This window comes from Hyperolius riggenbachi, chromosome 6 (assembly GCF_040937935.1).
Source record: "Hyperolius riggenbachi isolate aHypRig1 chromosome 6, aHypRig1.pri, whole genome shotgun sequence".
Lineage (NCBI taxonomy): Eukaryota > Metazoa > Chordata > Amphibia > Anura > Hyperoliidae > Hyperolius > Hyperolius riggenbachi.
The window spans coordinates 228,812,146-228,934,041 of NC_090651.1; the positions used below are offsets into that span (position 1 = coordinate 228,812,146).

Consider the following 121,896-nt stretch of genomic DNA (forward strand, 5'->3'; position numbering starts at 1 on the left):
TTACTTTGAGCTAAGGCCAGTCTCTTCAGGTACAGAAACTCAGAGAGTCACTTTGATTAAAACATTATTATCTGGTGATTCGCAGTCCTGGGCCTATAGTCTCCCACAGGGTCATGAGGCTTTGATCTCAGTTGAGGAATTTTTTAAAGCTATGGCTATTATATATGACGATCCCGATTTAGCTATAACATCAGAGAGGAGATTAAAAACCCTCAGGCAGGGGCACAATCCAGCCGAAACTTACGCTGCTGGGTTTAGGAGGTGGGCAGTGTCAGCCAGGTGGGGTCAGTACGCCTTACTAGATTGCTTTTTATCGGGGTTATCTGATGCAGTAGCAGATTTGATGTTGGGTCACCCTGAACCCAAATCTTTAGATGAGGCCATATAATTGGCCATCAAGATTGATCGTCGAGTTCGCTACCAGAAGCAGGCCCGGGGTAAGATGCCAGGGAGATTTGCTTCTGGTACCTTTGCGCCTCCTGTCTCCTCCTCTCCTCCTCGGGATGAGCCAATGCAGATTGGACAGTCCAAGCTCACCGAGGTTGAGAAAAATCGGAGACGTAATGAAAAACTCTGTCTTTTTTGTGCCGAGAAAGGGCATATAGTATCCAACTGTCCCAAGAAAGCGGAAAACTTGATTGCCTAGGAGTAGCTAGAGGTACTACCCTAGGCGATCCAGTCGTACCGCTAAACAATAAACGCTTGCTTCTGCCGTGTTCTATCACCTGGGAGGGACAGACTCATTCCACCCAGGCCTTCATAGACTCGGGTTCCGCTGTTAATGTTATGGCTTATGATTTTGCTCTTAAATTCGGTTTTCCGCTTATTTCTGTGGGACAGCAGGTACAGCTCACCGCAATGGACGATTCCCCATTGCAGGAGAAACAGTCCCTTACCCAGACTCCGGTAGTGTTATGTCAACTGGGAGTCTTGCATAAGGAACAGATACAATTTCTGGTACTCAAAATGTCCACCTCCACTGTTATTCTGGGTATGCCGCGGCTTAAAAAACACTTCCCCCAGATCGACTGGAGTTCCAGGCAGTTAGTATGTTGGTCCTCCCACTGTCGTCATCATTGTTTGGAGAAAGTTACCATAGGCGCTACCGAGATCCAAGTGGAGGGGTCATCAAAGCAGTCCTCTGACCCCCGTGAGATAGAAAGCTGGAAAGATTGGGCCTCTATATTGAACCCATTCCAGCAAGAGGTTCCTGAGGGGAAACCAGATGGGGTTCTATTTGTGCCACTACAGTTTAGATTTAAAATTCTCCATATGTTTCATACTATAAAAATGCCGGTCACCCTGGTGTGGCCCGCACTCTGGAGTTACTGGACAGATGTGTATGGTGGCCCTCTATGGTGTCTGATTGTAAAGACTTTGTCGGTAGTTGCTCTGTGTGTGCTAGGAGTAAGTCGTCCAGACGGGCTCCTGTGGGTACACTACAGTCACTTCCAGTGCCAGAGCAACCATGGACCCACTTGTCCATGGACTTTGTGGGTGAATTGCCTAGGTCTGATGGGAAACCAGTCATATGGGTGGTTGTCGATAGGTTCAGCAAGATGACCCATTTCATTCCCTTGGACGGACTCCCTACTGCACAAGAACTGGCGGAGCTCTTCATCCACCACATTTTTAGATTACATGGGATTCCAGAGAATGTGGTGTCAGATAGGGGAGTCCAGTTCGTTTCCAGATTTTGGAAGGCCTTTTGTCATCATTTGGGTATGAATCTATCATTTTCCTCCAGCTTCCACCCACAGACAAACGGGCAGACCGAAAGGGTTAATCAGGCTCTAGAGCAATTTCTTAGGTGTTACGTGGCAGAGGCTCAGATGGATTGGGTCAAATTTCTGCCCTTCGCAGAATTTGTCCACAATAATTTGAAATGCGCTTCTTTGGGATTCTCCCCTTTTCAGGTTGTAACAGGAAGATCGCCAAAGTTCTCACCTCTGCCTGTGATCTCATCTCCCTTCCCGGCTTTGGAGGAGTGGCAGGGAACACTAAGGCTCAACACACACCATACAATCTTTGTTGTACAGATTTACCAAATCTATGTATTATAAGGGCCAACAGATTGAAAATACCTTGGATGATTGATTGGATAAGCTCTTATACTACATGAAAGTGGTAAGATTGAACAACCTATGGTGTGTGTTGAGCCTAAGAGAGATCTGGGAAATGGTCAAGAATAATCTAAAAAAGGCTTTCGCTACCCAGAAAAGACAGGCAGATAGGAGACGTTCTGTAGAGTGGAACTTTGCACCGGGTGATAAGGTGTGGGTGTCTACCCGACACTTGGCCTTAAAGCAACCTTCTGTTAAATTGGGTTCTAAATTTATAGGGCCATACTCTGTATCCAAGAAAGTCAATAACGTGACCTATGTGGTTGCACTTCCGTCCAGCATAAGAGGTGTCAAAACTTTCCATGTGTCCCTTTTGAAACCTGCCGTGCATGTGGATTCCTCGCCCCCCTCCCTGTGGTGATTGATGGGGAACCGGAATACGAGATAGAGCGGATTTTGGATTCTCGGGTGGTGCGTAACTCCATACAGTACCTGGTTCATTGGAGGGGTATGGGCCAGAGGAGAGATCGTGGGTACCAATTTCTCGTATGCATGCAGAAGAACTCAGGGAGGACTTTCATAGATTACATCCTGACAGACCAGGTGGTTCGTGTCCGGAGTCCACGCCTAGAGGGGAGGGTACTGTAACATCCCCTATGATGGCGGCTGCAGGTACGCAGGATACCTCTGCAGCCACCTTTGTTCTTGGTACTGAGGCCTCATCCATTCCGCTGGCGTCTAGCACGCCAAGGACGGGACTGTCAGTTGCTCATAGGGTCGCTGTCTCACGCAGGCGCACGCGGAGACAGGACCTTTATGCTGGAAGAAGGTGCGTCAGCTGACCTGCCGGTCGGCTGACGTCAGGAGAGACTCACGGCGCCCGGATTGGCTGATTGGCAGGGGCGTGGCTGTGGGCTCTCCTCGCTGCTTCATAAGCGTTCTCCGCTCACTTGCAAACTGTCTGCTGTTGCGAATACGTCTGTGTTAGCGCTCAGACCTTAGACTAGTTCCGGTGTGTTTTGATCTGGGAGGAAACCAGGGATTTCACACAAGACTAGGATCATTGCCTTATTGTATTATTGATATTCTGTGTACGACTCTGGCTTATCTCTGACTCTGATTCTGCTCTACGTTTCTGTACTTCTGCCCATCTGATCTAAGTTGCCGAACCTCTGCCTGAATCATTACTATTCTCTTGCCTTCTGATTTTGTACTGTACCTGCCCGTCTGTTGCTGAACCTTGCCTGTCTGACCCTTCTACTCTCCAGTAAACCTTGTCACTGGAGAGGTGCTCTGATAGTACCCACCAGCCCCTCTGGTGAGGTCTAGCTAAACTATCTAGTTACTATTGTTAGTAGTACCCACCAGCTCCTCTGGTGGGGTCTAGCTAACTATTTAGTTATTGTTGCTGATAGCGATCACCAGCCCCTCTGGTGTGGGCTCCTAGCTACCCAGCTTCTATCTTGAATAGTACCCTCCAGCTTCTCTGGTGGGGCCTAGCACAGATTGGTTGCAGATAGTACCCACCAGCTCCACTGGTGAGGTTTAGTCAAACTATCTGCCATTTCCTCTGGTAGTTCTCTCCAGCCCCTCTGGTGAGATCTACCCTCTACTGTTGCACCAAACACTATTGTCACTACATCCCTGCTTTCTATACTTGCATTAATGGTGATACTGCAGATCACTACATAATCAGGTATAGAGTCTGCATTATTGGTGATTCTGCAGATCACACAATAATCAGACGTCTGTGTTGCTACACCAATACGTTATACAATCGTTACAGTCGCGCATCTAACTCAAGATGCACCTGACAAACACTCACTCATACCTCCCAACTTTTTGAGATGATAAAGAGGGACACTTAAGCCACACCCATGCCACACCCATAGCCACGCCCCAAACACACACCCTAGTCACGCATTCCAAACAGATTTCATAAGAAAAATATTTTCTTTTATAATTCAAACCACAATGATCCTTTCTATCCTGGTTCATTTTACTTCATGTTTACATTCTAAAATAAGAAGTATATCAATTGGAAGAAGGATGGGAATAAAGTTTCGAGCCAATGAAACATTTTTTTCTGTAGAAACTAGAAAACTACATAGAATTACACTACAGCAGTCCTGAAAGAGGGAGAAATAAGGAGGAAAGAGGGACAGACTGAGGGACAGGGGCAGGGCCCCCAGAGAGGGACATTTGGGAGCTAAGTAACAAATAAAATCTGCAATACAATCACACAGGAAAAAAAGCATGTGTGCAAAGAACCAATGACCAGGAAACAATCTGCAACAAGAGAAAGTGCCCAGAAACAGAAGCAGCAATTTGTGAACACTGGGGAGATTCCCATTACTGCTTGAGATACAGAAGAGAGTGTTGTCCTTCTGGGGCCACCTACAGAGCAGCAGCCCTGACTCACCCCACTACAAAGCCATGCTGCTCAATGAAGACCAAGAAAAGCCGTGTGCACTGAAAGTCGTGGTCAGCTCTATACTCCCTCCAACCCCCGGCCCACAGGTCATAACAAAAGTCCAGATAAAACACACCACAGCTAAGAGTAAAGAAGACTATGTGGAAAAATGGAGGAGTGAAATAAAACAGTCACAAAAGCTAGCCATATACCAGTCTCTACAAAGAGAATATAAAATGGCCCCATACCTGGAAAAGCTGCAAAACTTTCAAGAGAGGAAAATCCAGAGTGTCTACAGATTGAGTGCTCACAACCTCGAAATAGAGTCTGGGAGACACAGACAGACGTACAAACCCAGGGAGGAGAGACTATGCCAACACTGTGAGCAGAAGACCCTTGAGGATGAAAGCCACTTCCTATTGCACTGCTCCAAATATACTGCAACCAGGGACACTTACTTTAAGAAATTGTTGGAACTATTCCCAAACTTTCTCACACTAGAAGATGAGAGAAAAACATATATCCCACTGGGAGAAGAGGAATCCACAGTGACAATCGCTGCACACTATGTCACAGCATGCCACAGACTGAGAGGAGCATAACGGAACTGTAAACCTAAAAAAATGTCCACAGACTGCTTACCCACTGTACCCCTGCCCCACCCCCTTCCATGTCCCCTATTCCCCCTTGCTTTGGCAATACCTGTAATGAATCTTGGTCATGTCAATAAAGCTATCTTTGATTTGATTTGAACACTCACTAGAGACATGACAGGCTGCCCACGGAAGGGGATCAAAGTGTGAAAAACAAGCTCCAGGGAGATCAGAGACTCAGTGAGGCAGTGATAGAGATAAGGCAGATAAAGAACAACACTGGAAATGCATGAGACCAGAGAGAGCTGTGGCGTCACAAACAAGTAGAAGCTCACCAGCTCTGCTATGCTCTCTCTGATCTGCTCTCCCGGGAAACTGCAGCACTTCATGTTTGCCACTCTCTCCAGCACAAGCACACCTCCTTCTCCACTGGTTAGTATTAAGGAGGAGGAGCTATAGACGGATCCCCTGTAGTGCTTTACAACCAATTAAAGCATGAAATGTCATGCACAGGCGCAGTAGTTTATTCACCGAGCTGTGGGATTTTTCTTTTACCAGCACTGAACTTAATTATGTGCATTACAGACAGATTAAACTGCCCGACTTTTTCACAGGCAGCCTGTAAATATACTGGCAACACTCAGGAAGGTGACAAGCAGGCTGCACAGTGTTGGTGTCTGTATGGAGAAGGGGAGACAGTCGGGCAGGGAGGAGGGAAGCGGGATTTGACAGCCAGAAGGTCGGGAGGCGGGGCCAGGGGGCGTAAACCGAGATAGTCCCTCCCAAATCGGGACTGTTGTGAACTATGCTCACTGTATAGGGCTAATAAGCCACTCAAAGGCACAATTGTGCTCATTGCAGTTGAACAGGTGCATTAACCACCTCAGTGGTAATGACGAGCCCAGCTCGTCCATTACCGCCGCGGTGGATTGCTCAGCCCCTGGAGGGTTTTTCTGCACCAAAGTGCTAGCTACACTAAAAAATAACACTTAAAAAAAAAAAAGCCACCCACGGCCAAATGGCCACAATAATTGTAACGGAATAATAATAATGGAAGAAAACTAATACAATTCATATTAATACAACTTATTGTTGGGGAACCTTATCCTTCTCTTTCTGGGAGAAACATCAGTTCATTCCCCTTTCCAATGCGTAAATTTGTAAGCATACAATCGCACATGGAAAATTAGACGCAAGTAACGCATTTGTAGTTCACTACACAATACACATGTTAACTACGCATAGTGGGCGTAAGCTACGCGTAATGGTACTTCGCTACGCGTAAATTCGTAAGCATAGTTTTTAAACTTTACCTACAAACTACGATGCGTAGATGCGAACTACGATGCGTAAATTTGCACTGGCATAGTTTCTGCTCATCCCTGGTTCTAACATAGATTATAAAATGTTTTTTCTATGATAAAATTGACAAGAAGCATTCCCTGAATGATGAGATAGATATGTGAAATTGAACTTTAACAGGCAGGATCAGTACTCACCTATCTACCACCCACACACACATGTTCCAACCATTATCAACAGTGACACAACGTTGTTAAAGACAGATAGGGGTCACCTGGGTGTTTATTTCAGTCACTACTTTGTAGTTGATGCTGACAGCTGTGTGCGCCTTTGTATTTTCTGAGGCTGGTAATTCAGAAGGCAGCCTGTCTCCCCTTGATCTGCTAGACTCTACCAGCAGATAAGGCTTACGCTGGCATGGTAAACATCACAATGGAACATCTGCCAAGTTCCTGTGTTTTACCCTTTGTCGTCTGTCACATCATGTCGTGAGTAATTACACGTATAGTTTGGATAAACATGTTGGCTGTTTTGTCGACACTTTAAAGAGGTTAGCTCATGTAGATGCAGTAATGAGGGAGAAAGACCAGAGATAAACCATGAAACAGAACAGATTTGGGGCTAGACTATTTTTAGGTATAATTAAGGCTGGGAACGCAAGCAGAGAAGGCATTCTCTGTGCATTTTATGTAAGAGGAAAGTAAACTTGAGAAACCAGGGGCAACGTGAGACTGACTGTTGCTAAAGATTCTAGACATTCTCCTTTCAAAGAATCTTTAAAGTACTAGTTCAGTATCTTAAATGTACAGGATCTTCTCAAAAAATTAGCATATTGTGATAAAGTTCATTATTTTCTGTAATGTACTGATAAACATTAGACTTTCATATATTTTAGATTCATTACACTACAACTGAAGTAGTTCAAGCCTTTTATTGTTTTAATATTGATGATTTTGGCATACAGCTCATGGAAACTCAAAATTCCTATCTCAAAAAATTAGCATATTTCATCCGACCAATAAAAGAAAGTGTTTTTAAAAAAAAAAAGTCAACCTTCAAATAATTATGTTCAGTTATACACTCAATACTTGGTCGGGAATCCTTTTGCAGAAATGACTGCTTCAGTGCAGCGTGGCATGGAGGCAATCAGCCTGTGGCACTGCTCAGGTGTTATAGAGGCCCAGGATGCTTCGATAGCGGCCTTAAGCTCATCCAGAGTGTTGGGTCTTGCATCTCTCAACTTTCTCTTTACAATACCCTACAGATTCTCTATGGGGTTCAGGTCAGGAGAGTTGGCAGGCCAATTGAGCAAAGTAATACCATGGTTAGTAAACCATTTACCAGTGGTTTTGGCACTGTGAGCAGGTGCCAGATCGTGCTGAAAAATGAAATCTTCATCTCCATGAAGCTTTTCAGCAGATGGAAGCATAAAGTTCTCCAAAATCTCCTGATAGCTAGCTGCATTGATCCTGCCCTTGATAAAACACAGTGGACCAACACCAGCAGCTGACATGGCACCCCAGACCATCACTGACTGTGGGTACTTGACACTGGACTTCAGGCATTTTGGCATTTCCCTCTCCCCAGTCTTCCTCCAGACTCTGACACCTTGATTTCCGAATGACATGCAAAAGTTGCTTTCATCCGAAAAAGTACTTTGGACCACTGAGCAACAGTCCAGTGCTGCTTCTCTGTAGCCCAGGTCAGGCGCCTCTGCGACTGTTTCTGGTTCAAAAGTGGGTTCATGCTTCCATCTGCTGAAAAGCTTTATGGAGATAAATATTTCATTTTTCAGCACAACCTGGCACTTGCTCACAGTGCCAAAACCACTGGTAAATGGTTTACTGACCATGGTATTACTGTGCTCAATTGGCCTGCCAACTCTCCTGACCTGAACCCCACAGAGAATCTTTGGTATAGTGTGAAGAGAAAGTTGAGAGACATAAGACTCAACACTCTGGATGAGCTTAAGGCCGCTATCGAAGCATCCTGGGCCTCTATAACACCTGAGCAGTGCCATAGGCTGATTGCCTCCATGCCACGCCGCACTGAAGCAGTCATTTCTGCAAAAGGATTCCCGACCAAGTATTGAGTGCATAACTGAACATAATTATTTGAAGGTTGACTTTTTTTGTTTTAAAAACACTTTCTTTTATTGGTCGGATGAAATATGCTAATTTTTTGAGATAGGAATTTTGAGTTTTCATGAGCTGTATGCCAAAATCATCAATATTAAAACAATAAAAGGCTTGAACTACTTCAGTTGTAGTGTAATGAATCTAAAATATGTGAAAGTCTAATTTTTATCAGTACATTACAGAAAATAATGAACTTTATCACAATATGCTAATTTTTTGAGAAGATCCTGTATATAATAGTATATTTGCACTAATAAGCATTGCACAAAATTTTGTGCATTGCAGTTACGTATTTATATATTAGTATATTTTAAATATGGGAAATATATTTAACCACCTTACGACTGTCTAACGCCAACTGGCAGTCGCAAGGTGGCAGCCCCAAGACCGCCTAAAGCCGTTTGGCAACAAGTCCTGGAGCTTAGATGCTTTCCTTGCGTTGAAAGACATCCATGGCTACAATTACTAGGTTATGCCTAATGATGTTGATCCAGGGATTTTATCTGATTGCCATCTGGAGTCAGGAAGGAATTTTTCCCTTTTGGGGCTAATTGGACCATGCCTTGTGGGGGTTTTTTCGCCTTCCTCTGGATCAACAGGGGTATGTGGGGGACGGGCTGGAGTTGTACTTTGTACTGGTTGAACTCGATGGACGTATGTCTTTTTTCAACCAAAATAACTATGTAACTATGTAGTTTAGCAGGATTGTTCCCTGCCGCATCACAGAGTGGAGCGCGGCTGGCAGACTGTTTTTAACTGAAAGGGGAGTAAAAACCCAATTGTTTACGTTCCTACAGCGCTGCGATCTCCTGCAGTGCTGTACAGGGGCACTCGGCTGTCGCTCAGAGCAGCTCGGGAATAAAGCCCTCTCATAGGCCTATGAGAGGCGTGGAAGAGGACGAATCGTCGTCCAGGGCTAGTTAAGGATGGGGAAGGAGGAAGGGAGAGGGAGGGGGGAGTGAGGGAAAAGCCTGTCTTTTTTTTTTAATGCAAAAAAAAAACAACTAAAGATCGTAGCAGTGACCTCCTACAAAGTGCCCTATTAAGGACAATAAAAGGAGGAAAAATTCATTTGTGTGGTAAGTGTTATGGCTGTGTAGCAAGCTGACAAAACTGCACAGCCTTGTTTTGTGAAAAATGCGGTTCTGGAGGTGTGTTTAGCTTCTAAGGGTACAATGGTTAATTTGCATATATTCAGCAGTGTTGCTCTGGGAGACATCTCAAGCTCACTCCAACCTGAATTATCGCAAATTCTTTCTGTTTTAGGAAAGCAAACTTTTGTTTTTGTTTCACTAAGGGGGTGTAAGCCTGTGGTCCTGAAGTGGTTCAAGTACCTGCAGCCTGGCTCCTACAGTTTCTCTCTCTCATTGCAATGACACTCAGGGCCGGGCCGAGGCATAGGCTGGAGAGGCTCCAGCCTCAGGGCGCAGTGTAGGTGGGGGCGCACAATTCATTCAGCTGTCATTCCTAATTGTGTATGAAGCAAAAAGAAATAAGAAAAGAGGATACCTAGCAGTGACTGCAAGCCAGATAACTAGATATTAAGGTGTTGGGGAGGTTGTGGGCCCTGTGGCCCTCTTAGTCTAATAGCAATCAGTGTGTGACAGCTGGGGTGGGAGATATGGAGGGGCGCACTTTGGTGTCTCAGCCTTGGGTGCTGGAGGACCTTGTTCCGGCTCTGATGACACTGCAACTTTATTGGACAGAAAGCTGTCAATACAGGCTCCTCCCTCTATCCCATCAACACTCACATGAAGTAGTCTAAACCTGTGAGCACAGATCACCTGACCCTGCCTACCTTCTCTTTGGGGCCAGGTTTGAAGCTACAGTATAATAATAAGAATCTGATGAGCTTCAGTTCTGGTTATTAAAGAGACTCTGTAACACAATTTTCAAACTTATTTCTTCTATCCTATAAATTCTTATACCTGTTCTAATGTGGTCTGTCTTACTGCAGCCGTTCCTAGTTGCACAGTGGCTGTATTATCTCTGTTATATAATCCAATGTGATAGGATAGAAGTTATGCACACCCTCTTCATGCCCCCTGCAGGCTCTGTATGAGTCACAGACTGAGCTTCTCTGAGCCTGTCACATGCTGGTTAGCAGCCATGTTTTTTGTTTGTAAACACTGCCTACAACCAGGGCCGGATTTGTACTTTCCAGTGCCCTAGGCCTGCTGTCATCTACCGCCCCCCCCCCACCACCCCCACCACCACTACCAAAAAACATTCTGACCAACACTGACTATCGATCATTGGTTTGAATGGGCTCATTTCAGTTGTGCTGCTCTGCCTCCCATTCAGCCAAGAATCAGAGGATGCTCTGTCTGCTCAATAATTCCTGCAATTTGTGCTCCTGCCCGAATGTGCACAGCAGCCAATAGTTTTCTGGGCATGCATACTTGAGAAATGACGCTGATATATGTATTCGTCAAGAATGCATAACACTATACTGGCGTTGGTTGCTGTGCACATCTGGGCAGGAGCAGAAAACTTGCGCAAGTCGCAAGTGGCCAGAGCATGCGCTGCTTCTTTGTCCTCTGTGCGACTGGCTGCAGTCATAGCCACATACAGGTGACAGGGAGCGCGAGTGGCCAGAGCTTGCACTGCTTCTTTGTCCTCTGTGAGACTGGCTGCAGTCAGAGCCACAAACAGGTGACAGGGAGCGTGAGTGGCCAGAGCATGCGCTGCTTCTTTGTCCTCTGTGCGACTGGCTGCAGTCATAGCCACAAACAGGTGACAGGGAGCGTGAGTGGCCAGACCATGCGCTGCTTCTTTGTCCTCTGTGAGACTGGCTGCAGTCAGAGCCACAAACAGGTGACAGGGAGCGTGAGTGGCCAGAGCATGCGCTGCTTCTTTGTCCTCTGTGAGACTGGCTGCAGTCATAGCCACAAACAGGTGACAGGGAGCGCGAGTGGCCAGAGCATGCGCTGCTTCTTTGTCCTCTGTGCGACTGGCTGCAGTCATAGCCACAAACAGGTGACAGGGAGCGTGAGTGGCCAGAGCATGCGCTGCTTCTTTGTCCTCTGTGAGACTGGCTGCAGTCAGAGCCACAAACAGGTGACAGGGAGCGTGAGTGGCCAGAGCATGCACTGCTTCTTTGTCCTCTGTGAGACTGGCTGCAGTCAGAGCCACAGACAGGTGACAGGGAGCGTGAGTGGCCAGAGCATGCGCTGCTTCTTTGTCCTCTGTGCGACTGGCTGCAGTCCGAGCCACAGACAGGTGACAGGGAGCGTGAGTGGCCAGAGCATGCACTGCTTCTTTGTCCTCTGTGAGACTGGCTGCAGTCAGAGCCACAAACAGGTGACAGGGAGCGTGAGTGGCCAGAGCATGCGCTGCTTCTTTGTCCTCTGTGCGACTGGCTGCAGTCATAGCCACAAACAGGTGACAGGACAGCTCAATGGAGAGAAACAGAGAACAGGTAAGTAGCAAACATCCTGTCAATACCCACTTTGGATGTTTGGTTGTAATTAGAGCGGACCTGAACTCAGAACTTCTTCTCTGCTTCAAAAGATACACAATAACATAATAACCTTTAAAAAACATTTCTTTGTTACAGCTGATACAAATCCTGCAATAAATCGGCAGTGTCTACTTCCTGCTTTCATGGAAGCAGACATATTGTTAACATCATGTGCTTTCAAATTAGCTTAGATGTTGTGGCAGTCAGGGGACACAGGAGAGATCAAATTACAACGTCAGATTAGACACAGATGAGGGGGAATTACACAGGCTCTCTAAAAAAATACAAGGTAGATTTTTCTATGTTTTCCTTTTGTCCTGTGCAAGAGTTCAGCTCCACTTTAAAGCATCTGAATGATATTTATTTATATTTGAAAAATCTATGTATCTCTTTTGAATGTTGAAAGTACATAGGGTGGTTTGCTCTAACATATTGACAGTATACAGGAACAAAGTCTTAAGAAGGCTTATTCACAGAAAGATTACTTTTTTTTCTTTTAAGCCAATAAATGGTATCGTCCTCATTCAAAACTCTCTGCTTTCGCTGTGGCTAAAATGGTACAATGCTTTACTGCTACAGGAAAGGAGAAGGATGCCAAACTATACAGACTAGCATAGAGGTAGTAACAGCTCAGGTGACAGTGACAGTTTAGCAGTGAAAGTAAAGCAAACAGCATTTTTATTCCTCTCATAGATGGTAGGAACAGAAAATGATTCAGGAAAGAGTTAACTGAGACCACTGCTGGCTAGGAAGAAAAAAACCCCTAAAGCCATAAATTTAAGTAGACTAGAGATAAGAAAGTGTAATTTACAGCTGCTGGGGTCAGTGTCACAACTCTAAAGGAGAAAGTGAAGAAATTAGCAGGGTTCACTGATGTCTTTGAATGCCTGCATTAAAACTCAGCGGAACTTAGTTCTATCTGCTTTGTAATGTAAATCCCTGGTATTTCTCACATCAACTTGTATGATCATGATAAGAGGAATTGATCATCAGATGAGGTGACAGCAGATGTTGATTGAGAGAGAGACTTGCTGGAATTGGGGAACTCTGGAATTCAGCTATTAGTGCAGAGCAGGGCGCTGGCTGGCTGCGCTGCGGGACCAGAAGAGGTGATTAATTTTGACATATGACCTCTTCTCTCTCCAAGTCATGCCGCCCTTCTTATCTTATCTGATTTTATTGCCCTAGGCCGTGGCCTTTGTGGCCTTTCCAGAAATCCGGCCCTGCCTACAACTGGCAATTACAAGCCAGGATTTCAGCAGGGAGTGGCAGAAACAGCAAAGAGGGGTCCAGGAGAACATAATGAATAGAATGGTATGCTTTTTATTGTAAGAATTTTAGAGTACAGATTCTCTTTAAGTTAATTTCTGAGCAGAAAAAGAGCTGTGGAATGAGAGCTGGGAACGCCCTCTCTGCTGCCAGCTTCATGCTTTTTAGAGGGATCTTCGGGCCACTAGAGCAGTGTTTCTCAACATTTTATTGGTATGAACCCATTTTAAAGCCCTGTACTCACCAAGTACCCCCTGGCATAGTAAACATTAACATAAGTACCCTTTGACAAATATCTATTTAATTGTAATACATGATACTTGGTTCTAAACTATTTCCAAGCATTTACTATTGCTTTTAATTAGCTAAAACACTAATTTGGTGTTGGTTAAATAAGATTTATCATTTTCGAAAACTCTAAATTTGTTATTCTTGGTTAAGAATATCAATATAATATAATAACATTTCTATAGCGCTTTTCTCCCATAGGATTCAAAGCGCTTAGGCTCTCTCAGATTCAGTAATTGGTAGTAGGATGAAGTATTCACACAACAAAAGTTATATTTCTGCAAATGCCAAATTGAATAGGTGGGTTTTCAGTCTGGATTTAAACACGTAAGGAGTTCCAAAACGTAGGGGCAGCATGACAGAAGGCTCTGGGACCAAAAGTTTCCAAGTGGACTCTGGGTATGCCTAGATTATTAGAACCTGTGGATATGAGAATGCGGGGATTGCTACGCAGCTGAATTTCTTTCATGTATCTAGGGCCCAGATTATTCAGTGATTTAAATGTCAGTAGGCCGATCTTGAATAGGACCCTCCATTCTATAGGTAGCCAGTGAAGGGAGTGCAGGACTGGCGTTATGTGGCAGTGATGGGCTTGGTTGGTTAGCAGTCTTCTGTATCAGCTGTAGGCGGTACAAGTCCTTTTTTGGAAGGCCAGTGTAGAGAGCATTGCAGTAGTCCAGTCGGGAGGTAATGAAGGCATGAACTAAGGTTGGTGCTTGATTTTTGTGATGTTCTTAAGGTGAAAATAGGATGATTTCACCACAGCAGAGATGTGAGTTCTAAAGTTTAAATCCCCATCAATTTTAACTCCCAGGCTACGCACATGATCAGAGCTGTGTAGATCCGTGCCTCCTATTCCCAGTGGTAAAGACTGCAAGTTAAGTTGTTTTTTTTTTGTCATGAGCTGCCCTCCGATCAGAAGGACTTCAGTTTTGTCTGCATTTAGTTTCAGCCAGTTGTCACTCATCCATTGCTGTAGTTCACATAAGCAGGCGTTTATAGTTAGAGTTGGGTCTGTCACACCAGGCTTGAAGAAAATATATAGTTGGGTGTCGTCCGCATAGCAGTGGTATGTCAGGCTATGTTTTTGGATTAGTTTTCCAAACGGTAACATGTACATCGTGAAAAGCAGGGGAGAAAGGATTGAGCCCTGGGGCACCCCATACTTAAGTGGTACAGAGGTGGACAGGAAGTGCCCCATGGACACTTTTTGGGTTCTGCCACTCAAGAAGGATTGGAACCACTGAAGAACTATGCCATCAATGCCGCAGTAGTCCTGTAGCCTGTCAAGATGTCATGGTCAACTGTATCAAAGGCTGCAGAGAGGTCTAGCAGTATGAGGATGGAGCACTCTCCTCTGTCTCTTGCCATGAGCAGGTGGTTGCATATTTGGATGAGGGCAGTTTCAGTGCTGTGATGTTTCCTGAAGCCAGACTGGAATGGGTTATAACTGTTGTTTTGTAGGATTTTGGCTTCTAGCTGGAGGTATACAGCTTTTTCAATTAGCTTACCCAGAAAGGGAAGGTTAGAGACAGGTCTGTAGCTGGTCACTGCATCTGGGTCCAGGGAGGGTTTTTTGAGGAGAGGCCTGATGATTGCTTCCTTCAGTAAAGCAGGAAATATCCCTGATTGTAAGGAACAGTTCACAATTTTGAGGAATACCGGTACAAACAGGTCGGGGCAGTTCAACATGAACTGTGTTGGGCAAGGATCCAGGTCACAGGTAGTTTGGTGGAGGTGAAGGAAGATGCTTGATCAAGTCCGAGTACCCCCTGGAACCATCAGAAGTACCCCACGGGGTACGCATACTACACATTGAGAACCTAGGCACTAGAGAACTTGCAATTTAAAGAGGAACGCAAGTGAAAATAATGTAATGAAAAAACACTTGAGAACTTACAATTTAAAGAGGAACGCCAGTAAAAATAATGTAATGAAAAAGCACCCTGGTGCTGACATCACACTATGGGAGGGGTTTCACCACAATATCAGCCATACTGAGCCCACCGATGATCTTTCTGAGAAAAGGTGAAGATTTCACGGATTCCCCCACGCTCTCTGAAAAAGCAGCGTGATGGCCGCGATACCAGTGGAGTTGTCCACCGGGGGTTTTCCTTCTGGCACCTTATCCAGTCTCCTGTTTACATTGGTCCGGCTAAGTATATGGCTATCTTATCTCTATGGGGTCACCTCATATCACGTCTGCTCTCACTCATTTATTACTGGTCACTGCATTTTGAGTATTTAAATTGAATGTTGCACACATATATATATATATATATATATATATATATATATATATATATATATATATATATATATATATATATATATATATATATATATATCGTGTAAGGGATTAGTAGGTAGCGGGGTGCTGAGCTCCCTGGGATGAGCTTGAAACACAGGCACAGCAGGCTCCAATGGTGTTCAACAGCAAACGTGGTGTTTATTTACAGCTTTATACACTATATACAGGCAAGTAGTAAAAATTGTCAAAACAAAACAAAACAGTAAATGAAATCCTGCCACTCAGGCTGCTAGTCTAAACACAGGTAACTTCCCTGTCTAAGCCACTGTGAAGAGCCTAACACTCCCCACAGTATTATAACTTTCAGTCCAAACAAAGTAGCTTTCCAGATTACCTTGCCTTCAGCAAGCTCTCCTGACCTATCTAGGTCTTTCCCAGGCAGAGAGCAACTTCAAACTGACAGCCTGCAGCCTATCAAGGTTTTTTTTTTTTTTTCTGCAGGAGATCCAGCCCTGCTCAAAAGCTGGCCTGGATCAAGGGAACAGGGATGCAAATGACCTGAACCTGGGTGAGACATAAATCCCGTCCTGGACTTTTCCACCCAAATCCTCCCGATATCTGTCACATACCTCCCCCCCTTGTTTCAACCCTGGGGTTGGAACACAAGTGGCCCAGAAAGAGTGAACACAGGAAAGTGCATCTACATTGGACATTTTTGACCCTGGTCGATGTTTTACTGTAAAACAGTAATCTTGAAGTGTAAGAAACCAACGATTCACTCTTCTATTGGTTTCTTTCTTTTGAGCCATCCACTTGAGAGGCGCATGATCCGTAATTAAATCAAATTGTCGACCCAGTAAATAATATCGGAGGGAATCCAGAGCCCATTTAATTGCCAAACACTCTTTCTCAACCACTGCATAGTTCCTTTCATGGTCATTAAGTTTCCTGCTTAAATACAACACCGGGTGCTCCTCTCCATCCTGAACCTGAGACAGTACAGCTCCTAATCCTACTTCGGACGCATCAGTCTGTACTACAAAAGGTTTCGCGAAATCTGGAGAATAGAGTACCGGCTGTGAACATAGTGCTTTTTTTAGAGTCACAAAAGACTGCTCCGCCTCTGGTGACCATTTCACCATCACCGAATTTTTCCCTTTTGTGAGCTCTGTCAATGCATTGGCTAATGTGGCAAAATGAGGTATGAATCGTCGGTAATAGCCAGTAATACCCAGGAATGCACGGACTTGTTTCTTATTAATAGGGCGGGGCCAGTCCTGAATAGCTTCTGTCTTATTTACCTGCGGTTTTATAACCCCCCTTCCAATCGTGTACCCCAAATACTTGGCTTCTTCTAATCCGATGGCACACTTTTTGGGGTTGGCCGTAAATCCTGCTTCCTGCAGAGAATTTAATACGGCCTGTACTTTTGGCAAATGTGATGCCCAGTCAGGACTGTGGATGATGACATCATCCAAATAGGCTGCTGCATATTTCTGGTGAGGTCTCAGAATTTTATCCATTGCTCTCTGGAAAGTGGCAGGCGCGTTTTGTAACCCAAAAGGCATCATCTTATAATGAAATAATCCATACGGGGTCACAAAGGCAGTCTTTTCCCTTGCAGAGTTGGTTAACGGTATCTGCCAGTAACCTTTTGTAAGGTCAAGAGTGGTCATATAACGGGCTGTACCCAAACGATCTATAAGCTCGTCAATTCTCGGCATGGGGTAGTTATCAAACTTAGTGACAGTATTAAGTTTTCTGAAATCATTACAGAATCTCAAACTTCCATCTGGTTTTGGAACAAGGACGATGGGGCTAGACCAATCACTATTAGACTCTTCAATGACTCCTAATTCTAACATTTTTTTAACCTCTTCCTTGATAGCCTCTCTCCTGGCTTCAGGGATTCTATAGGGTTTTAACTTCACCCTTTCTCCTGGCTCTGTAATAATCTCATGTTGGGTAATGGTGGTCTGTCCTGGTAACTCTGAAAACATTCCTTTATTTTTTAACAGCAGCTCACGAACTTCTTGTTTCTGGACACTAGACAAAGTTTCTGCTATTCTCACTTCTGGTATTATGGGGTCAATCACCGGAGCACACGGGACAGTTTCTGCTGACAGGGCCTCTCTATCCTTCCAGGGTTTTAGCATTAGATTCACATGGTAAATTTGTTCCACCTTCCGTCTTCCAGGCTGACTAATTTTTTAATTTACCTCCCCAATCTTCTCCAAGACCTCATAAGGACCATGCCATTTAGCCAGAAATTTGCTCTCAACCGTAGGGACCAGGACCAAGACCCTTTCACCAGGAGAAAACGTCCTGATTCGGGCCCCACGGTTGTAAATTCTCTGCTGTGAAATTTGCGCATGCGCCAAATGCTCCTTCACCATAGGCATCACCAGGGCTATTCTATCCTGCATTTGTGCCACATGCTCGATAACACTTCTATGTGGGGTTTTCTCACTCTCCCAAGTTTCTTTTGCGATATCCAGCAGTCCTCTGGGCTGTCTCCCATAAAGCAATTCAAAGGGAGAGAATCCAGTGGAAGACTGGGGAACTTCTCTAATCGCAAACATTAGATAAGGAATCAGGAAGTCCCAGTTTTTCCCATCCTTATCCACAACCTTTTTCAACATTTGTTTCAAAGTCTTGTTAAATCGTTCCACCAACCCATCTGTCTGTGGGTGGTAGACCGATGTTCGCAAATGTGAAATCTTTAGTAGCTTACACAACTCTTTTGTAACCCGTGACATGAAGGGAGTTCCTTGGTCTGTCAGGATTTCCTTGGGAATCCCCACTCTACTAAACACCTGGAACAATTCTTTTGCTATTGTTTTTGCAGAGGTATTACGCAAAGGGATCGCTTCTGGATATCTGGTTGCGTAGTCCATAATAACCAAGATATGTTGATGGCCTCGGGCAGATTTTAGGATAGGCCCCACCAGATCCATAGCGATCCTTTCAAATGGCACCTCTATGATGGGCAATGGCACTAATGGACTGCGGAAATGTGGCAAGGGAGCAGACAACTGACAAACAGGACAGGATGTACAGTAATTTTCAACCTCTTTTGCAACACCAGGCCAGTAAAACCTCTGCACTATTCTCTCCAGGGTTTTCTCTGCCCCTAAATGACCACCCAACAAGTGCCCATGTGCTAGCTCCAGTACTGTCCTGCGGTAAGGTTTAGGTACTACCAATTGTTCAATGGTCTCACCCGCCTTTTGTACTACTCTGTACAATAAATCGCCATTCATTACAAAATAGGGAAAAGACAACCTATCCCCTGGGTTCACAGGCTCCCCATTTTTCATTACCACCTGCTCACGGGCTTTAAAAAGAGTAATATCTTTCAACTGTTCAGTACAAAAATTTTCACAGTGTACATTTAAATCTGAAAATTCCACAGGAGCCTCGATTTCAGAGGCACTTTCATCATTTCTGGGGGATGCAGATGTCTCCCCAGACATCTCCAACTCTCCTGCCAACACAGTGAGTGGGAACTCAGGAGTGTCCGAGGTGTCTAATGGTGCACCACCATCCCCAGCATTAGGAGTTAACAGTCCAGAATGACACAAAAGTTCCCAAAACTGTGGAAAATCTCTTCCCACAATTGCATCATACATCAAATGGGGTACCACCCCTACGACATGCGAGATCATGCCTAGCACAGTTCCAAACTCCATGGTTGCTGTGGGATACTCCTGAGTATCTCCATGAATGCAAATTACTGCAACCTTCTCAGACCGGAAGTTCATAGGGGCCACCACATTTTTATTAACCAGGGTGACCAGACTCCCTGAGTCCAGCAATACAGTACTCATTTTTCCATTCATCATCATCGTACAGATATGTCTCTCGTTTCCTGGTAATGCAGTACATGCCAGGGTGGCAAACAAAGATTGGCAATTTTCCTTAAAAGAAAAGTCACACTGCATGGGTTCACTCAATACTGGACAGTTTGCAGCAATATGTCCTACCTCATGACAGCGATAGCAAACAATCTTCCTCACCCTTTCAGAGGCATTAACCTTTTCAGGTCTCAAACGCCAGTCCGCACTTAAAGGCAGAGCACCACTAGGTTCCCCTTTTTCACCCCCACTTCGTATAACAGTTTTAGGGTGAACTAACCTGGGGCCTGTGAGAGGAGTAACCAAACTCTCAGCTGCATAGTACCTTTCAACCAGGTCAACAAGTTGATCTGCAGAGCTAATGTCTCCATGACTCACCCACTTCTGAAGAGCAACCGGGAGAGATCTCAGATAGCGATCCATTACGACCCGCTCCACAATCTGGGGCCCAGCCAGGGATTCCGGCTGTAACCATTTCCTCACCAGATGGATTAGATCATACATCTGCGATCTGGGTGGTTTCCCAATCTGATAGCTCCAGCCGCTGACGCGTTGTGCACGCACCGCCAACGTAACACCCAACCGTGCCAAGATTTCTTTTTTCAATTTGTCGTAATCTTTGGCCACTTCCGGCTCCAGATCAAAGTAAGCCTTTTGGGATTCTCCTATTAACAGTGGGGCTACCAGTCCTGCCCACTTGTCCTTGGGCCAGCCTTCCCTTTCAGCAGTCCGTTCAAAGGTTGTCAGGTAGGCCTCTGCATCATCCTCAGTGGACATCTTATGCAACAAGTGGCTCACCTGGATGGACGGTGTAACAGCAACACCTGCAGCGGTGCTCTGGGAACTTTGTATCAATCGCTGCTGCGACTCCATTTGTTTCTGCAGTTGCAACATCATCTCCATGTGCTGTGCATTTGCCTTTTGTAGTTCAGCATTTGTCTGCTGTTGTGCTGCATTGGCCAAAACCAACTGCTTCAACATCTCCTCCATGCTTAGCAGGCTTCCCCAGCAGACTTCCAGCAGTGTCCTTGCATAGAACTGCCCGCATCCTCCACCACGTGTAAGGGATTAGTAGGTAGCGGGGTGCTGAGCTCCCTGGGATGAGCTTGAAACACAGGCACAGCAGGCTCCAATGGTGTTCAACAGCAAACGTGGTGTTTATTTACAGCTTTATACACTATATACAGGCAAGTAGTAAAAATTGTCAAAACAAAACAAAACAGTAAATGAAATCCTGCCACTCAGGCTGCTAGTCTAAACACAGGTAACTTCCCTGTCTAAGCCACTGTGAAGAGCCTAACACTCCCCACAGTATTATAACTTTCAGTCCAAACAAAGTAGCTTTCCAGATTACCTTGCCTTCAGCAAGCTCTCCTGACCTATCTAGGTCTTTCCCAGGCAGAGAGCAACTTCAAACTGACAGCCTGCAGCCTATCAAGGTTTTTTTTTTTTTTTTTTTTTTCTGCAGGAGATCCAGCCCTGCTCAAAAGCTGGCCTGGATCAAGGGAACAGGGATGCAAATGACCTGAACCTGGGTGAGACATAAATCCCGTCCTGGACTTTTCCACCCAAATCCTCCCGATATCTGTCACAATATATATATATATATATATATATATATATATATATATATATATATATATATATATATATATATATACTATTTTTGATATTTTTTTTAGTATAAAGTTGTCTGCACATATATGCACTTTCCTTAGCTATATACAGAACCCGGGTTCTTAGCACAGGATAGCTCAGACATTGAGCATCCTGATGGCTAGCATTATACTTTATGTCTACAATATATTTGAAATATAAGACACTGATTGGATATGAACAGATATGCTATATTGATTTGGTGCTTACAGTTTTAATTGATTTTATATCTAGTATAGTGGTGTATAATGATGAATAAACTATTGCACTTATTGCAGATATCCTTGGTGTAGTGCTGTTTGTTTAAGGGCTGTATCCTTTTTACTTTCTAATGTCTATATATTGACAGCCTGGGCACACACTTGTGAGGCATGTGTGCGGATATTACTGTTTTTTGTAGCAATCAGTTTGCCAGTGCTAATATTAAATGGGGTGCAAAAATTAAAAACAAGTTGTCTGGCATGTTCATGTCATAGAATAGTACAGGTGGAGTAAAGATTTCTAAATGGTTAAATATGTTCCATCAACCCAGTTAGGACCAGCGCATGTAACTCTGTGGCCAGTTGTACCTTGCCATCATTACCTTTCAGGATTGCAGGACTTAACAATTTTAAAGCAAACCTGAACTTGAATAAACATAAGTGATAATTAATTTTATGAGTAGTAGCCATGGTAAATATAATTTCCTGGTGTCTCATATTCTTGATTTCAATTTCAAGTTTCAATTTTAAGTCTGAAGTGTAAACAGCAGCCATGTCTGCATGGCATAAAATCTGGTACATTCAGCTACCACACAGAAAAAAAAATAACCACCACTGTAATATAAAAACTTCCTGTTGGTCCTTCAAACACCAAAGCTTATGTAACTCCTAGCCATATCATGGATGAGGAGGAAGGGCTTGTTGACAGTAAGGGCTTTTTCATTTTTTTAAGCGCCAATGATTTTTAAAAGCGATTGTGCAATTATTCCCTATGAGAGTGTTCACATATGAGCATTTCGATTCCGATCCGCTCACCAAAACGCTGCCTGTACCATTTTCGGGGCGATTTGCCTCAATGGAAGGTATAGGGAACTCGCAAAGCGCTTGAAAAAGCGCTTTGTATAGCAATTTCTATAGCGCTTTTAAGAATAAATACATTGTATTTATTCTTTTCCGGGTCAAATAGTTCTGCAAAATCACTCTGCAAAATCAAATCACTCTGCAAAAGCACTTAGAAAAGTGCTGTACAAAAAAAGCCTAAGCGCTGGGAAGCTCTAAAAAAAAAAATAAGCGCACAAAATCGCAAAACGCTGGTGTCAGTGATTGCGATTTATGATGTGAACAAGGACGAAGGACGTGCTTTACCAAGACTTTTTTCACTAATCAGACCCCTCCCTCTAAACGTGCCAGGTCTATGTCATATATCAAGTCACTTTGCTCTCACATGAATACAGGTTCACTTTCAGTATCTGCAAACTAATAATTACAAGAAATTATAATTATCATTTTCTTTTCTGATTTAACTCCAGCCAATTAACATTCCGCATGTTAACGGCATGTAAACTACAAATCCATTATCTTGCTCATTTTATCAGAAGCTGTTAGCTTAAATTGGGGTTAATTTCACCAAAATCCACGTTCGTACAAGATTAAAGCTTCTGTGATAAAGGTCAAGTGGCTCATTTGCATAGAACGCTGTCTTTCTGCCGTGCACTTACTCCATATCTATTGCTTTATCTGGTTAGGATGTGATCAGCAGCCTGGCGTTTCCTGCACAGCAAATCTTTCAGCGCAAATTAGTTTTGATGAGCTGCTCCTACTTTGTTTCTGGGTCAGACACCGTAATTGTGACTCTGTTATTTTCAAATTCACAATTAGCCATTTGCCAGGGATATGTTCAAAGCTATTAAGATGAGGTGCTAAGGATCGCACAGAATACAATGGTACCCCATTAGAGGCTGGGCTGTGTTTGTGTTTTGTTAATTGCAAATGCATTTTATTCATATACAGAATCAGAAAATAAAACAAACCCAGAGGAGATTGTGAATCTGTCAGGCTGAGTATTCATGGACTGTGCTTTAAGGCTTAAGGTGGCCATACATGTCGATTCCACCATGGATATCCAGCAGATTCGATTACTGTGATTGAGCCTGCTAGAAATTTAAGTCTCAAACGATGCCCTATCAATTCATTTTTGGCTGAAATTGATCAAATTGGTCAATTGCACCAGATGTAAGATATTGCTTGATCTCTGGCAGGTTGGTAGTGCGGTAGTAACAGTGCTCCATTTGGGGATGATCAGCGCAGAGTGTTGGCAGCAGAACTAACTCTCACCTGTCCATCGGCATGCCTTCTTCGGTGTCCATGCCGCAGTGCTCATTCTTGTCTTCTCTCCTGGGGTGCCTGTGTCCCGTGACAGACAATAGAGGACAAGGCCCAGCAGTGCACACACACATGCCAAAGGTGCCCCTAGGAGAGAAGAGACAGGGAGGAATGCTGCCGAATGGAGAGATGACACAGGGGGTGGCACACCAGTGGACAAGTGGGAATTATCTCTGCTGACAACACCTAGTGCGAAAATGTTACGTGAACATTTTATGTGAAAACGCTAACCAAAATCATAGGCAATTTTGCTAATTTGCAATAACATAATGCAATTTTGCATTGCAAGCTTGGAATATTGGGTTAAAAGTTCGATTTCACAAGATTAAATTTGATCCACAACTGTTTGACCTCAACGTGTTGCTGACTACCTCTGCCTGCTGCCTGCTTATGAATATCGCCTTCTACTTGCTGTCTTGTTGGGCTCTCCTCATGGGGCATCAATGTTCCCTCAACCACTAGTTGGGCTATCCTAAGTGTGACCTAGTGGGCACTAGCCCCTAAAGTTCTTCTGGTATAGACCTGTGGTAATTTAAAGGGCAACTGTAGTGAGAGGGATATGAAGGCTGCTATATTTCTTTCCTGTTTAACAAGATCTCTGGCAGCCCTGCTGATCAATTTGGCTACAGTAGTGTCTGAAAAACACCAGAAACAAGCATGCAGCTAATCTGCTCTGATCTGACAATAATGTCAAAACACCTGATCTGTATATTTTTGTTTGGGGTCTATGGCTAAATGTATTGGAGGCAGAGGATCAGCAGGGCTTCCAGGCAACTAACATTTCTTAAAATGAAATTAACATGGCAGCTACCCTTTCGCTTCAGGTGTCCTTTAAAGACTCTATGCCTGGGCAACACTCTATCCTACTAGTGGATCCTCAACCCAGAACATAGATGTTCTCCACATATGCTAATATTTGTTGTATACAAGGCAACCCGGGTTTGTGGGTACCCACCCTCTTTGCACTTCTACACTCTATCAGGGTCCTGTTGTCCAGTGTTTTTTTTTTTCCCTGGAAGGATTTTTTGGAACACCCAGTTGTTTTCAGCATCTGTAAAACTTCTTTTCATTTGAACATATGTTAAGTGCAGTTACCCTCGAATTAAGCATTTTTCATATGCATAGTCGTTATATGCATCAGAACAGGATCATCCGCCAGGCAACTTAAAGGATACCCTAAGTGACATGATGAGATAGACATGTGTATGTACAGTGCCTAGCATACAGATAACTATGTTGTCTTCCTTTTTTTTCTTTCTCTGTCTGAAAGAGTAAAATATCAGGTATGTAAGTGGCTGACTCAGTCCTGACTCAGACAGGAAGTGACTACAGTGTGACCCTCACTGATAAGAAATTCTAACTATAAAACACTTTCCTAGCAGGAAATAGCTTCTGAGAGCAAGAAAGAGATAAAAAGGGGAATTTCTTATCAGTGAGGGTCACACTGTAGTCACTTTTTGTCTGAGTCAGGAGTGAGTCAGCCACTTACATACCTGATATTTAACTATTTCAGGCAGAGAAAGAAAAAAAGGAACACAGCATAGTTATTTGTGTGCTAGGCACTGTACATACACATTCTATCTCATCATGTCACATGTCACTTCGGGTATCCTTTAAGCAGGTGCTTGGGGCCTAGTGGGTGTCAAGGGACCCACCTTCCACCTTCTTCGACCTCTCTTCACTTCAGCTTACCAAAATCAAAGACAAGGGGCGCCCAAAATCTACTACCTTGCCTAATTCATCTCTGATATGCATAGTTTGTGTTTCCAACAAGTGCACATTAAATGCATGTTGTTTATATGACATAGCAAACTCATATTATTAATACCACACAACAACATTTCTTTTTTGAGGAAAATGATTGCCAAACAAAACAAAAAAATGCTTATTTTCAGAAATGCTCAAAAATGTTCATCTTTTCAGCTTGTGTTATCCTTATAAATGTCTTCTCTAACATATACATTCTGTGTAAAGTCATCCTTCTCACAAATTGACACTAACAAAGATGAAGCTGGGACGTATAGCTGAGGCTGTGAAACATGGAGCTCTGCTGCTCACAATCATAGATCTTGTCAAGGAGAATATGTGTATTGTAGCAATGCATGAGTGTCATCATATTCGCACCATCTCCTGCAGGCCTTTATAAAAGATGACACAATAAAGGGAAAAGCAACATTTGTTATTTCAAAACGATACACATTCAGAGTAAATCAGCTCCTTTCCAAAGGCTATTGCAGCTCTGCACAGAGTGTTAGTGCCACTTCTGGCCATGTATTATTCAACAGCTATTGCAAAATATATTTTGAATATTGTTTGCACTGTTAAATACAATATATCACTAAGGATTCATAACACAGTACAGCTGGAGAGCGAGCATTACCCAAAGATTGCTTGTGTGTATATAGATCATTTTGTTCAGGCATCTAATATAACAAAGTTTATTTTTATTTATCTATGCTATTATATTTTGTATTACATAGTACTTTTTCTCTTTGAAAGAGGTGGATTGCTGAAGGACCTATTTTTATGCTAAAACGGCGAGAGTGTGTTTGTATGAACATCAAGCTTACGGCAGACTCAACTGTATGAGAAACTTGCTGACTGCTGAACTTCTGATGAGAGTCACATGGTCATTTAAACAGCCACTTGAATCATTAAAGAGGAGAGGGGATTCGAATTTCAGAAAAAAAAACACTGACCTTTTGATAGTTATAGAAAATTACATTTTTGGAGGTTTACTCATCAATGAATATGTGAATACTGGCTACTAATATTACAACTTGAAAAAAATCCAAAACATGTATTAAGCCAATTCTCTGAGTCTTGATCAAAGGCCATGCTTTGTTTTTGTGATGGAAATGACAGGTATACTTTAAAGCCCAACTTTAAAGCCCAACTTTGGCACAGCATTAAAGAGGGGAAAAGGCTAACGCTACATTTATTTTGAGTTTGGGCAGCACCCTCATACTTCCCGACTTTTGGAGCCAGAAAGAGATGCTAAAACACATCCCTGCCACACCACCAGCCACACCCAAGGAGTAGGCCTGGTCATAAAATACTGTGGGCAAGGTTAATTATGCTACCAGCGGTGTGCCCACGTCTCCTTGAGTAAATAAAGCCTTCAATACCCCAAAAAATGAGACATAAGAACATAGATATCTTACACTTCTTAGATTTTATTACAGCACAAATGTCCCCATGTCCTGGAACATGATGCTCCTGCACCATGGATGCACCAGGTTCAGAATAATATTTTTCCTTGTTTTTTTGTCCTCTAAACCTTGGGGCATCCTATGGTGTTAAAAATATAATTGGCAGCATATCTTTCAGCAAACATATTCAGGTAAAGTGTCGGCTCCAATCAACATAGCTAGGCAGTGATTTCCCGAAAAAGGAAAAAATGTTCAGGTATAATTGCACATCAGTAATCAGGGGTTCCGCTAAAGATAAGGCACTGTACCCCCTTAAATCCCCAAACATAATGCCCTCTGTTCTGCAGACCAGCATCATAGCAGTCTCTTTGCTGTGCTCCTTACAGTTTTCTCTGGTGTTCTAGCAGTACTGCTTCCACTGGTACAGTATTCCCTGGTAGTAACCTTCTTTTGATAGTGCTCCATAGTGGTCTAGTGGCCATGGCCACTAGTTACACACCTGCCTACTAGTGGCAAGAGTTTGCTGTGCAGTTGTTTACTCATTCTGCACACAAATTTTGGTGTAATTTTACATCTTTCACAGTAAGGAATGTTCTTTAAAGGTTTTTGTTGTTTTTTCCCCCTAGATTAGATCTTTTTACTTCCAACCTCAGGGGGTGTCCTCTGGTTTTTGTTTGGGAATCCTATGGGGTTACTTCAAGAAGTGTCACTGTATTGAGCATTGAAAATACATACTGTATATATGTTGTGTGATGCTTGAAGTAAAGTGATTTAGTTTCTTACATGAACATCCACCCACCTCATATGAACTGATTAAGATACTTGGGATAACAGCCAAACATCTTATACAATGCATAGAAGATTTACCTAAATTCAACACATTTCCGTTACATTATAATGTATGTCCTCTTATTTCTGCTCTAGTGATAACTCTGCTATCTCCCTTTCTTCTGTATAGTTATAAGACAAAGGGGAAAAACAGACTAAAGTATTGGAAAAATTACTTGCTAATGTGACCTTTGATGGAAATCTTTGAATTAATCATAAATTTTAAATGTACATAATTATATGAAAAGAAGGCCAGAAAAGTTTCTAAATTCCCAGTTCAAACATACCGGATTGGGTTTTAAAGAATTTGAAAGCCAATAAAAGCCTTTTTAAAATGTGAATAACAACACAAATTGCATCTCGGTAGTGTGATAAGACCATAACATTGTGTGATTAGCATGGAATTAACCTCCCCGGCGTTCTATTGAGATCGCCAGGGAGGCTGCGGGAGGTTTTTTTTTCAATTAAAAAAAAACTATTTCATGCAGCCAACTGAAAGTTGGCTGCATGAAAGCCCACTAGAGGGCGCTCCGGAGGCGTTCTTCCGATCGCCTCCGGCGCCCAGAACAAACAAGGAAGGCCGCAATGAGCAGCCTTCCTTGTTTGGCTTTCCTCGTCGCCATGGCGACGAGCGGAGTGACGTCATGGACGTCAGCCGACGTCCTGACGTCAGCCGCCTCCGATCCAGCCCTTAGCGCTGGCCGGAACTGATTGGTCCGGCTGCGCAGGGCTCGGGCGGCTGGGGGGACCCTCTTTCGCCGCTGCTCGCTGCGGATCGCCGCAGAGCGGCGGCGATCAGGCAGCACACGCGGCTGGCAAAGTGCCGGCTGCGTGTGCTGCTTTTTATTTGAAGCAAATCGGCCCAGCAGGGCCTGAGCGGCAGCCTCCGGCGGTGATGGACGAGCTGAGCTCGTCCATACCGCTCAGGAGGTTAAACATATCCATATTGTCAGGGATGTTGGAAAACAATTGTAACACTAGGGCCCATATGCAATTCACTTTTTCACCTAGGAGATAATTTTTCATCTTCATTTTAAAATACCTTTCCAGCACTTTTCAACTAAAAAATTAACAAAAATTCGGTGAAAAAGTACAATCAAAATTATTTTGAGTATTTTCTTGCTTGCTAGTGGCTTAAAAGGCATTTTATTGGCAAGTCTAAAAATATCACCTAGGTGAAAACTCAGGAGAAAAAGTTAATTGCATATGGCCCCAGAAGTGCAAAGAAAGGAAAAAACTGTTGCTATTAATAAAAACTCTATTGGTAATTGGCTCAGGAAAGTGAGGCATGTGTAAAACTTAGGAACTAGATTAGGACTGGCAGGGACAGCAGTCATGGCGGGGCGCTCGTTTTTTCTTGGCACCCTTTTTGCATAGATGTATAGAAGTATTTAGAGAGATTTTAGAATGGTGCTGTAAGGGTGCACATACACTGCTCGATTTTGCAGGCCGATCGACTTTCCAATTAGTGATTATCGTAATCAGCTAATCACGATTACGCACATTTTCGCATACATTTTTGCAATGTCCCCTATAAGTAATTACGATTTGTACATTTAATTGATTTTGCATAGTCATTTGTAATTTCATGTAAAAATTAGCTCAATTTTCGCGTAATTTCGTGCCAACTTTGGCAGTGAATAGCAAAGCCTCCATACATGCTATTGTCACCAAAATTGCTACATATGTTAAAGAGAATAGTGGGTACAAGTAAAAAAATTATTTTCCAAAAAGACCTTGTAGTTTTTGAGAACATCGATTTTAAAAATGCAAAGAAAAATGTTTTTAAACTCTGAAAAAGGACAATTTAAAAAACATTTTTCTTTGCATTTTTAAAATCTATTTTCTCAAAAACTACAAGGTCTTTAAAAAAAAATAAAAAAATCTTATTTTGACTTGTACCCACTATTCTTCTTAACCTCTTGAGGACCATGGGCTTTACCCCCCTAAAGACCAGGCTATTTTTGTCAAAAAAGGCCACTGCAGCTTTAAGGCCAAGCTGCAGGACCGCACAACACAGCACACCAGCGATTCCTCCCACCAACAGAGCTCTCTGTTGGTGGGGTCTGACCCCCCCCCCCCCCAGTGCTTGTTTGTTTTGTATAAATATTGTTTTTTTTTTATAAATCTTCCTATTTTTTTTTCTCTCCCTCCCACCCCACAGCCAGCCAATAACGGCTTCTGCCTATGAGAGCCGATCGCTCTCTAGTGTCCCATGGGGACAGCCGTGTCACATGGCTGTCCCCAGTACAGTACTGCTGCATATTGCAGCGCTGTACAATGTAATTGGACGACGATTCCGCCATCTAATAGTCTCCCGAGTGGCAACCGAGCTCTGCTCCGCCCACTAACAGGAGATGCCCGCGCAGCGTGTGCGCGATCTCCTGCACTGCGAGCCCCAAGGACTTTACGCCAATTGGCGTTAGCTGGTCCTGGGGCTGCCGCCGCGGCCACGCCCATTGGCGTGATGTGGTCGGTAAGCAGTTAACATATGTAGCAATTTTGGTAGCAATAGCATGTATTGGGCTATGCTATTAACCACTAAAGTCTGCACAAAAGTATGCAAAATTTCACGAAAACTACACAAAATTATGTAATATTGTCTATTATGTACGAAATTAATTATGATTTTCCTAGAAATTTTGCAATACGATGCATAATTGCGAATTTCGATGTGAAATTTCAGCCCACCACTACTTCCGATCTGATAATTTTATCAAATCAGAGGAGTATTGGTTCCACGACATGGCTGCCCAATCAAATTTTCAATTGTTTTCCAACCAAAATTGGTCCAAAGGATCGATCGGCAATGCTGGGAAATCTCATTACAAGAGCTTGATAAGGTGCTATGGGAATCGATGTGCAGTATCTAGGCAGGCAAATAAGGTTCCTAACTGGGTTGCTATTCGATCCGCCACCAATTCTACCATTAGATATTACAATAGACTAATGTATTTTGCATTAGTAATGTTGTTTAAAGAGAAACTCTGACCAAGAATTGAACTTTATCCCAATTTTTCCTTTTCACAAACAAACCATCAGGGGGCGCTATATGGCTGATATTGTGGTGAAACCCCTCCCACAAAGTAATTCTGAGTACGTACTCTTGGCAGTTTCCTGTCTGTGAACCCTGTTGCATTGTGGGAAATAGCTGTTTACAGCTGTTTCCAACTGCCGAAACAGCAAGCAGCAGCTACATAACTTGCCAGCATTAAAAATATGTACCATGTGATAAATGTCAGAATATAAATCAGGGATTTAAAATATTTTACAATGGGCAAACACTGACTAAATCATTTATACATAAATATTGTAAAAATGAAGCACTTTTTTATTACATTATTTTCACTGGAGTTCCTCTTTAAGTATTTAGGGATCAACTCAGTAAGCCCACATACTATGAACTATTTACCAAGGGCTACTTGAATTGAGAGAGATGTGAAACGTTCAGTGCATGACTTACTTTTTATAAATGCTAGCAACCTGTATGCTGCTGTGTTGATCTTGTATTCAGTGGTGTAGCTACAAACCTCTGGGCCCCGATGTAGAATCTGGATGTGGGCCCCCCCGGCAAAAACCGCCCCCCTCCCCTAACACCCGACGCACACACATATTTGAATCCCTATAGCTGTGCATGGCATGGCTATATCAATTCAGCTTTGCAGCAGCATGGGTGCCACAATTTGCAGACATATGCAGCACCCAGAGTAAATAGGGCAATTAGTAGCAAGATGCCTTTAATTAGATAGATTACTATCAGTATAGGCATAGAATAAATATGCATACACACATTCAATTTTGATTGGTCAATCACTGACTAATTTTACCACTGCATGTAGTATGAGGGCCAAGAGACTTTGAATACTGTGGAGAGAGCTGGGCTCTCATAATACCTAGAAGTAGTAAAATTGGCTATTCAAAATTGTATGTGTGTACCAGGCTTTACAGCTAATACGGTACATACAATACAGCTGGTTTACAATCAGTACAGGCACAGAGCAACACCTTATACTGTACATACTGAAGGTAACAGATCAGCACACACTGCAGCTTGTTTTCAATCAGTACAGGCACAGAGCAACACCTTATACTGTACATACAGGAGGTAACAGATCAGTACACGCTGCAGCTAGTTTACTGTCAGTACAGGCACAGAGCAACACCTTATACTGTACATACAGGAGGTAACAGATCAGCAAACACTGCAGCTAGTTTACTATCAGTACAGGCACAGAGTAACAGCTTATACTGTACATGCTGGAGGCAGCAGAGATCACCACACGCTGCAGTTAGTTTACCATCAGTACAGGCACAGAGTAACAGCTTATACTGTACATACTGGAGGTAGAAGAGATCAGTACACACTGCAGCTAGTTTACTATCAGTACAGGCACAGAGTGACAGCTTATACTGTACATGCTGGAGGCAGCAGAGATCAGCACATTGCAGCTAGTTTACTATCAGTACAGGCACAGAGTAACAACTTATACTGTACATACTGGAGGTAGAAGAGATCAGTACACACTGCAGCTAGTTTACTATCAGTACAGGCACAGAGTAACAGCTTATACTGTACACGTTGGAGGTAGCAGAGATCAGCACACACTGCTGCTAGTTTACTAGCAGTACAGGAACAGAACAACAGCTTAAACTGTACACGCTGGGGGTAGTAGAGATCAGCACACACTTCCGCTAGTTTACTATCAGTACAGGAACAGAATAACAGCTTATACGGTACACATTGAAAGTAGCAGAGGTCAGCCCGAACCTAGTGCTGGGAATACACGGCTCGATTCTGAGCTGATAAGATGGCTCGATAGATAATTTCAAACACGTCTGATCGTTTTGCCGCTCGATTCTGCATTGGGGACAATGGAAAAAGATAAGAAAAACAAGCGGAAAAAAAGAGAATCGCCCACAGATTTGAGTGGCAAAAACAATTGGGCGCAGAATCGAGACACAGAATCAACCCGTGTATTCCCAGCATAAAGCCCGGCTCACACTTACGTTTAAAAACGTTGCTGTCAACACGCACATATATATATATACACACTGCTGCTGACTGACACACATGCATACACCTTAGCACTGGGTCACAAAGCTGACTGGTAATACCAATTTGTATTATACAAACATGCCTAATTAAACTTCACACTTAAATAGGATAATAATACAAGTGCTTAACCACTCCAGAATACTAAAAACACTGCAATAAAATGCTACATTATAAAGCATAAATTCCCTGGACAGATTATAGGACCAACACAACAAACATACCCAGGCAATCATACATTCACAAGTGCCAGGCTAACTGATCAACTGTTGGAGGGCTCCATGACGTTCACTACAGAAGTATTCAATACAGGAGTCCAACCAAAGGCAAATAAAAGACAGATCTGCACAGTTCATAGGAGAGACACAGGCAATTAGGGGTTAATCTCACCACTCCAGCGGCAGCCCAGGATCAAAGCATTCTAGATAACAATCTCCACTCCGCTATTCATGTTACAGCTTCAGTGTGTTCTTTCATCCACACTGCTAGTAGTCAAACATCGCGCGGGCACATCACGTGGTGGGAAGTCAGCCCCACGCAGAGATACACTATCCTCCTCCTGCAAGCATGCACGGATCGATCTTCTATCCACTTAGCTGTCTGTTTACAGAGACCTGCAGCTTTCATCCTCCAAGTGCCTAACCCGGCTGTCCATAGCCACTCAGGATGTAGAAATGATGCAGGGCGGCCGCTATCTCGTACACAACGGCCACTGCCAGCGCCAGGCATATATATCCGGGCAGGGGTGAGCCTGGGGTGCCTTGCACCTGGGTGCAAGATTTTCTCTGGCGCCTATAGGAGTGGTTAAATTAACCGCACCCAAGTACATAACCACACCCATGTCCTGCCTAATCACACCCACACCTTCCACCTCTTTACGCATGCATGTGATACCCCATTCCTACCCCTCTTCCATTGGCTTGCTCCTGGCTGGCTTTGGCTGCCTGCGAGTCTGCTAGTCTCTAGAGTTGAGCTGAAATTTTCGTAATTTCGCATTACTAAAATTACGCATGCGAAATTTGCGATTACGATGCGAAATTACAGTAGCGTAATTGCCATTAAAATCGTAATTGAAAATACCGTAAGCGTAATTTTCAACGCGTAATTTCGCGTTTCGTTCATGCCGTAATTTCGCATTAAACGCTACCGTAATTTCGCGTTAAACCGTAACGCTCCGTATAATATAAAAAAGCCGCCAACTTTAAGGGTTAATAGCAAAGCCCCCTTAATTGCTAAGAGCCTCAAATTTGGAGAATATATTAAGGAGATCAGGAGGAATAAGAGGAAAATTTTTTTTTTCAAAAAGACCTTATAGTTTTTGAGAAAATCGATGTTAAAGTTTCAAAGGAAAAATATATACATTTAAAAACCCGCCGACTTTAACGGTTAATAGCAAAGCCTGCTTAAAATTTAGGAACACCAAATTCCCAGGGTATATTAAAGGGATCAGTGGGAATAAGAGGAAAACATTTTTTTTCAAAAAGACCTTATAGTTTTTGAGAAAATCGATTTTTAAGTTTCAAGGGCAAAAATGTCTTTTAAATGCGGAAAATGTCAGGTTTTTTCGCACAGGTAACAATAGTGTATTATTTTCATAGATTCCCCCAAGTGGGAAGAGTTTTACTTACTTCGTTCTGAGTGTGGGAAATATAAAAAAAAACGACGTGGGGTCCCCCCTCCCAGACCTCTTTAACCCCTTGTCCCCCATGCAGACTGGGATAGCCAGAATGTGGAGCACCGGCCGCGTGGGGCTCCGCACCCTGACTATACCAGCCCGCATGGTCCATGGATTGGGGGGTCTCGGAAGGGGAGGGGCAGCCAAGCTTTCCCCTCCCCCTCCGAACCCTTGTCCAATACAAGGACAAGGGGCTCTTCTCCACCTCCGATGGGCGGTGGAGGCCGCGATTTCCTGGGGGGGTTCATGGTGGAATCTGGGAGTCCCCTTTAAAAAGGGGTCCCCCAGATGCCCCCCCCCCCAGGAGAAATGAGTATAGAGGTACTTGTACCCCTTACCCATTTCCTTTAAGAGTTAAAAGTAAATAAACACACAAACACTTAGAAAAAGTATTTTAATTGAACAGTAAATGCACATAATAAGAGACAGCTTTTCCCCAGTAAATGCACATAATGAGAGACAGCTTTTCATCAGTAAATGCACATAATGAGAGACAGCTTTTCCCCAGTAAATGCACATAAAAAGAGACCGCGGATTGGCTTAGTGACTGGGGCGGCGCCGTGGAGCGCTCTGGGTATATATAGGACTTGCCTGTCAGTTGCAAGTTGTCTGCTGTTGCGAATGCTTACATGTGAGCGCTCAGACCCCAGTCAGATCTTACAGTGTGTTAGAACCAGCCGAAGCTGGGAATTCACACTTAGTCAGATTCCGTTGATAGCCTCAAAAGTATTATTGTATTGTGTATGTATTAGACTAGTTCCCAGGTGTTGAGACCAAGGACCTCACACCTAAGACTAGGAGATTGCTACATTGCTACTGTTTATCTGTTAGACTAGTTCCCAGGTGTTGAGACCAAGGACCTCACACCTAAGACTAGGATTGAGATATATACTGTTACCTGTTATGATCTCTGGCTTTCCTGACCACTCTCCTGCTTACTGAGTCGGTACCTTTGCCTATCTGATAACCTGTTGCCAACCTTGCCTGTACCCGGATACCGAATCAGTCTTCCGTCTCTGTACTTTATCTGTCCGTGTGTTGCCGACCTGGCTTTTCTGACCTTTCTGGCTGTCACTCATTCCTTGGGTGATCAGCCTTACTGTACTATCCGTGACACTTGCTCTCCAGGTGTTCATTAGCTGCAAGAGTAACCTGTTCCTTAGAAAGACCATCTTGCAGTTCAGTCAGTGGTCTCTCTCTACCTCTCAGGGGTCCACTGGCTGCAGTACAGTCTGATTCCCATTCCATCAGGGAATCCTTGGCTGCAGCACAGTCTGATTTCCTGCCCCTCAGGGAATCCTTGGCTGCAGCCCGATCACATCTCTCACTTCACCAGTTACCACTCTTGCAGCCCAATCAGTGGTCCCTGCCCCTCAGGTGTCCACTGGCTGCAGTACCATCTGATTCCCTGCTCATCAGGGAATCCTCGGCTGCAGTTCTATTATACCTCTCTTTCATTCAGTTCTCTCTCCTGCAGCCCAGCCAGTGGTCCCTGCTCCTCAGGTGTCCACTGTCTGCAGTACTATCCAAGGTTCCCTGCTCCTTAGGGAATTCTCGGCTGCAGTACAGTCTGTATCTCCTCCACATAAGGAGATCATCTTCAGCACAGTCAGTGGCAACCTGCCCCACGGGGGTCCACTGGCTGTAGTGCAGTCTGATTCCCTGCTCTTCAGGGAATCCTTGGCTGCGGTAGTGTCTGTATCTCCCACTCCTCGGGAGATAACCTCTCTGATTACTGTTGCACCAAATACTTTATCACATTGGGTGTCCTGTGTCTAGCTATACTAGTATTATTGGTGATTCTGCAGATCGCCATATAATCAGGTATAGCATCTGTATTATTGGTGATACTGCAGATCACCAATAATCAGAAAAAACTCTGTGTTGCTGACACCAATCGTTACATTTTCACCAGTAAATGCACATAATAAGGGACAGCTTTTCACCAGTAAATGCACATAATAAGCCCTTTAGGCAGTGAGTGACAGGGAGCCCCTTTAGGCAGTGAGTGATAGGGACCCCCTTTAGGCATTGAGTGACAGGGACCCCCTTTAGGCAGTGAGTGACAGGGACCCCCTTTAGGCAGTGAGTGACAGGGAGCCCCTTTAGCTAGTGAGTGACAGGGAGCCCCTTTAGGCAGTGAGTGACAGGGAGCCCCTTTAGCTAGTGAGTGACAGGGAGCCCCTTTAGCTAGTGAGTGACAGGGAGCCCCTTTAGGCAGTGAGTGACAGGGAGCCCCTTTAGCTAGTGAGTGACAGGCAGCCCCTTTAGGCAGTGAGTGACAGAGAGCCCCTTTAGGCAGTGAGTGACAGGGATCCCCTTTAGGCAGTGAGTGACAGGGAGCCCCGTTTAGCCAGTGAGTGACAGGGAGCCCCTTTAGCTAGTGAGTGACAGGGAGCCCCTTTAGGCAGTGAGTGACAGGGAGCCCCTTTAGGCAGTGAGTGACAGGGAGCCCCTTTAGCTAGTGAGTGACAGGGAGCCCCTTTAGGCAGTGAGTGACAGAGAGCCCCTTTAGGCAGTGAGTGACAGGGATCCCCTTTAGCTAGTGAGTGACAGGGAGCCCCTTTAGGCAGTGAGTGACAGGGACCCTCTTTAGGCAGTGAGTGACAGGGAGCCCCTTTAGGCAGTGAGTGACAGGGAGCCCCTTTAGGCAGTGAGTGACAGTGATCCCCTTTATCTAGTGAGTGACAGGGAGCCCCTTTAGCTAGTGAGTGACAGGGAACCCCTTTAGCTAGTGAGTGACAAAGAGTGCCTTTAGCTAGTGAGTGACAGGGACCCCCTTTAGCTAGTGAGTGACAGGGAGCCCCTTTAGGCAGTGAGTGACAGGGAGCCCCTTTAGCTAGTGAGTGACAGGGAGTCCCTTTAGCTAGTGAGTGACAGGGAGCCCCTTTAGGCAGTGAGTGACAGGGAGCCCCGTTTAGCCAGTGAGTGACAGGGAGCCCCTTTAGCTAGTGAGTGACAGGGAGCCCCTTTAGGCAGTGAGTGACAGGGATCCCCTTTAGGCAGTGAGTGACAGGGAGCCCCTTTAGCTAGTGAGTGACAGGGAGTCCCTTTAGCTAGTGAGTGACAGGGAGCCCCTTTAGGCAGTGAGTGACAGGGAGCCCCGTTTAGCCAGTGAGTGACAGGGAGCCCCTTTAGCTAGTGAGTGACAGGGAGCCCCTTTAGCTAGTGAGTGAATGGGAGCCCCTTTAGGCAGTGACAGACAGGGAGCCCCTTTAGGCAGTGAGTGACAGGGAGCCCCTTTAGCTAGTGAGTGACAGGGACCCCCCCAGCCGCCACCGCTTCCCCCTTACCTTGCAGCGTGTCAGACCTCGATCAGCGGGCGACCTGACCAGTAAGAGTGCGCGCCAGATGCACCCGCTCTATTGGCGGAAGTGATGTCACTTCCGCATATCAGTGCGGGCGCTGGGTCCTAGTGCCCACACTATTGGTTGCTGCGGCGCCGCCTGATCGAGGTCTGACAGCTAGAGGGAGGGAGAGAGCGGCGGCCGGGCGGCGCCTGTCAGAGACGCACCCGCCCAGGCGCGGCCCTTTTTCCGGGGCCCGGGTCCTCCAACACACAGCCCCCGGGCCCCTCCCCTGCCTCTTCATGAGGCGGGCCTGGTCGCCACGGCGACCCCTGCGACCGCGGGCCCTACGCCAGTGCTTGTATTTGATAAGGTTTTTTAACCCATATGGAATTCACTTCTTTTTTTTTTCTTAGATTTCTTCTAGATGATATTTTCACACCTTGTCATAAAATGCCTTTTAAACCATCAGCAAGCAAGAATGTTCTCAAAATAATTTCAATAGTACTTTTTCAATTGTAAAATACTTAATTCATGTTAGAGAGAATGTTAAAATGATCTCCTAGGAGATAAAGCAGGAGAAAATGAATTGCATACGTGCCTTTTAGTCTTTAGTCCAGCATATGTGCCGAGTTTTTAATGCAGATTGAGTGATCTGTCTGCACCCTGACACAACTGGGTGTACAGCATATTTGTTACAGGTGTGTAATGTTACTTTCACTTAACCGGTTCAGCGCCGCGGTCCGAAAATCTCATGCATCCGAGCAACGTTCACCTCCCATTCATTCGCCTATAACTTTATTGCTACTTATCACAATGAATTGATCTATAGCTCGTTTTTTCCGCCACCAATTAGGCTTTCTGTGGGTGATACATTTTGCTAAGAGCCACTTTACTGTAAATGCATTTTAACAGGAAGAATAAGAAAAAAACGGAAGAAATTCATTATTTCTCAGTTTTTGGCCATTATAGTTTGAAATTAATATACGCTACTGTAATTAAAACGCATGTATTTTATTTGCCCATCTGTCCCGCTTATTATACCATTTAAACGATGTCCCTATCACAATTTATGGTGCCGATATTTCATTTAGAAATAAAGGTGCATTTTTTCAATTTGCGTCCATCACTATTTATAAGCTTATAATTTTAAATAATATAATAACATATTCTCTTGACATGCATATTTAAAAAGTTCAGACCCTTGGGTAACTATTTATGTTTTTTTTTTTTTTTTTTTAATTGTTGTTTTTTTTTTTTTTAAATAAAAAAAAGTGTATGTGGGTAATTTTTGGTGTGGGAGGGAAACTGCTAATTTTAAATGTAAAATAATGTTTTTTTTTTATCAAAAATGTATGTGGGTGCAGTTTACTATTTGGCCACAAGATGGCCACAGTGAAAAAATTCCTAGATGCGAACCAGCTCGCATCTAGGAACTAAAATGCTGAGAAGTTGTTTCCTGGGGGCAGAAATACCGCGCTCTCTGGAGAGAAAGCGTCGGTATTTCTGCGGGGAAGTTAGATCGGTGAATGGGAATTATATTCCCATTCACTGATCGGGGGGCTAGCGGCGGGCAGCGGGAGCGCGCGCGGGGGCGCGCCCGATCGCGCGCACGAGCCGGCGGCAGCACCAGTGCCTATCTGGACGAGGAAGCTCGTCCAGATAGGCCGAACTGGTTAAAGGGACACTTAAGCCAAAAAAAAAATAAGTTTTACTCACCTGGGGCTTCTACTAGCCCCCTGCAGCAGTCCTGTGCCCTCACAGCCACTCACTGCTCCTCGGGTCCCCCGCTGCCAGCTAGTTTCATTTTTGCCGACAGGCCCGAAAGAACTGGCCACGGGTAGCTTCCTCCACATTCCCGACTGCAATTAGCGCTTTTGCAGACCGCAACGCATACAAAAATATGCGTTGCCGCATAGCTATGCGTTGGTAACGCGGCAACGCGTATTTTTATATGTGTTGCGGCCGGCTATAGCACTAATTGCAGTCTGGAATGCGGAGAAAACTACGCGTGAGCTACTCTATGTAGTCATTATCAGCTCTATGTAGTCATTAAGTAAACCAGGTGTCTTATATATTTTTATATACCTCATGAGCCTTGCAACATCCATTGCAGTTAAAGTATCTGGATGGCACTTATACAGTATTTGCAAAAAAAAAAAAAATGTCTCTGTACCTCCTTCTGATTGTATGCTTTAACAATGTTAGTCAACAGGAATGCTTACAAACTGAAAGCTTACTGTTTTTCTGTTAAATTACCAAAAAAACGAAAACTTGCATTTTACAGACAGGAAGTATAATAATCCTGATTCAAAACTTCCTGTCTGTAAAATACAAGTTCTAGTCTCCAGCAATGCTTAGCTACTAAGATAAGGAATTACAAACAGAGTTTTTTTCCCCTCCCCTTGCTTATAGAGTCCTGAGACACAGGCTGGTGGATGGAATTATTTCACTGTGATCTGTCAACAAAGGAGCAGCTTGCTAGCAAATATGGATCAAAGCATGCCAGCAAACCAGCCAAGTAATTCTGTAGGTAACTGTTCTTCAAAAATAGCACCATCATTTGGTGTTTGCTCTGCTCAAAGACCTCTGGAAAAAACGCAATCCACTTGCTCTGCTCAAAAGCCTCTGAGTTCTGTTTTTAGGTTCACATTTGGTTCCTTTATTGCTGGACTAGTTGGCCTTCATTTTATCATCTGAGTTATACAAAAAAATATCTAAAGTTCACCATACAAACATCGATTATGATCAACCAAATGCGACCCACCAGCCGGCCATCGTGCCTGCTTTGTGCCCCTCACCCCCAAAAAAAAAAAATGTCAAGCTGCAGCCTCCACTGCTTTTATTACAGATTTCCTTTAATGCAACATGTCTTAGAATATTCAAAAGTTTTTTTTTATAGTTATAATTTCACGGGATCTGCTTTTTTATCAATTAGAATAAATCAATGTAGATTTTTTTATTGCAGAAGAACAGTGAAATGTTAAACACTGATCTCATTTTATGACGACTGTCACCAAAGACACAATCCATCATCGCTAAATTCCCGTCATAAAATGCCAATGACATCCCTTGAAAAAGACGACAATTGCTTTTTACCTCAATTTAAAAATAGTTTCTTAGCTAGCTGGTAATGCGATGTATGTAAAAAAGCAATTTAGAAGAGCTTAACCTGTGATTTCGCTTGGCAGCTGTTATTCTTTTTAGCGTGAACATTTCCATGGGTCACTTGAACATTCTTTTTACTGGAGCTACAATACATAATCAGACAATGTCAGTGACAAAAACAAAGGAATTTCTTTTCACCACCAAAATAGTGAAAGTTAGCCTTACGGCCTCACCATTACCCTGCACAATAAACACTATCTTGCACTGCCAGTCGCCTAGCTATAACCCTCTCTAATCCTCTCTAACGACACTATTTTTACTCCATAACCTAGCAATATTCAGTGTAGATTACCATCTCCCCCATTAATTCCACAGATATAATCACCACAAAGTAGAATACTATTTTCCCTGCAAGCTAACCCCTTCTCCAAAGCATAAGACACAACCCCCCCACCCCACCGTAAATATAACTTCCAATCCCAATGTAAAATACAAACTAATATAAAATGGCGCATGTGCCGCCATCACTTGAAAACGTCTCCACCAATTTCAACTTTGATATATAGATCCATTACTACCTGGGAAGATATGTTCTGGGAGTCTCATCCCCTCCTCCCACAACACACCTGAGCAGAACCACAAACAACCAATCAGATTTCATACTGTAACGATTGGTGTCAGCACACAGAGAAAATCTGATTATTGATGATCTGCAGAATCATCAATAATACAGCTGTATACTTGATTATGGATGATCTGCAGAATCACCAATAATACAAGTATGACTAACCTTTGGACACCTAATGAAGTGTAAGTGTTTGGTGTAACTGTAGGCTATCTCCCGTGAGGCGGGAGACACAGGCAGCTCGGCCAGGAACCACCTGAGGGGCAGGTGGCTCTCGGCTGTGCAGGGACTATCTCCTTGAGAGAGGGAATAGAGAGAACCTGGCAACCAGTGATACTTGGTGATCAGATAATAGACTGTACTGCAGCCAGGGGACTCCAAATGAGTAGAGGCCACTGGCTGCTTAGCAGGCCGGACTCTCTGAGGAGCGGGAGTCCTAGTTGCTAACTGACACTTGGTGGAATAGTGTCACAGCTAGTACAGATAGACTGAGCACTCAAGAGGTGAGTGACAGCCTGGAAGGTCGGGCAGGCTAGGTCGGCAACACACGAGCAGATAAGGTACAGAGACAGAAGGCTGATTCCGTAACCGGGTACAGGCAGGGTTTGGCAACAGGTAGGCAGATATGCAGAGGTACCGAATCAGAAAGCAAGAGAGAGGTCGACAGAGCAAATAGTCATAACAGATATAAAGCAGAGTCCTAGTCTGGGGTGTGAGGTCCTTGGTCTCGACACCCAGGACCTAGTCTAGAGAATAACTCAGCAATGACACAGTAATCCTAAGCTTGGGTGTGAGGTCCCTGGTCTCAACACCCCGGATTTGGTCTAAAGTATAACACAGCAATGACACAGTAATCCTAAGCTTGGGTGTGAGGTCCTTGGTCTCAACACCCCTAAACTGGTCTAAAGTATAACACAAGCGTAATCTGGCTAAGTGTGAATTCCCAGGTCCACCTGGTTCTAACACACTGTGGGATCTGACTGAGGTCTGAGTGCTCACACGCGAGCATTCGCAACGGCAGACAACCCGAGACTGACCAGCAAGATCTATATATATTGCAGCGCCACTCAGCCAATCAGTAACTGCACTGGGATCAGCTGATTGACCTGACCAGCTGATTCCTCTCCTACTGGCATAAAGGTCCTGTCTTCCAGCGCGCGCACGCGTAGCTCTCCATCTGTGTGCACTAGAAGGCCCAGGCAGACCAGACGCATGCTGCTGTGTGGAAACCGCTGGTCTGAACGCGCAGACAGCCGCCCCGTTGCCAGACCGCGCGGCGGCATCTCCGCAATCCATTACAGTACCCCCCTCCCCCTGAGGAGTGGACTCTGGACACTTCCCACCGGGCTTCCCAGGATGTGAGTCATGAAATTCTTTAACTCTTCCGCATGCATGTGATAATCTGGCACCCAAGTTCTTTCCTCCACACTATATCCTTTCCAGTGGACCAGATACTACATGGAATTCTGCACTAACCGAGAGTCCAGAATCTTTTCAATCTCATATTCAGGTTGATCATCAACCATCATAGGGAAGGGGGAAGAGGAATCCACGTGCACTGCCGGCTTTAACGGACACATGGAATGATCTCACGCCCCGCATGCTGGCTGGGAGATCAATAGCATAAGTGACGGTATTAATTTTTCTGGTCACTGGGAATGTTTCTATGAATCTAGGACCCAGTTTGGGTGACAGTTGCTTCAGGGCCAAATGCCGAGTGGACACCCACACCAAGTCCCCTGGAGAAAACTTCCACTCTACGGACCGCCTTTTGTCTGCCTGTTTTTTCTGGGTCTGGAAAGCTTTTCCCAAGTTCCTCTTAACCATTTCCCAAATCTCCTTCAAAGCCCTCTGCCAATCCTCCAGGGCTGGGAATGGTGTAGACGCCACAGGCAATGGGGCAAACTTGGGTGATCTTCCTGAATGGGTGAACTACGGTGAACTACCTGGAATGGGAAAAATCCTGAGGAGGAAGTTTTCAGGTTGTTGTGCGCAAATTCTGCAAACGGTAAAAATTTTATCCAATTGGACTGCGCATCTGCAACATAACATCTAGGAAATTGTTTTAGGGACTGGTTAACTCTCTCGGTCTGACCATTGGTCTGTTGGTGGTAGCCTGATGAGAATGCAAGGTCCATATCCAGCTGATGGCAAAAAGCTTTCCAAAACTTAGACACAAATTGGACTCCCCGATCTGACACTACATTTTCCGGAATGCCATGCAGCCGGAAAACGTGCTGGATGAAGAGATCAGCCAATTCCTGGGCCGAGGGGAGTCCTTTCAATGGAACAAAATGAGCCATCTTACTGAATCTGTCTACTACCACCCAAATGACCGTCTTGCCCTCAGACCTGGGGAGTTCTACAAAATCCATGGACAAATGAGTCCATGGTTCACTTGGCACTGGTAAGGGTTGTAAAGTACCAACAGGAGCCTGGTGAGAAGGTTTACTCCTAGCACACACAGCACACTCTCTTACAAACTCCTTACAATCTGTTGCCAATGTAGGCCACCAAGCACATCTGGCCAGTAAATCCTGGGTTCTGGTGGCTCCGGGATGACCAGCATTTTTGTGGGAATGAAACAGATGTAGGAGTTGCAGACGGAAAGGCAGTGGCACAAACATAACCCCCTCGGGCTTCCCCTCTGGAACATCCTGTTGGTAAGGACCCAGAGTGACTGTCCAATCCTTCCTGGTCTCAGTGGCTGCCAAAACTACCTTCTGAGGTAGAATGGTCTTAGGGGCTGAGGGCTGTACTGTCTCGGCTCGAAACACCTGGACAAGGCGTCGGCCTTGATGTTTTTACTACCAGGGATATACGTAATTACAAATCTGAATCTTGAAAAGAACAAAGACCACCGGGCCTGATGAGGGCTAAGTCTCTTGGCGCCCTCTATGTACTCCAGATTTTTATGATCTGTATAAACTGTGATAGTATGTTCTGCACCTTCAAGCCAATGTCGCCATTCCTCAAAAGCTAACTTGATAGCTAAAAGCTCCCGGTTGCCTATATCATAGTTTTTCTCTGCGGGTGAAAACCTATGAGAGAAGTAGGCGCATGGGTGGAGTTTGCCCTGCAAACCTGATCGGTGAGACAATACAGCCCCCACCCCCACCTCTGAGGCATCAACCTCCACGATAAAGGGGAAGGTGACATCCACATGTCTTAATATGGGTGCAGAGCAGAACAGCTTTTTCAGTGTAGAGAAGGCAGAATGTGCCTCTGCTGACCAGTGGTAAGTATCAGCCCCCTTCTTGGTGACACTGGTGAGAGGTGAGACCACTGAAGAGTACCCCTTTAAAAACCTCCTGTAGTAGCTGGCAAAGCCCAAAAAGCTTTGGAGCGCCTTCAGTCCCACAGGCTGAGGCCACTCCAAGACAGCAAAAACCTTTCCAGGAGCCATGGAGAGGCCAGACGTAGAGATAATGTACTCCAAGAAGGCAACAGAGGTCACTTCGAAAAGACATTTCTCTAATTTAGCGTAAAGCAGATTCTGTCTTAACTTCCCTAGGACAAACTTAACATGTTTTCGATGTTCCAAGAGATTGGATGAGAAGGTCAGTATATCGTCCAGATATACTAAGACGAACTTCCCCAACACCTCCCTGAATACCTCATTAATCAACTCCAGGGGCGTTTCACAACCCGAAGGGCATCACCAGGTGCTCGTAGTGCCCGTCGGGTGTGTTGAAGGCCGTCTTCCATTCGTCACCATCCCTAATTCGAACTAGGTTGTATGCGCCTCTCAAATCCAGTTTCGAGAAAATCTTGGCGTTGGTAACTTGAGTGAACAAATTGTCAATCAAGGGCAAAGGATAACGATTTTCACTGTAATCTTGTTTAAGTCTCGATAATCAATGCAGGGACGAAGGCCTCCATCTTTTTTTTTCACAAAAAAGAATCCTGCCCCTGCTGGTGAACGAGAGTGGCGGATGAAACCCTTGGCCAAGTTTTCTTTGATATATTCCTGCATTGGCAGTTTCTCAGGCCCAGATAGATTATAGACGTGGCCTCTAGGGGGTATACAACCAGATCTTAAATCGATGGGAAAGTCGAAGGTACGGTGGGGGGGAAGTTTATCTGCTGATTTGGGACAGAATACGTCAGCAAATTCTGCGTATTGGGTTGGCACACCTTTAACCTGAATCTTGGTGTTACCCACGGTTACTTTCGCTAAACAGTGATGATGACAATGGGTAGACCAGCTCGTTAGCTGACCTGAAACCCAGTCTATCTGAGGGGAGTGAAGTTGTAACCATGGCATGCCAAGAATAACGGTGGAGGTTGCCATACGCAGGACCAGAAACTGTAGACTCTCCTTATGTAGCACCCCAACACTGAACATCAACTCCGGGGTCCGAGACAGGGGATGTCTACTTTGCAGAGGAGAGTCATCTACTGCAGTGACCAAAACCTGTTGGTCTAACGGAAGTATGGGAACCCCCACATTCTTTGCAAACTATAAAGTTAGCTGTTGAACCAGAGTCTATGAAAGCTTCAGTGGTAACAGTCTGACCCTCCCATGTGACAGAACAGGGAAGGAGCAGAGGATTACTGTTTAGAGGTAATGACTGCGCGCCTAGGGTATTACCTCTGACTACACCTAGGCGGCAGCGTTTCCCGACTTTTTAGGACAATTCTGTACCTTATGACCCTCCTCTGCACAGTATAAACAGAGCTGTTCTGTTTTCCCCTGATTATTTTCCACCCGTGTTAATTTTGACTGTCCAATTTGCATTGGCTCTGGCGGAGGTGAAACGGGTGGAGGAGAGGCGTAGGAGACATATCTTACAGTGTTCTTACCCCGGGTTTGTTTCTGATAGCGTAAACAGCGATCAACCCGTACTGCTAAAGAGATTGCCTCATCAATTGATTTTGGTTCAGGGTGTCCCAACATCAAATCAGAGACTGCGTCTGATAGCCCTGATAAAAAGCAGTCTAACAACGCAAATGTCCCCCACCTAGCTGACACAGCCCACTTCCTGAACTCAGCTTCGTAGACTTGTACCAGATCCTTGCCTTGACGCAAAGTCTTAAGCTTCCACTCAGCAGTAGAGGCAATGTCCGGATCATCCTAAATTATGGCCATGGCCTTAAAAAATTCCTCAATTGATGTCAAAACCTCATGCCCTGCCTGAAGGCTATATGCCCATGTTTGAGAATTCCCTGACAAAAGGGTCGTAGCCTCCCTGGCGGTAAGCCCGACCTGAGCGCAGGCTGTGATATCTATGTGCACAGCGGTAAGCCCGTGCACAGGTCGGGCTGTGAAGAATCTTGCTGCGGCTTTGTTTACCTGGGTCTCGCGCGCGATCAGCGCTGCCAGCAGGACCCAGGTTTCTCTCCCCTAACCTGTATTCTAAGTTTTTCTGCCGCCGGGATCCCCAAGTCCCCTCTATTCTTCCGGGGACCCGGCGGCCAATCAGTGCGCGGCGGCGGCGGGGCGGCGTGTCGTAACGCGGCGGGGGCAGGGCTAATTTTTAAAGTGGACCTGAAGATGTTCAGATCCCAAAAAAATGTGAAGAACAGAGTGAAATCGCCGTGTGTCTGTATATATATACATGTACATGTATGTATATACATGTGTGTATATATATATATATATATATATATATATATATATATATATATATATATATATGTAGGTACATGTATGCATATGCTTGGACGTGCATGCATGCATTACATGCATGTACATACATGCACATACATACATACATACATGTACATGCATACAAGAACATACATACATGTACGTACATGTATGTACATGTTTGTATGTATGTATGTATGTATGTATGTACATGTATGAATGCATGTACATGTATATATAAATAGAGAGAGACTTTAGCCTCATTTATCTCTAATCACAAGTTGTAATTTGATCTCTCCCCTGTGTCACCTGACTGCCATGGCAGAGAGGGCAGAAAAGCTTATTTGAAAGCACAGGATAGTAAAAATATAGCCATTTGGTTCCCAACTGCTTCTGAGCTAAGTGCTTCTGCCATACTGTTACCGATTTTTGCCCAGATTTTGACTACTCTCTTATTTGTACAGTTTCAGAATGTTTACGTTTCTTCATAAATTTAATTAATTCACAAAATGTGTGTTCTAGTATTTTATTTATATGCAGAATGTTTACCAGGCTTTTATTCTGTCATATTTTGGTAAATTATGACTTAAAAATTGGAGGCCGAAAATTCTAGAAAAAAATGTACCGCTTTTGACTCATAATTCCAGACACATATGTACCGTACCGCCAGGGAGGTTAATAAACGTAATTCTCTGTGCCTCAGTTCCTGATAAATTGGGTCTTAACTCAAAATACAACATTACTCAATTTTTAAAGTTCTGAAAGTCAGATCTATGACCAGAAAACCTTTCGGGTACAGACATACGCAAGTCTGTAACTACAGGAGATCGCACTGCATTCACAGCCGTCTGAAGGACCTGTATGGACCCAGACAAAGCAGTAATCTGGGTCTGATGACCGTCCAACACTCTGATGAAATTATCCACCGAGGTGGTGAGTGCATCAAGACGGCTGTTGAGTGCGTCCATTTTGTTTTTCAGGTCTGCCGTTCTGTAACGATTGGTGTCAGCACACAGAGAGAATCTGATTATTGATGATCTGCAGAATCATCAATAATACAGATGTATACTTGATTATGGATGATCTGCAGAATCACCAATAATACAAGTATGACTAACCTCTGGACACCTAATGAAGTATAAGTGTTTGGTGTAACTGTAGGCTATCTCCCGTGGGGCGGGAGACACAGGCAGCTCGGCCAGGAACCACCTGAGGGGCAGGTGGCTCTCGGCTGTGCAGGGACTATCTCCTTGAGAGAGGGAATAGAGAGAACCTGGCAACCAGTGATACTTGGTGATCAGATAATAGACTGTACTGCAGCCAGGAGACTCCAAATGAGTAGAGGCCACTGGCTGCTTAGCAGGCCGGACTCTCTGAGGAGCAGGAGTCCTAGTTGCTAACTGACACTTGGTGAAATAGTGTCACAGCTAGTACAGATAGACTGAGCACTCAAGGGGTGAGTGACAGCCTGGAAGGTCGGGCAGGCCAGGTCGGCAACACACGAGCAGATAAGGTACAGAGACAGAAGGCTGATTCGGTAACCAGGTACTGGCAGGGTTTAGCAACAGGTAGGCAGATATGCAGAGGTACCGAATCAGAAAGCAAGAGAGAGGTCAACAGAGCAAATAGTCATAACAGATATAAAGCAGAGTCCTAGTCTGGGGTGTGAGGTCCTTGGTCTCGACACCCAGGACCTAGTCTAGAGAATAACTCAGCAATGACACAGTAATCCTAAGCTTGGGTGTGAGGTCCCTGGTCTCAACACCTCGGAACTGGTCTAAAGTATAACACAGCAATGACACAGTAATCCTAAGCTTGGGTGTGAGGTCCTTGGTCTCAACACCCCGGAACTGGTCTAAAGTATAACACAGCAATGACACAGTAATCCTAAGCTTGGGTGTGAGGTCCTTGGTCTCAACACCCCCGAACTGGTCTAAAGTATAACACAAGCGTAATCTGGCTAAGTGTGAATTCCCAGGTCCACCTGGTTCTAACACACTGTGGGATCTGACTGAGGTCTGAGTGCTCACACGCGAGCATTCGCAACGGCAGACAACCCGAGACTGACCAACAAGACCTATATATACTGCAGCGCTCCTCAGCGCCGCCCAGCGCCACTCAGCCAATCAGTAACTGCGCTGGGATCAGCTGATCGACCTGATCATCTGATCCCTCTCCTACTGGCATAAAGGTCCTGCCTACCAGCGCGCGCGCGCTTAGCTCTCCATCTGTGTGCACTAGAAGGCCCAGGCAGACCAGATGCATGCTGCTGTGCGGAAACCGCCGGTCTGAACGCGGAGACAGCCGCCCCGCTGCCAGACCGCACGGCGGCATCTCCGCAATCCATTACACATACATTGACATTAATGGGAACGTTTAGAAGGCTTGCCATTCTCCCAGTAGTAAACACAGAGTCCCCAACCTTGGCACAGATGGTCATTTGGTGAGGTTAAAAATTCAGGAAAAGTGAGCGGAGCATAAAAAAAGCCAATCTAATTTCAGCTATTTGTTTTAAATGGTAAAATGTAAACTGCAGCCATTCTTAGACTGTTAATTGCAAGGTTCTCAAACTTAGCACAGTTGGTCACTGATTGACTGGGGTCAATATTCAGGGAAGTGCGTGTAGGCTATAACAGCCAATCACAGTTTACCTATTGGTTTATAAGGGGAATATTTAAATTGCTGTCATTCTTACACTGTTAATAGCTGAGAGCTCCATCCTGCTACAGGTGGTCATTGGTTGACTGGGGTTTAAAAACAGAAAAGGGAGCAGAGCCACAAACAGCCAATCAGATTTGTTTGCTTGATTTAGGAAAAATTCAAGGACAGCTGTAACGAGAGGGATATGGAGGATGCTATTTTTTTTCTTTTAAACAATACAAGTCTGGTAGCACTACTGGTCTATTTGGCTGTAGTAATGTCTGAATCACACCAGAAACAAGCATGCAGATAATCTTGTCAGATCTGACAATGTCAGAAACACCTAATATGCATATGCTTGTTCAGGCTCTGTGGCTAAGAGTATTAGAGGCAGATGATTTCATGTGGCGAACCTCCAATTTTTGGTTCGCGAACCCTGTTGGCGAACCTCCACGGAAAGTTCAGTTCGCGAAAAAATTCGCGAACCACAATACACTTCAACAGGGAGGCGAACTTCAAAATTTACAAAACTTTCTTCTGGCTAGAAAAATGTTTGAAGACATGTTTCAAGGTGTCTAATCTCATCTGCCAGGGAATTCCAGTATTTCAAAAGCCAGCTTACATACCGTGGCTGGGGATTGAACCCAGGGCTCAGTGTATGGTAAGTAACTAACATATCCATTATACCACCAACACTACTAGCTGAAACTAGCCTAGCATGTACCATTTATGCTCAATCCAAAAGAAAAATTAGACCAGACAAATAACATTTATATCATGCTTTTCTCCTGGCGGACTCAAAGCACCATTAGATCATATTGTAAAAATTAGTCCAATTTCTCGCTCATACTAAAGTGGTATTACACATTTATAATTTATAATTTAGCCCAACCACTAATAGGGCCTCTACGATTGGTTGGGGTCAAACATACATTTCTAGTTGATTTATGTGGTTAGTGCAGTGGTCAAAGAATCCACCAAAGACAATGATAGTTTATAGTAAAACTTACCAAATGTCAGATAACTTAGAGCAAGAGATAGCAAAGGGGTACGACCTGTAAATGCACTTTGGTTTGATAATGTAGAACAAGAGTACGATGTTAGCCCTGAGAATAATGGACTTTTCAATAGAGGCAAATTATAGAAAAGGGACTATGAGACAACTCAATAAAAATGTACTCTAGTCTGAATAATATATATCCAAACAACATAACACATATGTAACAACATACCAGCAACTGGTATTGTTTAAAAGGAAAAGGAATTAAATATTGTAGCCTGCATTTCCCTCTCATTACAGTTGTTCTTTAAACTGCTTCTATTCTCACATTATTGATGCCAAGGACCTCAAAGCTCACAAACTTGGTCATTGAGTGACTGTGTGTCAAGGTTAGAAAAAGTGACCGGACCCACCAAGAACCAAATACAATGCTGGGACTTCAGCTAGTACCTAAATAAAAAAGCTTCAAAATTTGCTTAGTTTGCCAAGGAACTTGCAACACAATGGAGGGGAAAAGTCACAGCATGCAATGCATGCAATATATAAAAAGTGTGCTTTACTGAACCTGTAAATGTGCATGTGCTCCAGTAACGCACAGTGACCAATCAAAGGGATTGTGTTTATTTAACTTATAATTGACAGCTTCCAGGTGTTTAAAAGGTGCTGATTGGGTGGCAAGCTTGAAATGGTCATGGTAACGTCAATAACTTTAGGAGGAAGTTGAACATTGATATTTCCATTCGAGCAATGTTTCCTGAGACACGTGTTTTAGTAAGAACTTGGCACACTTTTTGCTGGTAAAATTATTGTCATTCCCACTGAAGTGTAATTCTATATGTTGTTATTCAAAAGTTGCTAGTTTGCAAATGACACCATAATGTTTGCAGAAAGAGTTGCTGTTTTCTGACATTAATTACACCGGAGTTATATTATGTGGCCAATATCAATAGAGAAAGCACTTTGCAAGTTTTGAAAAATACCTATTTACTCTTACAAAATACATAACAGTCCATAAAACAGAACAATTTTATTCCATAGTCCATCTCAACAGCTCTGACAGTTTTATTGCTGTAAAATAAAATAAAAAAAACAGTTATTTTCAAAATCTACAGTGAAAAGTACTTTGCAATATATATCGTAGATAAATTTTGTTTGTCATGCAATCAGTGTCACCAATAAAACGTGCACAAATGTAACTTCTCTTTCCCAAAGGTAAAATTCTGCACTGGCATTAAGTGCGGAGCACGAATGCTTATTTTACTTTTTTTATGTAGCATTCTGAGTTCTGGATATTTCTAATCAAATGGTGCAAGCGTCATTTCAAATGCAAATCCTGCATTATTATGGCAGCATTATTAAGATAACTTCTGAAACATTCCAAGATTAAACCTTTTCATGCAAAGCCAGAAATTCCTCTCCACAGCTTGCTCAGGCTTTTATTCTGCTCAGCTTTTCAGAAACATTCTGGTATTGTAAATACCGCCGCTCTCATTTCAGGACGCGCTAGTCTGAAATACTTAGCAGGCCAAATTTGCATTAGATAACCCAGGAATGTTTTCATATAGAATAAACGGGAAATTTCACAGAGAAAACAAGCCTGGTCCAGCTGTCAGTTCTTATGTCAAGATGGATGGATAGATAGATAGATAGATAGATAGATAGATAGATAGATAGATAGATAGATTATGCCAGGTGTTACCCATAGTAATGCACATGCCAACACATGACATCATTGACATAACACTAATGGGTTAATGAATGGCACTCCCCTGGCATTAGTAAAGGTAAAAGTGTTGTGTGCTGCCTGCCTTGCATGGTGAATCAGGGCGATAGATAGATAGATAGATAGATAGATAGATAGATAGATAGATAGATAGATAGATTAGATAGATAGATTATGCCAGGTGTTACCCATAGTAATGCACATGCCAACACATGACATCATTGACATAACACTAATGGGTTAATGAATGGCGCTCTCCTGGCATTAGTAAAGGTAAAAGTGTTGTGTGCTGCCTGCCTTGCATGGTGAATCAGGGCGATAGATAGATAGATATTCATTGGTTGGCAAGAGGGAGGGGAGTGGATATAGATAGGTAGCAGAGTCTAAACTTGTAAAGGCTGGCCCACCTCCAGTTTCTATTTGCTATCGTTTTAGCACAACTGTATGAAATTTGTCAATCATGTATGTATGTTTTTATACAATGTATACATGTACCCATGTTTATATGTTGTTATGAATGACACTAAGGAAAATGATGGAGAATAACAACTATTATTATTACAATTGTACAACAGGATGGATAGAAGGAAAGATAGATGGATAAATGGTCACATGAACACATGGATAATGTATTATTAGGCTAACTCTAAATTTTGTGGGATTTAATAAAATTTGCAGCTTGCTTGACTTCTTTATATTCTCTTAAAGCACACCTGAAGTGAGAGGAATATGGAAGCTTACATAATTATTTCCTTATAAAAATCAAATATCCTGCTGATCATCTGCCTCTAATACTTTTAGCCATAGACCCTGAACAGGCATCAGGCATGCAGATCAGATGTCTCTGACTGAAGTCTGACTGTATTAGCCCCATCAGTGGCATAGCTAAGAAGCTGTGGGTCCCAGAGCAAGTTTTACATTGCCCCCCCCCTCCAAGAACTCTATACATAACAATTGATACGGCGCACCAAAACCAATCAAGGACAACCACAATGTCAGAGGTACAAGAAGAGGATGGGAAACAGTTTGTTATTGATCACTACTATTCAAAGTATCTATAGAAGTGAATATTATCAGCTGAGCAAATACTGTGGTTGAAGGTGGGCACTCTGGCCCAAGGGCCCGATGCGGTTGCAACCTCTTCACCCCCTATTGCTATGCCACTGAGACCCATGATTCAGACACTACTGCAGCCAAAGAGATCATTTATATATAAGTAAAAAGGACCAATATATTAAAAGTACAAAATTATAGAATATTGCAAGGTCTTTTGGTACAAAAAATTATCAACAACATTATTGGCACTGATACAGGTCTCTGTAAGAAGCTCCTTGTTCATATGAATAATCATCTGATACAGGGATATCAAGGTTGGTAGTGAAGTAAGCTTTATGTATTAACAAAATATGGCAATGAGACGCTCGTTTCGGACGTATAGAGCCCTTCTTCAGGCCACTGTACAAAGCACTTTTTACAAGAAAAGTAAAATATAACAAAAAACCATTAAAAACCATCAACATGGCAAGTACCGTGTACCGACACCATACAGAGAATCCTGTGAAACAGATAAAAGAAGATAATGAGTATCCAGCCGAAGATCAGAGAAATCATAAAGGGTGTGCAATATAGATACGTGTTGACGCAGATATATATATATATATATATATATATATATATATATATATATATATATCAGTGGTGAACTGAGAAGAAGCAAGAGCTTCAGTTGCAGCAGGCATCCACATCTATCGAAATGCATAAAATTGCATTCTTGGATGTATATGTCTGTAAAACAGGACGACTCCTATCCTTCGAGCTCTATACCAAGCCCACGGACCGCAACACATTACTTGACTTTAGGAGCCTTCATCTTAAAAGTTTGCGTGAGTCACTCCCTAAGTCTCAATTTATGATTGTCAGACGGATTGTAAGCGAGGAAATACAAAGCTTACAACCAGAAATGCTCGAATGTACCCAAATTCGATTCGAGTACATTCGAAGTCGGGTCCAGGTCAAATTCGGATTCGGCCGTGATCACGACCATAGAATTCGAATTCGAGTAGTGATTGGTAATTGAATTCGGGTAATAGTCGTGATCACGAATTCGGATGGCCTTACAACATTTTTTTTAAAGGGAAATCACAATTGAATAGGTGTAATTAAAAAAAAAATGAAGGAAAACGTTTTTCCTGCATTTCTTGTTTATTCTTCTTCACCGTCTTTACCTTCTTCTTTTTCTTCTCTCCATCTTTTTCTTCACCGTCTTCTTTTTCTGTTTTACCATCTTCTTTCATCACCATCATCATCTTCTTCTTCTTCTGGTTCATCCTGACTTGGTTTTTCATCTTCTTCACCTGGTTCTTCTTCATCTTCTTCTTTTTCATCATCATCTGGTTCTTCTTCACCTGGATCTTTTTCTTCGTCTTCTTCTTCTTCTTCTGGTTCTTCTTCTTCTTCTTCTTCTTCTTCACCTGGTTCTTCTTCTTCTTCACCTGGTTCTTCTTCTTCTTCTTCTTCTTCACCTGGTTCTTCTTCTTCTTCTTCACCTGGTTATTCTTCTACTTCTTCTTCTTTTTCTTCTTCACCTGGTTATTCTTCTTCTTCTTCTTCACCTGGTTATTCTTATTATTCTTCTTCTTCACCACCATCTTTTTTGTGTGTGTGTGTTCATATTCTTCCTCTTGTACCCAACTTAATGTTTTTTCCCTTACAGAACTCAACTGTTGTACAGCAGTCGTGAGGCCCACATTGTGTCCAATACACAACTGGGACAGCACAGTTTTCAACCCAGACACCTCAGAAATATATATATATTTTTTTACAACAAAATGTAGCTCTTGTAGTGGCGTAATAGCTAGTGGCGCATGGCAGCAGAGCATAATTCTTTGGACCCTGCTGGTGAGAACACAGACAGCAGGAGGTTAAATACAGCAGCAGGAGGAGGAGGAGTAACGTGTGACAGCAGGCAATGTAACGGGCCATGGTACCTAGCGGTGGTACCACTGCACCTACAGAAAAACCAGGCCAAATTAGCAGGGGACTGAAGGTTGATGTTGTAAAAAAATAATTCCCAGGCACCTCATGTCCCCCTTTCGCCGACAGCAGGTGCCTGGAACATGCCTTCAAACCAGGCCTGGTTGATCTACAAAAATGTGAGTCTGTCCATGGACTCTGGGGACAGACGAGAGCGCTACTCCATGACCACGCCACTGGCCGCACTGAAGCACCTCTCGGACAGCACGCTGAAAGGGGGGCAAGACAGGACTTCCAGGGCGTACTGCGCCAGCTCACTCCAGATCTGCAAGCGCTTGACCCAGTACTCCAAGGGATCCACAGGCTCCTCGCCGGTGTCAAGCCCACTGAAGGACCCCATGTAGTCGGTCACCATCCGGATCAGGTGCTAACTGTGACTTTGAGAGGAGGATGCTTCTGCACGCACCTCCTCTCTCGGCTGTTCTACCGTCGTGTAGAGTGCCTTTGTCAAGGACAGCAGGTCTCTTGGGTGCCTGATGCTGCTGCTGCTGGCTGCAGACACTGACTGCTGTGCTGGCTGGACAGGTACAGAGGGGGTGGAAGGCTGGGGGAAGGCTTCCTCCAATTGCCGAACAAGGATCTGCTGCAACTCCCTTGTTCGCTGCTCAGTGTCTCCAGCAGGCAGGAACTGATCCACCTTCCCCTTCAGCCATGGGTCCAGGATCATGCTGATGCAGGCGTCCTCCCAAGCTTGCATCTGCTTCACCCTGGGGTCTGTGCGCAGGCACTGCAGCATGTGCGCTGCCATGGGGAACAGGGTGGTCCATCCAGCAGAGACATCAGGGTCAGTGGCCTCAAGTTTTCTGACCTCCTCCTCTGGCCCCTGAGCCTCTTTCTCCTCTCTCCACCCTCGCACCACTGCAGCAGCGTTCCCCCTCAACAGCAATGTCCAGGACCTCCTCCTCCTCCAACAACTCAAAATCCTGCACAGAAGTGGACTGTGCAGGTGGCTGCTGTTCCAGCTGGATCAGGGCCTCCTCTCCCACATCCAGTAGATCACCCAGGGCCCTGTCCAGCACACAAACAATGGGCACCCACTGGCAGAGGGATGCCCATTCCTCGCTGACCAGGTTGGTTCCTTGCAGGAAGGGAGCTAACATCAAGCAGACCTGCTGCATCTTCCCCCACTGTGCGTTGGAGAGGAGCTGGAGTTTGGTGGTGCCGGCGAGAGTGTCCTCAATGATGTGGTGGTTGACAGCCCTCTTCTGCTCAACCAGCCGATCCAACATCGCCAGGGTGGAATTCCAGCGAGTTGGCACATAGATGACAAGGCGGTGTCGTGGCAGGCCCTCGCGCTGCTGCATGCCGGACAGGTTTGCTGCGCAGCAGCTGAGTGGCGGAAACTGCGCACAATTTTCCGAGCCGCTTCCAACAGATTGTCCATCCCCTGGTAGGAGCGCAGGAACTTCTGCACCACCAGGTTCAGGACGTGGGCCAAGCAGGGGACGTGGGTCAAGTGTCCCCTGTTGATGGCAGCCAGCAGGTTGGCCGATTTGTCGGACACCACCAATACAACTCTGAGGCCTCTGGGGTCAGCCACGTCTTCTCCTGCTCCCTCAGGTAGCGGAGCACATTGGCTGCCATCAAACTGTTCTTCCCCAGGCTTCTCATCTCCAGCAGCGCAATGGCGGGCCTTCACGCTGCTGTTGAGGCAGGGTCACTTGGTGGCGGGAGCTGCTGCTATGGCGGCCCACATTCGCCATAGCAAAGTGGTGAAGTGCTGGGATTGCCGTGCGGGAGAAATAGTGGCAGCTAGGGATTTGCCACTCCGGGATCCCATATTGTAGGAGCATTCTCATGTCACTCCCCTCCTGCACAAAGGAGTATGGTAGGAGCTGGGATCACATGGCCCGGGCAAGCAACCCGTTCAGCACCCAGATGTGCCTGTTGGTGGGAGGCAGAACCTTGGTCACACCGGGAAAGGACTCGCAGAGCAGGGTCTGGCAGAGTTTGCCCACAAGGGAGGATGAGGAGGCGACTGTGGAGGGAGCAGATGAGGCCACTGAGGACTGGCTGCCCGGAGAGGGGGAGCAGTGAGTTCCTGTGCTCCTGCTGCTGATGCTGGATGAGCAGGAGGGTGGGATGCTGCTGCTGCTGAAGTCAGTGCAGTGGCTGTCTGGCTCTGACCACTGCCTGCGCCACGGTACTTTCAGCTTCAGAAACTCACTGTAGTCCTGAAAATGTTTGGTCTCCAAGTGGGTCTGCAGGCACGAGGTACTCAACTTGTTCAGATCGCGACCTCTGCTCAGGCTGGCACCGCAACTGTGACAAATGGCACGGGTCTTGTCGTCAATGCACACAGTGAAGTACCGCCAGACTGGGGATTTCAACTTGCCCTTCAAGCTTGAGGGCTGGGGAGATTTTTTGCCTTTGGAGGGCTGTATTTTTTTCCCTTTGCTTGGAGGAGCTTTGGTGTGGGTAGTGGTAGCGGCTGAAGCAGCAGGCTGTAGCTCATGCCTTCCACCCCCTCTGCTGGCCACCATGCTGCTGCCGTGCCTCTGTGCCAGATACGCCTCCTCCTCCGATGACGAGCTGCCTTCACCCAACTGTGGTGGTGGCACATAGGGACAGTCTCCCACCTCATCATCATCATCATTATCCCCAAACATTTCCTCTGAGCCCTCAACCAACTCCTCTGCCCCAACATCCCCTACATCAGGCCCCTCCTCCTCCTCATGAAATTTTGGTTGTTGTGCGCCAACAACAAACTCCTCCACCTCATACTCCTCCTCCTTGCATGCCCCCATCATCTCCTCCTCAAACTGTTCCACAACATCCCTCAAAATGCTCGCGGCCCGTGCGGTGAAGAGCGAGCTCAGTGAGGGCAGGCTGGTTTCTGGGGTCGACGTGACCTCAAGCGTGACCTCAGCTCGCACGTTCACCCTAACCCCACCCACCTAACACCTCCCACTTATCTGATTGGCCCCATTAGCCAGTACCTGTATATTTAAAGAGGTGAGCGTACTCAACACTTTACTGAGGCGCTACACCTGCTATTGCTGAAATTCTGGTGAGTTCTTTATGCTACTATATTTGCAAGTTGTACCTTGTATCTTTTATCCCCTGTTCACTTTTTAATGCCTTACTACCCACTACATGACACTTTACTGCCAAAAATCCTATGTCCATTACCAGCACCACTCAATGCAAATCTATATAAACAACATCCCATAGACCAGTACTAGCACGAGCACCTTAGCCCCTACCCCCTATTGTTTACTTGTACATCCAACTCTTTATACCATCCTCACATAGCGAATTTTTCAAACTGTATGTTTTATTATATGCAATTTCTTGATATGCAAGTTGTAACTGCAGAATTCACTATAGCATAATGTACTGTCTCTTGTCTACAGTTTGTCCCCCCTTTTATTGCCTGATGAGGCGGGCGGGGACTGCGAAACGCGTTGCACTTTTGGGGTACTATATAATAAATGTAATTTCTACTATTCAGACAGTCTTTCATGTCTGCTTTATGGAGGTAAGTCCACCGCTTCCTCCAAGCAAATTTTAAAGGTTTTATCCACTTTTATCCTGCTGGCGCCTCTGTTTTCCTACTGCCGTACCGTGTCCACCCCTGGTGGAGGGGTGATCTACCCCTTTTCTGATCTACAGAGAGCGACTTCTTAACCCTGAGTGAGGACAGGTCTAATCTCCTCACCTGCCTATAGAGATGGCCCGAACGGTTCGCCCGCAAACGGTTCCAGGCAAACTTTAGGTGGTTTGCGTTCGCCGGCGAAGGCGAACTTTTGTGAAACTTCGATTCGCCCCTATAATACTCCATTGAGCACAACTTTGACCCTCTACATCACAGTCAGCAGGCACATTGTCGCCAATCAGACTACACTCACTCCTGGAGCCCCACCCCCCCTTATAAAAGGCAAGGTTCTCCTGTCGTTTTTCTCACTCGGCTGCCTACAGTAATTAGTTAAGGGACAGCTGCTGACAGACTCTGCTAGGGAAAGCTTGGTTAGGCTCGTTCCTAGCTGATTGTTATTACTCCCTCACTCCCTCCTCCTGGAGGGGAGAGGGTCTTGTTTTCCAGGGAATTGTATGATTTCAAGAGCCAGCTTACATACCTTGCCGGGAATTGAACCCAGGCCTGCTTGGTAGGCTGCTATCCTAACCATTATACCACAACAACTAAAAATGGAGGATAGTGCACAAAGCGAGACAAGACCAAAGCTAGAAAAGCATGTAATTGGTACAAAAATCTTCACTTTGTTATATCAAAAGGGATAAAAATCGGTAACTGAATGTCAGACAGAAATAACAAACCCTCCCACCCACCCACCAATAAAACCCACAAATTCAAGGAGCGAGGACCCAATAATTCAAGTGGTAGTAACGAATCAAATAAGTGTAGCTGTGGGCCCACACAGCGTGTCACTCTCAATCACGGAAAGGTGCTTAAATGCAGTCCAAGATGCCACCAGACGTCCTGTCACAATGTGGACACTTAATAAACTGAACTGGAGACGAGTCCCACTCGCAGACTCCCGGATAATGCAAAGCAGACAAGATATGTAGCGTATAGCTGGCAGAGGAAAGGGCGACAGGTGCGAGGCAAGCAAGTATGCGTTAGCAAGGCTGCAGATGTATGGCCTAATGGCATAGAAAGTTCTCATAGATACAAGATTCGCCAAAGTTGCCCGTCATGCAGCCCAATAAGCACTCACAGTTCCTGATTCTGCCCGGGTCCTCCTCAGTAGCACTCCATTCCGTGGATAGTGATGGCTTGTGTGTGTCCGAGGTCGCGCTGATTATAGGACGCCAGCCCGCCATAGAGATGAAAGTCCTGCGGGTATAGGTGTCCTTCCGCGCAGACACTTCCGTGTATCAGCTTACACGTAAGTTCACGTGAGATGAGATGAGTAGTGGGTCCTCAAGCTCCGCCCACCGACCGGTTTCGCGCATGCGCGCTTCCTCAGGGTGTGATTACATCATGGCTACAGGATGCATTTTATACCTTGACTCAAACAGTCCGCCTACAAGGCGGAGTAGGTCCAATTCATGCTGAAACAGTAGGTGCAAAGCGGCAGCCACCACAGCAAGGGAATGGAAAACCAAAACAAGAAATAGTAATGAAAAATTAATAATAATAAAAAGGTATTGGCAGAAATAACAAAAAATGGCAAAAATTTAGGCATAACTGTGCCATGCTTGTTGAGCAGTGCCCACGCACATTAATAGCAGAGTCCCACCACAGAGAGAGCAAGATCCATCCCCAGCCACTCACAGGGTTGTGACTAAAAAGGCTGATTGGGAACAATTAAGCAAAATCTAGTGACAGTTCTCACGCAACAGAGGGAACACTTCCCTCATGTTGAATTATCTAACGAGACAAAGACAGGAACAAGGTCGAGGTGAGTGCAGGTGACTGAATGAAGAGGGTCTCACAAAAAGCATTGCAGCCCAAAATCTACGTTATGCCCAAATGGAGCCAAAGTATGAAGCTTAAAGATCCAACCGCACTCCCTCTGCTTAAGGATCCTGTCAAAGTCTCCTCTGCGAGAGGAAATACTGAGTTTGTAGATCCCCTTGACCTTCGAACCCACAAGATCGCCCCCATGAAAATCCTTATAATGTTGCGCGAGGGGAGTTGTGTATTCCTCTGCTCTTGCATTACGCATATGCTCACCAATCCTCGCCCGCAAGGGACGTGTCGTTTTCCCTATATAATGCATGTTACAGGGACAAGTGAGCATATACACAACCCCCTCAGTAGCGCAATTAATGAAGGATTCGATCCGGTAGGTTCTCTGACCAAGGGAGTCGACAAATGTCGCAGTACGGTCCACCAGAGGGCATACCTGACAACCACCACACCGATACATACCACTGGGGGTAGCCTTATCGAGCCACGTAACAGTGGTACTTCTTTTAAATTCGCTCCGAACCAGATGGTTCCTTAAAGACATGGCTCTCTTGGCAGCCAAATGAGGATAGTCGCCAACTAAGGCCTTTATCTCCTCTGAGGCTGTCAAAACCGGCCAATGTCTAGTCAAAATTTCTTTCAAGGACTTCCAGTGGCTGCCATAGGGGGTGGGAATCCTAAGGACTGACTCCCTCCGAGGGTCCCTGCACTCAGAACCTCTCTCTCGCCTACTGTGGAGCAGGTGTCTTCTCTCCAGTGCCCATGCTCTCCTAAGAGCCTTCTTTAAAATCCTATGAGGGTAACCTCTCTCTCTAAAACGGAGATACATCTCTTTTGATTCTTTAGCAAAGGTTTCATCTGAGCCACAGTTCCTCCTTAAACGCTGGAATTCACCAATGGGAATGGACCCAATTTGGCACTGCGGATGACAGCTAGTGGCGTGCAGGACAGTATACCATTATACCACCACCAACACTACATGCTGAAGCCAGCCTAGCATGTAACATTATGCTATATCCAAGAGAAAATGAGCTTGCTTAAGGATTTGTAGTATGTCAAAAGCCAACTCACATTGGCCAGGAATAGAACCCAGGCCTACCGCTCTATAATTTTATTATAATGCTGTGTCAAATGCAGATTTTTTTCTGGGACTTTTGATGTGTATTTCAGTCAACCATGTCTTCCTCCAGGTATTAGACCCCTTGAAACATCTTTTCTATAATTTTTCTAGTCAGCAGAAAATTTTCTACATTTTTAAGTTCGCCTCCCCATTGAAGTCTATTGCGGTTCGCGAAAGTTCGCGCTACCCGAACCTTCCGCAAAAGAAAAATTGGAGGTTCGCGACATCTCTACCTGCCTATACAGTGGTTGCCTGTGTGGTAACCCACATTTGTGAGTATACTTTTCTCACTGATTATCTTTACTTTATTTATGCTTAACATACTACACTATATTGGGCTCTCAGTTTCTCCAAACAATATACAGTGGTGTGATTGTATATTTATGGTGTGGGTTTAGTGCCTCATTGGCCCCCCCCCTTTTTTTCAGCATAACTCTTTCTGTAATGCCATGGCCCATTCATATACTGGACAAGTGGTTGTTTGTTCATATTTGTCAACATTGTGGGTTTTGATGCGTTGCAGTGCTTATCTCATGGTGTCAATTATTCCCTGCCAGGTGTGGATACATCTGGTTGGTCAGATGTCTGTTTCTTTCTCCATTGTTCCTGCCATGTAGTGCCAATAGTGTATAGAGGTTTGTTTATGCTAAACTGTTTTGTCCTTTACTCTATTGGCATTGCACTGTTGGGCATTTAATTTCAACTGGTAGCCATGATTGGACCAATGTTCACAGGTCCTATGTGATCATTGCTGCCTGTATAGCCTTCCATCACAGTATTGCTCCTGCTTCTTCTCAGTTTTTCTTCTTTATCACCTTCTTTCTTCAGGTGTATGGTGTAGCCAACGGCAGATATGTACTTGCCAACGGCACACTACTGATATATACATCTGTGTCAACACGTATCTATATTGCACACCCTTTATGATGTCTCGGATCTTCGGCTGGATACTCATTATCTTCTTTTACCTGTTTCACAGGATTCTCTGTATGGTGTCGGTACACGGTACTTGCCATGTTGATGGTTTTTAATGTTTTTTTGTTATATTTTGCTTTTCTTGTACAAAGTGTTTTGTACAGTGGCCTGAAGAAGGGCTCTATATGCCCGAAACAAGCGTGTCATTGTCAAATTTTGTTAATACATAAAGCTTACTTCACTACCAACCTTGATATCCCTGTATCGGATGATAATTCATATGAACAAGGAGCTTCTTACAGAGACCGGTTTTAATGATTTTTTGTATCTGTGCCAATAAAGTTGTTGATAATTTTTAGTACCAAAAGACCTTGCAAGATTCTATAATTTTGTAATTTTTATATATTGGTCTATTTTTACTTATATAAAAGTCTGTTGAAGTGAGGTGGATCACATCCAAAAGGACTTCAAGGTTTTGTGCATTTTCCTTGTATAAAAAAAAGCCTACTCCCAACTATATACAGTATTAGTGTTGGGCGAACAGTGTTCGCCACTGTTCGGGTTCTGCAGAACATCACCCTGTTCGGGTGATGTTCGAGTTCGGCCGAACACCTGACGGTGCTCGGCCAAACCGTTCGGCCATATGGCCGAACTAAGAGCGCATGGCCGAACGTTCCCCGAACGTTCGGCTAGCGCTGTGATTGGCCGAACGGGTCACGTGGTTCGGACCCGAACGCGCTCTGATTGGCCGAACTGTCACGTGGTTCGGGTAAATAAATACCCGAACCACGTCATATCTCCGCCATTTGTCTGTGGGTTTAGCTTTGGGTAGGCAGGCAGGGTAGTTCGCGCTCCAGCCACGCTAGCCAGGGTCCCCCCCAGTCATTGTGTGTCGCTGCTGGGAACAGTAGTACACCGCTCGTTCAGCCACACTATATAGCATTCTGTGTACTGTTCTGTGTCTGCTGGGAACAGTAGTACACCGCTCGTTCAGCCACACTATATAGCATTCTGTGTACTGTTCTGTGTCTGCTGGGAACAGTAGTACACCGCTCGTTCAGCCACACTATATAGCATTCTGTGTACTGTTCTGTGTCTGCTGGGAACAGTGGTACACCGCTCGTTCAGCCACACTATATAGCATTCTGTGTACTGTTCTGTGTCTGCTGGGAACAGTAGTACACCGCTCGTTCAGCCACACTATATAGCATTCTGTGTACTGTTCTGTGTCTGCTGGGAACAGTAGTACACCGCTCGTTCAGCCACACTATATAGCATTCTGTGTACTGTTCTGTGTCTGCTGGGAACAGTAGTACACCGCTCGTTCAGCCACACTATATAGCATTCTGTGTACTGTTCTGTGTCTGCTGGGAACAGTGGTACACCGCTCGTTCAGCCACACTATATAGCATTCTGTGTACTGTTCTGTGTCTGCTGGGAACAGTGGTACACCGCTCGTTCAGCCACACTATATAGCATTCTGTGTACTGTTCTGTGTCTGCTGGGAACAGTAGTACACCGCTCGTTCAGCCACACTATATAGCATTCTGTGTACTGTTCTGTGTCTGCTGGGAACAGTGGTACACCGCTCGTTCAGCCACACTATATAGCATTCTGTGTACTGTTCTGTGTCTGCTGGGAACAGTGGTACACCGCTCGTTCAGCCACACTATATAGCATTCTGTGTACTGTTCTGTGTCTGCTGGGAACAGTAGTACACCGCTCGTTCAGCCAGACTATATACCATTGTTTACTGACACTATATAGCAGACTATATAGCATTGTGTGTACACCGCTCAGCCAGACTATATACCATTGTTTACTGACACTCTGTGTACACCGCTCAGCCAGACTATATACCATTGTTTACTGCCACTCTGATTCTGCTGGGAACAGTAGTACACCGCTCGCTCAGCCAGACTATATACCATTGTTTACTGACACTATATAGCAGACTATATAGCATTGTGTGTACACCGCTCAGCCAGACTATATACCATTGTTTACTGACACTCTGTGTACACCGCTCAGCCAGACTATATACCATTGTTTACTGCCACTCTGATTCTGCTGGGAACAGTAGTACACCGCTCGCTCAGCCAGACTATATACCATTGTTTACTGACACTATATAGCAGACTATATAGCATTGTGTGTACACCGCTCAGCCAGACTATATACCATTGTTTACTGACACTCTGTGTACACCGCTCAGCCAGACTATATACCATTGTTTACTGCCACTCTGATTCTGCTGGGAACAGTAGTACACCGCTCGCTCAGCCAGACTATATACCATTGTTTACTGACACTATATAGCAGACTATATAGCATTGTGTGTACACCGCTCAGCCAGACTATATACCATTGTTTACTGACACTCTGTGTACACCGCTCAGCCAGACTATATACCATTGTTTACTGCCACTCTGATTCTGCTGGGAACAGTAGTACACCGCTAGCTCAGCCAGACTATATACCATTGTTAACTGACACTATATAGCAGACTATATAGCATTGTGTGTACACCGCTCAGCCAGACTATATACCATTGTTTACTGACACTCTGTGTACACCGCTCAGCCAGACTATATACCATTGTTTACTGCCACTCTGATTCTGCTGGGAACAGTAGTACACCGCTCGCTCAGCCAGACTATATAGCATTGTGTTTACTGCCACTCTGTGTACACCGCTCAGCCACACTATATAGCATTGCGTACTCTGCCAGTCAGTGTGTATATTGCTGGGATCAGTAATACTCCACTCACCGTCAACCACTATATGAGCTCAACATGAGTTCCCCAGAGACCTCCGCTGTGAGCAGCACTCCCAACAACAGCAACAGCCAACGCCCCACGCAAGCTATAACATCCACCCCAGCAGCCAGTGGTCAGCAGCAGCCCTCCCCGGAGGAGAACGTTGTGTCCATCAGTCCGTCGCCAGAGCGATTAATGAGGGCTGCCATTGAGGAGATGATGGGGCCTGATGTGGAGGAGGAGGTCTGGCTCAGGCCAGCATCCCAAGTTAATGTTGAGGACGATGAGGGGTCTGTGTCTGGGGATGTTGGGGTGGCAGAGGTGGTGGGTGGGTCAGACTCAGGAGAAGAGTTGTATGATGAGGATGATGATCGGGACCATCTGTATGTGCCTCAGAGTCCGACCCCGGAAAACATGTTGTATCGTGTGTTTAGGTACTAAAATCTGCGATCCCTCCCAGTAGTGTTGGGCGAACAGTGTTTGCCACTGTTCGGGTTCTGCAGAACATCACCCTGTTCGGGGTGACTATATAGCAGACTATATAGCATTGTGTTTAATGCCACTCTGTGTACACGGCTCAGCCACACTATATAGCATTGTGTTTACTTCCACTCTGTGTCTGCTGGGAACAGTAGTACACCGCTCACCCGCCACTGTATAGCATTGTGCTCTGTGTCACTGCTGACAATAGTGGTACACCGCTCACCCACCACTGTATAGCATTTCTGTACTGCCACTGTACTGCTGCCAGTCAGCGTGTACTTTAAGTGAAATGAGGAAGAAATCCGGTGAAAGAGGGAGGGGCAAGGGAAGAGGTGTTTCCCCTGACGGTTCACGTACAGGCCACAGGGGAGCACCCAAGAAAACCCACTCAATACTGCCCATGTTGTCCAGGACAACAACCCTCACAGATCCAAAAGAACAGGACCAGATAATTACTTGGATGACCTCTCAAGCGTCCAGCAGTGGGTTAAGCAGCACCAGCACATCACGCACGAGGTCCGAGTCCTCAGCCAGTTAAAGTCTGGGCTTTCTTTGAAGACTGCACTGAGGATGTTACCATGGCGATTTGCAAGGTGTGCAAGACCCGCCTGAGCAGGGGGAAAAGTATTAACAACCTCTCCACCACCAGCATGAGCCGCCACATTCTATCCAAACATCCCACTCTGTGGGCAAACGCGGCAGGACAGGGTACCACCGTACCACCAGCAACACTGCCTCCCTTGGGTTCACCAGACTCACCACCAGACCCGCCTCAGCAGCAGCAGTAGCCCAGCCATTGCGTGGTTCACAACATTCACAAACATCAGACGATGCTGACACTGTCACTTTCCGGACTAGTGCTCTTGAGGTCTCCCAGTGTTCATCAAACACAACAACCAACAGCCCTTCGGTGTGCAGTGCTACGGTTGAGTTGTCTGTCTCTGAGATGTTTGAGCACAAGAGGAAATTGCCAGCAAATGACCCGCGGGCCGTGGCAGTAACAGCCAGCCAGCATAGCCAAGCTTCTGGCCTGCGAAATGCTGCCATATCGAGTGGTGGAGACAAACAGCTTCAAGGGCATGATGTCAGTGGCCATCCCACGTTACGTGGTTCCCAGCCGCTACCACTTTGCGCGCTCTGCAGTGCCTGAGTTGCATGAGCACGTGGTCAGCTAAATAACCCGAAGCTTGAAGAATGCCGTTGCCTGCAAGGTTCACCTCACCACTGACACCTGGACAAGTGCGTTCGGCCAGGGTCGATACATCTCCCTTACCGCGCACTGGGTGAACCTTGTGGAGCCTGGCAGTGATTCCTCACCTGCTACGGCGCGGGTGTTGCCCACGCCGCAAACAGCTGCACCGCCGTCCCTCCCACTGGATAACAACAGCAGCACCTACCTCTCTGACTCCTTCTCCTCCAACGCATCTCAAAGCTGTACCTCATCCGGAAACGCTAACCCAGCACCAGCAGCAGTAGGATCGTGGAAGCAGTGCAGCACAGCTGTTGGCATGCGTCAGCAAGCGTTGCTGAAGCTGATCTGCCTTGGGGATAAGCAGCACACAGGGGAGGAAATTTGGAGGGGAATAAAGGAACAGACGGATTTGTGGCTGGCACCGCTGGACCTGAAACCGGGCATGAAGCTAGACACCTGGCACGAACTGGCAATGTACGCAATAGAGGTGCTGGCTTGCCCGGCAGCCAGCGTTATGTCGGAACGCTGTTTCAGTGCTGCCGGAGGCATCATCACAGATCGGCGTATCCGCCTCTCCACAGAAAATGCAGACCGTCTGACTCAAATTAAAATGAATCAATCCTGGATTGGAAACGACTACGCAACACTCCTGGACCCCAACCAAGTAACATGACCGATGAACATCTGGGATGGTTTAGCGTTTCCGGTCCCTGTTTATTGAACCTCTCATCTGTATTACATTTATGACTGCATGGCGGCAAAAAGCATTGCTGCTATATCCGCACGCTTTTTGTCCTCATGCAAGGCCTGGGTTGTTGTGTCTCACAAAGCGTGGCCTTCTCCTCCTGCGCCTCCTCCTGTTCCATCACGTGTGCTGCTGCTGCTGCTGCTGCTGCTGGGTTACCGTTGCCGGTCCCTGTTTATGGAACCTCTTATCTTTATTACATTTATGACTACATGGCGGTACAAAGCATGCTATCCGCACGCTTTTTGTCCTCATGCAAGGCCTGGGTTGTTGTGTCTCACAAAGCGTGGCCTTCTCCTCCTGCGCCTCCTCCTGTTCCATCACGTGTGCTGCTGCTGCTGCTGCTGCTGCTGGGTTACCGTTGCCGGTCCCTGTTTATGGAACCTCTTATCTTTATTACATTTATGACTACATGGCGGTACAAAGCATGCTATCCGCACGCTTTTTGTCCTCATGCAAGGCCTGGGTTGTTGTGTCTCACAAAGCGTGGCCTTCTCCTCCTGCGCCTCCTCCTGTTCCATCACGTGTGCTGCTGCTGCTGCTGCTGGGTTACCGTTGCCGGTCCCTGTTTATGGAACCTCTTATCTTTATTACATTTATGACTACATGGCGGTACAAAGCATGCTATCCGCACGCTTTTTGTCCTCATGCAAGGCCTGGGTTGTTGTGTCTCACAAAGCGTGGCCTTCTCCTCCTGCGCCTCCTCCTGTTCCATCACGTGTGCTGCTGCTGCTGCTGCTGCTGGGTTACCGTTGCCGGTCCCTGTTTATGGAACCTCTTATCTTTATTACATTTATGACTACATGGCGGTACAAAGCATGCTATCCGCACGCTTTTTGTCCTCATGCAAGGCCTGGGTTGTTGTGTCTCACAAAGCGTGGCCTTCTCCTCCTGCGCCTCCTCCTGTTCCATCACGTGTGCTGCTGCTGCTGCTGCTGCTGCTGCTGGGTTACCGTTGCCGGTCCCTGTTTATGGAACCTCTTATCTTTATTACATTTATGACTACATGGCGGTACAAAGCATGCTATCCGCACGCTTTTTGTCCTCATGCAAGGCCTGGGTTGTTGTGTCTCACAAAGCGTGGCCTTCTCCTCCTGCGCCTCCTCCTGTTCCATCACGTGTGCTGCTGCTGCTGCTGCTGCTGCTGGGTTACCGTTGCCGGTCCCTGTTTATGGAACCTCTTATCTTTATTACATTTATGACTACATGGCGGTACAAAGCATGCTATCCGCACGCTTTTTGTCCTCATGCAAGGCCTGGGTTGTTGTGTCTCACAAAGCGTGGCCTTCTCCTCCTGCGCCTCCTCCTGTTCCATCACGTGTGCTGCTGCTGCTGCTGCTGCTGCTGGGTTACCGTTGCCGGTCCCTGTTTATGGAACCTCTTATCTTTATTACATTTATGACTACATGGCGGTACAAAGCATGCTATCCGCATGCTTTTTGTCCTCATGCAAGGCCTGGGTTGTTGTGTCTCACAAAGCGTGGCCTTCTCCTCCTGCGCCTCCTCCTGTTCCATCACGTGTGCTGCTGCTGCTGCTGCTGCTGCTGCTGCTGGGTTACCGTTGCCGGTCCCTGTTTATGGAACCTCTTATCTTTATTACATTTATGACTACATGGCGGTACAAAGCATGCTATCCGCACGCTTTTTGTCCTCATGCAAGGCCTGGGTTGTTGTGTCTCACAAAGCGTGGCCTTCTCCTCCTGCGCCTCCTCCTGTTCCATCACGTGTGCTGCTGCTGCTGCTGCTGCTGGGTTACCGTTGCCGCGTGGTCCCTGTTTATTGAACCTCTTATCTTTATTACATTTATGACTACATGGCGGTACAAAGCATGCTCTCCGCACGCTTTTTGTCCTCATGCAAGGCCTGGGTTGTTGTGTCTCACAAAGCGTGGCCTTCTCCTCCTGCGCCTCCTCCTGTTCCATCACGTGTGCTGCTGCTGGGTTAGCGTTGCCGCGTGGTCCCTGTTTATTGAACCACTTATCTTTATTACATTTATGACTGCATGGTGGTACAAAGCATGCTATCCGCACGCTTCTTGTCCTCATGCAAGGCCTGGGTTGTTGTGTCTCAAAGCGTGGCCTTCTCCTCCTGCGCCACCCTCCTCCTGTTCCATCACGTGTGCTGCTGCTGGGTTAGCATTACCGGTCCCTTTTCCTGGAACCTCTTATATGTATTACATTTATGACTGCATGCCGACAAAAAGCATGTTACCTGTGCAAAGAAAACAGACATTTCCCGCATTTAAAAGACAGTTTTCCCTTTGAAACTTTAAAATCGATTTTCTCAAAAACTATAAGCTCTTTTTGCTAAATTTTTTTTTCCTCTTGTACCCACTCCCAAGGTGCACATACCCTGTAAATTTGGGGTATGTAGCATGTAAGGAGGCTTTACAAACCACAAAAGTTCGGGTCCCCATTGACTTCCATTATGTTCGGAGTTCGGGTCGAACACCCGAACATCGCGGCCATGTTCGGCCTGTTCGGCCCGAACCCGAACATCTAGATGTTCGCCCAACACTATACAGTATATTACTAGCCAAAGAGATCAGCCAGACTGTCGGGCATTGGTAGTATTATTTAAAAGGAAACAAATATGGTGGCCACCATATTCCTCTCACTTCAGTTACACTTTTATGCATTTTCTTGTCTTTTCATACTCTGGTTTAATGTCTTATATCACACACAAATTCGTTTTCATTTGATTCTATAAAATATTACTTCCAATATGGGATGGATGGATGGATGGATAGATAGATTTATTTTCTAGGGATAGTATCCCTCTAGAGTGTATATGTAAAATAGGTGTGTGTTAATTTAGGTGTCGAGTATTGCCATTATTTGAATTATAGCAAATTATATTCAAATAACAGCTTAGCAATGGAAATTTGAGTACCATTATTTCTGCCACTTTTTACACTTCCTAATGTTAACCTCCCACCCTATTCCTTAAAATTACCCTCCCCCCCATACACACATATGCCTAACATTAACACACACACACACACACACACACACACACACACACACACACACACACACACACACTCACACTCACACTCACACACACTCACTCACACGCACACACACTCACACGCACACTCCACCTATTCCAACCATTCCCCCACCTAGGCCTAACACTAACTTCCCCACCTAGGCCTAAAACCAAACCCCTCACCTAGGTCTAACACTAACCCTTCACATATGCTTAAAGTGGATCAGAGATAAACTTTTACTCATTGCATCATTGTGTTCCTTTCATATAGTTTATAGGGCATTCCTCAAGCCAAATACTTTTTTTTTTAATACTCTAATTCCCTATAAACTAAACAAGCCTTGCCCACAGCTCCTTTTGTGCCTTGACACTGTAGCAAGGGCTTATGGGAGCTTAGTCTGGGCAGGAGGAGGAGGTAACTAGCCATTGATTTCAGAGACAGAGGGGAGGAGGGAGGAGGAGAGGGGACTGAATTTACACACAGGCAAGCTGATAGCATCTCCAGCCCCCAGCCTGTGACAATGTGACAAACATAACATGGCTGCCCTCATTGTGTCACTGGAATAAATCATAAACTTTTGAAGCTGTTTGCAGCTAGATATGCTGTGTAAACTATCTAAACTTTTGATAAGATATATAGACAAGTTACTTGTTATAGTTTTTCATCTCGGATCCGATTTATCACTAATCCTCCACCTAAACCTAATACTAACACCCCCCCCCCCATCTACACTTAGAATTAAACTTATTCAACTTTCCCCCCTTACCTATGCCATACAGTAACATCTCCTACCTATACATAACCCTATAACCAAGCACCACAACTGATGCCACTCTGTCACAGCTGATAATGGGTTAGTTGGCTATACATATGGCCGATACTGTTACTTGGCTATACATATACCCTAGCCAATCGAAAATTTGGCTTTGTAACAGCTGGACTCCAGCGATGATTGTGACCCCCAGCGTACCATAGCTGCAAATTTACATTGCCGTCTATAGCAGTGCCTAATTTTCCTATCGGGACTGGCCCCTAAATTAGTTGTCTCTCCCATTTACTTCTGTGACTTGGACACTGTCTAGTGGTCACAGTGCCCAGTGCACTGTGGAGTGGCTGTTAAATGGCAATGACTCTTAACAAGTTAAAATAGGAATATCCGGTATTAGCCAAGTGTGTTCATTTTTTTTTCTTTTTCTCGCAAACACTCAGCTGCGTTAGCAACGCTTTATCCCAACTCTAAGCTTGGCTTCATCAAACCTCTTCAACTGATGGGAAATTTTAGCATCATGGTTTGCTTTATTTACCGAATAATATTTTAATTTGTAATATAAGTATAAGACACTTAAAATACATAAACAATATTCAAATATATTACTACCACCACAATTTATAGCTGCGTAGTTTGCATACCATAATATTACACACCTAAAAAAAGAAAAAGAAAACAAAAAAAACCTATCACCCTACATCAACCATCCTCTACTTCCTTTTGACCTCTCATTCAAGTTTGTATCATCCATATCCCACCAATCACCCTCTGACATATTCTGTCCATCCATCCATATAATCCCCCATATACTGAGACCCCTAGGATTTTTCTTTTTGAAACTGCAAAAAAAGCTCATCCCAAAGTTGTCTTACTGCCCATTTCTTATTCTGTTCTGTTAGTCCAATATCTTCATCATCCCTATCCCTTTCCTCTTCATCCCCCAATTGAGACACCATTTTCTCAATCCATTCATGCATGGAGGGAGGATTTAAGTCCTTCCAATTTTTTATAATTAATCTTTTAGCTATAGCAATACCCAGTTTTAAGAGTTGGTCCCTTACCTGGTCCTGACCAGACACAACTGAGTCCCTGAATCCAAACAGTATCAGATTGGTCTCAAATTTGGGGGTTGGGGACCCATTTATGACAAAAAAATCTTCCAGCTGTTTCCAAAAAATTTTCAGTATTTGACATTCCCAAATCATATGGATCAAGGAACCCTGAGCATTATTACATTTCCAACATGTATCTGTGAGGAAACGCGGAAAAGCCGCTGCAAGGGCTCAGAGTAAGGCGGCTGTTTCCGCTTCTAACATGGCGGCACAACGCGAAGAAACCGCCGCATGCCGCATGGGCAGAGCGGTGGAGTCCGCGTTGGAGGCGGCGGATTGTCATTGATGACATAGCAGCTGGCATTGCGGCTGGACGCAGGGAAACCGCCGCTCGCGTAGAGAGCGGGGCGGCGGTCTCCGTGCCTGAGTCAGTGGTCACAGTGCAAGACATGGTGTGGCTGGGACTGCTAGTCCACATAGGTTCAATAGGACGCGCGCGCTGAGAGGCAGAGCTTATATGACAGCCAGAAAAGGGAAGGCTGACCAGGCGGGTCAGCTGACATTTTCACCACCTGCCATTGGTCCAGCACTTAGTGGAGGCACTGGAGAGCGCCTTGCTATATATACTGGGTGCTGGTCATTCTCTGGTTGTCTGCCGTTGCGATCACTACGTGGTAGCACTCAGACCTTGTCTGTATCTGTGTTCTAGCATAGTTTCCAAAGGTGTTGACGATCAAGGAACTCACACCTTAGCATTAGGAATATTGAACTGTATTATTTGTTATGACTGTCCGACCACTCCTCTGAACTCTGATTCTGTACCTTGCTATTTCTGTTACACTGTTGCCAATCTCTGCTTGTTCCTGGACTCTGTATTGGCCTTCTGAATCTGTACCTTATCTGTCTGTGTGATAACGACCTGGCTTGCCCGACCTCGAGAACTAGCTTTACAGTTAGAGGCAGTTCCCAGACCTGTTAGTGTCACCCTTTCTCCTGGGTGTCACTCACGCTCTGTCCTTCCTCCCCTCAGCCTAGCTCCTCCCCCCTGGAGAGTCTAGGCTAGAGGAAGGTACCTACTTCTGGAGAAGTAATCAAAGTATACTGTTGCATCTTAAACATTCACTTGTTATCTTGGTGTCCAGAGGTTAGTAGATATATCTGATTGTCGGTGATACTGCAGATCACCAATAATCGGGTATATTCTGTATTCTCCGCAGAGATGAAGGCATTGTGCTACGATCAGGCCCCAAGAAATTTGAGCAAGGGCGACAAGGCAGCCATCAGGTGGCTGAAGTAGCGCCGCGACCTGGTGGTGAAGCAGGCGGACAAAGGGGGGAATGTGGTAATCATGTCGAACGAATTCTATACCAGAGAAGCCTACAGACAATTGAATAACATAGAGTACTATGTTAGGTTAGACAGTAACCCCACATTCAAGTACCAGTCGACTCTCCGCACTTTGTTAAGACGGGGAGTCAAGAGAGGGTACACCCCACAGAGGTTGGCACTTGACCTACTCCCGCAGTTTCCAAGATATCCTGTATGGTACCACCTTCCCAAACTGCACAAGTCCGCACAGACCCCCGCCGGGAAGACCCATCGTCTCCGGGTGTGGTTCACTCATGGAACGTCTGTCCCGATTCCTGGACCATCTGTTGCGCCCCCTGCTCGTGGGGGTTCCGGCCTATTTGGACGATACGCTCGATACGATCAAACTCGTGGAAAACACGGCATGGAAACCAGGCTACAGGTTAGCCACCATAGACGTAGAGAGCCTCTACAGTAGAATCCCCCACGAGGAAGGACTAAGGGCGGTCCGCAGATTCCTCGACAGAACTAACAAAGACGACGGGTATAAGGAATTTTTGTGCGAATGTTTGAAGGTTATCCTGACGCATAATGCATTCATGTTTGACGGAAGGTGGTATCATCAGGTCTCTGGAACTGCCATGGGGACCCCTGTGGCATGCAGGCCTGTTCCTGGGAGCCTGGGAGGAGGATCATGTTATGACCCCTAAGAATTTGTTCAGGCAAAACATTAAAATCTGGGCCAGGTATGTGGATGACGTGTTGGTCATGTGGCAGGGAGGCACAGAGGAGTTTGACGCATTTATGGGTTTTTTAAACAACAACCAAGTAAACATGAAATTTACCTCGGAAATCGGGGACAAATCCATTAATTTTTTAGATTTAAAGGTTAGATCAGATGGAGGCAGATTGGTGTGTGAGGGATACAGGAAGGCGACAGCTGTGAACTCTCTGTTGCACAGGAACAGTTTCCATCCAGAGCATGTCAAAACCTCCCTGCCATACGGCCAATATTTACGTCTAAGACGAAACAATACCAGCTTGGAAACATTTGAGGCACAATCGCAAGAGCTAACTACACGATTGGAAGCAAGGAAATATGACAGGGAACTCCTTCTGAAGGCTAGGGATAGAGCCAGAGATAGGGACAGGTCTTCCCTCCTCTCTAGGACCCCCAGGAGCAAAGAAAAAGGTCCATTCACTTTGACGTTCGACTATACCCCCATGGCCAAGAAAATAACACAGATTGTTAAGAAAAATTGGTCATTGGTAGCAAGAGATCCCGCACTCCGGAGAGTGTTCCCAGACCCCCCCCCCAGGATAGCGTACAGAAGGGCCCCCACTCTGGGCGACATTCTAATTCGGAGTGAGTATCGCTCATGCCCAGCCATGAATTGGTTGGGCACTAACCGCCCTAGGGGTAACCACAAATGTGGTAAATGCAAGTATTGCCCTTATATGCGGGAAGGTACGAACTACTGCCTGGGAGGAGTACAATGGGAGGTGCGGGCTTTCATTACCTGCCAAACAAAGTTTGTGTCTTATGTGGTATTTTGTCCTTGTGATTTTTATTATGTTGGCAAAACTACCAGGCCCCTAAAGGAAAGAGTTAATGAACATTTTAAATCCATAAAATCAGGTAAGGGTTGCCCCCGGCTCATCGAACATGTAAGGGAAGCACATGGAGGCAATGCCAAGTGCCTGAAATTTGCAGGTCTCCTGCATGTCAGTGCCTCTAGGAGAGGGGGCGACCGTGACCGTGAGTTGACCCGACGAGAGTCACGGGTAATTCTACGTACAGAGGCAATGGGACCAATAGGTCTCAACGACAGGCTAGATTTGGCCTGCTTCTTTGACCCATAGCTTTCCTAGGTCCGATGGGCCTGGGACACCAGAAATGCCAGGTGGGGGGGTGCTGTTCATATAAACAAAGTATCCCCCAAATGCAATGTAGAGACCCGTGCTCTTGCCTTTCCTATTTTGGTGCCTTGATACTCTAAATGTAGACTCTATGGTCTGCATTTCTTCTTCCTCATCCCTCCTCTCCTCCTCCTGGTTTCTGGGCCCTGGACTTTCTGGGACTTCGGGACACACTAGATGTGGCCTTGACTTCCACTTGTATACCTGGGTCTCTTCTTTTTCCTCCTCCCTCATGTACTTTTCCTGATGATGATGCCAGAACAGACCTAAGGGCACCTATAAGATAGGGTCCTGGTCTACAGGACCTAAAAGTGCACTATGCACTGTTGACCCATTAATAAATGGATCACCCTTAATACACACTGGGGTAGACTGTGAGGGGGCAGATTCGCCCTCTGCCCAGGGGCCTGAGGTGTATTTTGGGTTCTTGTAAGGTGCCCAGTCTGTATTTCTGGCAAATCAGCCTGGATTCTGGTTGGTAACACACTCCCACCCTTGGTTTCTCCCCCCCTTCTGTTATGGAGAAGGCAACATGGGTTTCGCGACCATAGACACTGGATCGCGACCAGGTATCAAATAGAGATCTTTTTCCCCATACTTACCTTTTGTCTGTGCTTTTTGCACCCCTCTTTCTTCCTTTGTAGTGCAGGTTAAATGACCCAAAAAAACAAAAATAGAGGCTAACCAAATGGACCCCTCTGGAAACTTTAATAGGTGGATGGTAGCCGGAACTATATAGGGGATAATGTACCTCCAAGGGTCTCCTTTAAGATTGGCAGTATCACCCCCAGTCTTTTTTAATAGGGTATTGGGGTTTACATGGGGATTTTATTATTATAATAATAAAAATGTGTTTTTAACACAATGGGCAGCAAGATAGTAGCCATTTCATGCCACTATGGACGTACATACCAAGTTCACTAAATGTTTACAAGCACGGAATTATGTAAAACGTTTGAATCAGCACTAGCCACTTTATTGCAATGTGAAATGCTCAATGTTATGGCACAGTATGTATATTCTGAGCACTTTTTATAACGAACACAGTATTGTTGTATTTCTTGTCACTCACAGTATATAAGGAATATGTCGCCATAGCGACCAGTGCCGCTGCATATGCTTGCTACGTCCAGCATATGCGGCGCACTATCACTTTCGCCGATGGAACGGCGTGGCCCCGCCCCTTCACCCCCAACCCCCGTGACATCACTCCTCGCACCAATCACGAGCGCCGAGGGTGAGGCTTCCAGACCATATACAGGAAGCCGCACGGCGCACTTATGGTTATAGACACAAGCACGTGAACAAGCGCCAGTCAGGCGCGAAACGGCGTAGTGCAGTCTCTCCACCCTGGTCACCGAACCGCGACACACCCCAGCACAGACACCTGGAACAGGTTTGATACCACAAGGAACTGCAATTATGTATGTATCATATCTTGCATGAAGACGAATTAAAGCGGAACAAAGTGACAGTTGCCCGGCTCGTTTTGATGTACAGAGTTGTAAATGGGTTTCAGAAAAGGACCAGATCTCTTGAAAGATTCTAGCCCCTATCTCGGAGGAGAATTTTATCCCCTCCTCACTTTCCCATCTGACACAGTAAGGAGGAGGGACCCTGTGTGAGGTTGAACCAAGTGGGTTATAGATTTTTGATAGGGCCCCTATTGGCCTCTGTTTCATCAAAAACCACTGCTCAAATATGTTTACATCTTGTTTAATAGTTTTTTCTTTTCGCTGCAGACTATTCCAAAAACTGGATAATTGAATGCTTCCAAACATTGACAGTTGACCAGTTTCAAAGATCGGGGTGATGTCCAACTTTTTGTTTCCCATTATATGGATCAGTCTCAAGTCTTGGTCCGCATAATTAGTGTGAAACCAAGACTGGTCTGACACTGGCCCAAAGTTTGGGTCAAAAGCAATGGATCTTCGCTGGGAAACTCCCTCAGTATTTATCCAGTTCCCCACTGTCTTTGCCCAACTTATCAGTGTCGGTGTGATTAGAGGATGGGAGGAAAGGGTAGTAGAGTACCGAACTTTCTCTGGAATCCATGAAAACAGCCAGTCTCTATTTAACCATTCATTTTCCAATCTAACCCAGATCCTACTGTTGTCATTAATTCGCCACTCTAAAATGCGCATTAAATGAATGCTTGTGTAGTATCTGTAGATATCTGGTGCTGCCATGCCCCCAAATGTTCTACCTCTGGAGATAGTGGAAAATGCTATTCTACGTTTACTTCTTGACCAGATAAATTTTTGGAACAAACGATCCCAGTCGGTGAACCAACTCCTGGGAAGGGTCAGGGGCAAACACTGCAAAAAAATAATATTTTCGGAAGCACCATCATCTTAATAATGGCTATTCGGCCCAATACATCAAAAATTGGACGATCCCAGGACTGGAGCATCTTACTACTGTCAGTCATAATATTTTCAAAGTTATGTTTATAAAGGTCGTCCAATTGCGAACATAGATTCACCCCTAAGTATTTAATTGCAACTTTCTCCCATATAAAGTTCGAGTAACTTTTGATGGCTTCCCTTTTCTGGGTGGAACAGCCTAAGCCCAAAATAACAGATTTCTGTTCATTCAATTTATAGTGTGAGATGCTACTATATAATGAAATCCATCCAAGACATTTTTTAAGTGATTTTTCATGATTCCTTAAAATCAAAAGAATGTCATCTGCATAGGCAATTATCTTTGTTTCCACCCCCGCTACATCGATACCTTTTATCTGGGGATCTGATTGAATCGCAGTGATGAGTGGCTCTAGACTCAGATTGAAGAGCACCGGGGATAAAGGGCAACCCTGTCGTACCCCATTAGATAATTTAAACTCATCGGTAAGATAACCGTTTATTTTTACCCTAGCTGATTGATTTGTAAACAATTTAGCTATTGTCCCAATAAAAAAGGGCCCCAGGCCTATTTTACGTAAATTATCGAGCAGAAAATGCCTAGATAGTCTATTGAAGGCCTTTTCTGCATCTATTGTGGCCAGGATGGCCTCATGTTTTTTAGAATTACAACTGTGTATTACATTAATACTGAATAAATGTTGTCTCTTATGTGCCTGTGCCCTCTAAAACCGGTCTGTTGTTCCCCCAAAACCAAGTCGACAATCTTACCAAGTCTGGCAGCGAGAACCTTGGAATAAATTTTAACATCGCAATTAATTATCGAAATGGGGCGATTATCAGCACAGAACTAAAGTTTTTTACCTTCTTTGGTACCGTAGCTTCGTTTGTCCTATCCGAAAAGGTGGCATCCACCCCCTCATTGTTTACCACAGTACAAGTGTGTTCATTTTTTGTTGAATAATTTACATATAAAAAGTAAAGTTTTCTTATTGCATGGGGCCTGATTACTTGTGATCTGCAGTTGACCAAGTATCTTTATGGTAGGCATATTTTAATTTAAATTTCCTTATTTTTAGCTCACCTCAATTTTGCTGATTAATTGGATTTAGGAAGAAAGGACACACAGAAAAGGGATACCATGTATTTTTTGGTTATACTAGCTTATGTCCAATAAAATTGTGGGTAGTAAGAAGATTAAAATAAGTCTTCTTTAAAACTCTAAAGCTCTTGCTGCATGATTTTCTTAGAACATAAATGCTATAAACCTTCTCCATCACTCTATTAAATAAAGAAACAAAATATGATCTTTTCTTTTAGGTCTGCTTAATTAGTGTAAAATTGCAGTTAAACACCTGCTCCCTTTTGCTGTATCACCCTCCTGATTCAATAATACCTCTCCTTGGAAGACATTTCTCCTTGAAAATTGTTAAATAGGATGATTGGGAATTACGTAATCAATTCAAGTCTTGCACGCACGATATTGACATTTCCATCTTTTTGCTTCTTTGGCCTTATGACACCCATTGGAGGTCCCGGGAGTAGCCATGCAGAGCAGTCTGCGAAGCTCAGGGGAATAATTACTGAGAAATAATTCACTGAATGTAATATCATGTCTATGTTTCTGAAGGTTGACTATAGATGTTCTTACATGCAAACTTAATTTATCAGACCCCTCGCCTTTAGTCTTTTCAGCTGCCTGTAAAATATATATTGGATTTTTGTACAATCAACGTTGTCAGCTTGTCTTCTTTCAGCACATTTGCCCTGCATTATCCACATTGTGTAGACTTGTAGGTTAAATTCTAGTTACTTTTTTTTTTTTGCCCTTTTGCATGAATGAGGTAGCTGTGGCATGTATGAAAAAAAGTCTAAATGCGTTTTTTTTTTTTGTAGCCCTGATTCAGTATTGTGCAACTTCACCAGTGATCAGAAAAGCTTCTGATTGATTGTGATAAAAGTGTAATTTTAAAAGGGTAGGACTTTAAATGTTGTTATCACTGTGTATGTATTTTATGTGGAGAATATCTATTCAATTGATTTTTTCTAAATTAAAATTCAAGTAGTCTTTAGTTCTTGTAAGTAAAGGCAGTTCCTGGGTATTTTATAAGTACAGCTAATCCACTAACATCAGTCACAGTTAGTGTTGGGCGAACAGTGTTCGCCACTGTTCGGGTTCTGCAGAACATCACCCTGTTCGGGTGATGTTCGAGTTCGGCCGAACACCTGGTGGTGTTCGGCCAAACTGTTCGGGGTTCGCCCGAACTGCGGAATGACTAGCCGAACAGGGCCCCTGTTCGGCCGAATACTGCCCCCCTATGGGGTCGCAGGCATAAGGGGGGAGCATGCCCCGATCGCGGGGGGGGGGGGGTCGGAAATTCCCCCCACCCCCTCCGCTAGCGCTCCCCCCTCTGCCCGCTTCCCCATACAAAAGTTTCAGGAAGTAAAACAGTACCGGTGGTACTAGTGGGTGGCTGGCAGTGGGAGGCACTGTGAAGTGAGTGACTGAGGAGGAGGAGTCCGGAGAGTGACGCGTTGAGGGAGGCCGGGCAGCAGGCGGTTCAGCAGTAGTACCGTACTACTGCTGAACCGCCCGCTGCCCGCCCTCCCTCAACGCGTCACTCTCCGGACTCCTCCTCCTCAGTCACTCACTTCACAGTGCCGCCCACTGCCAGCCACCCACTAGTACCACCGGTACTGTTTTACTTCCTGAAACTTGTGTATGGGGAAGCGGGCAGAGGGGGGAGCGCTAGCGGAGGGGGTGGGGGGAATTTCCGACCCCCTACCCGCGATCGGGGCATGCTCCCCCCTTATGCCTGCGACCCCATAGGGCCCCCAAAAGCGGGATGTTCGGGGAGTTTGGGGTTCGGCCCGAACATGCCGAACATCGCGGCCATGTACGGCGAACTTTCCCGAACCCGAACATCCAGGTGTTCGCCCAACACTAGTCACAGTGTAGACAGTTGACACAATTTTTCAGGTGTTTATTGCCTAATCTGGCTAAAGGCATATACTGACTTCAACAAAAGGGATAATTTGCATATTTAGTGCATTGTGGGTAACCACAAATGTTCATTTATAACTGAATTATTGCAAATTTCCTTCTGTTTTAAGAAGGCAATTACACCAAGCTTTGCTTTTTTATTAGGAGGGCTTTTTGGTTCCTTTTATCCCCCTATACATTCCTAGTAGTTTGGGTCACCCTGAGCTGCTTGGTTACTCTGTTGACTTCAACATAATATCATTATATGTTGAGGACTAATGGTGTTGAAGGCCTTCGCCTAAGGTTAAGGTATGGTTGTTACAGTTTGACAAGTCTTGCAAACCATTTTTTAGTTTGTCCAAAATGCACACCTTACAATGCTCAAGAGAGTGTCCTTTTTATTTTAGATGTTGGTAGACTGCATCATACTGACCTGCAGAATTCACCCTCCTATATTGGTCTGCATGTTCACTCAACTGTTGCTTGCTTTACCCAATTAACACATCTTTGCACTCCTTGGTACTCTGGCTCCCAAACACAAGCAAAGCAATCTGGTGTATGTAGTCAGAATTCACAGGATGCCCATGTTTCTCTCTCCGTGATACCTTATTGCTCCAGTATGATACCTGATCCAAACCTTGGGAACTTTGCAACCCAAATCTTGAAATCCATTTATCCTCTCACATGCTTCCTATGAGTTTAGTCATATGTAAGCTGACTATGGCTATTTTTTCTAGATAAAGTATATTCTCGTATTATGACATTTTCACTATCTGGTATTTTGATATTGCTTCTGTTTCTGCAGTTTCTTCCATCCCACGCCGGGGATAGCTTTTGATTTACTTCTCCTTTTTCCTTTTACTCTCTTTGATGCTTATTATGCTGTTTGATCTATTTAGACTACCACTTTCTTTCTGTAACCCCTGTCAATATATACAGTTATGCATTCAGCTGTTTATGGGTCGCATGGGTGTCTATAACAACCTGATGCAATTTAGGGATTTTGTGAAGTTCCTGAGTTGAAGGCATATACTGATTGACTGAGTTGTGGCCAATAGCACGTGGCCACTTTATAGATGATTTCTGTTTGCAATTGCAACCTCACAGTGATGCAGGCAGAGCCGGACTTCTGGAAAGGCCACAGTGGCCCAGGCTTGCGGCAGCCTAAGGGGGACCTGGGCATGAAATAAGGGTTACCACATAATGAAAGAGAAGGCTGCAAATGTGGATCAATACGTGAAAATGTAAGCACGGATGCCCAAGAGAGTTGAACATGACAGAGGGGCTGTATTACATGGATGATACATATGGGAGAGGGGGCTGAACATGGAATGAGAGGGGCACTGCTGCACATGGAAGGGGAGCCACACCATTCTTGGCGTAGGGGCAAAAAAGGTATACATCTGACCTTGGATGCTGGGATTCTGGTTGGAGCTGCCGGCTGCCTCTCCTGGTGTACATCTCCCAGCATGTATGTTTTAGGTAAAAGGAGAGATACATATTCATGTTGCCAGGGTGCCCAAGATCTAGAGAAAACTATTTATTTGACATAAGGCAACATGCAGTAGTGTCTAATTGCAGTTTGCAAATCAGTAAAATCCAGGCAAACCTATTTTACTACTGAAAGGTCCATATTAATTGACTGTGTGGAAAAGGATAATGTTCTTTCTGGGAATTCAAGTGTGTGTCTACTTTAACCATTTCAGCCACCCGGACGTGATCATCACGTCCAGACGGCTGCTCTGCTGCAGTGGCGGGCTCCCACGCGTGCCCGCATGCGTGCCCCCGTGCCATTCCCTGGTAGCCCTGAGATCAGTGAATGGGAACATGGTTCCCATTCACCGATCTAAGTCCCCAGCAGAAAAACTGATGGTCTCTTATCATAGGCCGCAGTTTTTCTGGAAAAAAAAGTTCCCCGTCCTCCTTGTGCTTCCGGGAAGCGAGAAGCACAAAGGGGAAAAAAAAAACTCAAATAGTAAAACTACATCTACATACATTTTTGAAGGCAATTTACACACATTATAACATTAAAAATATTACCCAAATATTTTTTTTTATGGAAAAAAAATTACAATAAAAAAAACAAACATAAATAGTGACCTAAGGGTCTGAACTTTTTAAATATGCATGTGAAGGCGGTTAGGGGGTATACTATGTACTATAAACATTTTTTAAATTATAAGCTTGTAAATAGTGATGGATGCAAAACTGAAAAAATGCACCTTTATTTCCAAATAAAATATTGGCCCCATACATTGTGATACGGACAAAATTTAAATGATGTAATAACCGAGATAAACTGCAAATAAAATACATAGGTTTTAATCATGCTAGCATGTATTATTTTAAAGCTATAATGGCCGAAAACTGAGAAATAATGTTTCAATTTTTTTTTAATATTCCTGTTAAAATGCATTTATAAAAAAAGAATTCTTAGCAAAATGTACCACCCAAAGAAAGCCGAATTAGTGGCGGAAAAAACCATATATAGATCAATAAATTGGGATAAGTAGTGATAAAGTTATTAGCGAATGAATAGGAGGTGAAAATTGCTCTGATACATAAGGTGAAAAATCTCCGCGGGCTGAAATGGTTAAAGGGGCACTATGGTGAAAAATTTTGAAATTTAAAATATGTGCAAACATATACAAATAAGAAAGTACATTTTTTCCAGAGTAAAATGAGCCATAAATTACTTTTCTCCTATGTTGCTGTCACTTACAGTAGGTAGTGGAAATCTGACAGAAGCAACAGGTTTTGGACTAGTTCATCTCTTCATAGGGAATTCTCAGGGATTTATTTCTTTTCAAAAGCACTTAGGCCTCGATTCATAAAGCATTACCGCATGCGTTATCGCCCAAGCAGTAAATTACCGCTTGGTATGTTGTTGATAGTGGATTCATAAAATTTAACGCATGTTTTACGCATGTTTTACCACATGCGGTAACAGTGCGGTAATAGTGCGGTAATGAAAACATTGTTTGTGTCGGTAGACTGAATGAAGTGTATTCATGAAAAAAAAAGGGGGAGTAAGGAAGCGATAAATAACAGCTTGTTATCGCCAACAAAGACCTGCCGAGTTTGCTCTACACAGTAGCGTTTTAGGTGACAAGTGGAGCCCTTTGAACTTAATGTTATGGAATTTTTAAGGATACAGAGGAGGAAGGGTGGTTGTAACATCACCCAGGTTCTTAGAAATAGCACAGATTTAGATAATTTATAAGAATACCGGTAATTAAAAAAAATAATATATATATATATATATATAAAATATTATATATAAAATATAATAATAATTTATAATAAATAAGTCACATGAGTCTAAAACTGCCCACTTCTACCCACTTCTACCCAGCATGCACCTTGTCAGTAGGAAGTCAGCGGCAAACTACCGCACTCAGCACATTATACAGCTTTCCGCACCACACTGCACACTTACTGCACACTTACCGACTGCTATCACAATCACCTCGCACTCGGAATTTTTTAAATGAATTCACTGCAAAAACCCTCATTTACCGCTAGCGGTAATTTCCCAACCTTCTCTGAACTACCGCACTCACTTTTATGAATCGAGGCCTTAGTGGATTGCAATTGCTCTGTCCACTTGCCAAAATACTGGCCACCATCATTGTTTAAATACTTTTTAGGGTATATCTTTATAAATAATAAAAGCCTTGCTCAGAATCCCCTTGCTCATTTTACTCTGGAAAAAAAACATACTTCTTATTTGTTTGTTTGTTTGCACATATTTAAAATTTTACAATTTTTCGCCATAGTGCCCCTTTAAGTCAAAAAATGAAACAGAAAAATCTATCAGCTCACTATAGAATACACAGCTCCCCTTTCTAAGGAACCTTCGCATATGAAGTCCCACAGTTCAAAGGCATTGATCTCAAATGCAATCCTTATATAAAATTAAGTCTGACACAATGGCCGGAACAGCACAGGATATGTAATACTTGTATACCCAATAGCTTTAAGATCTTATTCATGCGTATATAAATCAATACTCTGCCAGAAGGTTAATACTGACAAGTTTGGGTTGATCATACAGGTGACTGATGCTACAATAATAGCCATGAGCGCTGTTGTTATTTCAGAGAATGGTGCTGTTGAACTTACCGATCAGGGAGTACTGAGGGTGGAATGGTAAGGTGCTAAGATTACTATTCAGGTGGGTTTGAACACTTTTCAAATGCTTGCATCATCTTACCACTGGGAAATTCTTAGAGACTCTGAAGCGAGTCTAAATTCTCTTTTTTAACCTGTATTCATGTTAAGCCTCATAAGCCCAGCTAAACCGCCACTATCCCGCGGCAAAATGAGGAGTTAATACCCCCCAAATCCCCCTGCAAAATCCACAACTTTCTTGGTCGTGGATTTTGCTGCTGATGGAGGCAGAGCTATGAGCTGCAGCTCTGCCTCCATTCGCGTCAATCTGCCGGTGAATCTCCGCCTCTCCCCGCCCCTCTCTGTGAAGGCAGATCGAGAGGGGCGGGGGAGAGGCGGCGATCAGCGGGGATTGAGGCAGAGCTTATGGCTGTAGCTCTGCCTCAATCACGAAATGCTCCCGGGCACCACGGAGGGGATTGGGGGGTATTAACCCCTCATTTTGCCGCGGGATATCGGAGGTTTAGCTGGGCTTATGAGGCTTAACATGAATACAGGTTAAAAAAGAGAATTTAGACTCGCTTCAGAGTCTCTTTAAGGAAAGTCTTGATACAGTTGGCAATACATTTGAGCCTTGGTAGGGGAATTATCTTTCAGCAAGACTGGAAGCTTATCCTCAAATTTATAGCAACGTTACACCTGTATAGCTTTAACAGAATGTTTATGAACACCAATGACCAAATCACATATCAAGCAAACAGAGAATATCTAACTGATATCATTTGTTCAGTTTCACAAAAAGGAATGTGCCAAAAACTGGTCATGTCCAATAACTGGCTCAATGATGGAGCCTTAGTCCCACATCCGGTATCCTTGCTGCCAGTCAGAGTAGCAGACGGCGGTGATTGGATGGCCAAGTTGCAGCTCCCACGCCTGATTTGCTGCACGGTGCTTGATCAGGCTGTAGCAAGTCCCGATGAGTGGAGGCGAATGCATGAATCCTCAGTTGTGAGACTCCTGCACATCTCCAGTTGTTTGATAAGTATCTCACCTTCTCTCATACATATATACACTCAGGAGAAATGGGGGCACATATGGGGGGACAGGCGACACAGGAGGGCAGAGACGTGGAAGAAGGAGGACATTGGGGACAGGTGACACAGGGGGACAGGCAACACAGGAGGGCAGAGACGTGGAGGAAGGAGAACATTAGGGACAGGTGACCCTGATGGACAGAAAAGATAGGGAGAAGGACACATGGACACAAAATCCAACTTTTTGGGACACCTTTGGACAATAAGACGCAGGGACAACCCCACCCCCCTTTGAGGGAGAAAAAGCCTTCCTTTTATGGTCTGAAAAATATGGTACCTATATTCTACAATTGGCATTACCTCATATCCTTTGTGATGTATGTTCTCAGTGACCCTGCTAAGTCTGAAGAAACATGTTAATCATGTCATGAAGGATTTATGAGCATAAGGTAAAGACCCGTTTGCGAAGCGCAGTCTCATAGGGTAAGCATTGCATTGCACACTTAGGGCTTGATTCACTAAACAGTGATAACTCAAATATCACACCATATCAAAGATATCACACCTTATCAAAGTTAACATGCCTTATCAGGGTAGAATAGCGAGCGCTACGAACCCGCAGGGGCTCAGGGCAGGACGAGTTCCATTGCCAATTAGCAGGCATACGTTCGTAACGCTCGCTATGCTACTCTGATAAGGCGTGTTAACTTTGATAAGGTGTGATATCTTTGATATGGTGTGATATTTGAGTTATCACAGTTTATTTAATAAAGCCCTTGATGTGTTATTTGTATTTTTACATTCCAGGCTTGGATACAGAACATGCTTTACAATATATGCTAACAATTAGAGATGGTCTGCATGCAATTTGCAATGCAGACCATATGTATTTTTGAATTTAGACCAGTTAAATGCATCTCCTTCTAATCTGGACTGGAGATTAATTGTAAGATCATATAGGGAGACATAGTTTACATACAGGGGCTTACCAGAAGATACTGTACATATTAACACATATTACAATATACACAAATTTTAATTGTTACAAACTTCATCTTTATCATATGTAAAATCTTATTTTTGTGTCTCCATGTTGTACCTATAGCTATACAAAGTACAACGGGTAATTCATTGCTAGCTGTTCATCACTCTAATTTGCCAGACGCATGTTTCATAGCCCTCTCACCGCTTCCTCAGAGGCTCAACAACTGGAAAATAGTTTAAACCATAGCCAAATAAAAGGGAGACACCGAGAGCCCAATATAGTGTAGTATGTACAGGATAACGTGTAAATGATAAACAGCGAGATATAAATACTCACAAACAAGGGTTACCACTCAGGTAACCACTGTATATGCAGGTGAGGAGATTAGACCTGTCCTCACTCAGGATTAAGATGTCGCTCTCTGTAGATCGGAACGGTAGGGGTAGGTCACCCCTCCACCATGGGTGGACACAGTGTAAACAGTATTGCAGTATTGCAGATCTATCAGAGTATTAAAAAAAAATTGCATGCAACACTTATGCGAAAAATTGCAATAAATGTGCAAAAAAAAAAAAATATTCAATAAATATGACATTGTAAAAAGGCTCCTCTAGTAGCTATACTTACCTCATGTGATCTCTGCAGTTGACATAAAGGGCATGTCAGCTCAGCAGCGTGGTGAAAACCATATTTATTGAATTTTTTTTTTTTTTGCAAATGTATTGCAATTTTTCCGCCTTAAGTTTTGCACGCAATTTTTTTATATATTTTTTTTTAATACTCTGATACATGTGCAATACTATTTACACAATAACATAGTACTGTATAGTCTAGCTTTTCTCTTATATTTGAATTTATGTATAATTTATTGAATTTTTTTCAGATAAGTGTTGCATGCAATTTGCAGGTTACCATTTATTTTATGTAGCTCATTATAGCAACGTTTTCTGTCTTTGTCTACAGTTTTTTGTCCCCTATTCTATTGCCTGATGAAGCAGGCTGTGGCTGCGAAACGCGTTGCATTTCTTGGGGTACTCTTCAATTGTTTGATTCAGACAGTTGTTCGTGTCTGCTTTCTGGAGGTAAGTCCACTCCCTAGCAATTTTAAAGTTTTCATCACTTTTTATCCTGTTGGCGCCTCTGTTCTCTAGCAAATTAATCCATAGCTAGATTGTCAAATCCCATTAGCCTATCCTTAAGATCACAATAATATTAATGGAATCTTTTCAATAGAAAAGGCGGGTGTGCAATGCATAGCTGAAAAGAGAAAATGTGTTCCCTTTCTCCAGGAAACAAAGAAGCTAGATGCCAGAACTAGCTTCACTATCTCCTTGGTGTTCCATGTGAGACAGGATGCATCCTTGCATCCTCAGCAGGCAAACGGGGAACCAGTGAGCATTCAGAGACACGCAGGTTCACTAAACTGCAAATCACAATGTGAACACAGGGTCAAGAGCCCATTAGTCACATCTAACTGCCATCACTACAAAGCAGTGCATAACCTTATTCTTTGTCCTTTCCCTTACATTAACTTTTCTATCTATTCTGAATTACCATAGAGTTAAATTGTTAGTGAACTTTTGGTTAAGCATTCTTACAATAGTTCAACATGAGGCTTATTGGTTTTGCTTCAGTTAAAATATGCAAGTCATTGTTTACCTTATAAATATGAGTCACCAGGGGCTCATACTTCGTTGTGGTTCAGGGCGGATACTTCTCAACCATTCGGTTATATGGGAAATGCATATCGCGGACGCCACAAAAGAGCAGTCTGCTTACCGCAATGGATTCAATGGCTCTGTTGCAGACTTACAAGTGTAAATAGATCCTATGGGCTTTATGCACAAAGCGATGCTAACCTAGTTAGCACGCCTAAAGACTTTTGGGCGTGATAAGCATTGCACTAAGTAGGTTAGCACCGCTTTGAGGGAAAAACTCACACACAAAGTTTTGCACGCGCAAAGTCTGGTGCACGCGAAACATTGCATAGGGTTTAATGGCGTTGCGCGCGTAAAGTTTTATGCGCAAGTTTATTTTATCACGCCTAAACTGAGTTTAGGCATGATAATGGGCTTTTCAACAGCGTGCTAACAGTTAGCACTGCTTTATAATTCAAGCCCAATATATAAAACAGGATTCGTTCAATGTCAGTTTTGCGATGCAGTAAAACGAACAAAAAAATGTCCATTCTCAGCTCAAGTAGCACAGCCTTAGTATAAACGCAGAATAATATCTTGCATTGTATATACTGGAGAGGGCATGCCTGTATCTTTAAAAATAAATAGCACAGTCATATTGTATTTCTAATTACCATTCCATTTAAGACCTTTTAAGCACACTTAAAGAAAACCTGAACTGAAAATTAAAATCAAAATAAGCATACACAAGTCATATTTACCTTCCATGTAGTCTACTCCTCAGTGTCTTTCTCCTGTCCCGCGCCCTGTTTGTTCACTGTGATCAAGGGAATTTTCCGTCCTCCATTTTGAAAATGGCCATTACCCCATAACAGCTTTCTGGTCAGCACACAGTTAAACTGTAACATCGCCCACTTGAGCCATAGGGAAACATGGACTTTTATCTGGTACATCAGTTTTCCTCTCAGCTATAACTGACAGCAACTGATATTTTACTGACAGCAACTGATATATTTCAGATCTGACAAAATATTGTCAGAACTGGAAGGGATTATTGTCAGAAGAAAATGGTGATCTTCTGAGAGGAACTGATGGCAAGGTAACTATGCAATGTTCATTTGAAGTTACCTCATGTGTTTATTTTAAATATTTTGACTCAGTACAGGTTCTCTTTAACCATTTCAGCCCGCGGGGATTTTTTACCTTATGCATCGGAGCAATTTTCACCTCCCATTCATTCGCTAATAACTTTATCACTACTTATCACAATTTATTGATCTATATCTTGTTTTTTCCGCCACTAATTAGGCTTTCTGTGGGTGGTACATTTTGCTAAGAGCCACTTTACCGTAAATGCATTTTAACAGGATTAATAAAAAAACAAATGGAAAAATTCATTATTTCTCAGTTTTCGGTCATTATAGCTTTAAAATAATCCACGCTACCATAATTAAAACCTATGTATTTTATTTGCCCGTATGTCTTGGTTATTATACCATTTAAATGTTGTCCATATCACAATGTATGGCGCCAATATTTTATTTGGAAAAAAAGGTGCATTGTTTCCGTTTTGCGTCCATCACTATTTACAAGCCTATAATTTAAAAAATGTTTTTAGTATACCCCCTTCAAATGCATATTTAAAAAGTTCAGACCCTTAGGTAACTATTTATGTCTTTTATTTTTTTTTATTGTAATTTTTCTTTTGTATAAAAATTTTTATTTGGGTAATATTTTGGTGTGGGACATAAACAGTAAATTTTTAATGTTGCTTAATGTGTAAATTGTAATGTAAAACATTTGTAGATGTAGTTTTACTATTTGGCCACAAGATGGCCACCTTCATTTTTGTTTACCCTCCTTGTACTTCTCGGTAAGCGGAAGTACAAGGGGGGATGCGGAAATCTGTCCGGGCAGAAGAACTGAAGCCTTACAGGTGAGCGCTTCGGTTTTTCTGCGGGGGAAAGGGATCGGTGATCGGGAACCATGTTCCCTTTCACTGATCCCAGGGCTACCGGGGGACACAACGGGGACGCGGGGGTGCGCCCAAGCGCAGGAGCGCTGCAGAGCTGCCGCCCCACGTGAGCTTCACGTCCGGGCGGCGGAAATGGTTAAAGAGAGTCTGAAGTTCCTGGGCTGGCTCCCTCGTTAGCAGTCTCCGACTGATGGGTCGAAGACTGCGCTCTGCCGCTGCGGGGGGAGCTTTGGAAGTCCTTGGGAGCCCAAATGCTCCTGAAGACAGGCCGCTCCATACTCCGAGTGCGCAAGAAAGCGCGTTTTCAACCATTAATCGGAGACTGCTAATAGGGGAGCCAGCACAGGAATGATGGGACCAGGAAAGGAGTGGGAAGGCTCTACAGGACCCAGAGCCTTCCCTCTCTTTAGGTAAATATCTGTTTTGTTGTTGTTGTTTTTTTCACTTCAGACTCCCTTTAAGTATAGGTTAGATGTAATAACACTTTAAAGTATACCTATAGTCTAAGGGCCCCTCTCCGCTGTGCTAGTGTGCAACATGCAAAACGTATGCTAAAACTTGCAGTGATGCGAGAACACATCTTAATTCCTCTAACATGCCATGCATGGCTGTAGGGATACAGATGCACAATACATTTAAATGCTGCACGCCATCCAGCTTTCTCCCCGTATTGGACGGCAGCCTATTGATTTTATTAGGCTGCATTTCCCTGTCTGATTTTGCATGTGGGGAAAGGTAGTGAATCGACCCCTAGACCTGAGACTTTAGAACTAATAAGCTGAATTTATAAAGAAAACCTAATTTTTCAGGAGTGATAAAACAGTTTAACAGTGCTTATTTATCAAACTGGCACAAAAAAAACCTAAAGGACCGTTCTGGTTTTACTTAATCATGTCATGCTCTTCTTCGGTATTTATATATGGATCTGGAGTCCTTGAGACTGTAGTAACTAAATCGCTGCAATACTACCATTTGTTCCTAAGTGATCTCTGCAGACAGCTGTTGTTGTTTAAACTCTACTAAGTGTTATCGCCTCCTACAAGTCTTTTCCAAAAGAAGTTAAATTTAAGTTATGCGTGTCTGTTGAAACATTTGTGCTGAGGTTGTTTTTCTTTTTATAATCTGCTATAAAAATTGTATCAATTACTGTGAAACAATTTGATTTGGACTGTTTACTACCATCTTAACCCCTTGCTAGCCGCATCTTCCCAATAACACTAACATTTATTTATGCCTTTCATTAACCTTTTCCTCATACACACCTTGTCACCTTTTACCTGAGCCTAAAAATGTGTTACACAATTGTAACTACCAACATTTTATTAACTTTCATCTATTTCAATGCTTACATCTAGCACTGATACCTCAGCTCTAACAGTAGCTGAACATAACTTTCCATGGCATTCCTAAGACCTAAAGCTATTGATACCTAATAAGGTAGGGAGTCCTGGCACTTAAAGAGACTCTATAACAAAATTTTGAGCCTTATCTCTTTTATCCTATAAGTTCCTATGCCTGTTCTAATGTGGTCTGTCTTACTGCAGCCTTTCCTAGTTGCACTGTCTCTGTAATAAATCGTATCTTCTTTCCTCTGTTGTCGGGCTTAGGCTGGAATGTGTGGAATGTGCAGCACTGCTTGTCATTGGCAGAAGCTATACACACCCTCTCCAAGCTTTGCATGAGTCACACAGTAAGCTGTTCTCAGCGTATCAAACTCTGGTTAGAAGCCATGTTTTTCGTTTGTAAACACTGCATAAAAAGTGGCCAATCCAAGCTAGGATTGCAGCAGGGAGTGGCAGAAACAGCACAGAGGGGCCCAGGAGAACATAAGGAATAGAATGGTATGCTTTTTATTGTAAGAATTTTAGAGTACAGATTCTCTTTAACTATCCTGGCCTTCAGCTTCTGGGTGCCACTATGACCCGTTCTGGGTAGCCTTCATGTAGCCTTCAGATCCAACTATATCTATATCATATACTTTACACTATCCCTTTCCCCCTTCGAAACTTATACTCACCTCGGAGGGTCTTCATCTTCGGTGTTACATGACTCCACCATCCAGTTAGACAGTCCTGGGTGCCAAAGCAGTCTGAACCACTTCAGCTGAGATTAATGCTGTCCCAGTACCTCTCCTTCTCACAAACCCCTTTGCTGTATCTCAAGTGCTCCCAAAACACATCTACATTGCAACCTCCTGCCACATGATATTGCAGCAACCACTCCCCTTCTCCCCGTTGCTTGATATAAAGTTGTGAAAACATTTCAGAAAAAAGAACTCACCTTACAGCTCACCGGAAAAGTGTTGTATGCCTCCTGAAAAGTGTCAAAAAAATAAATAAAATAAAAGCACCAGACCCACCACATATACATGCCAGGTAAAGTAATGGTAGTGTAAAAAAAATAAGGCAAAGTAATCATGCTAAAGTAGTGCTTTCTTATTATCATTGCACAATATAGAGCTGAAATTAATGAATAACTTTTTTATGACCAAAAATTGAATTCCCATTAAGTTGGCCCACATCAGTTAATTGCTGGAATCAGGCCTGTACAGAGTGAAGTTACTTTAAGAAAACATGGAAAGGGAGGAAGCTAGGTAGAAGGAAGCATAGGACGTGGACAGACATTATTAGGACTAGGTTTTTCTCTAGAGCCTATAGCCACAGTAGACCTGGATGATTAACCACTTGAGGACCACAGTCTTTTCACCCCTTAAAGGGAACCAGAGATGAACGTTTTACACAAAATAAACATATCAGTTGATAGCTTGTAAAGAATAAATGCTCTACCTGATAATTTTGCCGCTCTGGTGTGCCTTTTTTAGTGTTTTTTATCCATTATTGCTCCAGGAAAAATCAAATATGGCCGCCGGCTCATATCCCTTCTCCTTCCGGGTTATGAGTGGTTCTGGATGTGCTGTCTAGGCTATATGAGACTATACTGCTATCTAGGCTGCTGCAGCCTTTCATCTATGTGCTTTCATTTTAATATGATGTACAGCTGCCTGTAGGAAGTGTCTCTCATAGGAATTAAACTGCAGTCATCATCAGTATCTAGTGCACACAGAGCACACAGGGATCATATTGCAGCCACATAGCTTCTCTCTCAGCAGGACAGCCCCTCCCATGTGATCACAGCTCTCAGTATGCAAAGCAGAAAATCTAAGCCAGGAGGGGGAAGGCTTGGGCTTGAAAAGACTCCACAGAAGAGTGACTCAGCTATAATGATTCCAGGTCAAAGCTCGACTGAATAGTCGGTGGATTCTTATCACAGTTGCTAATAGACTAATTAAGCAGATAACAATGAAACTAAAAGCAGGGTAGGTGTTTACTGTCATGTTCCCACTGATAGATGTAATAAAATACATGAGGGTGCTTCGTCTCTGGTTCTCTTTAAGGACCAGAGCCTTTTTCTCCATTCAGACCACTGCAGGTTTCACGGTTTATTGCTCGGTCATACAACCTACCACCCAAATTAATTTTACCTCCTTTTCTTGCCACTAATACAGCTTTCTTTTGGTGCTATTTGATTGCTGCTGCGAGTTTTAGTTTTTATTATATTCATCAAAAAAGACATGAATTTTGTCAAAAAAATACTTTTTTTTTACTTTCTGTGCTGACATTTTTCAAATAAAGTAAAATTTCTGTATACATTTTTGTCCAAATTTATTCTGCTACATGTCTTTGATAAAAAAAAATCCATTCAGTGTATATTTATTGGTTTGGGTAAAAGTTATAGCGTTTACAAACTATGGTGCCAAAAGGGAATTTTCCCATTTTGAAGCATCTCTGACTTTTCTGAGCACCTGTCATGTTTCATGAGGTGCTAAAATTCCAAGATAGTATAAATACCCCCCAATTGACCCCATTTTGGAAAGAAGACATCCCAAAGTATTCACTGAGAGGCATGATGAGTTCATAGAAGATTTTATTTTTTGTCACAAGTTAGCGTAAAATGACACTTTGTGACAAAAAAATAAATAAAAATAGTTTCCATTTCTTCTAACTTGCGACAAAAAAAAAATGAAATCTGCCACGGACTCACTATGCTCCTCTCTGAATACCTTGAAGTGTCTACTTTCCAAAATGGGGTCATTTGTGGGGTGTGTTTACTGTCCTGGCATTTTGGGGGGTGCCTAATTGTAAGCACACCTGTAAAGCCTAAAGGTGCTCATTGGACTTTGGGCCCCTTAGCGCAGTTAGGCTGCAAAAAAGTGCCACACATGTGGTATTGCGTTACTCAGGAGAAGTAGTATAATGTGTTTTGGGGTGTATTTTTACACATACCCATGCTGGGTGGGAGACATATCTCTGTAAATGACAATTTTTTGATTTTTTTACACACAATTGTCCATTTACAGAGATATTTCTCCCACTCAGCATGGGTATGTGTAAAAATACACACCAAAACACATTATACTACTTCTCCTGAGTACGGCGATACCACATGTGTGGCACTTTTTTGCACCCTAACTGCGCTAAGGGGCCCAAAGTCCAATGAGTACCTTTAGGATTTCACAGGTCATTTTGTGACATTTGGTTTCAAGACTCCTCCTCACAGTTTAGGGCCCCTAAAATGCCAGGGCAGTATAGGAACCCCACTAATGACCCCATTTTAGAAAGAAGACACCCCAAGGTATTTCGTTAGGAGTATGGTGAATTCATAGAAGATTTAATTTTTTGGGCCTAATTTTTTGACCGGCCGGTTGACGAAGCGGGTGGGCGGAGCCTATTGCCGGAGGATGCGCACGCATAACAGCGTGCGATCCCTGACCAGCAGCCACAAGAGGACTCGCCGCCGATGGGCGTATTGCGGTCGTTTAGGCCCAGCCTTTGCCGCCGCCCATCGGCTGTAGGCGGTCCTCAAGTGGTTAAGCCCTGCTATTTATTCTGACAAACAAAGTTCAAAGAAGTGTTAACAGTGCAAACAAAACAGTGCATTGATTATACTTCATATAACATATGCAACTATAATTTTCTCATATATAATATGTGCAGGGGCATAACAATAGATCCTGCATGGGATGCAGCTGCAGGGGGCCCAGAAGCCACAGGGGGCCCCATCCTGAGAAACTGACAACTACGGTCTAGGAGAAAAAAAACTTTCTGCTCTATGTACAATTTTTCCAATAACTGCAACTGCTCAGCAACCGATAGGGAATCATAAAACGTTTTGCAGACAAAGATTTGTAGACAGTCCTTACAAATCACCTAGCTACCTATGATGGGCAAGAGAAGTAAGGGAGAAGTGACAGCTGGGACAGCCAGCACACTTGCGGTACAGTTTGGTGGGAGTTTGCAGGTTCATGGAGAGTGAAGTCTAGAGTGCCAAGACATCTGTAAATCCGGGCCTGCTCCCCACAATACAGTTTGCACAGTTACCTGCATTTGCACTACCTGAATGCCCTCCTGTGCAATGTAATATCCACACCCTTTACAGCCCGGGTGCCACGATTTACTATCTACATAGCGGCTTACAGCAGCACCCAAATTAACAGGTGTGTCTCAGCGCCATTGTTTCGAATAAACACATTGTATTATCAATCTCTTGAAATGGAAAACAATTCCTGCTTTGTCTTAAAAGATTTGTATTTATTCATTTGAGCCTAGCTAACAGATACTCTCACTTCAGTCTTTCATCATGAGACCTGTTCTCCTTATGCAACATATACATCATTGCTATAATACAACGTTACATCTACCCTAAGGGATGCTGAACCTTTAGGTGAGCCAGCAAAGAAAAATGTTTCATCTTTCACGCCTCTGTTCTGTTTGCCTCTGACAATCTCCACCACTGACATTTTTGCAAATTTCCCAGTTTAATACTCTCTTTATTAATGTAACACATCTCTTTTTCCTCAAGGATGAATCACATCCCAGCTATTCCAGCAGCTCTTTAGAGGAACGTAACCTTCTGATGCTGACAAATATTGTTGCAGATGGCATTTAAGTGACGGATTATAAAAAAAAAAGAGAAAAGAAAGAATAAGGAAAAAAAAAAATAGAGAGTTGCTTTGCGTTTGAAACCTGATGCTATCAAGGCATTCATCAAAGTGACAAGACTACAAAAGTCTTACACAGTGTTCTCCTGACAATTCATGGAGAATACAGCCTGTTCTTTGGTTCATATCACTCCATTTAAAACAACTTTATTTTCAATGATTTAGCAAAGCATCAGAGACAAAAATGCCCATTAGTAACAATAATACATGGAGCAATGCTTGATTATTTTCACTCTTGCTTAGATTGCAAGACAGGTAGAATATGCCATGGGGTTTTCAAACTGCTCTCGGCATTCAGTGGCAATGCTAGGTTACTATGATGCTATGTAACTAGGGATGCTCATTCGGATTCTGCGGAATTTAAATTTCCAATCGGGAATCTGCAATTCCGATTGGAATTCAGAAAACAGAAATCAAAATTTAGCGGAAATCCCATTTGCCGCAACTCGGTAATTTTAACCCAATTACAGAACTCTTTACACACTGAAAAACAAAAACGGGTTTTTCTCACTAATTTCGGACATGTGATTAGTTGTTATTGAACTTTATGGACTCCTATTGGCATTCATTTCTTGAGTGTTCCATTTACAGAACTCGGAAGCACTGGACCAATCAGAGAAGGCAGAGTTTTTCCACAAAAATCCAATTACCACAGTAATTTTAAATCAATCGCAAGATTCATTTTTTTTAGGCCCTGTTCAGACTGTCAGCGTTTGTGGAACGCGTATATATTCAAAGAAATGCAAGTTATAAAATGCATGCGTTTTTCTTGCATTCAAAAGCGTTTTCTATTGCGTTTTGCACACACACGTGACTCGGGAAACAGAAAAGAATTATGGGAACCACAAAGGGAAACGTACGCTAAAAACGCAATAGTACGTGTTTTTGATACGCGTCCACAGACTTTCATTGTGACCGTTTCTGTGCGTGACGCACAGAACTGCGTGCAGCAATGCGGATGAGAAACGTATGCGTATCATACGCATACATGTGAACGAGGCCATTAGAAAACATTAGTAGCTGTTTCTATGCGTAAAATCTTTTTGTATGCGTTCTGTAAAAACGGCTAGGAATGCACATAGTCTGAACGGGCCCTTAGGGAAGGGACGGCGAATCCGGCGAATACACGAGATTCGTGGATTCAAATCCCGACACTATTTCCTGCTTAACGAATCCACCAAATCCCGACGCTGCGTCCCTGCGAATGTGACGCTCGCCCTCGTCCTCCTCCGTCCCCCCGCGCCTCCTCCGCTAGCCCCCCGCATAGTTAACAAGTATCCGTTTACCTGTGCAGAGCGGAGCGCAGAGCGGCAGACCTCACGCTGCCCTCTTTGTTCCCCCTAGTGACCAGCTTTTACTATTACGTAATCAGTAAAAGCCGTTCTGGCCACTAGAGGGAACAGGGAAGTAATGAAGAGGTCTGCCTCTCTGCGCTCCACAAGGAAGTTGAGTGGGTACTTATTTATGGAGGAGGCATGGAGGGACAGAGGAGCACAGGGCTACCTACCTAAAGGTCCCTATAACTACCTATTTGAAGACCCCTATACCTACCTACCTACCTATGTGAAGGCCCCTATACCTACCTACCTACATACCTACCTATACTGAAGGTCCTATACCCTGCTACCTATACTGAAGGCCCTTTTACCTACCTGCCTAAACTGAAGGCACATGTACCTTGCTACCTATAATAAAGGCCCCTATACCTACCTACCTATACTGAAGGCATATGTACCTTGCTACCTATACCTTACTACCTATACTGAAGACCCTTATACCCTGCTACCTATACTGAAGGCACAAGTACCTTGCTACCTATACTGAAGGCCCCTATACCCTGCTACCTTTACTGAAGGCACATATACCTTGCTACCTATACCTTACTACCTATACTGAAGACCCTTATACCTTGCTACCTATACTGAAGGCACACTTACCTTGCTACCTATACTGAAGGCTGCTATACCCTGCTACCTATACTGAAGGCACATATACCTTGCTACCTATACTGAAGGTCCCTTTACCCTGCTACCTATACTGAAGGCCCATATACCTTGCTACCTATACTGAATGTCCCTATACCTTGCTACCTATACTAAAGGCACACATACCTTGCTACCTATACTAAAGGCACACATACCTTGCTACCTATACTCAAGGCACACGTACCTTTCTACCTATACTGAAGGCCCCTATACCCTGCTACCTATACTGAAAGTCCCTATACCTTGCTACCTATACTGAAGGCTCATATACACTGCTACCTATACTGAAGGCCCCTATACCCTGCTACCTATACTTAAGGCCCTTATACCTTGCTACCTATACTGAAAGCTACCAATATTGAAGGCACATATACCTAGCTAGCTATACTGAAGGCTCCTTTACCTTGCTACCTATACTGTGGGTACCTATGCCTGGGTACCTATACTGCGGGCAATTATACCATGGATCGCACAATTCTTATGAGCAGGATTCGTTAGATTCGTGATTTGAAAGGTTCAAGATATTCGAGAACCTTTTTAGATTTAGATTCGGGTTCAACGAAATTGTGGATTCGTCCCATCCCTAATTTTTTTCTGATTTTCGTTTATCTTGTGTCATTTTTTTGCATGCTCTGATGTAAAAAATGACAAATACAATATACCTCAGAAATTGGAAAAATGGAAATCTGGAATTGGAAAGACAGAAATTGAAAAACAGAAAATAGGAAATCTGAAAAACAGAAATAGGAAATTGGCATTGGTAGATATTGTAATTTCTGTGGAATCGGAAATGGGCCTTTCCGACCATCCCTATAAGTGACTATGAAGGCATGCAAATGTCAGGATTGAAACATTTGATTGGGGAGTGACAATCAAGCTAATCTAGAAATTCCAGATATTAAGAGGAAAACTTAAAGTATACGTGAAGCAGGCGCGGACTGGCCAGGGGGGAAGGGAGCGATTGCCCCCCAGGCCACCTTTCATTTAGTTATTTAGGGCCGGTCCAATGACTGGTGTATTCAAGTTTGTTGTTGTAAGGCAATGTGAAACATTAGACTAGCTGATAAAAGTGCAATTAGAGGGCAGGCAAGCTGGTAAATATGGTCCATCTCAGGCTATTCTCAATTTCTCTCCACTCCTCCTCTCTCTGGGCTGACAATAGCAATCGCTAGCAATTTGCGAGTGTGATTTTGTGAAGCGATTTTTAGAGCGATTTTTGAATGATTCGCTCTGAAAAATGCTTCATGCAGCGTGTTTGCGATTCTGAAAAAAATCACAATGCTGCTGGGAGAACACCCCCATAAAGTAATATTAGCCAAGCGCTTTTCAAATCGCTCTTGGTGTGCACCAGCCCTCCCTCATTCACCTTTGTTTCCCTCTTCCCCTAGTGCTGGGTGTCTGTGTCTTCTTGTCATACAGGAAAGCTAAATAAAAGTGCAATCCTGGTGAGACAAATATCTTCTTCCCTCTCGTTCAGCTTTTCTCTCACTGTTTCTCCCCTTCTCTGCATAAGGGCTCAGACACACTATAAGCGCATTTCGGAGTGATTTTACCGCAATTGCAATTTTACCATGATTTTAATGTAAATCAATGGGATCCTTTTTAAAAAAGCTCTCAGAAAGCTCTGATGGCTAAAAGTGCTCAGAAAAGCGTGTATAGTGTATCTGAGTAGAGATGGCCCGAACCTCCGATTTTCGGTTCGCGGACTTCCCCGAAAGGTTCGGTTCGCGCAAACTTTCGCGAATCGCAATAGACTTCAATGGGGAGGCGAACTTTGAAAACTAGAAAAAATTATGCTAGCCACAAAAATTATGGAAAAGATGTTTCAAGGGGTCTAACACCTGGAGGGGGACATGGTGGAGTGGGATACATGCCAAAAGTCCCGAGGAAAAATCTGGATTTGACACAAAGCAGCGTTTTAAGGGCAGAAGTTACCTTGAATGCTAAGTTGCAGGCCTAAAGTGCTTTAAAACATCTTGCATGTGTATACATCAATCAGGGAGTGTAATTAAAGTAATGCTCTTCACACTGACACACCAAACTCACTGTGTAACGCACCGCAAACAGCTGTTTGAGTAGTGACGGCCATGCGGCCATGGACTGGAGCGCCCCATGGCGAGAGTGCAGGCCGTGGCGGTTTTCAAGCCCATATGGTTGCCGGGCTGTTGTAGCTCAATGATAGAACAACAGTGACTGTCCAGCTGATCAAATTTGGTCTGTCCACAATTAAGCAACGACCTTATTATCTTTGGTGTGCCACCCATCTTTGGTGTGCCACCCCTCGAGACACTCATATAGCTGGCGGTCATTGCTTCATTGTGATATGCAAGCCCCTTCACTGAAGCAAGGTAATGATCACGAAGGGGAATGGGCACATGTACATGCCTTTTGTTTTGTTGTTGCAGCTGCAGTGCAGCCAGAAAAATTAGGCAGGCATTTACACGCACCAGAAAAATTAGTATAGCGGCCGCTGCTAGCAGCAGCCTTAAAAATTCAGGAATCTGCCTGGAGTCCTGGACCCTGTTGGTGATGGCGGAGAAGGCAGTCAAGCAGCCTGCGGGCAGAGATGCGGTGTGGGGAGCGACTTAGTCTTGGGGCAGGCAGTCACACGTCATGCAGGCAGAGATGCTGTGTGTGGGGACTGAGTTAGTCTTCGGGCAGGCCTGAGCTTGCCTTGCAGACTAGACATCCATGGTCAGATGGACCCTTGACCCAACGCTGTGTGCCAGAGATGTCCCCACTTGCCTTTCAACATCACAGAACAGTTCAGGTATCGCCTTTTTTGAGAAAAAATTGCGGCCTGGTATCTTCCACTGCGGTGTGTGGCTTTGCTTTTGTGTTCTTCTTTTCCTCAGGTGGTCATCCCATTGCAGTTTGTGCTTTGTAATCATGTGCCTTCATAAGGTAGTTGTCCCTACGCGGGTCTTGGTCTTTCCACGGCTCAATTTTCAGTGGCAGAGAGTACAGAGAGCATTGCTCTCATCTGAGGCAGACACACAAAACAATTTCCACACCGCTGAGTCGCGGGGTGATGGCACTTTGGTGGTGGCGGCCGACTCAGTGTTAAGTGGGGTGCCAGAATCATAACAGGAGGAGGAAGATATGTTACACTTCCGTGCGGAAGCTGAGAAAGATGAGGTGTTCTGTGTTAAATAGTCAACTACATCCTGACAATATTGGGGGTTGATGGCACGCGCCTTCTTCTGAACACTGTACTTTGGTCGAGGACCGCACAAAATCACGACAGCGTGACCTCGAACAAACCTGACAGGTGGCCTGCCTCTGCCTTTTGTTTTGTCCATATTGGGGGGATGAAGTGAAAGGTATGCACTGACTTGACTAATACAATGTGCAGTCACACAGGTGCAGTTAACAGGTATGCACGGAGTGGTATATCACACTGCGTGCACTCACATAGGTAGGTGGGTGCACTAAACACAACAGATAGGTATATGCAGTGATGAGGTGGGTGCACTCAACACAAAAGGTAGGTATATGCAGTGATCAGGTGGGTTCACTGAACACAATAGGTAGGTATATGCAGTGATGAGGTGGGTTCACTGAACACAACAGGTAGGAATATGCAGTACTGGGTATTACAATGTGCACCTGTCACACACACAGGTAGTCACTGAATGTGCTGGGCCTGGCTGGCAGTGGCACACACACAGTATGACTTAGCAAGGCTGTCTATGCAACACAAGTTTCAGTGGGACACACAGAAAAAAAAATAGATCACAAGAACAAGATTAGCTCTTAAAAGAGCTGTTGTGGGGTGCTATTTTAGCAATAAGAATCAGCAAGGAGCAAGCTAACAAGCCTACAAGAGCCTAACTAATCTTTCCCTATGAGAGAGTCTGACACGAGTGAGTGTAATGGCTGGCGGGGCCTGCCTTTTATAAGGGGGGGAGTGGCTCCAGGAGAGAGTGTAGCCTGATTGGCTACAATGTGCCGGCTGACTGTGATGTAGAGGGTGCACTATGGGGGTGAACCGAACTTCCAGAAAAGTTCGCCCTTGATGGCGAATGCGAACCCCTGGAAGTTCGCCGGGAACTGTTCGCCGGCAAACCATTCGAGCCATCTCTATATCTGAGCCCTTAGTATTTGTACGCTGCGGGTGAGTTGGGCACCGGGAGCGCTGAATGCCACTGTTCCTCTAATACAAGTAAATACCTTTAGCTCCAAGGTATTTACTTGTACTCCCCCACACACTGCCGCAATCTTATTTTCAGTTGTGGTATCCTTTAAGCTTCAGGAATCAAATATCAGCTTTTGTGATACATTCTTTACTTCCAGCAGATCTTCTAACCCTAGTTCATGCCCTTATCACATCATGGCTAAACTACTGCAATGTTCTCAATATGGGTCTTCCAAACAAAGACCTGCACCACCTGCAATTAGTACAGAATGCTGCTGCAAGGCTGGTAACAAGCCAACCCCACCATTGCCACATAACACAAACCCTTCGCTCACTCCACTGGCTACAGATAAAATGGAGAATTATGTTTAAGATTGGCTTATTGACATTGAAATTCTTGCATAATCTGGACCCTGGATACCTAAAGGACTTCATGCAACTGCATCACGCCCCCAACAATCTTAGATCAAAAGCTCTAATAACTTAGTCACCCCCAGAGTCCACCTCAAAACCTTTGGAGACAGAGCCTTCTGTCATGCTGCCCCTACACTTTGGAACTCCCTGTTTCACACAATAAGAACATCTCCATCACAGGAAACATTTAAGTCCAAACTGAAAAGTCACATGTTTTGAGAATTTATTAACACCTGGCTATATAATCTGTAACACAGTCCAGCCTGCAACCCTGTTGATCAGAGACATCTATGTTCTTCGAGTTCTATGGGAGAAAAGTGATTTACAAATGTTATTGTATTGTATTGCATGAATCAGAAAAATATCTTACATGGTGGACTCACCAAGTCACCATTAATCGCCCTGTGATTTCACCCACCAGGTGATCTGTTGGCGCCCAGGTGAACCAATCCAGCTATGGGTGAGGACATTTTTAGGGTCTGTTCATACCAAATACATTTCTTTATTAGCATACCTTTTGAGGCAACTATTTCACACTAGTGCAATTTCATTCTTACAAATGCAAACACTACATCTGCTGCTTTTTTAATTTTTATTTTTTATTTTTTTTTTGCGTTTGAGCTTTTATGGAATTGGGGAAAATATTAAAAATACAAATAAAACACATACTCGAAATCACAATTGCATACCATATAATTACGCTTGCGATTGTTGCTGTGAAAATGCCCTAATAGTTATTAGAGAGTTGGGCCGAACGGTTCGCCTGTGAACGGTTCCATGCGAACTTCCGTGGTTCGCGTTCGCGTCCCGCAGGCGAACGTTTGCGGAAGTTCGGTTCGCCCCATAATGCACCATGGAGGGTCAACTTTGACCCTCTACATCACAGTCAGCAGGCCCAGTGTAGCCAATTAGGCTACACTAGCCCCTGGAGCCCCACCCCCCTTATATAAGGTAGGCAGCGGCGGCGATTACGGTCACTCATGTGCCTGCATTAGTGAGAGTAGGGCGAGCTGCTGCAGACTGTCTCTCATAGGGAAAGATTAGTTAGGCTTAGCTTGTTCCTGGCTGCATACCTGTTCTGTTCAGTGAGCCCACCATACCTGTTCTGTTCAGTGAGCCCACTGCATACCTGTTCAGTGAACCTGCCACTGCATACCTGTTCTGTGAACCCACCACTGCATACCTGTACTGTGAACCCACCACTGCATACCTGTTCAGTGAACCCACCACTGCATACCTGTTCAGTGAACCTGCCACTGCATACCTGTTCTGTGAACCCACCACTGCATACCTGTTCTGTGAACCCACCACTGCATACCTGTTCTGTGAACCCACCACTGCATACCTGTTGTGTTCAGTGAACCCACCACTGCATACCTGTTGTGTTCAGTGAACCTGCCACTGCATACCTGTTCTGTGAACCCGCCACTGCATACCTGTTCTGTGAACCCACCACTGCATACCTGTTCTGTGAACCCACCACTGCATACCTGTTCAGTGAACCCACCACTGCATACCTGTTCAGTGAACCCACCACTGCATACCTGTTCAGTGAACCTGCCACTGCATACCTGTTCTGTGAACCCACCACTGCATACCTGTTCTGTGAACCCACCACTGCATACCTGTTCTGTGAACCCACCACTGCATACCACCCCAGCTGTTTGCGGTGCGTTACACGGTGAGTTTGGTGTGTCAGTGTGAAGCAGTACCTTAATTACACTACCTGATTGATGTACACACATGCAAGATGTTTTAAAGCACTTTAGGCCTGTCATTTAGTATTCAATGTGATTTCTGCCCTTAAAACGCTGCTTTGCGTCAAATCCAGATTTTTCCCGGGGACTTTTGGCGTGTATCCCACTCCGCCATGCACCCCTCCAGGTGTTAGACCCCTTGAAACATCTTTTCCATCACTTTTGTGGCCAGCAGAATTTTTTTTCCAAAGTTCGCCTCCCCATTGAAGTCTATTGCGGTTCGCGAACTTTTCCGCAAACCGAACGTTCCGCGGAAGTTCGCGAACCCGGTTCACGAACCTAAAATCGGAGGTTCGGCCCAACTCTATTAGAGAGTTGCTGATTTCTTCTAGCGTAAACATAGCTGTAGGCATCTATACCGATAGATAGCATCTAATTGCCATTCCTTGGTTCCTAAGCAAGGAAAAAGGGCGCAGGAGCCCTTAGGAATAAATGGCACTGTCAAGGGCGCCTCTGATAAAAGCCGAATTTAGCTAGGGATGGTCGGAAATGCTGATTTCCGATCCCGCAGAAAATCCCATGTGCGCCGATTTTGCAGATTTTTCGATCATTTTCTGGTTTCCGAGTAGTTTTTTTTTTGCCCATTTTCTGCATTCTCAAATTAGTCCAATGCTTCAGAGATCTATGATTGAGCTTAAATGACCTTTGAGTAATGCAGTATCACCAAACACAGCAGAATTCTGATCAGAATCGGAAAATGATCGTAAATTTGATGGGAATCGCTATTGCCATGCGGTAATGACGGTTCAGTTTTTCTCCGAGTTTCCAGATGTGCAATCTAATTCTCTGATTGGCTTATGCATTCTGAATGCTTTGATTGTCCTAAACTTACTGACGATCAGTATCTCTGATTACCTTACTATGATTACTGATTTGCAATCAGAAATGCAGATTTCCAAATGGAAATGCAGAAATTTCAATTCCGTGGAATCGAATGAGCATCCCTACATTTAGGGGCATAACACATAAATTGTGCTCATGGTGGTGGTGCTAGCGGGAGTCTTACTTTTTTGCAGCAAATTGACAATATGTGGCTATGTAGGTAAATTTGGGTGCTCGGAGGCACCTGATTAGTGGCAAGAGAGCCATTTTTTGTGGAAAAAAATTGCGGATCTATGGATTGCGGATATCTACATTGCGGCATAGCATAGCAGGCATTCCGCTCCGATAACTACATTGTGACGTTGCGGAAGGGGGGGGGGGGTTAGCTTAAGAAGAGGGATTTAAGGATATGGGCCACCGGGGCGTATACGTTTTGGCACCACCAGGGGTGGGTCTTAGAATTAGGTACAAGCAGGGGGGGGGGGGATGGTTCGGGTTAGGCACCACCGGGGGAGGGGGTCTTAGGGTTAAAGGACCATGGTCGCAAAAATCTTAAAATTTAAAATACATTGAAACATATGCAAATAAGAAGTATGTTTCTTCCGGAGTAAAATGAGCCATAAATTACTTTTCTCCTATGTTGCTGTCACTTACAGTAAGTAGTAGAAATCTGACATTACCGTCATCAACATAGGAGAAAAGTAATTTATGGCTCATTTTACTCTGGGATAAATGTACTTCTTATTTGTATATGTTTTAAACTTTAAGATTTCCGTGACAGTTCCTCTTTAAGCATCACCAAAGGGGGGTTCTTAGGGTTAGGCACTACAGAGGGCAGTCTTAGTGTTAGGCACCACTCGGGGTGCTTAGGTTAAGGCACCACCAAGGGGGTCTTAGCGTTAGTCACCACCACAAACGGGTTCTGTGTAAGAGTAGGGTTAAGGTTAGTCATAGTAAAATATCAGTAAATATTACCAATAATTTATTATCAAAATTCAAAAATCAAACTAGTACAATATCACTAACCTTAGTGATATTTTACCTGTGGCAATTTCCGCAATCTTTTTTTTCCTGGCGTCTGTATTTCATGTATGCCCCCGGTACACCTGAGGGGTCTGCATTGAGATGGTATGGAGCTCAAAAAAGCTACTTTGCAACTTATTTAAGAGTGAGTTCAACTTCAGCTGGCTTGGCAATTATATGAAAAAGAATATTTCAGTAAGTAGAATAGCATAACTACAAAAAAAGTAACCTTTCTTGAAGGAATACGTAAGCAAAGTACAAGTTGTTTCTAGTTATTTGCCTGAAGCTGTTTTTGAAACACATCTAGTTTCTTGTAAGTACAACAGAGCCTCTTGGATGGCACTATATCTTTTCTCTGGGATAGGGTAATCAGAATGTACAGTAAATATCTCAATCCCCAAATCTGTGATTGGCAATAATGCCTGAATTCAATATTGTTTCTGATATTTCCAGTGCATCTTTTCTTGTCCTTAGTGCTTACACAGATGTAATCTTTAGCAGGATATATGGCTGTTTAATATCACCCATTTATCTATATCTTACAGAGGAGACATCTTGACAAATCAGGTAAAAGATTGATTGTATTTATCAGAACGAAGAGTGAAAAAAAGCAAAGCCAGGCACAAAATTCAATGTTACAGCTGTGGTTTTTCAGGCTATGTAGTTGTTGTTCTACATGTTGGATCGTGCTATGAGAGTTGACAATGTTGTGTTTTATTCATGTAGCTCAGGCTCTCTGGGGTCATGCACAGTGTTGTTCCAGAGGTAGCTAAACAAGCAAATACTTATTCATAGCAAAAGAGCTGTGGGCTGTGGAAGAGGGCAATTGACTTCAGGCCATATGAGATCAAAGGGCTAATAAAGTAGCTGAGTTGTCCAAAGGTTACCTTATTGTATCTTCAGTTAAACGCTACCCTGATATTTACAACAGAAGATAAAAAAGACATAAAATACTTAATTTGATGATGATGATTATTTTATATTATGGTACAATTATGTTATTATAGTAATATCTGATAGGTGGCTTCACACTCACTATTCTTAGCTGCAGAGCTTGCTATTTTATCAGGCACAGTATGTGCCTAAATTTGCCTCAATTCTCAATAATGGATATTAACATGGGCACGCAAACTTCTGTGCCACCTGCAGGCACCCAAATTGCCTGCTGCCACATCAACAAGATAGAGATCTGAAGCCCCTGAGAATTATGGCCTACAAATATACTTTTGAAAGGAAAGTACTGCCTCAAAACTCACTTTTCCCAGCAACTATATGCTCTAATTTAGACTATTTCCCTTGAGGCTGCATTCACAGTGGGCCGTTGCGGAGCCGCGCTATAAAGTGTTATAACGCAGCTTACTGCACTGCAATGCTAATCCTATGCAACGTTCACAGTGCGACGTTAGTGTCGCGTTGTAGCGTGTAGTGTTATGGTAGTGCACTGCTTGCAGTGCATTACTACCTCTAAATTCACACATTACTAGGTACAGGAAAGCATACCTTTTTCCACATTGCGTTGTAATGCTGTGTTGTGACATTGTCGCATTACAATGCAACGCTCCACTGTGAACCTAGCCTCAAATTTACACCTTGTTTCCTCCCTATTCCAAGGGCAGGGCTCTCTCACCCTTTTGTGTCTAGAAATGTTCTATGTTTTTGTTTTCCGCATTTACATAATTTACATTTGCCACTGTTATTTTTATGTCTACCTTTAAAAACCTCCTTAGCGTTCTGGACGAGATGAGCTCGTCCAGTAACGCCGCTGTGCACCGCTCCGGCCCTGGTGAGTCAAATTTGCACAATTTTTTTTCAAACACGCAGCTAGCACTTTGCTAGCTGCGTGTTTGTTTCGATCGCCGCCGCTACCCGCCGCGAAAGAGGGCCCCCCGCAAACCCCTTGCGCAGCCTGGCCAATCGCCGCCAGGCTGCGCTATGGAGTAGATCGGGACTCCCTGTCGATGACGTCACTCCGTTCGTCACCATGGCAACAGGGAAGCCCTAAAGGAAATCCCGCTCAGAACGGGATTTCCTGATGAGCATCATCGCCAGCGGCGATCGGAAGGGTGGGAGGGAGGGAGTAGGGAGGAGGGAATCATATAGCTAGCGATAGGCTAGCTACATGATACAAAAAAAAATTGGGTGAAAAAACCCTCCCACGGCCGTGGGAATCAGAATGCCCAGCAGGTTAGAGATGGCCCGAATGGTTCGCATGCGAACTTGTTTGCGCGATCGCCCTGCACCCTATACTACATCATTGGGCTAAACTTTGACCCTCTAAATCGCAGTTAACAGACACATGGCAGCCAATCAGGCTACACTCCCTCCTGGAGCACCCCCCTTATATAAGGCAGTAGCGTCGGCCATTTTCTCACTCTGTGTGCTGCTGTATTAGTGAAAGAAGAGAGATACATTGGAGAGATAGGGAAAGCGATAGTTAGGAGGTCTGTTAGCTTGCTCCTTGCTGATATTATTTGCTGAAATGCACCCCAAAACAGCTCTTTTGAGAGCTAATGTCCTTGTGATGTTTTTTTTTTTTGTGTGTGTGGCCCACTGACACTGTATATACAGCCCTGTCTTGTCGCAGCTGGCCCTAGTTAATTGCTATACTGTGCCAGGCCCAGCACATTCTGTGCCTACCTTTTCACTGCACCTGTGTGACTGCTGCACATTGTATTATAATACCAGTCAATGGCACTGCATACCTTTCACTGCATCTGCTTGACAGCACGCTGTTTTATATACCAGTCACTGCATACCTTTCACTGCATCTGTGTAACCACACGCTGTTTAATATATCAGCAGTCAGTGCATCAATTTTCACTGCACCTGTGTGACTACACATTGTTCTACCAGCAGTCACTGCATACCTTTCACTGCGCCTGTGTGACTGCACATTGTTCTACCAGCAGTCGCTGCATACCTTTTACTGCACCTGTGTGACTGCACATTGTTCTACCAGCAGTCACTGCATACCTTTTCACTGCACCTGTGTGACTGCACATTGCATATACCAGTCAGTGCAAACCTTTCACTTGAATGGATAGCAGACTTGCCCTCCATAACAGATTCTCGTTATAGGATTTCAAATGTATTTGTCTCATCATTATACAGCAGTCAGTGTATACCTTTCACTGCATCTGTGTGACTGCACATTGTATTATACCAGCAGTCAGTGTATACCTGTGTGAATGCACATTGTATTAGTCAAGTCAGTGCATACCTTTCACTTCATCCTCCCCAATATGGACAAAACAACAGGCAGAGGCAGAGCCAGAGGCAGGCCACCCGGCAGGTCTGTTTGAGGTCATGCTGTCGTGATTTTGTGCGGCCCTCGAACAAAGTACAGTGTTCAGAAGGCAAGTGCCATTAACCCCAAAATTGTCAGGGCGTAGTTGACTATTTAACACAGAACACCTCATCTTTCCCAGCTTCCACATGGAAGCGTGACATATCTTCCTCCTCCTTCTCTGATTCTGGCTCCCAACTCTCAGTCGGCAGCCATCACCAAAGTGCCATCATCCAGCGGCTCAGCGGTGTGAAAACATTTTTGTGTGCCTGTCTCAGATGAGAGTGATGCCATCTGTACTCTCTGCCACCAAAAATTGAGCCATGGAAAGACCAAAACCCACGTAGGAACAACTGCCTTACGAAGGCACATGAAGAAAAAGCACAAACTGCAATGGGATGACCACCTGAGGAAAAGCAGCACACAAAAGCAAAGCCACAACTGCAGTGGAAGATACCAGGCAGCAATTATTTCTCAAAAAAGGCGATACCTAAACTGTACCGTGATGTTGAAAAGCAAGTGGTGTCATCTCTGGCACACAGCATTGGGTCAAGGGTCCATCTGACCACGGATGCCTGGTCTGCAAAGCACAATCCGGCCTGCCCAAAGACTAAGTCGGTCCCCACACAGCATCTCTGCCTGCAGGCCGCTTGACTGCCTTCTCCGCCACTACCAACAGGGTCCAGGACTCCAGGTGGATTCCTGAATGTTTAAGGCCGCTGCTAGCAGTGGCCGCTATAATAATTTTTCTGGTGCGTGTACATGCCTGCCTAATTTTTCTGGCTGCACTGCAGCTGCAACAACAAAACAAAAGGCATGTACATGTGGCAATTCCCCTTCGGGATCGTTACCTTGCTGCGGTGAAGGGGATTGAGTATCACAATGAAGCAATGACCGGCTATATGAGTGTGTTGAGGGGCACACCTGACCCAAGATAATAAGGTTGTTGCTTCATTGTATACAGACCAAATTCGATCAGCTGGACAGTCACTGTTGTTCTGTCATTGAGCCACCTCAGCCCGATCATATGGGCTTGAAAAACGCCATCTCCTGCACTGTCGCCATCGTGCGCACCAGTCCAGCATGGCCATCACTACACAAACAGGTGTTTGTGGTGCGTTACACAGTGAGTTTGGTCTGTCCGTGTGAAGCAGTACACTAATTACATAACTTGATTGATGAATACACACGCAAGATGTTTTAAAGCACTTTATGCCTCCAATTTAGAAATGCAATGTTATTTCTGCCCTTAAAATCCTGCTGTGCGTCTAATCCGTAATGTTCCCTGAGACTTTTGGCATGTATCCCACTCTGCCATGCCCCCCTCCAGGTATTAGACCCCTTGAAACATCTTTTCCATCACTTTTGTGGCCAGAATTAGTGTTTGTAGTTTTGAAAGTTCGCGTGCCCATTGAATTCTATTGCGGTCTTTTGGGGAAGTTCGCATTCGAGGTTCGCGAACTTAAAATCGGAAGTTCGAGCCATCTCTCTGTACTAGTACCCCATGTACAATGTACCTGTCACAGGAGCCCTAGTGGTTAGACCGCAAATTGCCTTCCAATCGGTTTCAGCACACAGACCATGCAAGCTTTGGTCGCGATCTTTGCGCAGAAACCAACAGAAATTTGGGCAGCAGCCTGACCAGAAGGGTGCCTGTGAGGTAGGGTAATTACAACTTTACACACTATTCCAGGGTATAACTGCCACCACCTCCGTTACCATGGGACAGAGGAGCCCGCCGACTGTCTGTGCCTAGATCTACAAATAAAAACGGTTAAAACACGCTGTATTCTGTCTAGCCAACAACAAACAATAGTAGCGTCTCTTCAGAGACCTGGGATCAGTTTCTGTGTATGCTGAATAATAGGGTAGCTAGAACAACTACTGACGATAGCGTCGGTTTATTGAAAACAATATAAATAATTAATATATACAGACAATTATTAAAATCAACAATTATTAAAACAGTAATAGCCAGTATGAAATAAAATGGAGAAAATACTTAGGATTTGTGGAAATATGTCCGTTCTGGGAAAACTTGTAGAGTTCCTTTTGTTCAGTTCCAGCAAAGTTTAAAATCCATGCAAACATGGAAAATGTCCTTTGTTCCAGGTTACAGAAGATGGCCAATCAAGATGGCCGCTAGCCATGTGTCCTTTGTTTCAGTTTAGACAAGATGGCCGCTAACCATGTGTCCTCTGGCTGGCAATGTGCTCTCAGGAAGGTGGAATTTGGAGGACTGAAGCCCACCTGCTGGCCATGTGTTTTTGATGAAGCTGGTTTGGGGGTGTGGCAATGCCGGCCCCCTCTGAGTTACCAACAAATGACAGTTCATTCCCTCTGAGAGATTTTAGGGCTAAACTTATGAAATGCTGTAACTCCTGAACCATACACGTTATATTTAGGGGGGTAAAAGATTCATACTTGTCGGAAAATACAGATTAATAAGACATTAGACATGGCTAAGCCAGCGGGTCAGGCTCCTGAGAAGATTCATATCTCAATAACCGGACGGGCTATCCCAATGAATTTCATATCAGCACGATGGCCAGATTTTACCGAACAAGACGATATGTATTTTATAGCTGTGCGACATACGGTTTTCGTATACCCACAGGAAATCATACCATCCATGCTTTTCTTATGGCCCGTACTCAGTGCCGGATCGGCTGGCTTTCTATGGCCCCCCTGTAGAGCCAGCTTCCTGGTCCTTTTCATGGGGACATCTGCTGAAGGGTTAATGAGCTAGGCCCTCTGGGGAATCTGGCCACGTGCGACATTCCTGAGGGGTGAGGGAAATGCTTTGGTCACAGGGGAACAGATCTCTGGATTAAAAACACAAAAGTGTAGTTTTCTGATCACTTGCACGACTGCACAGATTCGACAGGGAGCGATCAGGAAATTGAATGTGAATTCTCTAGGTTCACCTGCGTTTCTCACAGCTGTTCCGTGACAGTACCCCATGTCTGTTTCTTACTCTGTACAGTTACATGTAATATGTTGTAGATGTAGATGACGCGTACCCTCGTTCGCGTCATCGCGGTACTTCTGCGCTCTCTTGATGCGACTTCAAATGTAAACAGGAAGTGCGTCAAGAGAGGGCGGAAGTACCAGATGGTACTAGCGCCTAGCATCTCTGGCTGCCCGCTTCCTGCCCTCCTCCTCAGGTACTTTTGGGGGGCTTAAATTTAACATTATAGGGAACCGGCAAAAGGGAGAGCTTAGCGGGGAGGGGTGGGGGGGGCATTTCCGACCCCCCCCCCCGCGCTCGGGGCATGCTCTCCCTTTATACTGGGACCCTATAGGGGCCCCAAAGGGACATGTTCGGGTTGGGTTCGGGGTTCGGCTCGAACATGTCGGACATCAGGGGCATGTTCGGCCGAACCACACCGAACCCGAACATCCAGATGTTCGCCCATCACTAGTTGGTACTTAGTTCCTTTTTTCCAGTTACCTTTTTATAAGTTTAATGAACTTTGTTAATCTCACATAATAAGCACCCACCCACTGATTACGTAGCCTTACTGCCCATAATTTACATAAAACATTTTGTACACTCTGGCTATTGTGATACTGCTTAATGGAAGCCCAAAAAGATAAAAAGCTTCAATTATCCTAAAACCCATCCCTGTGCGCCGGAAAAAGATGGACCCTAAGTGATATTTACATCATAAATTCTGAAGGACATTCCAAAGTCGAGAAGCAATATAGGCACTAAAATAGCAGCTGAGTCTACTCATTTTGTTTGTGGTAATTACGCAACGTATTGGGCAAATTGGAATCTATATATTTTGGCTGAGATTTCCTTTGTACATTATCTGCTTTGCTTGAGCCTTATTGGTATCTATTCACTAAATTGCTCTCAATTGCCTGTGCTTCATTTTTCTTTTACGGTTCAATAACACAGGTCTAATAACCAGTGTTTAGGCGCTCTATCCTATGGATATTTTCTGTATGTTCCAGGTCAATACTTTTCAATATTTAAATAGTCATTACAAGAAAATGGAAAGACCCCTTGCATGCAATTTACGCAATTCCATTTTTAAATGAATGATAGCAGGAAAACAAAAGAAGCAAACCCAATCTCAGAACTGATCGTGAAAAGGAGTTAATCTCAAAAACCTTAGAAAAAGCTACAACAGGAGAAAGAGGTGCCCAAGAAAAATAAAACACTTTAAAAATGATAAAATTTGAAGATAAGAGGTGGGCTACCTCAAGGATGACACTAATATTGGAGAAACAGATCATTTCTTTACACTACGGCAACACAGTTTGTGAGCAAGTTCAGCTCATTTCCTCAGGCCAAATATCAGTGGCAACAGTGCCTTTAGCATCGCTGGATGCTTGGATTTTTCATATTATTGGCGATATGTAATTCTTGAGGTAAGCCAACTCTTATTTTCGAGTTTTATCATTTCTAAAGTGTTTTCTTTTTCTTGAGTGCCTCTTTCTCCTGTTGTGTTTTATACCCTCCTTTGGTGGGTGGCTTCCCACCAGCACCCCTGCTGGTAGGTTAAGTCCATATTTTCTCAGAGAGTGACCGACAAGCACAGAGAGACGTGTTGCTACTGAGTGGAGTGGTCATTCCCTATAGGCCTTATTGGTTGGTTGCCCTTCTTTTGTGAGTACCATTAGAGATGGCCCGAACCTCTAATTTTTAGGTTCGCGAACTTGCAAACCTTTGCGAACCGCAATGGACTTCAATGGGGAGGCGAGCTTTGAAAACTAGAAACATTTATGCTGGCCACAAAAGTGATCGAAAAGATGTTTCAAGGGGTCTAACATCTGAGTTTTTGCATGGATGAGTGGGATACACGCCAAAAGTCCCGGGGAAAAATCTGAATTTGACGCAAAGCAGCGTTTTAAGGGCAGAAATCACATTGCATGCTAAATTGCAGGCCTAAAGTGCTTTAAAACATCTTGCATGTGTATACATGAATCAGGGAGTGTAATTAGAGTACTGCTTCACACTGACACACCAAACTCTCTGTGCACCGCACCGCAAACAGTTGTTTGTGTAGTGATGGCCATGCTGGACTGGTGCGCACCATGGTGACAGTGCAGGCTGTGGCAGTTTTCAAGCCCATATGGTCGCCGGGCTGTGGTACTGGTAGCTCAATGATAGAACAACAGTGACTGTCCAGCTGATCGAATTTGGTCTGTCCACAATGAAGCAACAACCTTATTATCTTGGGTGTGCTCTCCCCCCTTCCTGAGACACTCATATAGCCGGCGGTCATTGCTTCATTGTGATACGCAGGCCCCTTCACCACAGCAAGGTAACGATCACGAAGGGGAATTGACACATGTATATGCCTTTTGTTTTGTTGTTGCAGCTGCAGTGCTGCCAGAAAAATTAGGCAGGCATGTACACGCACCAGAACATTTATTATAGTGGCCGCTGCTAGCAGCAGCCTTAAAAATTCAGGAATCCTCCCGGAGTCCTGGACTCTGTTGGTAGTGGTGGAGAAGGAAGTCAAGCGGCCTACAGGCAGAGATGCTGTGTGGGGACCAACTTAGTCTTGGGGCAGGCAGTCACACGGCGTGCAGGCAGAGATACTGTGTGTGGGGACTGACTTAGTCTTCGGGCAGGCCTGAGCGTGCTTTGCAGACCAGGCATCCATGGTCAGATAGACCCTTGACCCAATGCTGTGTGCCAGAGATGTCCCCACTTGCCTTTGAACATCACGGTACAGTTTAGGTATTGCCTTTTTTGAGACATAATTGCGGCCTGGTATCTTCCACTGCGGTGTGTGGCTTTGCTTTTGTGTGCTGCTTTTCCTCAGGTGGTCATCCCATTGCAGTTTGTGCTTTGTAATCATGTGCCTTCGTAAGGTAGTTGTCCCTACGTGGATCTTGGTCTTTCCACGGCTCAATTTTCGATGGCAGAGAGAGTACAGATGGCATTGCTCTCATCTGAGGCAGACACACAAAAAAATGTCCACACCGCTGAGCCCTGGGATGATGGCACTTTGGTGATGGCTGCCAACGGAGTGTTAAGTGGGATCCCAGAATCAGAGCAGGAGGAGGAAGATATGTCACGCTTCCGTGCGGAAGCTGAGGAAGATGAGGTGTTCTGTGTCAACTACGCCTACATAGGTAGGTAGGTAGGTGGACTAAACAGTGAACAGGTGCAGTGATTGGGATTACAAATGTGCAGCTGCCTGTCACACACACTGGTAGTCACTGAATGTGCTGGGCCTGGCAGTGGCACAGTAGGAATTAAGGGGCCAAAGGCCAGCTGCGACTGACTGACAGGGCTGTATATAAATATAATGCAAGTGTGCCACAAAAAAAAGAAAAGAAAAACATAGATCACAAGAATAAGATTAGTTCTCAAAAGAGCTGTTGAGGGGTGCTTTTTTAGCAATAAGAATCAGCAAGGAGCAAGCTAACAAGCCTACAAGAGCCTAACTAAGCTTTCCCTATGAGAGTCTGCAGCAGCTCTCCCTTCTCTAATTACTGCAGCCACACGAGTGAGTTCAATGCCTGACACTGCCTGCATTTTATAAGGGGGGGGAGGGGCTCCAGAGGTAGTGTAGCCTGATAGCTACAATGTGCCTGCTGACTGTGATGTAGAGGGTCAAAGTTGACCTTAATGATGTACTATGGGTGCGAATCGAACTTCCGTAAAAAGTTTGCGCTTCTCCGCGATTGAGAACCCCAGAAGTTCGCCAGGAACTGTTCGCCGGCGAACCGTTCGGGCCATCTCTAAGTACCATATTTTCTCCATTACATTTTCTTCATTCAATTGAACCTACTACACCAGTTGGGCTCCTCTTGTCTCTGTGTTTATTTTTAAGCTTGTTTTTGCCTTATTTTACCTTTTGCCAAGCTATAAATAGCTATTTTAGAACCCTAAATTTGTGTTCAGACCTCCTGAAGTGGTTGGATAGTGTACTGGCTAAAGGGATACTTAAAGTGAACCAGACATGAAGCACCCTCATGTATTTTACCATATATATCAGTGGGAACATTAGAGAAAACACCCTGCTCTCTGCTTAATCCTTCTCTGCTCAGTCTGCCTGTTATAAGCCCTAATAAAATCCCTGACTGACAATTCAGTCTGGCTTTACTCAGGAATACTTATAGCTGAGTCTGTCTTCTCTGATGTCTTTTCAAGCCCAAGCCTGCCCCCTTCTGGCTCTGCTATAATGACTCAGCTATAATGATTCCTGAGCAAAGCCAGACTGAATGCTCAGTCGGGGGATTTTATCAGGGCTGATAAGAAGCAGGCTAAGCAGTGAAGAATGAAAAAGAGAGCAGGGTAGGTGTTTTCTCTAATGTTCACACTGATATATATGGTAAAATACATGAGGGTGCTTCGTCTCTGGTTCACTTTAAGCCTTGGTTAAAAAAAAATGTTTTACTCACTTGGGGCTTCTACCAGCCCCCTGCAGCCACCCTGTGCCCACGCAGTTACTCGCGGATCTGTTTCTCCAATATTAGTGCCATCCTTGAGGTAGCCCACCTCTTATCTTCAAATTTTATCATTTTTAAAGTGTTTTTTTTTTTGGGGGGGGGGGGGGTGCCTCTTTCTCCTGTTGTAGCTTATTCTAAGGTTTTTGTGAATAACTAATTTTTATGATCAGGACACTATTGCGGACGGGAACGTGAAGAAGGCTATGTGTGGTCAGGCCTGTCGGCGAAACGAAGCTAGCTGGCACGGAGGACCGGAGGATCCATGAGTGACCGCGAGGGCACGGGACGGCTGCAGGGGGCTGGTACAGTGTTGCCAACCTTACACATTATTTTTTACTGGCAAAGACATAAAAATTTACTGACAAAGGATTTTTTTTACGGACCGAAACCCCTGCGCCACGCGTAGTGAAATGGGCATGGTCACAGGTGGGGCCGAATATACATCATTTTCGCAGTGCTGTAAAAGGTCTGCCAGGGAAAGTTTGAGCTCTGCCATAGTATTTTCCCCCAAAATACATGTAATCTTACAGCATTTCACCAAAAATTCACGTAATCTATCAGAAGTTCTTCCAAAATACAGATAATATGGCAGTAGTTTCCCAAAAATATATGTAATCTGGCAGCAGCGGTTCCCCCAACATACACATAATCTGTCAGCAGTTCCCCAAAATACACTTAATCTGGCAGCAGTGGTTCCCCAAAAATACAGATAATCTGCTGTTCTCCCAAAAGAATAGTCCCCCAAAAGAATTCTGTCCCCAGAATAGGTAGCCAGGTCTATAGGAGTCCCCAGAATAGGTAGTCAGGTCTATAGGTGTCCCAGAATAGGTAGCCAGGTCTATAGGTGTCCCCAGAATAGGTAGTCAGGTCTATAGGTGTCCTCAGAATAGGTAGCCAGGTCTATAGGTGTCCCCAGAATAGGTAGTCAGGTCTATAGGTTTCCCCAGAATAGGTAACCAGGTGTATAAATGTCCCCAGAATAGGTAGGCAGGCGTATAGATTTCCCCAGAATAGGTAGCCAGGCATATAGATGTCCCCAGAATAGGTAGGCAGGCGTATGATGTCCCCAAAATAGGTAGGCAGGCGTATAGATGTCCCCAGAATAGGTAGGCAGGCATATAGATGTCCCCAGAATAGATAGCCAGGCGTATAGATGTCCCCAGAATAGGTAGGCAGGCGTATAGATGTCCCCAGAATAGATAGCTAGGACTTTAGTAGGTCCCCAAGCAGGAGGGGAGGCAGCACAGAGAAGGGAGATGTCTCCCCCCCCCCCCATATATCATAGAGTTGTACTTGCACAAACATACATAACATCCATAACACCCCCTTCCCTCACCTGGGGCTCACCCTTCCTCACTCCCCCCTCCAGAACTAAGTATGGCAGTTGCTGGGGACTTACCTACGTCTTGTCCCAACGCGGGATAGAGCTCTGCATGCAGCTGCTCCGGTCTGGTCTAGACCAGAGCAGCAGCACGCAGAACTTCCTGTGGTGCTTGGATCAAGGCAGAGGTAAGTCCCCGGCTCCCCGCCCACTGCCAGCCACACAATACTTAGTTCTGGAGGGGGGAGTGAGGAAGGGGGAGCCGCCACTGCTCTCCCTACTGGGTGCTGCCTCCCCTCCTGCTCTCAGGGCGGCCGAATGGGAGCCCTTTTACGGACGCTGCTGAATTCCTTATGGAATTCACGGGCAGCTAAATTTGAATCAAAGTTTACGGTATGCCCGTAAATTTACGGGAGGTTGGCAACACTGGGCTGGTAGAAGCCCCAGGTGAGTGAAATTGATTTTTTTAACCAAGGCTTAAAGAGACTCTGTAACAAAAATTTTACCAGCATTTCTCCTATCCTACAAGTTCCTAAGGCTGTTCTATTGTGCTCTGGCTTTCTGCAGCACTTTCTACTTGCACCATCTCTGTAATAAATCAACTTATCTTTCCCCTGTCGGATTTGTCGGCTGTGTCTGGAAGGCTGCCAACTCTTCAGTAATGTGAACAAGTTAACTCCTTCCAAGCCCTTCCAGCGCTCCTGTGATGATTATTCCTCACAGACAATATCCCTGCTCTCACTGTCAGCTTGTCTGCTATCTGTGAGGTTGATAAACACAGACTGATAAACTGAACAAAGAATAGCTGGCTGAGGAGGAAGCTGCATGTCAGGCTGACAGGACTCCAGGCTCTAAAAACACAGCTTGTCATGCTTCATTGACACAGTGCTCTTCCAAAACTTGCACATAACCTCTGGAGACTGAATTCAATGTGTAACTCACTGAATTCTCTGTGTACTTACTGTGTATTAACTGAGTTCACTGCTCTGCTGATGTACTTCCTGTTTTGGTGGCCATCTTTTCTGTTTACAAAACAGTTTATAAAACAGTTTTTTTACCCTCTTTATTGCAGCGGAGAGCAGCAAAAATATTACAGAGGGGGCTAGGAGATGACCCCAAACAGGCAGGGATGTTTGATTATACTTCATTTTGTGAATACAGATTCTTTTTAAGTATACCTTTAAAGCGGACCTAAACCCAGGACTTCCTCTCTTCTCTAAAATATAAGCTACAGCATAATATCCTTTACAGAAAAACATTTCTTTGTTACTGCTTACAAAACTCCTCAGAGATGCTGCTTTCTAGTTACTTCCTTGTTTGCTGGAAGCACATACAGATCTAACCTCCTGTGTTTACATATAGCCTGTCTGAACTGCACACCACGGCACAGATCAGACAACAGAGCTCACAGGTCAAATTACAGTGATTTATTATTTCTAGATAGGGGCCTGTACATACTAAAAATCGCCAAGGGCAATCACAAACTCAGTGCAATGCAATTGCATTTTTTAATCCAAATTCCACTTGCGATTTTGTGTATTTGTGATGTGATTGCGATTTTGCTGTGAGTTTTTCTACATTTCACATATGCAAGCACTCAAAAAGCACTGCGGGCACTGCAATTGTGATTTTTAAAAATTGCATTGCACCACTGTGTACAGCGCTTCATGATTTGCTTTATTTTCCTGAAGGCTGTGCTATTAAGAAATTGCAATCTAAAATCACAGTGCAATGCAGGCGGTGTGTACAGGTCCTAACCACCCGTCTCCATGGAGAGCAATTTGCTCCAAATCCAATATTGCTATCGGTTTTTAAATCACTAGGGTTGGTACTTTAACATAGAAAGCATGAAAAGTATTTTAAATTTACCGTATTTTTCGGACTATAAGACGAAAAGTAGGGAGAAAAAGTCCCTGCGTCTTATAGTCCAAAGGCAGGGAGTCCCCGACTTAATGATCACCCGCCGATATGAACCGCAATGTCGGGGACTCCCTGCACTTCTCAGTGTCCTCCTGAACTTTCCCTGCATAAATGTAATTAACGGCAGTGGCAGCCGCTGTCACTCACCTCATCGCTGGAGCCCGCGGTGACGTGCTTCTTGCCTCTTCCTGTCGGCGGTATTGTCCTCCATATGTGTCCGGTGTCCTGATGGATTCCCCCTCTGTTAATAGAAGAAGCTGCGGCAGCCGCGGGCATCACTCACCTCATCGCTGGAGCCCGCGCGGTCAGCCGATTCCCTCTAACACTCCTTCACTCTAGTGCCGGTCGCATCTGTAATGACGCATACAGACGCGACCAGGAAGTGCTGGCACTAGAGCGAAGGAGTGTTAGAGGGAATCGGCTGACCGCGCGGGCTCCAGCGATGAGGTGAGTGATGCCCGCGGCTGCCGCAGCTTCTTCTATTCACAGAGGGGGAATCCATCAGGACACCGGACACATATGGAGGACAATACCGCCGACAGGAAGAGGCAAGAAGCACGTCACCGCGGGCTCCAGCGATGAGGTGAGTGATGCCCGCGGCTGCCGCAGCTTCTTGTATTCACAGAGGGGGAATCCATCAGGACACCGGACACACGTGGAGGACAACACCAAGGACGAGAGGGGGCCAGAAGCTCATCACCGCGGGCTCCAG

General features: G+C 44.5%; 1 long non-coding RNA gene across 1 annotated transcript; it reads right to left on the reverse strand.

The window, feature by feature from the left end:
- Window positions 1-51,599: 51,599 nt before the first annotated feature.
- Window positions 51,600-120,373, reverse strand: LOC137522672 (uncharacterized). The gene is made up of 3 exons (XR_011022395.1): window positions 120,227-120,373; window positions 93,379-93,411; window positions 51,600-51,685 (listed from the first exon to the last, which is right to left on the reverse strand). It is a non-coding gene; the product is annotated as an uncharacterized lncRNA (long non-coding RNA).
- Between the last annotated feature and the right edge of the window lie 1,523 nt (window positions 120,374-121,896).